We start from the raw sequence: 144,179 nt of genomic DNA, 5'->3' as shown, positions 1-144,179 counted from the left end.
TATTATATATTTAAACATATAATATATCATTCAAACATATTCACAATAAGCTGCATTCAAAACGACAGAAGGGAGATAATGCAGTCATCCAAGGACAATCGAAGCCAAACTGAATGGAAGTCAATATTTACTGCAACCATATGTATTTCCTTTTGAAATATTTGTACTTACGCTTACGTTTCAGCCTGTAATATCCCACTGCTTGACATAGACCTCTTTCCCCATGTAGGACAAGGATCAGAGTTTAATCCACCGCGCTGCTCCAATACGGGTTGGCGGATATATTCCGTACTATGCGTAACGATCGCTATCAGGTGTACATGAGAACAACCGAAGGCTTAACATGCTCTCCGAGGCACAGTGGGGAAACTCACAAGGACTGCACGAATACCCAGACCACGGCAAACATCCGTATGGCCAATACAAATGTTTGTCATGAGTGGGAATCGAACCCACAACCGCCAGCGCAACAGCCAGCGTATTTGTTATAGCAAAGTAAAAAAATTGGAGATGTGTGTGTATGTTATAAGATAAAATATTAAATACACTAATTTTATTCTACAAATGCATACTTAATATTATAAATCTGAAGAGTTCGTTTAATAGAATGCGCTAATGCGGAACTACCGTTACGAGTTGAAAAATTCTTGTAGTGTTGTATAGCCCGTTTACTGAGAACAATATAACGACACCCTACGACTTATAAAAGCGGAACATCGATAAAAATGTTACAAAATAAGACCGATCAGTAAGATTACCAACATATAAACAGTTTTTTTCCTGTGCGATGAACAATTATTTATTTTCCTCTCGATTCGTGTGGGCAAAGCCGGTAGAAAAATCTACTTAAAAATAATAATAATAATAATCATAAATAACTTTATTGTACACAGTAACAATAACAATTAAAAAAGAATAAAGCTTAAAGGGAAAAAAATAATTACATCGCATGCAACGGGCGGTCTTATCACTAAATAGTGACCTTAAAAGTTCTATAAATTCAAAAAATATAATTATATTATAAAAGAATAGTTATAATAGTTTACATAAAATCGCCACCAAATTAGGTTTATAATGCCATCCTGATAATAAGGTTGATTTGCGTTGTGTAAATTTTGCAGTCGTAAATTACAGTACTGCGTAAATGTATTGAATTCAAGCCGAGTATTCAATTTAGTTTCATGGTACTCGTGCAACTTTAATAATAATGCTACAGCTCATTTGTACATGTGAACATGTATGGCCTTTTTTATTATTATTTAAGAGCGTAATTTTAGCAAGGAGATTTGAAATAAAATTTAGGAAGTGTAGGGCTTTAACTAACTTAACACTCTAAACTCTGCAGTACAAAGCGTTGGTATGTTTATTTTTTAATTCGTATTATAATTTTTCTTTATTTTTATATTCTAGTGTGTAAGTAAGTTTTTTTTAGGTTAGATGCTCGATTGTCTAATACAACTATTTTATTAAATCAATAAATAATTAAATTTTAAAAGCAAAAACAGTGAACATAATACTAGCACAAATTGTTAGTATTATTTTCTTTCATATAAAAGTAATAAAAAAGATTAATTAACTATTCTACTTGAGGAGAAACAATATTTATTTCTAAGGTTTAATATTGAGTCTAGACGTGGATATCATTTCCTCACATCCCAGTACAATGCAACAAATCCGATACCAGCCAATAAGCCTGCGAACAATCGCTTTAGAATTTAAACCTACACTTTATCAGACGCCAACGTGACTTTCCCCGTACAAGTGCTTTCAATAATGATTGGAGAATGTAAATTTGTTTGAACTCTAACATCAAGGCCCCTGATTAAAATTAGCTCATCAACGGCTCTACGCATACTATTGCAACTCTCAAATAATCACAAACCATATTATCACAATGAGATTTAAAAATACTGATTATTTTTTGAAATAAAAATTAGTAATGCAAATTGTCAATTTACACTTGGTACATTATGATAAATAAAATGATTTAAAACAGATATGTCTACGAAATTAAAAGAATAATAAGTAATTAATTATATTGTAAATTATAATTTTTAGAAAGCGAAAACTACTCTTTTACGAAACTGTTTTTGCGCCTACTTATATGTACGTAGGACCTATTATTTTAGACTATAAATGTAAACGTTTCTTTTGCGGTTTCATAATTATAATAACAAATTTTGTGTTTTGTGTGACTTCAAAGGCCGCTTTTTGTTTACTTTGTTACTAAGTAATATTAATAAGCAATTTATTAACTTGGAAAATTATATTTATGTTTCGAATCTATTTTATTATTTCAGTCTTTGTTTACAGCTTTGTCTTTCTCAAAAGTAAACACAAAGGTTATTGGGCTTTCTTTAAGACATTAAAGATGTTTTGAAAAATGTCTTGTGATTTCATTCTTTTTCCTTAGGATCGGGCGTTCATGATTGCGATAAAATTATCCCACTTAGCAAAATTATACAAGTTTCCATCAATCAGCAAGATTCTTTATCCTCATTTGCATTTTGAAGTTGCCCTAAACGCTTAAAGGATGAACAACTTTTAAACGCAACAAGGTAGTTATTATTGTTTCATTTCATTTACAACCATTAAACGTGACTTAGATTTTACCACCGATGTCAATTTTTTTTATTTGTTACCATGGTAACAAACATACTCGTTAAAAGAATCGGAAACATAGTTTGTACGTATCTTTTGTTTATTAATCTAAGGTATCCATGATCTGTTTGTATGGAAATGGCGTTTATATAACGCTACAATTCTTTATTAATATAGATTTTATTCAACAGTGATATACTATAGGCTGTTACACATTTTAAATTATTCTAATGGTACAATAAAAATTAACGTCAATATTGTAAAATTATATCAATTGGATTTAATGTTGATTAAATTAATTAACGGTATAACCTATGCTATAAAATTTCCATAAAAACCGTAAAGTTAACTTGGAAATTACTTCGGAGACCCTTTTTGTACAAAGGGGAATCATCCAAACGCCTATTGCCCTTTAACAAAGGTTTGAAGTACTAGTTAATTAAATGTATAATGCTCACATTATAATGAAAATAAGTATACCACTCACAGAATTCGTAAAATAAATCTCGAGTGGTAAAGAATAAACATTTTTATAGGTATTTCGTCATCATAATTACGTAATAGAACACTCATTTGTAAGGGCCTTTGTAATAAAATAATTAAAAAATGAAGTTATGTTAAAATTGGATCAAGCCATGTGTTATCCAAGCAAAGAAACCCAGGACAAGAATAGATTCGTTTTATGATTTCAAAATTAATTACACTATATTTATGAAATTGACGACGCGTTGGCGCAATGGTCATAGTACTGGTTTGTGGCTATTGCGATGGCGGTTGCGGGTTCGATCCCCCGCACGTGACAAAAACTAGTTTGGCCATACAGATGTTTGCCGTTTGCCTGGGCGTTTGAGGAGTCCTTGAGGAGCTCCCCACCGTATCTCGGAGAGCACGTAAAGCCGTCGGTCCCAATTGTTATCGTGTACACCTGATAGCGATTGTTACTCATAGCAGGAAATATATCCGCTAACCCGCATTGGAGCAGCGTGATGAACTAAACTATGATCCTTCTCCTTTATGGGGAAAGAGGCCTATATCGAGCACTCCGATATTACAGGCTGAAGTGAGTTATAAAATTACGAAAAAAGTGATGAAAATGAAAAAACAGGCCCTGGTTTTTATGACTACTAAATAACCTTATACCTATTGACGTGAAATAATAATACCGATTCCATGTCTAAGTGAAGTTCCCTCACTAGTAATCTATTTTTGTTCTCTGATTTTATTACTCGTGGAGGGTTGAATTATATTTTCGGTACGTTTTATTGTGAAGAAAATTATCTTTGAAGTTCACAATATATTACATTTCTATTTCTACTAGTATACATATTACATTGTATATCAAAAAACTTGACTTTAAAAAATGTTTATTAGAGCAATAAACGTTCCTGAAAAAGATATATTTGATACATAGCTTATTTAATTGCGCTTCAGCCTGTAATATCCCACTACTGGGCATAGGACTCTTTCCCCATGTAGGAGAAGGATCAGAGATTATTCTCATTATCTCACGTCTCATTTAATTGACATTCATTTAATTTTTTATTCAGTTTTTAAGCATCTAACTCACAGCTCCTCAGTCACTCGAGGCCATGGCATTTGCCACGTCGCAGTAATGTCCGTTTCAAAAGGACAATCGTGGTATATCCCTTAAAATTAAAAGTGTTGATAAATAAATGTCTAATTAAGTATGAGAGCTTTATCAGTATTTAATTTTAATCCTAAGTGTTGTAAAAACTATGTAGTGTTTACAAATATTTATTTATTAAAAATAAACAATAGCTCGGTGTATGTTACAAAAGAAAGTCTTTGTCAAATTTTATTAGAAAAGGTTACACGGCACGAACAAATCGACAACTTCCATTCATTGCGAAGTGAACACTACGGACCTTTTTATTTGCTTTTTCCGTTAAACGCACCGATTCCCTCGACACAAACACGGTAAACATACATAGAAAACAGTTCCCATTGATTGAGTGTACTTGTCATTGTCATTGTGTACGAAAAAGAATACCAAGGAAGTGTCAATAAATAACTGTCTCTATTTGGGTGCCATATTATTTTCATATCCAAACAAAACAAGCTAGTAAGGGTTTTGAAATGGACATTTATTTAGTTTATTAGAATTTGACTATTTCCAGCTAAATAAACTATCATTCATAAATATAAAGGATTTTTCATGTTTTAAAGACAACAAAATGATTAAAACGTTCCCACATAGGACCATGTATAAAGTGTTATTGTCACATGGGAATGTGTTTATAGCTAGAAATAGTTACAAATATCCAATTTATAATTTACAAACACACTGTTGAACTTATCATCACGAAGTATAATATGCTTTACCTATACAACATCTATACAAATAAATAAAATTGGAGTGTATGTTTTTAATATTAAAATAACCGCTTTTAATTAAAGTGTTCACGGTACATTATATATAATATAAAAAAATTACAATTTCTGTCTGTCTGTCTGCCTGTCTGTTTGTTCCGGTCAATCTCTGAAACGGCTGGACTGATTTTGACGGCATTTACACTGGCAGATAGCTGATGTAGTAAGGAGTAACTTAGGCTACTTTTATTTTAGAAATTTATTTATTTTATAACTCTGCAAACTGAACAATAACTTTTTTGTTAAATTCCACGTGGACAAAGTCGCGGGCACAGCTAGTATTACTATATAACACTAAGCTTTTATTCGGACCAACTGTTACTTTGAAAGGAGATATTTTTACAAAAGATATTTTTTTGTATAAAAAATACCCGAAATATAATCTTACTTACGAACTGGACGCAATCGCACACTTATCTCCATGACAATGTAACACGGATTTTAGGAGAAAATACACAGGTGAGGACTTGACATGTTTTCATAATGCACGGAAAAAATGAAATGGATTATCCCTGGAGAGTGCGAAGAGAAGGTTTTGCTCGAGAAGATTACATGAGCAGTAATTCGTCAGTTCACAGCCGCATTCAGCGTTATCAAAGTTCTGTTTTATTGATCATTAATATTAGTTTAAAAAAACTATGTCACTAACTCAGTGAGCTAAAACAGTTTATAAATATATAAAAGACAAGGTACTCCGTACCACCAGTACTTTGAGACTTTAGGCTACTAACCATCTAAAAGGGTGCGTAAATGTGTGATTATGTTATATTTTTTGTCTTGTTAGTTACTAAACAGCATTGTCATAGGCCTGTGTAGTTTTAAATGATATTTATAACAAATAAGATATACTATTATTTGTCTATACAAAGAAATAAAATTGGAGTGTCTTTTTGTAATATTAAAATAACCGCTTTTAACTAAATTATCTGTCTATCTATCTATCTGCTTGTTTCAGGTTATCTCGGAAACGGCTGGACTGATTTTGACGGGACTTTAACTGGCAGATAGCTGATGTAATAAGGAGTAACTAAAAAAAACACAAAAAAATAACACAGTTCCACTAGTACCTTGGAACTTAAAAAGCCGACCGATGACGGGATAACCACCCAACTGCTGGCTTTGAAATACACAGGCCAAAGACGGGCAGCAGCGTCTTCGGTACGACAAAGCCAGCCCTGCGGTCTCCAACCCGCCTGCCCAGCGGTCACCAACCCGCCTGCCCAGCGTGGTGACTATGGGCAAAACACATGAGTTCACGCCATTTTTGGCGTGAACTTGTGGAGGCCTATGTCCAGCAGTGGACTGCGAAAGGCTGCTGTGATGATGATGAAAAAAAAATTAAAAAAGTCTTGTTCACATAATAATGAAAACTAACATAAAGAATCATTCAATTTGGTGCATTCGTTTATAATACTTGCATACATTTTTAAAGTTTATTTTTATTTATATAGATAGATATAGGTAATAAATTATCGTATGATTTTGATTTAATAATGACATATTTCACTAAAATAATTTTTGTACGGTCATAAAGAAAATTATTTCATGTATTTTATATAATAGTTGTATTGGTGTAACACATACACTCATTCAAATACTATCTTTTCGATTTTCAATTTTCAATTAGAGAAATGTGCACAATGAACCAAACGCATTATTAGGATATCGGACGCGTCACGATTCCGCAGTTGAAATGGTCATAATTGTCTCTGTGATGGCCACTGCATACAAAGCTGCTCTATTTCGGCATATTCATAAAATATACGTGTCAAACTTTGATTGACTGGCATCGTTGTTATGTTTGTTAAATTCGATGTATTGTTATGTTAAATATAAATATGCTCGATATGACATTGGATTTTAGTTTAAATGAATTATTACGTTGTATACATATCAAATTTACTTGGGGATATATTTTATAGCAAAATTTCGAATACTATAAAAGTTTGGTTGAACAAATAATATATAATTATTTTAAGTATACCTATAAACTTAAAAAAAAAGAGCAAATGTCCTAAAAAAAAATTAAATAGCGCTCATTTATTAAACGAAAATCATATTTATTTAAATCCTATTCTTACATTTAATTACAAATAATTACACAAAAAATGTAACTTCAATCAACTTTTTAAAGTAATTCTCATGCATCTGCAGTGTAATTTTCACTCAACAATGACCAAAATTTTAATTAATAAATTTAAATATTACCTCTTTAGGAAGATACACATATCGTACAAAGCGAAAATAAAAATTTACGTTTATATGGTTCGGCTACAAATATATACTGGCTACTCCACTTATCGGTCCACTCCCTAACTATTTACATAACCATTTCTGATGTCAAACTGTTATCTATATATTCACACACACACATCACCCTATCGCAGTCTACTGCTGGACATAGGCCTCCACAAGTTCACACCAAAAATGGCGTGAACTCATGTGTTTTGTCCATAGTCACCACGATGGGCTAGCGGGTTGGAGATCGCAGGGCTGGCTTTGTCGTACCGAAGACGCTAATGCCCGTCTTCGGTCTGTGAATTTCAAAGCCAGCAGTTGGGTGGTTATCCCGCCATCGGTCGACTTTTTAAGTTCCAAGATGGTAGTGAAACTGTGTTATCCCTTAGTCGCATCTTACGACACCCACGGGAAGAGAGAGGGTGGCTATATTCTTTGCTGCCGTAACCACATAGCCACATATCTATATATTCATCTGAGTTTAATTACTGGAAACTACTAATATTTAAATTTAATCTATTACCACAATATATTTATTCCTTAAATATTTACTTAAATACAACACAATATCCTTATCATATTATTAATAAGCAAACTAAACTTGATCATGTTTGAGTATTGAACGTCCACACTCCAATTATTATATTTACATTATAGAGTTTTCGAAATAGATATACAATAAAAACGCAACATCCATTAATTAGAAAACATTTGAATTCAGAGAAAACAATATAAACGATACAATTCATTATCGAAAATAAATGTTTAAATTAGTCTATAAATAAACGAAACAATAGTCGTTCTAAACAAGACTTCTCGCTTTCTCGATCAAAAAATACAAAAAGCGATCAAACAATGGATTTACAAGCGTATATACGAAAGTCGTACTTAATGACGCCTGGCTCGAGCAAATATCGTCTGCGTGTTACGAGTATCACATCGTCGCTCCACAACCGCCTAATAAGAGCAGAGTCGAGCCAATAAGCCTCTGGAACAATCGCTCAATTCAAATACAACGCGTTTAACATACTCGTACTATCTTCGAGCGACTGTAATGAGATGGAAGAAGTGTAAACATCTGGAGTACATAATTAAAGTAACTTGACGCATATTTGACGATAAATTTTGATACTGCCTTATATGAAAATATAATATGTTATTAACGCTTTACATAATAATTTATAAAAGACAAGATTAAATTTACATTAAATTACAATTGAAGATTGTACTGATTTCTTTTAAAAACAAGAATTAATATTTAATGACATTTTAACTTAAAGAACAAAAGGACGCCGATCTTTTTATATCAGTTTATTTTGCTTCGAAATATCGAACGTTTAAACACTTCGTATTTTATACGTACCTTAATCTATACAAGCATGATTGAATTTGTAACAACACTCAACGTATTTCAATCAATACAAAACAATACTGTTTGATAATACAAGCGTTCAACATTCCTTATTATCTTCGCTAATTCTTAGCAAACAGTAATAAGAAAATTAAATTGTTTAGGTACCTTAGTACGGTAGGCATTAGAGATTATCCTTAAACTTTAAATTGATTTTCATCTGATTGGCATTTTATGATAGTCTTCACAAGCTTCATCTTTTGTTTTCCAAAGTTACTCGATTAGGATAGTTCTATGTGTGGATTTTTGACACGTTTTAAGCCTTAAAATTTATTTATATTACGTAATAAATAATATCTAATATATAAAATTCTCGTGTCACAGTTTTCGTTGACATACTCCTCCGAAACGGCTTGACCGATTTTGATGAAATTTTTTGTGCTTATCCGGTATCTATGAGAATCGGCCAACATCTATTTTTCATCCCCCTAAATGTTAGGGGTAGTCCACCCCTAAATTTTATTTTTTATTTTTTAGACAAAATTTTTAATTTCTATTTTTTTATGATACAACATTAAAAAATACATATAACCCTAAATTTTCAACCCTCTACCATCAACCCCTATTTTTAAATAGCGTTTAGCGGCAAGACAACGTTTGCCGGGTCAGCTAGTTATTTATAATAATGAGCTTGCGTTGTTAATTACGCACTATTACCAACATATTTTTCTTATACTACTTTTATTAAAGGTTGCCTGGAAGAGATCGCTATAAGCGATAAGGCCGCCTTTGCATACATTATTTGTTGGAACGAAGTTCCTTACGGTAGGCTTGACATTTGACTGGGCGACCGAATTGAAAAAAATGTGATACAAAAACCGTAAGAAAAATATATAACGGAAATGACGTAATATCAGTCACACGACTGTATAATATGACGTTTGTAAAACTAAAATAGTACTAGTAGACTTTTTTTTTTAAATTATATATGTAATTTTATACTGTCGACAAAAATAAATAAGCCATGTTTTTTTTATTTCACTTAATAGTTAGAATTATTATTATTATTTTGTTTGATTTATTTTATTTTATGGTATTTGTTATTTTCTATAATACTAAATTTCCTAAATAATTGTATGTACTTAATAAAAAACTAATCAACAAAATTAAAAAAAAGTCAAGAACTAGAACATATCTAATATTTAATTCTCGTGTCGCAGTGTTTGTAGTGAAACTCCTCCGAAACAGCTTGACCGATTCTCAGGAAATTTTGCGTGCATATTGGGTAGGTCTGAGAATCAAACAACATCTATTTTTCATCCCCCTAAATTTTAAGGGTAGTAATTTTTAGATAAATTATTTATTTTTTATTTTATTATGATTTACCCTTGAAAAATACATACAACCCTAAATTTTCACCCCTCTACCAAAAAAAAACCCTATTTTTAAATAGCGTTTAGCGGCAAGACAACGTTTGCCGAGTCAGCTAGTAATTAAAATAAAATTTAACTTTTTTTTTCAAATTGTGTTGCTTCTTTACTATCCGAAGGAACTTCGTTCCTGCCTGGTGTCCCATCACACCACATAATTTTTTTATATCTAATCGTCCTAAAATGTATCTTCTTTTCTGTGCGTGCAATAAAGTTTAAAAAAAAATGAACCTCATGGTTTTTTTTGATATTAGAAAAATAATAAAATAGCCGTTTGTCGATCTGAAGCTTTTAGAATACGATAACACTTGAAGAAGATAAATATTTTTAAAACAATATTTTACTACGTTCTCCGTCTCACTGGACCGACGATCTACGTAAGATTGCCGGCGTAAGCTGGGTGAGGATTGTATCAAACCGGGTGGTTTGGTGCGAGCTTGGCGAGGCGTATATCCAGCTGTGGACTGCGATAGTGACAGATCTAAACGAGTCTAAACGAGCTTAAAAATAAAATTCGTAAATTTAATGATGACTGTAACTGATTACCAAGTTAAGTTTAATTTTATACTTGTAATTGTTTTACATAATTATAATTTTTAGATAATGAAGTTTATCTAGAAAAATTAGTACAGGAAATATATAACACATTTTAATTTTAAAATAGTATCGATAAAAGCGTACATCCAAATGTAATGTGCTTATATTCAACAATTTTTTGTTAGTCCCTTTAGTGTGTGTAACCTAGATCTTATAAGTTATTGCTATAACGCGTAACTTGTCATTTATAATCAACAAAGCCGTCTAGAAACCGCTAAAGCTAGATATATTGTGTAGCAGCATTTGTAAATGCGTGCTCACTAAATACATTGTCTTACTTTCCATGATTAAAATTTATCAAAGACTTGCTGATCCCGCATACGTTGTTCTATCTCGCGAACTATCATGAACTTCAAAATAATCATTACGTTTTCTAAAACGCTTAAGATATTTCGCGTCATTTTTTTTAAATTCATTCCGTTAGCACTTTTTACAAAATATTTGGAAAATTAAAAAAAGATTAGAATTGATCATTCTTGAGTTTTTTTTTTTTTTTTGTTTAGTAATACATTTAGCGATGCATTTTTATTTGTACAGATTATTGATTTTCAGACAACTTTAGACAGCAAAAAGGACGGATCGCTCAAGCGCAAGAAATAACCACCCCTGGGACAAATGCATCCAACCGTTTTATGCTGCGCCTCTAGATTGATGACTATCAATCTAGAGGCGCAGCATAAAACGGTTGTAGCGGTAAATGTATATATTTTTCGAAGCGGAGAGTATTAATCATTCATTAAGTTTTCACTACACAATGTGGACATTCGTGTTTTTTTGCCTACGTAATGACACCCATTGTATAGACAAGGCTTTTTTACCATTCTCATCTAAAAAGTTTATTAATCTATGTATTAATAAATCTCATGTTTCAGGAAGAAATGATATGTCAATAAAATAGTATGTATAGTATACAAAGGTACAAACTAAAATTATTTATCTCTTCCTATATTAATACAAATATTTGATACATCGATAAGTTTTATAAATTAATCATATGATGACCACCAAATGACACATGACCCACCAAAAAGGTTCATTGGTTGCTGACGACATTGTGTTATGAATAACTAACAGTTGACAACGGTGACTATAATACGACTGATAAACAAACCTGCAACTATTACAGATACAACCACACGTATGTCGAAAGTATGATAACTTTACTAGACCATGAACTAAACCATTCATAAAAGATAAGCAAAATAAATATGAAAATTTATTGCTAACACACGTAAAATTTGTCAGCTCAAAAGACCAAAGAACATTGCCCGCTTATCGATTTTTCCACGATATACTTTCGAGAATGGTTTCAGAACTTCGCAACCTCGTTTCCCCTTCGATTTTCTATCTAAATACACTGGATATACCTAGATTTTTTGGCACTTGTAACTTTTTTTAGGTCGCAGACTTCAATTTATTATCCTATTTTGACATATATTATATACATAAAATATTCTATCACAAATTCAAATGATAAATTAAATTCAATTAACTCTCGTCGAACTAGTTGAATTTTCTAACCCTTAAAGAACATGATCCTATTATTCGATATTGCAATGCGACACAGGTGTTCACGCGTGGGATGCAATTATTCCGACCGGTTTGAGCTAACGTTAGTTTCGCACTCATCCAGCTGCATAAACTTTCAATCACCGCGTATAAAACACATCCGAATGATTGCGAGTATTCTTTGTTTATTTCTAATTTGAAAGGTATTCAAATCTATAACAACATTTTCGTAAATGACACCTTTATGTTAATATAAAAATAATGATATGATATAAACGAATTATCTGTTGACATGCCTACCAACAAAGATTTCGAAAAATAACGAAACAAAGCAAAATATAAAGCAAAGATATAACCCCGAAAATATTTATTTCAATTGAAATTAACAGAGCTTAGTGCACAGAATCGGGATGTTATAATAATGGCAGGATGTTAAATTAATGCCCCTGTGAGGCTGCTTGTATTTGTTGTATTTTACTAAAACGTACAGTACCTGGGTGACCGAGCTTAGCTCGGTATTTTTAGTAAATCGTGTTTATTATTACATATTGACAAAACATGAATTATATTTTCCGATTTTACCGATATAATAATAAAAAATATGAACTGGTTATTTTAATAAAAAATCATGAGTGCAATTAGAAAAAAAAAAAAGGAAAAAAGTAATCGATCTGCAGACATCGGGATTTGGACCGTGGTCTTCTCGGTCGATCCCGACCGGCCGATTTCCCACTTGAGCTATTACAATCTTATTGACAATTTCGAAATTTACTTTCGTATACTAACGATATTGTAGCCATTTTTTCATTGCCTAAAAAAGGGATAAAACGACATTTTCAAAAAATCGTTGAAGCCGTTTCCGAGATTCAGATTTTATATATATATATATATATATATATATATATATATATATACAACAACTGCTCGTTTAATAGTAATAATGAAAAATAATAATTAATTAAATAATAATAATTAAATAAATTAATTAATTAATGTAATTAAAAAATGTAATAATTTAATACGTTGCCTACGTAATAATTATTGAAACTTCTACGATGTTAATTATTTCAACAAATATAGGTGGACTGAAATCAGTACCTATACAATGATATATATGATATACATATATTATTGTAACTATAACCCATAATTTCTGTCCATTTGTATATTTTATTTAAAAAATAATGCTCTTTTTATACAATTATAATAAGGAATTGTCATCAATATCAGACCAAATAATTAATCGTTAATTCGTAATCTAGACTCAAAGTCGACGAGAGAATTCAGTGGAGCGGTAGACGCAATCATTCCGTGCGGTCGAAGTTGCCGCTTGTCTGTCAGCCGTCCGACCGTGTGATCGTGTGATACTGCGGTATCACTTCCACAGCGAGTCAGATTTGCATAAAGTTGGATCATTTGATTTTTAATAACTACGCAAGATTTCATGCAATCATGAGAGTTTGACGAATGTCTATTTAACGCATAATTTAATAATACCCTCAACAGTAGTAGGATAAATTTAGAGAATTCGGGAAAAACGCAAAATCCAAACGTACCATTAAATAGCTTTACAGACATTTATCATGAAGACGGGTTAAGGTACTACCTTAGATACTACTACCTTAGATACAGTAGTAAGTGGCTCCAGCCACTGCATCAACCACGGCGTTATCACCTTTTTTTTTTAAAAAAAGGACGAGGCTCTCCATTCGACTGTATTTTTTTATCTGTTGTACATCATAACTTTTTACTGGGAGGGCCGATTTTGATGATTATTTTTTTAATCGAAAGCGGATGCTTGTCGTGTAGTTCACTATTCATGTAGTAGTATCAAATTACAATAAAAAAGTGTTAATATTGAGTGTCTTCCGACTCGTGCACATTTTCTCCAACATCTTAATAGTTCGTGACATGATTAGTGTGTAAATATATAATGCTTGTAAACTTTAATCTTATCCTACGTTCTCACGCGCTAACTTAAACATTTACTAATTTCGTTACCATAATATGAAACTGCCACGGTTTAATTATTCGCTGTAACTGGCAAACTGCGGCACGTACTCGAGATAGAATTCCACGAGAACATCGTCGACTTATGACATATATTTCTGTCAATTCACGCCTTGTTTTATTAAACTGTAACAAATTTTCTATCTCTTTTCCACCACTTTACAATTTAAAAATATGTATTATGTAAAAATTTATTACTTTTATAGTAACATTTAAATTATTGAGCTATTTATAACGATGTAAAACTAAGTAATCAATCTATGTTCACTAAAGGATCCTGAATTTAAAAGCTAATTATTAATTGAGAATTATGTTAAAAAATATTACAATAGAACTATCAATCAGGCAAAAATTAAAATTAAAATATAACCTAGAATTTTATCAAGCTATAAAAAAACAGTTTCTTGACTAGCCTATTGGCGGAGTGGTCCTGCTTTCTGTTTGTTTCACGGGTTGCGTGATCGAATCCCGCCTAAGTATGCTGGGTGTAATATTTGTATTTATTTTATCATATATCTACAAAAATTGTCTCTAAAAGTTGGCTGTTACCTATAACACAAGCATTAAGTTGCAAAAGATATTGAAATATGTATAAATTAGTTTCATCGTAACGTATAAAAAAACATCTTTCCCTACTATTATTTAATAACAAGACACGACGATACGAACATAAATTTATCGCTAAGCAGTTTCGAAGACAGGGAGCGGAATGGATATTCGCCACTTTTTATTTTCCTTTTCTTTCGTTTTAAAATTTCCGAGATGCAATAAAACTCTCTGCTACAGGTACAGGCGCTCGTATAATTTGCGGAGACTCACATCTCTTAGATGAACGGCTCTCCGTGGAACAATGCCTGGTCGAATTTATTTCTAATGTTGTATCTTATCTGCTGTAAATATCATTTATATTTTTAACTGTCTACCGTACATACCAAGATTATCGTTTTAATTTGACTTCATAAAATTCTCATAAATTCTGTAAAGCATCAAATCAATCAATAGCTGTAAAATAATTTATAGGCGACATGAGCTAGCCCTAAAACCTATTTAAAAAACTGCTGCAAACTAAATACAAGCAATTTCGGAAACACAAAAAATTGAAATTGCATAAATATAATTTTAATTGATATATTGGTATTTTTTTTTCTTATTTACTTTATTAATGCGTATTATTTTGAAACTTAACTTTTTGTATTTTCTTTTGCTCAAACTTTTTTTTCTGACAATAACTATCACAAACAAAGAATAATTATCATTTTTGGTGCAGTTGCTCAAAAGTTATACTGGTATATACATTTCGGCAATTCTTTTCTATTTATAGAGATTTGAAACAGTAATTATTTTAGTGTACATCCAAACAGGTAATTATAAACCATCTTTTACTAGAATAATAATAATAATATTATTTCTAACACAATATCTCACAATAGTCCATAATTCGCAATATAACCTGAAAGTTCCGAAGTCACAGCTAACAGCAGGTAATTATCAAGTCGGCAAGATTCAAATGAAGTTGTGAATTCGTTAAAAACAATAGCGGTTCGACTGATGGCAGCCATATCTTGCTATAAGTAGACGGGTGACTTTTCGCATAAGATATTAATACTTGATAAAAGTTTTAACCATTAAAACTGAAATCGATTTTTTTGATGTCGGTTATTACAAACATCTTTATTATTAGATCTTTCAAAAACTTGTGCCTTATTCGGAACTAGAAAACAAAGAGGGCGCTGTATACAGACGCTTATCCATTGGCACCAAGAAACGACATTTAAGAACGAATAAGAAAATTTAAAAATTTAGGCAATGATTGGTAGTAGAAATTTGATAAAAATGTAGAGCACATATTACAAATCACAAACTGTGTTTTATTGTTATTGTTTGAATACATGAACTCCCAGAGTTGAAAAGAATTTAGTAGATTTTATCAAACAAAAGCAACACTACACAGAAATAACACTGATTATTTAACAACACGCATCTACAAATTTTAGAAAAACATTATTAGTAAACTTATCGTTGACAACTCACTAATTGTTCAATTTGGATGTAGTCTATATACTGCTAGTAAATGGCAATACCGTATAAATGCATCCGTTGAATTAGTATAAACATAATAGTCACAATATCTATTGTCCGTCTCTATGGAAAAGCGGAATTACCAATGAGGTTTTCAAATACTGCACTTGGATTCTTCGAGCAGGTTATTTGAATAACTAGTAGTGTACCTCTTTTACTAAGTTACCACTAGTAAACCGACTATGTTGTAGACGCTAGTAGAGCTTATTGGAATATTCTAATTAGTTTTATTTCAAAAGTAAAAGTTGTTATATCAATGCATGCTGTTTTGCTTGTAATAAGAGAAGCAAATTATCATAAAACAACTGTATTTTGTTCCATAATCATTTCTCAGTTATCAGGAATGAAACCATAGAAGGTATTATTTCACTTTTGTATACCATAGCAAGATGTCAATCCACCATATACCACAAATAACGTCAGATACAACGAGCTGTGGCACCAACTTTTAGAACAACACAATCGCAATTTCCTGGCCTTTGTGCAAGACATTTTATTTCGAAGTTGCTGCAAAGACAAAGCCCACTTTTAACGAATCTCCTATATATTTATGTTTCTAAGTTTATAAAGTAAATCGTTGTATATTTATCAATGTGATAAATGTTGTGATTTTTGTTAATATGATAAAAATATTGTATTATTAATCAACTCAATTTATTTCCTGCGCGGTCTCGCTTCCCTGTTTACTAGCGACAACCAAGCAAAATCGAACGGACTACACGTATTATTTGTATTTTTCGTTAAAGACCCGATGACGGTGGATGAAACTCCTTTCGATTACCAGAGCATGAAGTCAGCACAAATCTACTCAATTATTTTTAATTATACAAAACAATGAATCAGTTACCCCATCGAGCAGTTTTATTTCATCAAATATATATTAAAAGTAAATTCAAGTGATATTATAATTCCACTTTTTACCTGTAGTCGTCTTTTTTACATTATTAATTATGCTCACATATTCTATGAGGATTATGCTTTCTGAGATATATTGTGTATCTCTTGACCTTGGCTTTTTAAACCTTTTAAATCTTTTTTACTCATTGCAACAATGTTTTATCTTCTCATATGATGGATGATGAATCATTTTTAAATAATAAGTGCGTTGCTTGCCGTGTTGCCGTTCCTTCCAGTCATGTCAATAAAGCAAAAGATTAAATATACACAAGTTCAAAAGTAAAATAGTATACAACAATTTTTACAATCATCGCTGCGCTTTTTATATGTAAAACAATGAGTCATTAATAAAAAATTTATATATGTAACCATTTGATAATTTGATCGATTATTACTATTGAAAGCCATTAATCCTGAAGAAGAAGAAGAAGAAGAAGAAGAAAATTTGATCACACAAAGATTCACTCCAAAGGTAAGGTGTGACAAATTATATAAATTTAAATATGATTATTCTAATATTAAAAACTACTTATTAGTAGTCATTCCAAATTTTAATTATATGTTTCGGCACTAGCCAGAACTGAAGCATAGCATTATTATCGATATGTTTGAAGTTTAAAATAGGAATCTATTATCTTGATCGTAAAAAAAAAGAAAAATTCAAAAAATAATTTTAGAAACAATACTCTTTTAGAGCCTAAATATCTATGCCTATGCCTAATGCCTAAATTTTATAGTCATAACATTTATATAAATTTTTGTCTAATTAAATAATTTTAAATTTTCTAGTACCATATAATACCTTACTAAAAAAAAGGAAAGTTAATAAACCGATGAAAATACACTCGAATTTACACTTGATTTCCATAAAATGTAAATTAGAGTGCCAAAAATTTTAAATAATAACTCCTAACTTTGTAAATTAAGACCAAACAAATATTTTCTAACAGAAAACAATTTCACTTAAAAATCTTAGTATTATATCTCACTAAAACGTAAACTTGCGCTGATCATCTCAAAGAACAAAGTTCGGTGGTTCATTATTAAGCAACCTGAATGGGAATTAGGGATGGGGCAGAAGGTATATGGTGTCAATTGACCTCCTTTATCTAATTTTAGCCGTTCCAGAGACAGACGTACAGACATATAGACAAATTTTTAAAAACCTTTTTAATTTATCATTTAAAAAAAGTAACTATAACGACTTGATGAAACAGTACTTACATTTTGAGTATACAGAATGTACTATTTTAATTTGATATGTTTATTTACTATTTATATTTTTATCATATATTTTTTAATTTATTTAACCTTTTAGGATTTTAGTTGTTTTGCTCGCAAAAATAGTCGAATTTGTTTAATGGATAAATGTTTAGCTATTTCTTATCCCCATACTAGCGTGCGATAAACGCCCTTTTTTTCCTTAAATCTCGATTTTGCGAGAATTTCGCGATGTTGCTCCACAACCCTGTCTATCTTCCAGTTGCAGTCCCATTAAAATCGGTTTAGCCTAAACAAAAAGATAGACAGGCACAAAAGAATAGTACTGTTTTTTACGTTAAAATAAGAGAACTTTAAGCTTTCTTTTTCTATATAAAATATTATAACCCTGTCCTATATATTTCTTTAAATCCTTATATTTCATTGATAAATTGAGGTTTTACAGTTACAAATATTCATAGAAATAGTGATTTAAACATCAATTTTCAAAGCCCACAGATATAAAATGTACCTAACGCGTTCCGAATACACAATTGTAAAATGTTTAGGTTTTTCATACCGATAAAGACTAAAATAAATAAAAGGTTTCAAGTGAAACAAGTGAAACAAATGAAATGGACAAGTTATTTTCTCTTTTGAATAATTGAAGTAACCCCTGCGGGCCGCTTTCGATACCCATCACATTTCGATACGTTTCTAGGTCACACTGGAACAGGATTTTTTTATAACACCATAATCCTGTATATACAATAAAACGGTAAAAGTATTATGTGGTTGGTTATACGAGCTTGTGTTTATTAATATGATCATCAGTTCATCGTCATCACTTCAGCCTAATACAATCCACTGCTGAACATAGGCTTCCACAAGTTCGCGCCAAAAATGGAATGAACTCATGTGTTTCTGCCCATAGTCACCACGCTGGGCAGGCGGGTTGGTGACCGCAGACCTGGCCTTGTCGCACCAAACACGCTGCTGCCCGTGTTCGACCTGTGTATTTCAAACTCAGCAGTTAGATAGTTATCCCGCCATCGGTCGGCTTTTTAAGTTCCCAGGTGGTAGTGAAACTGCGTTATCCCTTAATCGCCTCTTACGACACCCACGGGAAGAGAGGGGGTGGCTATATTTTTAATGCCGTAACCACACAGCACATTAATATAATCGTCTCCAAATAAATATCGAAAAAATAGCTATGTTTATTGCTACATACACAATGTAATTAGATTATGACAAAAATGGGAAAACTGGAAAGGAACTTTAAAAAAAATCAATCAATACTGAAAAACTTGTTTTAAACATAATATGTATATCTTATATTACGTAAAGCTAACTAAATCTGAAAAAACATGAACCAAAAGTTCGTAAACTAAAGTCAAAAGAAACAATCTTATGCCGTCGCTGGAGTAATCTGGTAGTCTGAGATGGATCTGCAATGCAAATGTTTTCTATTTTGTTAATAAAGAGCAGCTCAACGGAATGCAATTTACTGAAATACATTTTAACTGACGGAAGCCTTCTTATTACAACTGCTGCTATTCGAACTATACAGATTCATAGCGAGTTGACTTCTATTATTAATTTTAAATCAGTTACTTCATTAAATACTAAATCTATCTACTCTTTTGTTGATATTGTTTTTCTGCTGTTTTTATTGTATTGAGAAACGTTATTTTATTTCTTCGTTAAACCTTTTCTTGCTTTCAAAAGTGTATACATATTGAGGACTTGTTGACTAAGAAGTCACATCATTGTCGCTGTGACTCTTGCTGCACTAGCTGTCACAGGTTTAATTTTCTTATTATTGTTATTTTTATTTTCATGAAAAATGTTTATTTAAGTATAGTCTCTTATATTTAAATTAAAATTAAAAATACAAGTTATAACAATATAAATAATTAATACATAGAAAAAGTGTAATATATTACGTGACATTACGTGACACACTATATTATTTACAGACCCCTTAATATACCTTAGTAAAGGTCTGGATCGTTTAAAATTGTGGCAATTTGTCTTGGGTGTATAAAGTGCATAATTTAGCGATGTAACACGCACATCCTACCCTAACGTGTTGAGCCGTGGTGTGATGGCTACTGATTAATAACTTACTACACTTAAGCAGCCCTTCTTAGTTATTCATTTCTGTAACACTACTCGCGCGATGAAGATTAATTTTAATTTACACGATGTCGAAATATTTTGTACTTGGTTGTTAATTTTGTTTTTGTTTTTTTATTATTTCGAAATGATTTTAGTTTCTATTTCATCAAACTTTACGAAATTCGAAAGGAGAAGTGTAAGTACTTGAAAAAGTTTTGTAAAAGACACTCAAACAATCAATAAACCGCCGTCAATTCATAACCATGTTCAATCATCACAATTTTTATAGTATGAAGCAATCATTCAAAGTCATTAAAATCATAGTATAACTTATACAACAACATTTTATTTAATCTATTACGTAATTAATCTAGTAGTTATATTTGAGTCATGGACGTATGTCAAAAAGAAAACTGGATAAAAATGAGAATGGGACATGAGATTCATCTTAATAGCCATTTCTGTCATATTTTGTCTTTTATATAGAATAGGTACAATAGATTTTTATAAAATTTTATAAATATTTCGCCAAAACGAGATCTAGCCAATGACGGTTAAAATAATAGATATATATTTTTTTCAGATCAATCGTTCTATTTTGCTGTGTGGTTACGGGAGTAACTATGTCCAACAGTGGATTGCGGAATCGTTCTATTATCAATAAATGAATAAAAATACATCTGTTTAATTTTAACTTAAATCCTGATTGATTCCAGCATGGGTAACCCCGACCATTTCATCTCTCAGCCAGGGCGTAGTCCTTCACCTGCTTATTTTTATCTATTTAAGTTTATATACAATTTATGTTTATTATAAGTGGTTTTCACAATTCTTCCCTCAGTAAGTACGAAACATTTCATGCATAGTTGTCTACGTTAATTCCACCATTCAAATATTTCAAATGACATCCTAATCCAGGGATCTCAGTTATACATTATCAAACTTTTCATAATTAATTGCTTAAATAACTAAAACATGTTTGGGCTTAAAGTTATATAAGCTGCGCAGATGACGAGGGTATAAGATCTCCCGCTAAGTTTGCGAGTCGAATCTGTCATTACTACGGCTGGCACCTGCGCTCCTACAAATAACCACGTAAAGCTGACAAATTGTATCACATTCGTATTGGTCATGCGCACCGCGGCGGTGTGCCGTGCTAAAAATTCGATACGTTTCAAATTCTATTTCCTAGTCAAATTTACATTTTTTAAATATTTTATTGATTTTTTTATATAAATATAAAAAAATGTTTATTGTATACACTGAAATCGTATAAGTAAGTAAGTATTAACGACTATACTAAATTCAATCATATTAATTTCAATATTTAAATCTCAGTCAACTCTGTTTGACTGGTAACTTAAAAAGGTAATAGTAAAATTATATGTTTCGCAAACATTATTTGAATGTTTTTATTTCTAAGTAATCTTTTTTAACTCTTTTAAACAACACCTAAAATAAAAATTGAGACGTTTAATTGCATTAAACATCATTAAGGTTATCGATTCGATCGAAGGTTTTATTTCAGCTATCTTTTAAATGATTATATTCGAATCTCGATTCCCAAAAGTACTTTTAAGGGAACATAACCTTACCACTGTACTATGTGCGTGTGTGTACTTTACCTGTTAATTTTTAAACAAATCACATTTTTCACCACAAGCTTCAGGACTCAATAGTAATAAATTCTCATTTCAAATATTAAAATCGCTTAACATTAAACATTAAACATACAATATTAATTTTATAATACATCTACGTAATTATAATATATATATATATATATATATATATATATATATATACTAGCTGACTCGGCAAACGTTATCTTGCCGCTAAACGCTATTTAAAAATAGGGGTTGGTGGGAGAAGGGTGAAAATTTATGGTTGTATGTATTTTTCAACGCCAAATCATAATAAAATAAAAAATAAATAATTTATCTAAAAATTAAAATAAAAAAAATGGGGTGGACTACCCTTAACATTTAGGGGGATGAAAAATAGATGTTGTTCGATTCTCAGACCTACCCAATATGCACACAAAATTTCATGAGAATCGGTCAAGCCGTTTCGGAGGAGTTTAACTACAAACACTGCGACACGAGAATTTTATATATCTTATCTATACATATAATAAAATGGTAGGAAAGTCAAAACTGTACATTGAATATTTTTTAAAAAGAATACTTGGGATGTGATCTACAATCGATACCGAAGCCAAAAATATAGTTTTTAGAATTTTTGTCTGTTTGTCTGTTTGTCTGTATGTATGTCCGGGATAAACTCAAAAAGTACCGCATGGATTTACTTCAAATTTGGCACGAATATTATTAAAAAGTCGGGTCAACATATAGGCTACATATTATCATGCTATCACCTACCGGGAACGAGCAGTGAACCTTTATTTCCTCAACGCATTCTGTAACAACGTGTAATTTAACGACGCATATTTGAATGTTGTTGTTATTATGTTAGTAACCATGCTATATAAGTTAGCTTCATTCTATAAAAATCACACAATATAAGTAACTAAGCCAATAAACATAATTAAATTAATATAAGTAGACAAGACAATTTTAAAGCAACGCCATCTATGAGATTTTTTTGTAGATATGAAATGTAAAGAAGAAACGGGTAAATGAATGTTATTTTAAAAGGTATAATCGTAGGTATTTTTGGTGCTGTATAACGTTCACGCAGACGACATCGCGGGCACCAGCTAGTTAGATATATATATACCTAATCTTATGTCTCAACCCGAAACGTGATAATTAATTATGACATTGTCAAACTATTCTCAAGTAACAATATCCAATCATGAAATAAACCTTATTTTTCCTACAAACTCTATATAGTTTTATAGACTATAGCAAAGCTGAAGTGTGTTTTTTTTCGTTTAAATAATATTTTTAAGCTACCCCTTTGGTTAAAAAAAATTATAAAACGTTAACTCATAACAATAAATCAGAAGATGCAATGATCATTCAATCTTTGAAGTTTTAGGGCCACATATGAATGAAGCCACGGGCTAGGTTTATTTGAAAATTAAATGTCATAATTGCTTATTTTCAAAACATCTTTCATGCCCCTTGACTGTGTTAATACCGTTTATAAAGTTTAGCTAACAACTTTGAGTAAATTGAATAATTATAATTACGTAATCATCTTAATTACAAACGTTATAATACAAACGTAATCTACAATAATTATACGTTCGCCCTTGTACGTAATAACAGTATATTTAGCCAAAAGGCGAAGGTAATCACAAACATTCAAGACTCACGGGTATTACAAATAACAGTCATGTCAGATATATTATGACGAGAATTATTTTACGCTTTTACACTAAATAAGCTATTTAGTGATACTCACTTTCTATTTCTGCGTATTAACGCATTATTTAAAAAAAATATGTGCATTCACATATTTTTATAATTCACTTGTAATGACATCGATCACCGTTCTGTGTAATGTCGCTAAAACTCCATTATTCCTATGAAAAGTAATTCATAGATAGTTTATTACCATTATAATCTGCACAAGGTCATCTCAGTATGCCCTGAGCTTGCCCATGCACCGTACAGCCGCTTTTCGCGGTAGCTTTAAATATGCTGCAACTAAGTGTTGGAATAACTTGCCACCACCGCTACGTAATTTAACAACCAAATCAAGTTTTAAAAAAGTCTATAAAAGAATCTTACTTCTAGGGCAACAAAATATTTAAAATTATAGTCTGTTCATGGCAAACGTGATAAATTATATAATTATATTCATTATCAACTTAGCAGCATTCGTTGATTTGGTCACAAGTGCTCAGTACTATTGTGTGTCATCGTATTATATAATTGTATGTGCGTGTGTATGTGTTCATGTATATGTGTATTGTCATGTAGGTCATATTTTGTCTTTAATATGTCACATATTATAATTTATTTTTTCCTTAGTGTATTTATTATATATTAGTATAATTATTAATAATTAATATTTGTTTAAATTTAATTTCGCATTATTATTATTTAATTATCCTTTTTACTATTGCCGCCAAAATGGGAAAACGAATGGTGGTCCTGAAAACCAGTGTCAGGGCTTTTAGTCCTGAGAATAGCTGAGGTCCCACCTTTTTGTGAGACACACTGTTGCCGCGCTACTATCTTCTTTTATCGTCTATTTTTTATTTTATTCTATTTTTTTTGTTTTTTTATTACTCACATAATGTATTAGACCTAAGACTTTGACTGTAATGCCTGCCTCTGATGTTATATGTATATGCATATATTGTGTATGTTAGGAGCAGTGTGTTTTGCAAATAAAGTTATTATTATTATTATTATTATTATTATTATAAAATACTCTATCTGAACTCAAAAAGATTACAGCTATGACAATTATTCGGATGCGTCTAATTCTTTTAAATAGAAATCACTCTGGTATAAAAATTAAAATTTAAAACAATAAAGATAATTATTCAAAAACGAGATATTTACCATGTTTTTTTTTTAATTTTTTATTTTGCGAGCTCGATATTTCGACATTAAATAAGAACGTCTTGTTCACGACACTTTTGAATAGTCTATAGAATTTCTACGTGACATAGGCGAAATCATCTGTGCTCATTTGGAAATATAGAAAGTCATTTTAACCTGAAGAAGAAGAAGAAAACTTTTGAATACTTTTAGTAATAGAAGTAACCATGTTAACCTACAATCTTAATAAAGATGATATTTAAAAGTCCCCAGAACGAAAACTAAATCCATATTTTTTCAGATCCATATTTTTAACAGAATCAATCACAAAGCAATGACAGGTCGACAGTTTATAATCGTTTCATGAGTTCATCTGTACACTCGTACGTATAAATCGTGTGTGTTGAATCTCTCAGTGAAAATACAATAAAGCACATGTCACGCCTGATTCCGTACGCCCGTTGTCGCCCGCTAGCACGCGAACTGAATTTTAAGTCCCATATGTCCATTTTCCACCTAAATCTATATTCTAGCTGAAAGAAATTGTTTTAGGTTTGAATATCTCAATATAAGATTATAACGGAGTTTACGAATGTGGTCAACAATGATTAGTTGTATATTTTAGTTTACTTTACAATTGAAATTCTTGTCATTTAAATGTGACAAAGCTATTGAAGCTTTCCTGTCTGTTCTTACATATTAAATATTACAATAATTCTCACCAAACGTTAATAAGTGTCATAATAGGATGAGCCATTCGAGCTGACTGCCAGAGATCCTACTTTTCGCTCCAATGTCGAGGGTTCGATTATATATATATGATATAATGAAAACTATTAATAATTATCTGAACTAGAGACTAATAAATAAGGTATATAAATGTTTAAGATCGTGTTAGTAAATTTTATTTATTATCGATCATTTCCTATTTTGTACAAAGGTAGCCAGATCTCAAATGAACGTTTGTTCAAACTTCGAATATTGTAAAAGACATAAGTTATCTTTGCATACAGTAAGTCATCTACTCCTTTTAGCTATATTCGTATAAATAATTATGTCAAATTTTTCGTTATTATGATCACGGTATGACGACGCGTTAGCGCAACGGTCACAGCATTGGTTTGTGTGCTGTTGAGCTAGCGGTTGCGGATTCGATCCCCGCACATGATAAACATTTGTATTGGCATAACATATAAAACGGCTCTGACGGATGATTTTGATTTTAATGTTTGGGCACATTTATTTTCGGTATAACACTATTATTTCAAAACATCTTTTAATATGCTTTTTGTTTATTCACTGTTAAAGGCAATTAAAAAAAAACAAGAGAAATAAAGAAAGATAAAAAGGTCAAATAAAATTCAGCAATAACGCTGATAGAATTCTAGAGAACGTCTAGTTAAATATAACTAAGAAATTGTTAAAACAAATAATTAAATTTCTAAAATATGTACTCAGGATAAATTTTAAAAACTTTTATCTTCAAAAACTTTTGTCTTAAAATCTTAATCAAAACTGAGAAACATAAAGCAAAAACTTGAAGTAACAGATGTTCATTGAAATGGTAAACATCATTCCAGCAAAATCTAATACTAGATACAAATGTACCAATTTCATAACGAATACTTATAAAAAAATTAAAAGGGTATATTTTGAAATCTTTTTAGGAAGACATTTGATTTTCTTTGTTTTTTTTTGACAACTTTATGTATAAAAAAAATAAATAAATTGATAAATTGCCACAATAAAATTTGTTAAATATATCAAAAACTTGTTTTTATTATATTTGCATTGATATTATATTAGCAGTCGCACACAGCTTCGCTCGCGTAGATATTGATGATATCTACATAAAGGGGCTAAAGTAGTGTATAATCATTAAATCACAACAATTCATGACCTCTTTATACTACATTAAGTGTTCACCTTTTGTACACTAAAACTACCCGAGTGCTCGCATCGCTCATGCTTGCGATGCACGCTTCATGGAACAGTCGTGCAAAAAACAGTCCGACCTTAAGTTTCTCAAGCCATTTTTAAGTAATTTCAGTAATACGAACTAATGTCCTATCCTACAGTACAGGGTTTCCGTAAACTCAGATATGCCTTCGTACTTCTTATGTTATATGCAATCAAAACCCTAAAAATAAAATTTCATGCTTCTAAAATTTCTACTTCCGATTTGACAAGAACGTTTAACGTTTAACGTGTAACGTTTAAGAACTTAGTTATTAGGGCTAATTTAAGACTGAACTATTCACAAAAATATATTACTTAGATATAGTTTCATTACTTTAAAAAGTTAGTTATTAAGGTTAAATCAAAGAAGGTTTATTAATTTTTGCTTTTCAGTTTTTTCGGCGGTTTAATCTTTTGTCAAAAAGATTTTATTTTATATTTTTTGTGGCTTTAATCCTCTAATTACTACATGCATAATTTTTGATTACTTTTAAAACATCTACCTACCTTACGCTATTATCTATCATCATCATTTCAGCCTATTACAGTCCACTGCTGGATATATGCCTCCACAAGTTCGCACCAAAAATGGAGTGAAATCATGTATTTTCCCCATAGTCACCACGCTGGGCAGGCGGGTTGGTGACTGCAAAACTTAAGCTATTAACTTTCATATAATACTTCTTTGACCATTCTTGATTGTATAATATAAACACAAAAAAAAACAGGCTTTATATACCAACTTACAATCAGTGAGTAAACAATCAATCATCCCCTGTTTTCCTACCCTTAGCGTTGGATTTTTTTTTAATTTATATAGGACCAACTTCGGGGTATACTCTTTTTATTGAAAAAAGAATTATTAAAATCGGACTAACCTGTAACAAGTTATGCGTGGTCATACATTAAAAAATATACGCGTCGACTTGAGAACCTCTCACGTTTTTTTGGCAGTTAAAAATAGTGTACATACTTATCTACACATTACTCCTTTAAGTTCATCGTATCACGCAGACAATGGAAAGTAGTTGTTACGCTTTCACGACCACATTCATCATGGAATAATAAAAAGAAAATAGAACAATAAGACAAAATAGTTATAACTCCCGCACGACGATGACTTTTAGAAGCGCCATACAAGTTGCATGAACACAAATGAAAACATACAGATTCAGAACAGCACGTATTTGAACACGATACAATCGTACAGAAAAGTGTGTGCTTTTTAAAAATTATATTCGAGCCAAAGTAGATTTTGGTATTGTGATTTTTATAACCTATTATTATTCGATTAATGAATCGAATAATAAATAATTCGATTTATTTCATTTTCGTTTACATCTTAACATCACGAATCTAACATACTCGGAATTAATAAACATTTTTTTTAGAGTTTTTGTTCATTTAGAATTTTAACTACAGAAATAATTTTACTATGTTTACAGACTACTACTGTAGACTGTAAACATAGTAAAATTTGACTTATAAAAAAAGGACAGTAAAATTTTCAAAAGATATTTTTATCAATCATAAAATGTTACAAAATAATTAGACATAAAGTTTTGATTTGAAATGTACCGCTTCTAGTACGCAGTAGAGTTTTGCGAGAGTGTAGCGTAATTTATGAGAAGGTCGGCTTTGTGGCCGTTGAAATAAACGCTTTTGTTCCCGATGCGAATGTTTCTAAATCACTCCTAGATACAATCGGTAATGTTGCACTTTTTGTTTCTAGCACAATGGGGCTAACGATTTATTAGAATGTTTGTTAATCTTATTAAGAATAAGATCAATAAAAAAATAATTATCTATTTCTACTACATGTTTCAGCCTGTAGATTATTTCATTATGTTAATAATATTTTCATTAGAAATCATAATTGTTAAAACAAATTATATAAAGCCTTTAGAAACAAATCGAACGCATAAATTTAAAGCAAATTGAACAAGACAGGGCTTGACAATCTGCTAGTCAAGTGCATTTGTACACTTATCCAGCATTCTTATTCCCATTACACAGATTTAAATGACATGAAAGAAGTCGATTCGATTGAGGTAAAACGACCGGTATTCGATTTAATGCAGGACTTAGGTAGCCGAGCAATATTGCTATTTTATAACACGTAATGTTACCAGTTCAAATAGAAAACTGATGCCCACGTATTTGAGACGCTTTTACACTTGATTCTGATTCTGAAAGGAAATTGTATCGAGGAACTCGATTCTATCGAAGTGCAACGGGACACAGCTCTTTCGCATACGGTCTTTGCGAAATGCATAAAGTTGCAATAGCAAACTTTGCGCATGAAAATCGTAACTGAGTTTTAGCAGCAATTTCCAAAACAAATATGAAGTAGCTGTACGAGAACTGTTCGATGAAACCTCCGATATTATTACTTTTATTTCAGAAAATTGTAATGTGCGTATCGTAAATTATACATCATTTGGCTGCAAAAAAAAATCTTTTTCGACTGTTTCAATTCGCTATTCCAACGTCTCTTGAAGGGTTCAACTTTTATAACAATTGCCGTATTCTTTTCTGTTTCATTCGAAGTTCAAGCAGCTCCCCTTTAATCGGCTGTCGTAAAAAGTTTCGTAACTATAAAGATAGCAAGTTCCTGAGTTATAGTCTTTAATTAAGTCGTTAATGCTTAAATTACCCTAAATTAAAAAAAATGCTACGCAGATAAGAAATAAATGATATTAGGTCTACGTTTCTTTAATTATTTTTGTATATTTTTATAGCCGATTCTATTCATCTAAACATCAAATAAAAATAGAATAATTAAATAGAAATTTAAATCACTTTAACAAAATATACTTTTATTATTATTTTAAAATAAACCCTTTTAAGTTACAGATAAACAAAACTTAAATATTACTTTTAAAAATCAGTCAATGTGATAGTTAACACAACTACATACGTACAACAGTTTATTTCTATCAATGGGCAAGGGAAATAAGTGGCCGAGTGGAAGCAATGAATGTATGTGATCGCGATACTCGCTTCAATCAATACCAAGTCAATTGATCGGCCGCAACCGCTTCGCTTTCATGCACCGTTTTATGCGTTTAACTAAACGTATGTATATCCGTAATTGCTTTTTGACCCATAAATAAGTTTTATATTTTCATTTAAGTTAGTATTAGAGATTTTTTTATTATATAACAAATTAAACACCAGTGGAACGGATAGACCAGACCAGCTACAGCAAATCGACAGGTTTTCTCTCCAATGGACATGTATCCCCACTCCCCAGTCCGGCCTCCTGGCCTCTAAAAAAGCTTTAGACATTTGCAATATATGAACAAAAATTGTGAATCTTGTGACTTGTTCTAGATTATTGCCTCAAGAGCATCTAAATATCCAATTTCGAATTTCGTACTAAGTAGAGAAAATTATGATGATACTAACTACAGTGTCAGACACACCATCCAAAAGCCGCTTTTAATCTTAAAATTTGTGTAGTGTGGTAGCAGGTTCCTGCTATAAAAGACATAATAATAATGACTGTCATATTTTTGGTAAAACACTGGCTAATATTGATGAAGAATTTTCTTAAAGAAAACGGGATCTTTAAAATTTAACTTGATGAAAGTGGGTGTGTCAAAACCTCGCTATAGGCTTCGTTATGCATTCAGCCTGTAACATCCTAATGTTGGGCATAGGCCTCTTTCTTCATGTAGGAGAAACAATACTATGAGTAACGATCGCTATCGGGTATTTATGATAGCAACCGGGACCGTCGGCTTAACGTAGCTACCCTCCAAGGCACAGCGGGGAAACTCACAAGGACAGACGTCCATACCGGAAAGAAATATTTCTACAAATACAAATATCCATGCCGAGCGGGAACCAAACCCGCAAACCGTCGGTATTTTAGTCGATTACTTTCACCACTACACAAGAGCGGCTGCTCTTAATGGCAAAAGGTAAATTATTTAAAAATACTGTGTACCAGGCTCAATCGCCTTCAGTTTGAAACATCCCACTGCTGGATATAGGTTTCTTTCTTAATGTAGGAGGAGGATTGGAGCTTTGTCCACTAGAGGTTGGTGGATATGATCCCTACTGGGTGTATATATAATCCTATAATGATTACTAATATTAATTATACAATTCTCTAAATAAGATAAAATTCGTACTACTTCGTCTTAGAAAAAAAAAACTAAGGTCATGAAAATAATTTTACCACGAATCAGTTCATGGTAGGCGTAAGTCCCTTTTCTGTGTTAATACCTTGTCAATTGAGCTCTTAGCAAAACAATTTATGTTTACAAACTAGATGTCAATTTTGTTCCGTCAATTAGTTCAGTTTTCAAGTTAATGAAATTAAACACCTCCTCCATTCATCTGGTTTTAACATCTCTCAAGTTCTGCTAATGAACTTCTTTTGTGATTTTCTTAATTGGTATTTTGAAATTTAACGTGAATTCTTAAGACGTAGTTAGTATCGTAATATATCTTTAGTTTAATAAATGTTCAAGGAATAAGTCAACAGTAAGTAGTCAATGTGCTGTGTGGCTACGGCACTAAAGAATTTAGCCAGCCCCTCTCTTCCCATGGGTGTCGTAAGAGGCGACTAAGGGATAACAAGGTTCCACAACCACCTTGGAACTTAAGAAGCCGACCGATGGCGGGATAACCATCCAACTGCTGGCTTTGAAATACACAGGCCGAAGACGGGCAGCAGCGTCTTCGGTGCGACAAAGCCAGTACTGCGGTCACCAACCCGCCTGCCCAGCGTGGTGACTATGGGCAAAACACATGAGTTCACGTTATTTTTGGCGTAAACTTGTGGAGGCCTATGTCCAGCAGTGGACTGTATAGGCTGTAATGATGATAATGATGAAGTAGTCAATAGTAAGTAGTCAATAGTAAGTAGTCAATAGTAGTAGTAGTAGTAGTAGTAGTAGTAGTAGTAGTAGTAGTAGTAGTAGTAGCTTTCTCAACCACATGAAAAGCACTAGTTTCCGATTCAAAAAATAATCAACAAATCGGTACACAATCAGGATTCTATCGCGGCTTATTAAGTTTTTTAGATGCCTGACATTTCGGATACTTTACAGCAACCATGGTCACGGGACTCCTCCCGATAGAATCGGAAAGAGTTGTTTCATCGTAATAAACTAGTGTATCTCAAATGATGAGATAAAATATATTTTATTACTCTGAAAGCAGTTTCCATAAAATTGTATAAATATGAGTGTAAATGGAAACAAACCTGAAAACTAAAAGGGAACATCGGAAATGTAATAATTTAATTTAAGTATTTGTGAATATCTTTAATTAACAAATCAACAACCAGACGAATAATTTCCCTTCAACAATGTAACAGAATAGCAAAACTTCCTAATTGTTTATCCCAAAATTGTCTTTGTTCTTAATTGCCAATTTATAGTAAAATATATTTTTTATAAACTAAATATTTTAATGTATTTAATAGATTTAAATTCTAATAATATGTGCACCGTGTGTCAATCATATTATGTTATGTCATGTGACTAATATTTTCTTTATAGACAAGGGTTACCTGTAACAAATCACTATCAGTGATAAATTTTAAAATGTGCAATAAAGTATTAAACAAATAAACATCTTCATATGTTGTAACTTGTCAAAATTAGAATTATATAATGTGATTTTTGAAATATCTTGAATATTCTATAAGAGAATTTTTAGGTCATTACAAATAAATCTAAAGACATTGTTTGTTTAAAAGCGTTAAATGTCAAGAAAGTGTAATTAGATTTTAAAACTCATTTTACCGTCAGTCCTTTTATAAAGTTTAACTACAAGTTATAAAACTTGAATCTATATCTGTCTCGTAGCATGGGAACAGTAAGCACAAATTTAATGCATGAAAACTCACGTTGTCTTGTAAAATTGTAAGCTAATATATTACATATTCTATTTACGTTTCTTCCGACGTTCCTAACACTTTCTCTGCCAAATTAAAATCGACCTCCCTGATAATGGATCTCAATCTACGTTGAGTTCCCATTAAAGGAGGTCAATTGAATGTCCGCAATCGATCGCACTCGTTGTATTGAAAGCATAATTGTATGATACTCTATACCAGCTAGCCAGTACTTATGAAATACGTTCAAGCTTTTGATTTTATTTATAGCATCGGTCTATACTTTTTTATTAATTATATTTATCTATTTGCTATATTGCTAGTAACCATCAAATAAAACACGCGTCTAGTTACTTAAGTGTAATATTTATAATTATAAAAAAGCATGTAACAAGAATAAACTTGTTTTTTAATCTCATTCAATATGGAAATAGAATTTTCAACTGTTCACCGAAACTTGCTTATAAGCAACGAGAAGATAAGAAGGGAAATACAGTTTAAGCACCTTAGCCGTAAACATAATCCACTGGAGACGTTCAATATGCGGTCTGCAACTTGCTTTTTAACTGAAAACCTAATAACAATTTTAAAGAGACCGAGGTAGCTATCGCCTTTATCTACAAGGGGAATATTATACCTACAAAATTTAAATAGAATGTCTCGTAAGAAATAAAATTATTTCCATTTTATTTACATAGCATTTAATTTTACGTAAGCCTGATTTTGTGTTTTTCTCATCAAGAATAACTTGCGCGTAATTAATGATTGTACGATTTGATTTAAATATAATTTACAAGACCTATCTAGTGTCAATATAATTATCTGAAGATATATTCTCTAGAAAGACAAAAATAAGTCACATATTAGGACCTAAAATAAACATCACTTCACCCAATCGCAGTCCACTAGTGGACTTAGGCGTCCCCAAGTTCACGCCAAAAACGCCGTGAACTCGTGTGTTTTACCCACAGTCACTACGCTGGGTAGGCGGGTCGGTGACAGCAGGGCTGGCTTTGTCGCACCTAAGACGCTGCCGCCCGTCTTCGGCCTGTGTATTTCAAAGCCAGCAGTTGGATGGGTATCCCGCCACCGGTCGGCTTTTTAAGTTCCAAGGTGGTAGTGGAACTATGTTATCCCTTAGTCGCCTCTTACGACACCCACGATAAGAGTTAATACACGGCACTACTAAATATAATTTACAATACTTATCTAGCGTTAATATATTAAGAAAATATATTCTCTAGAGAGATCAAAATAAGTCACAAATTAGGACCTAAAATAAAGAGATTAGAGATTTAAAGGTTTAGTTTTTCCATCAATAAACTTTCTTAAAGCTTTCGATATATGTATAATTAACACGATTCAGCCTGTAACACCCTTGTGCTGGGCGTAAGCTTCTTTCTCCATTTAGATGAAGGGTTTGGGCTAAATCACTGCTCCACTGCGAGTTTGGACATATATTTTCTACTTTGAGTAACGATCGCTATCGGGTATTTATGACAACAGCTTAACGCGCTCTTCGAAGTACGGGGGAGAGACTCACAATCACATCCTAACCGGAAAGAAATATTTGTACAATCTATCCCGAGTAGCAATCCAAAGCGGTTGTTGTGGTAATAATACTTACTTACCTCGATTCAAAACTGCTTTCTTTAAGGTTTCTGAGCTTCTCTTCGTCTCACTTTAGTCTCCCTTAGTCATACTCAAACTGTAATATTGTCCCAATCGCCGCGTCTGCAATGACGAAAATAAACTTTTAAAAAATACATCTAATATTAGTACTAAAGCAATATGTTTATAGTTAAGTTACCAAGAATATAATATTACTTGCAAAATTTCGGCTCGACGTAAAAGCTGTGCCAGTTGAACTTAAAAAGTTAATTTCAGTAATGCGCGCTACTAAATATTTAAGCGAAATTTATCACCACAGTATGATTGTATTGCTCATATCAACATTCATAATCAAAACCGTAAACCCGTTAAGGTAAACTCTAAAATCAGCGTGGCTAAATTTCTTTGCACGTTCGGGACTCTGAAAGTCGTTTCGCAAAGTAATTGCTTATGAGTGGAAGCGGATAAACGAAACGAGTTCCACTCTAGCGGGGCTCGTAAAATGGACTCAGGGGCTTGCATTTAATTAATACGACCACCACTACGTGAGAGCCACATCGTCTGAAATGGAATCATTCCTTTTGACCGCAAAACTGACTTTTCATGCCGAAAAACTCGGTACGTTCGCATTGGCTCGGAATAAAATTGCAAAACAAATTCGCTGCTTTCGCTTTGACATAAGCTCGTAAGCTAATTTCAGCGTTATCTTTTTTCATTCATAGCCAAGGTGTGCATAACGTTTTTTTAAAAGGTTTAAAAATATTGCGGAGTTTACATACACGACGGTATTCGTTTTTAAAATACGAGTTATATCAGAGACTCAGTGGAAAATTCCTTTCATTCAAAATTTATCTTCAAAAATATTTCATTTCAAACAATATTTCTAATTAAGTGAATAAAATCACAGCGCCATAACGTAATGTACAGATAAACTATTGATTTATCTTCAGATCCTTTAGAAAAATTTTGTTCTATGTATTTCAATTTCATTCCCGCTTGTAACAATAACACGAATCGAGGAAAAACGAAAGCTAATGACACCTAGGAATCCTTTAAAGCTCTTTCCAGGATTTCCTAGGTACTTCTAGAGTTACTAATGTTACTAATAGTGCATCCAGTGTAAAATAGAAAAAGTAGAGGTCAATAGTCTTTAATTTAAGGTAGAACAAAGGGACTCCAGTAATGAGAGACTAGAGCGTGATTACACAATGACTGTTATGTTATCCACTACATATTTCTCAGAGCTGTTCTTAACGTATATTTGTACAAATCAGTGTGATGATGTTGAACTTTTTTAAAATAAAAATATAAATGATATTGTAATCTTTACCTATGTCATGTATTTTCATTTGCCTTTTCATGTCGTAGTTAATTTATATTAAAAGTACATTTATCACGTGTCTAATAATATTTTGAGTTTAAATTGTTTAGCTGTAAGATTGTACTTTCGGCTGCGTTTCGTAAATAAATAAATTATATTAAAATTTATATTCCAAGGGTAAAAACGGTTTTACGTTTAGTTAAAATTAAAGAAATTTATAAATTGATCATCATTTCAGCCTATCACAGTTCACTGCTGTACATAGGCCTCCACAAGTTCACGCCAAAAATGGTGTGAACTCGTATGTTTTGCCCATAGTCACCACGCTGGACAGGCGGGTTCGTGACCCCAGGGCTGGCTTTGTCGCACCGAAGACGCAGCTGCCCGTCTTCGGTCTGTGTATTTCAAAGCCAGCAGTTGGATGATTATCCCGCCATCGGTCGTCTTTATAAGTTCCAAGGTGGTAGTGAAACTGTGTTATCTCTTAGTCGCCTATTACAACACCCATGGGAAGAGTAGGGGTGGCTATATTCTTTAGTGCCGTAACCACACAGCTTATAAATATATAAATTGATAGTAATCGTTTATTAAGGAATAACTTACTATTATAGACGTCAGTGTTGTCATATGAAATAATATCGAGGCTGACAGCGTTTCCGCGTTAGATAACAATACAAATCCTCTATTGAAAATGCATATTCACTAGTGTCCATTTGCTCCGGTTATTGTTTTCAGATACAGAAACAGTCGCGCTTAGATATGAAAGTTCGTGGTTGTCTGTATATTGTATTTGATTTTCATTTAGGTCGGCGAGCTTAATAAACCTCTAACACTGACTAATTATTTATCAGCCATTCAATGTGGAAGACAAGGCACAGTCTAAGCCATTCCATCTATAAGCACAAAGTATATTTTTATAAATGGAAACGTTTAAAAGGTTCAGTAACACCTCCCTTAAAACATTATTATTATGAACCTTAGTCATTTTAGGAGTTCTAAACATTCTGCTATTATCAAATTTATCAAATTTTCATAGGAAGTTTAGAGATAAAAAATATATGATGAAATAAGATAAGCGACTTACTGACATTGCCTCTATATGAATTTGTTGTTATTGCAAAAAAAACATGTCCTAAGTAATACTAAGCCAAATCATAATAACAAATTTTCACTCAACAACTCCATATAAATCCCTTTTTCCTTAAGATCGTCTTCGGTATGCAAATTGCGAATTCATTAAATAATTGTACGTCCGACGCGATCTTTCCTTTTTTCTTTTTGTCCTTGTTAAGAATCTCTTGTCCGAGGCACAAAGAGGCATTTAAATATACTAATAAAAACTGTCTGGCTCGTTTATATTATCTCGTGTCTAAGTAATAAAATTCATTCAATTAGCTTTTGTTTTTCACCTTTTACATATTTTTAGTTTATTTGTGATTTTAAAATTTATGTATTAATTACTATTTCTATTTTTATAAATTTGTGAAAAATTAATTTGTTAGCGCTTAGCGATAATCCTTTTAACTCGACTCTTAAAAATCTTTAGAATTTAAAATTTATCGAATAAAAAAATTAAAAGCACACATTTTGAAAAAGCAACGTGGTGTATTTTGTTACTAATATAAAATTGGGACAAAAGATATGCCAAAGTTATAAAAAACAAATTCAATTCGTATGTTAATATATTATGTGAAAATAAGAACCAGGACATCATCATCATAGATCATCACAGATAGATACCGAGACTATTACAGTTAACTAATTATAATTTTAATGTGTAAGCTTGTATATGATTTTAAAAAAATATAGTAGTAGATTGTAAACGGTATGTTCTTTGTTTCGAAAACTTTGTAATTAGTTAAAAGATTGTACGATGTTAATAAGATTTAAATATAATATTGGCCTACGTAAACATTTGACATTAGCGGGGATTGAATTGATGACAGTGAGTACAAAAGCTTTGCTTTAAGTTTTAATATTAGGTATATACCTATACACAATGTTTTAGTTGGTTTTATTTGTATTTCAATTGTAAGAACGGTAAAGTAAATGAATATTTTAGGAATAAAACAGATACTATTTCATTCTTATCAATGAGTTTCAGAAACCATCCATTAGAAGAAACAATACCATTTTGAATACAGACAGACATCGTGACTATTACAATAAACTACATACAAGCAACAAAACAGATTTTTGTATGCATAGATATTTTGTTGTCTGTCCTAACATGTTCCCAATATAAATGTTATTTTATTTTGTGAAACAAACGAAATATTTTCCGATACAATGCTAATCGCGTTTGATATCTGCCGTTATATAAAAAAAAAGGGGCGCAACATATTTTTAATAGGTGCTGTGTGGCTACGGCACTAAAGAATTTAGCCACCCCCTCTCTTCCCGTGGGTGTCGTAAGAGGCGACTAAGGGATAACAAGGTTCCACAACCACCTTGGAACTTAAGAAGCCGACCGATGGTGGGATAACCATCCAACTGCTGGCTTTGAAATACACAGGCCGAAGACGGGCAGCAGCGTCTTCGGTGCGAAAAAAGCCAGTACTGCGGTCACCAACCCGCCTGCCCAGCGTGGTGACTATGGGCAAAACACATGAGTTCACGTTATTTTTGGCGTAAACTTGTGGAGGCCTATGTCCAGCAGTGGACTGTATAGGCTGTAATGATGATGATGATGATGACATATTTTTAATTCCATTTCATTTGTGACGAAAATGTGCGATCTCAAAAGAAACATTAATGTATTTAATTATATAAACGAAGCTATGTGCTAAATGCTAATCTGAAATCTATGAAAGCGAAGTCAAAACTTCACCAATTACCACAAATTTATTCTATGGACATAAAAATGATTTTATATAACCAAACTTAATAATGGAAGTTTAAGATTAGCGTTTGTGGTATTTTATGACGATTAGAGAAGCTAAGTTGGATATCAAGCCTACAACGAATTCAAAGGGTAAAATACCAAAAGTAATATATATGAGAAATGTAATCAATGTTTTATTTCACCATCCTGACACACAGACCACTTTTTAAGCAATCTCCGTCGAAGGAGGAAAGAAGCCCAATGATATCGAATATCCAGCTTATATATTAAAAAATTGTACCTATAAACAAGTCACACGTGCTACAAATATTAATCATAAAAAAAAAACATTACTATATTTATCAAAGCAATACCACGAACATTTTAACGACCGAAAATACGGTACGGTATATAAATAACATAGCAATATAAAGTCAAAAATTTACAGTTATGTGTACAGCATCATTCATCCCGTGACGGATGTCTGCATTTATCGAGGTTCGCAGGTGGCTTGCATCGTTATATATCAAACCATACTGCACTAGCTTAGTTTTGTCATTAATTTGTCATAGTACCATGAATTGTTTAAGCAATGCGAACAAAACACCGCAAAACTATTGAACATTAATTTTCAATATTACTACCTTAATTGTGTACATAATTGCATCATTGTTATTAAAATTTATAAATTTGTTCATATTAATATGAGTAACATAATAATTATTAATAATAAACAAGATTGAACAATATTGTTATTGTTGTGTAAGTTAAATAAAGATTGCAATTTGATTGTTAAAAATAAATACAATAATACATGTTATCTGTTTTATTACGTTGTTTTAATTTGGATTCAATTTGTAAAATAGATTAATTACTTTTATACAAATGACTATTTACTTTTAAAATAGCCTGATACTTTTCAATTAAATTAATTAATAAATAAAGGTTCACGTTAACAACTAAACTAACTAATATTAATACTACATTATACGTTTTATGTTAATTCAACTCTAAATAATAATTTGTACAAGTTGAATACACTATTAAAAATCTTAAAATATGTGTGTTAATTTTTTTTTTTATACTTTAATTCTATTTATCACCCAACCCGCAACGTAAAAGTAGTTATTAATGTAACAGTTAAAACTTGCTTGTAAAAATATAAATTCTATATTTAAATGTACTTTGTTTTAAACTAATTTAAAACTTTCTCGCTTAAAACTGCTTGTACACACGTTACAGTTTAATTATCATGTAATTAAAGAACTTTAAAAATTTACACGTCCTTTAAATATTATGTTATATTATACTTTGGATAAATAAGGAATAGTTAATGTTATGCTTTTAATATTATTTTTGAATTTGCCTTTATTAAATGTAGTTATAAATATTATATATCTATTTATATATCTATAATATGTAAAATGAATTAGAAATTCAATTTTGACATGAGTTACGTAAGATTTTATAAATATTTTAAGACGAAATAAAAATATACTCAACAAAAGTACAAATTTTAGTATTATTTGCAAAACTTATTTTAATTTTACTTTGAAGTTTTTGTCTTTGAAATTATGTAAACTTTTTTATGTTATTTTGAAATATATAATTTTTTAACATACTATGTGAACACTAATGGACTTGTTTGTTTGAACGGTATATTTATTGAGGAATGTAAACAATTATGTTATGGTTTATACTACATAAGCAGCAATAACGTTATTTATAAATCATATTGAAATTCGTTTAGGCTAATAATAAATTAACAAAATAAAGCTATTAAGGAGCAAATAATTCCTAAAGGAATAAACAAATACCGTCAATTAAAAAAAAAAAAACAAATATCTCGACATTTTCACCCTTGAATAATAAAAAAGCTAGAATCCAATAAGCGTTCTAAAATGAAAAATTCCTGACACCTCTATTTAGATTGTGAAACTTCTGTCTTGTGTTAAGTTATTGTTGGCAACTAACACTTTTCTAGATATACATTTGTAATTTAGGTTTAAAATAAAATATGTATATTTTAAAACTACGTATACATAAGTTGTAACAATGACAGTTTGACTGTAGATTTTGCTACTTTTTGTATATCTTTATTCGGAATAGCCGATAATCATGTCTTTGTAAAATAAAGAATAATTACTACAAAACAACAATTATTAAGATCATGAAGATATAATAATATAGAGTTTCTAAGAAAAAATAAGTAATGACTAATAATTGGCATATTTTTGACACAACACTATTCTAGTTATTATCAATTACTTAAAAATCATAAAGCTAAAATACATATCTTCAAATAGGTACTTGCTTTATAAATGTCGGAAAAATAACCTTGTTTTTTCACTACTTTAATTCAACAAAGTTTTAGTCGCGTAATCATCTTATATCCTGAAAGGTAATGGTAGCAAGGCTTACTCGTGAAAAAGTTTGATTGATCCTACGCAGTAGTTTTTTGCTAGAGTATGAAAAAAGAAAAAAGTGACAAGTAGAAAAATTTAGTCAAAAAAATCTATTGGCTAGTTTTAGTTATTTGTCTAATGTCAAATAAGTAATAAAGTCCATCTTCCATCAAGTTGTGCTTATATTGGTCCCCTAACTTTTGTGATAGTTGCCAGTTACGTTTAGGCTATTATGGTTGGTTAACTTTTATATTATTTTTAATTGACTTTTCAATTCGACTATATTTAACTGAGGTAGGGCACAGCAGGAACTTCCTGCTCAAAATATGGAGCAGCCCGACTGGGGTAGTACCTCGATCTTACAGAAGATCACAGCAAAATAATACTGTTTTCAAGCAGTATTGTGTTCCTGTTGGTGAGTAAGGTGACCAGAGCTCCTGGGGGGATTGGGAATTGGGTCGGCAACGCGCTTGCGATGCTTCTGGTGTTGCAGGTGTCTATAGGCTACGGTAATCGCTTACCATCAGGTGAGCCGTACGCTTGTTTGCCAACCTAGTTACATAAAAAAAAAAATTCTTTTTCTTTTTTTATGAGCTAATTACCTCATAACTATACTTTTTTCAAAGCTCAGAATATTTTTACGAACCAGAACGACGAGGCCAGTGGGAATGTGGGGCTCTCGACACGAACAGAAGCTTATTTTACGTAATAAATGCCAAAAAAAATGGACAAAATCGTTTTATTTTTAAAACTTACGTCTTGGTACTTTCTTTCTTACCAAAGCTTTCAAATTTAATGAAATCTACACTATATTAGATTTATACTTACACTATTTTGATTTTCCACGAACCTTGTGAGAATTTTTTTTAGTTTTTACCGTGAAATGTTTTTTGGAGTATAATTATTTGCATGAAATAGGTCAAATTCTGTATCCAGAAACTTGAAGAAACGTTCAGTCCATTGTACAAGTACAAAATGCATATAAAATAGTCGATGTACTGACATAGTTTGCTGTTTTCTATGTAATTTGAGACTCGATGAATCAAGATAGCAACATCAATGGAATAATTGATTTTTCAGCTGATTATTTGGTCAGTCCGCCCTGATACAAGCTGGAAGGTTACACGCTTGTTGTTTGAAGCAATCAACTTTATACTCCATGAAGAAGGTTCACAGCCCCATGGGTGTATTTGATAACTCTCTCTAGGTCGTCTACTTTTCTTCTTAGGTTTTACAATTGCTCAGATTAGTATACGTACTGTGTGGCTACGGTACTAAAGAATATAGCCACCCCCTCTCTTCCCGTGGGTGTCATAAGAGGCGACTAAGGGATAACACAGTTCCGCTACCACCTTGGAAGCCGACCGGTGGCGGGATAACCATCCAACTGCTGGCTTTGAAATACACAGGCTAAAGACGGGCAGCAGCGTCTTCGGTGCGACAAAGCCAGTACTGCGGTCACCAACCCGCCTGCCTAGCGTGGTAACTATGGGCAAAACACATGAGTTCACGTTATTTTTGGCGTAAACTTGTGGAGGCCTATGTCCAGCAATGGACTGTATAGGCTGTTATGATGAGATTAGTATATATTTTTTTTTTCATTAAATGAGCGTTTCCACTCCATGTTACTCTTTATGATAAAAATACACTTGGTTCAATTCAATATTCATTATTATATTTTATTTATGTATTAAAAAAAAAATTGGTGGTGGTGAATTTCTAATCGACACTGAAGCTAAAAATATTGAAATTTGACATTATCACTCTCTTATAAATGAGAAGAGATGTATAATTTAGTCCAAATAGCTCATACTTTAACTCAGAGAAACAATGAAGACACACACACAGTCTAAGTCATGGGTAAAGTTGACATTACATTGAAAGTTTAAATTTTCCATCTCATAGATCTAATTTTATCTTGGTTAAAGCATTTTTAATTTACCTCAGACATTAGTATTTTTGCCACATCTGGATACTACGAATTGAAAGTGCTATGTAGTGTCCATATAAAGTTACATCAAAAATAAGAATAAAAAATAGCTCTATAATATAACTATATGTTACTATTACCGAAATATAATAACTTATACGGTAAAAAAGTTTAATTAAAAAATTAAATTAAAAGTTTAATAAAATATATGGCAAAACAACGCTTGCGGGATCAGCTAGTTTAAATATAAAAATATGCTAAAATAAATTAAAATGGTTGGTCTGTCTATCAGCAGACAGCGTTTAACAGATTGATGAAAGAAGAAAGAAGAAAGAAAGAAAAAAACGTTTATTTGATCACAAACCAGAGACAAGAACAATAGTTTAAAATGACTATACAAAGCAACATACACATACTACTCTTACACACTTCAAACTATCGCGTGCCCCAGGAATGCGCCAAATTGGTTCGGTTCGGCATTAGTCAGATTGCCATAGTAAAAATGGTACCTGACACCAGTTTTCAACCAAACCTTAAGGTCGAGTACGTCACTGACGTCAGTTGCCTATCTATTAAATCTATTAAATATAAATAGATCTATTAAATCTAAATAATAAATAAATAAATAATAATAAAAAAACAAACGTTACGTAACAAATCAGAAATTAGTACCTGGGTGACCGAGCCCAGCTCGGTATTTTTAGTAAATCGTGAAGGATTAGTAGTAGAAGAGAGAGTTAAAATGATTCGCTGCCGGTTTGGATGAAGTCCTTTTTTAACCGACTTCAAAAAAGAAGGAGGTTACTCAATTCGGCTGAAGGAAACTCAATATATATATATCCCACCTTCGGTGCAACAAAGTCACAATTCAGGACACTTTTTTTGTTATGTCTTTTATTAGGACTTTTTGATAATTTAATATAAGATTTTTAAACTATAGCAAAGAATGTAAATTATTAATTTTATAAAGATTTCAAACCTACTATAAATAGTAATCCAGAAATGAGGACGTAAAAGCGAAAAAAAAGTCCTCTCCTGTAAAATTAAGAAATGAGCTGTTTTGACTTTGTTGCACCGAAGGTGCTATATATATATATATATATATAGCACCTTCACTATGTAGTGATATATATATATATATATATATATATATATATATATATATATATATATATATATATATATATATATATATATCACTACATAGTATAAAACAAAGTCGCTTTCTCTGTCCCTATGTCCCTATGTATGCTTAAATCTTTAAAACCACGCAACAGATTTTGATGTGTTTTTTTTTAATAGATAGAGGGATTCAAGAGGAAGGTTTATATGTATAATAAAATCCATTAAATAGTGGAAAAATACTGTTATTTTTGAGGTTTCTAATGTGATGTCGTAAATAATTACATTTTTTCCGCTTACATTGCAAACGCAGCCTGAACCCTATGAGATTTATCAAAATAATGTACTAAGTATTATCCACATTGAAAAGTTCTACAGAAAGCTCCGCTATGGTATATGTCTATCTCTTATGGATATCCCACAATAACATTTTTTTTGTCAAATACTTTTTACGACAAATAATGGCTAATTTTCAAAGCGATTTTAACCAATACAGCATTAATCCTTATCTAATTAAATACCTAAAATACATTATTGATTTAATATAGATCTATATGGCCCTTTACAGCATATGATTTAAATGAATATTTTTGAAGATATTATTGATTGAGAAATTGCGATACGTAACGTTTGCGGCAGTTCCGGCCGGCTTTTACTTTAAAGTTAACGCGTGCGGGCCACGGGCAGTAATGAATAAATCAAAACTACTGATCGTTTTTAATCATTTTTCAGTGAATGACATAGGCTATAATTATATTTTATATCCGTGCGAAGCCGGAGCAGGTCGCTAGTATATATATATATATATTTTTATGTATGTTCGAGGATAACTTCGTCGTTTATGAAAAGATTTTGATAATTCTTTTTTTGGTGGAAAGGAGATATCCCTGGTGTGGTAGCATGATAAGAAAACCAGGATCTGATGATGGGGTCCTAGAGAAATCGAGGGAAACTCTCGAAAATCCGCATAACTTTACATTAACTACATAATACTTAACATACTACTGGGTGCACTGATTTTGATGATTTTAAACTTAATCGAAAGCCGATGTTTATCATATGGTCATATTTCATCGAGATCTGATTACAACTTTTGGAGTAACCTTTGATAATGCGTATTTCTTGACTATTTTTTCGTATACCTACGTTGTATTACTTGTCGATATAATTGAAGTCGGTTTTTTTTTCGTTTGCCTGCAAACACAATTATTAATAATTAATGAACGCAAAATAAAAATAAAAAATAACGATAAATTAAAAATTGATACAAAATACACAATTACAACGCTTCAGCCTGTAATATCCCACTACTAGGACATAGGACTCTTTCCCCATGTAGGAGAAGGATCAGAGCTTAATCTACCACGCTGCTCCAATGCGGGTTGGCGGATATATTCCCTACTAAGCGAGTAACAATAAAAAAGCTATCAGGTGTACATGATAACAACCGGAGCCGGCGGCTTAACGTGCTCTCCGAGGCACGGTGGGGAGACCCACAAAGACTGCACAAACACCCAGACCACGGCAAACACCTGTATGGCCAATACAAATGTTTGTCACATGCGGGGATCGAACCCGCAACCGCCAGCGCAACAGGTACAATCCATTGCGTAACCGTTGCGCCAACGCGTGTCACACACAATTACAAGATTGAGAGTAATTGCTCCTCAAAAACTGACATGCGCTCCAACAAATCGTGTTTTTTTCTGAAAATCATATTTAAATACGAATTACATTATTTATAAAATATGAATAATATTTTTTTTTTACCGACAAAAATAAAAAATATAAATAAATATAAAAAATCAAAAATAAAAAATAATTAAAAAATAATAATGATAAAATATGAATAATATTTTTCAATTTTAGCGACATAATAATAAAAAATAAGAACAGCCTATTGAAATAAAAAATAACGAGTGCAATTAGAAAAAGAAAAAGAAAAAATAATTGATCAGGGACATGGGGATTTGAACCATGATCTTCTCGGTTGATCCCGACCGGCCGATTTCCCACCGAGCTATTGCAACTAAATTGACGGATGCAAAATTTACCTTCGTAATCTAACGATATTTTTTTCACTCCCTAAAAACAGGGATAAAACGACATTTTCTAAAAATGAATCCTAGCTAGATGGATTTATCTCCCCCGAAACCTCCTATATACTAAATTTTATGAAAATCGTTGGAGCCGTTTCCGAGATTCAGATTATATATATACATATATATATATATATATATATATATATATATATACAAGAATTGCTCGTTTAATAGTATAAGATACAACCACCACCAAAAACATATACACAGTTATACCACCACCACACACATAAACACGTACTATATTTATATAGAGGACCAAATACAAGCATAAGTAAAGACTAGATAGTATAAGTTATGTGGCTGAGGCGTTTGCGATTATATCCATTGTCTGTTGCTCGACAACAAGGAACTGCTTCAAACACCGTCGGAACGTATCTACGGTATTGAGATCCCTTATCGGCGGCGGCAAGTCATTCCAGACCTTCGCCGCAGAGTAGCGAAATGTTCCTTTAAACGCTGCAGTTTTGTGTGGGTGTATCGAAAGTTGCTGCAAGCACTGTCTGCGCGCAGTGAGCCAGCTCAACTTCTCATACAGATATGGCGGAACCCTATATTTAATGACTCCAAACAGTAGACACGCAAGGTGGTATTTGCGCCGTGCCCTCATTTTAAGAACCGATCGATTATTCAAAAAAGGCGTGACATGGGTTCTGCATGGAATGGAGTAACAAAACCGAGCGCATGCGTTTTGAACTCTCTGGATCAGTTTACCTGTTCGAGCCAATAAACGAGGTCCGTAAACCGTGTCACCATAATTCAATTTCGACAGTACCAGAGCTTCTACTAATTGTTCTCGCAGCTCCTCAGAGAGAAAAGGTCTTATCTTATAAAGTACCCTGAGACGATAAAAACAGTTACGTACTGACTCGGCCACGTGTTTCTCATACCTAAGGTGTCTGTCTATCAGTAGTCCTAGATTTCTGGCTTCGTCAACTCTGGCTTCCCCAATAACATTATATTGAGCGATGGCGGCAATTTTCCAATCTGCTTCTGGGCTCCAAAAACCATATATATCGTTTTTGAGGGATTCAAAAATAAGCCGTTTCTCTCCGACCACACAGAAATTCGGTCCAAGTCATCATTCAAATCCTTTACTGCCCTCTCATGATCTTTAACGTTGAAGGATATGTATAGTTGCACATCGTCTGCATACATGTGATAGCTGGATTTTTGGAAGCAATCAGTTATATCTGCGCAATACAAATTAAACAGGATTGGTCCCAAAATGGACCCCTGTGGAACACCCCTCTTCAACGCTGCCAAGACGGATGATTTAGTCCTCCCATCACCAAGTTTTAGTTCTACAAGTTGTTTTCTATTTGTTAGATAGCTATCAAACCATCGCACAGCTGCATTATCAAAACCAAAATAATTCAGCTTAGAGAGGAGTAAAGGCACATTGATTGAGTCAAACGCCCGGGAGAAGTCCAACAAGATAAGCAATGTGCACATCCCTTTGTCCTGGGCAGCCAAGATATTGTCAGTTACGTCCAGTAACGCAGTGGCAGTACCTTGGTGCTTCCTAAACCCAGACTGAAATGATGGCAAGATGTCATTTGTCTCCCGGTAATGCGTCAACTGCTGGCAAATGACTTTTTCAAGTACCTTTGAAATACAAGGCAAGACACTTATCGGCCTGAGATCTCTAACATCTACCGGGTCACTTTTTTTTTGGTATCGGACGAACCACAGCAATCTTCCACAAATCAGGGAATGTAGATGTCGCTATCGAGCAATTCACGATTGCGGTGATAGCCTCTAAGGAGTTTGGCAGTGTCAATAATAACATACTTAAAGTAATATGGTCATATCCTTCAGCATTTGATTTTAATTTATGGAAAACTCTAACAATATCCGTGCTTACTACTGGTTCAATTTTGAAACAGGCTGAGCCAAAACGATGAAACTCAAAATATGTTAAAACAGACATGTTGGTGGTCAGGTTTCCCGGGACGCTCAAAAAAGTGCTGTTTATTGCATCTGGATCTGCAAAATGAGGAGGAAGTTCTTGTTTATGATTTTTAGATATGACAGATGTTCGTAAGTTTTTCCATAACCGTTTTGGGTCTGATGAGTGACGATTATTATATTATATAATCAATAAATGCTGTGATAGTAGAATGGCGTACCTTAACATTAAGTCGAATGTGTAACTACTGATAATGTCGACAACACTGATTATCCGGTAAAACTAGTGTATGATATCTTATTACTAATGATAATTGTAATTTATATTCTTTCATGTATCTTAATAAATCATAATCAAATTCTCTGTTGTTATTGAAACTTTAAGTTTTTATTAAACTATTACTATACTAATTCTCTGTGTACTGCCGTCCTCCTAAAAAGAAGTCAATATCATTCCGCTTCCAAAAAAAAACAACCCTTCATCGCTTGGCAATTATCGTCCTATCTCCATTTTCCCATTTCTCTGAAAACGGTGTTAAAACGGCTTTTTTATCACATACTTCCGTTTTTGTTTTATTTATTTTATTTTATTTCATTTTATTTGGAACACCAACAGCACATAAGACACTAAATGACATTTACAGGTATTCGCATATGGTTTTACAGGTATTCGCATATGGTGGTTATGGTATGGTATTCGCATTTCTTCTACCAATCTATTGTACACTTCTCGATTTTTAAAACTAATATTAGTACTGCTTTATTTAATATTACTAGGAAAATCTGATTAGTTATGAGAAATAAGAAACGAAGTGGCAAGTTTAAATTTAAGTAAGGTTAGTTTTTTTTTGGATCTTTCATGGGTTTAAAATAAAGAATATTATTGTAATTAATTATCTTAATAAACCTGCAGTTAATTGACATTCATAATTACTTAAGCATTCGCTTCGATGTTTTGTGCTTTTATTGTTTTTCCTTTACGTAACATAGCAGTTGTTTTAGCTGTAAGACTGCCTCTTATTATATTTATTCTTTTAAATTATTTATATCCCCCAACCCGCAGTGGAACTGCGTGGTGGATTAAACACCAATCCTTCTGCTACATGGAGAAAGAGTCCTATGCCCAGCAGTGGGATGCTACAGGCTGAATCCGAGATTGTTTTGCGTCGATTTTATTACATAACAACAACATAAATTATACTTATCCTATCCTATTCTTATCTTTACTGTATATTTGTAAAGTAATTTTACAAATTATACTCACATTATTTAAATAATCTCTTCGTTACGTGATTAGTGCCAGGATAGTCTAAAAGAGATAGCGATAAGACTGCCTTTTTCACGTTTCTTTCATCTCGTTTTGTATGTTAATTGTTGTCACGTATAATTAATATGTGAACGTACAAAAATATTACATTTGCATATTATACAAAAAACAATTAAATTTAATCCCTAATTTTAATTCACATTTAATGTCACATTTAAATTACAAGATTTTATGTCACATTAAGGTATGACATATTTAATAAATAGGTAGTAAAGTTATATGTACGTAAACGCAACTTATTTCTCTGCTGCGAGAAATAATATGTTTTCTCGACTCTTGACAGCTGTGACGTTGCGCTGTTTAGCCGAAAAGCTTCACACGCCTTAACGGTAACAACGGCTTCAAACGAAAGATGTCTATAGTATCTTAAACATATACAACAATGTCTAGACTACACATATAGAATTAAAATTGTATCTGCAAGATACGTTTGCTAATTTTGAAATAACCTCGATCCTTGAAACAGCAAAGTTATCTTAGAATTAACGGTATATTAGAATTAACAAAATCCTACTGGCAAACAACTATCTTTACACGTGTTCACAGTTAGACAACACGACCAACACTCACTCTCGAACAAGGCTACTTATGGCTATATCCGGAGATATATAAGAGAAAATTGTAAAAACACCTTTATACATGAGGATAGTAAAATAGAAAATATTTCAATTGGATAAGTTCCTTATTGCAATTTCGTTAATTGTGAAACATAATGTGAAGCGTAAAAATGCTAATTTCAATAAATTTGTATTTCTCTTGAACACACAAACAAAGCATTTGAAAAGTTTTTATATGCACAAATGGTAGACAAATAGAATTTATATCAGAATAAGAGACAGTTAATGTCGCTGGTATACCACTTACAATGAAAAGACTTCGTTTGTCTCCCGCAGTTATAGAATATAATCCTCACCGTTGAATAAAGTCAATCATGGAGCGAATTCTGATAAACAAAGTTGTTACTCTCGTAGGATGAAACTTATAAGAAATACAATTTCTTTTGATCCTATTCCTTTGATCTGATACGTATACAATCTGTTTGTTTGTAAACGAAACACTTCTAACCTTTTTATATAAAAAAAAAACTGATATGAAAAATGTTGTCTAATTTGTATGTATTTAAATAATTATAAATGCATTATTTTTTTTGTAACATACTAATCTGCGTTATAATAAGACAGATATTTCAAACAAGAATTTACATGTGTCAAGAGCTTTTTTTTTTTTTAATGATAAAATCTCTTAATTAATTAACATTTAACAAAACTAAAAAACATGAACATAAATTATTACTTTCGTAAAGCAAGGACCATTTTTTTGAATGTTTTAATGATTCGTAAAACTTGACTACTAAATAAATGGATCGTCTAGAAGTCTAGTCGACTAATAAATAAATTAACCAATGTTTCGTACCCGCTTTTGACGCCGCACGCGCAATCTTAAAATGCGAGGAGACCCATTTCCAGCATTAAATAAAAATTATAAATAATGGAGATAGAGTTCCGGGAGCTTAAAGTTTTTATTGATAATTTTCTCCTCATTCAGATTTTTTTTTTAATTTCTTAAATATTAATAGTTTATGAAATATTGGCAAAAATCGAAATGCCGTTTTTTTATCTTTAATTGTTTAGCAATTTTGATGTACAAATAAATAACAATAATAATACACGCTTTTGGCACATTTTTCTAGGGTCATTCCGGATCCAATGAGCTATCACACCTAATTTAAGAGCAGTATCTCTATTTTAAACCATTTTCAACTTGTCAACTACACTATAGAACTTTAGACCGTATGTAAAATTATATTGATTTTAGGTATCTAAGCTACTGTCGAATTATGCAAAACTCAAAGACTATATAACTTCACTTGATATTATTCAAAAAAAAAATTCAAAATAGTTTATTGATAATAATAAGTTTTAACAAACAAGTCGCAAGGGCCCCTGTACTGGCTGGTGTCCCGTATTACTGGGTACCCCGCTCATCCACCAAGGCTTACAATATTAATCAATATCAGACAAATAATAATTAAAGAAAAAATGACATGATAAAAAATGATAATTTTTATGTGTGTGTACGTGTGCGTGTGTGTGTGTGTGTGTGTGTGTGTGTGTGTGTATGCGTGTGTGTATAAGTGTGTAAGTGAATGAATAAACTAGTGAAATATATATAAAATAAACCCCAGAGTTTGATTAGGTATGGGAAGGTTAAAGTAAAGAGTGGATGAAAATGGGAATTAATAAAGTAAATATCATATTATATTCCATGATAAAATTTAAACTATTCACTCACTTCAGCCTATCGCAGTCCACTGCTGGACATAGGCCTCCCCAAGTTCGCGCCACTTATCCCGGTCTTCCGCAATCCTCATCCAGCCTACACCGGCAATCTTACGTAGATCGTCGGTCCAACGGGCCGGAGGACGTCCCACACTGCGTTTGCCAAGACGCGGTCTCCACTCTAGGACCCGTCTACTCCAACGGCCATCGGTCCTGCGACACAGATGACCAGCCCACTGCCACTTCAACTTGCTAATTCTGTGGGCTATGTCGGTTACTTTCGTTCTCTCGCGGATAGTCTCATTTCTATTTACGATAGTCTCATTTCTATTTACGATAGTCTCATTTCTATTTTATTCAATCCTGTCTTTGAGAGAGACCCCAAGCATAGCTCGTTCCATTGCACGTTGAGCGACTTTAAACTTGTGGACCAGTCCCTTGGTCAGTGTCCACGTCTCGGCTCCGTATGTTAACACAGGCAGGACGCATTGCTCGAAAACTTTTGTCTTCAAGCATTGTGAAATCTTCGAAGTGAAGACTCGACGGAGTCTGCCAAACGCCGCCCAGCCCAACCGAATCCTCCTATCGGCCTCCTTCTCGAAGTTGTTGCGGCCTAGTTGGATAGTATGGCCTAGGTAAATATAATCCTGAACAACTTCGAGAAGGGTACCATCGACCGATACCGGTATCGGTATGACTTGGTTGTTAAACATAACTTTCGTCTTATCCAAGTTCATACAGAGACCGACACGTCGAGAGGACTCGTTTAGGCCGGCCAGCATTTGGCCTAACTCATCCAGCGTCTCCGCAAAGATGACAATATCGTCGGCGAAACGAAGGTGAGAGATGAATTCACCGTTGACGTTGATGCCCCGTTCCCCCCAATCTAAGGTCTTAAAAACATCCTCTAGCGCAGTGGTAAACAGTTTCGGTGATATTACATCCCCCTGTCTTACCCCGCGCCGGAGGGAAATAGGTCTTGTTCTTTGGTCATTGACATGAACGGTCATCGTCGCCGCGTCGTACATAGATTTTAGTACCTCGATATATCGCCAGTCGATATGACATCTCTGCAGAGAGTCCAGGACAGCCCAGGTCTCGACGGAGTCAAAGGCTTTCTCGTAGTCCACAAATGCCGTACACAGCGGTTGATTATATTCTTCCGTCTTTTGGATAATCTGCCGAACAGTATGGATGTGGTCCACGGTGCTGTAGCCATTTCGAAACCCAGCCTGCTCTGGTGGTTGGAATTCGTCGAGTCTTCTGGCGAGACGATTCGTAACAATCCTCGAAAACAGCTTATAGACGTGGCTCAGAAGTGAGATCGGTCTGTAATTCTTTAACAGAGACTTATCGCCTCTTTTAAAGAACAGCACCACCACACTCCTGGACCACGCCTCCGGCGTGGTACCTCGGTGGATGACGGCGTTAAATAGTCTTGCCAAGGCTTTCAGGACAGGTCGCCCTGCGGCTTTAAGGAGTTCAGTGGTAACTCCGTCATCCCCCGGGGCCCTCCCGTTTTTAAGCTGCCCGAGCGCTGCACCAATCTCATCCTCTTCGAAGTCCGGGATACACTCCGAATAATGGCGCAACAATGGTGCCCGTGGATCTTCGGTGTCCCAAGTCGCAGGCTTGCGTGCGCTCGACGAGTACAGCTGTCCATAAAAATTCTCAACCTCTTCTCGGACCTGAGGGCGAGAGCAGACGGTTCTGCCATCTGCTGTTTTAAGCTTCGCAAGAAGGCTTCTCCCCAATGGTCTTTGGAAAACTTTAGACCCCCTATTCTGCTCAATCAGAGTAGCAACCTCTCTCGTATTTGAGCAGCGGAGGTCTCGGCGAATAATTTTCCGTACCCTCTTGGAAAGAGCCCTCTGTTCTGGCGAAGCAGCCGGCAACTCGCGCCTCTGCCGCATCAGATCCAAGGCTTCGGGAGAAAGTTTGGACTGCTTCGTTGGCTTTGTTGGTGGAAAGTGCCTGCGACCCAGTGTACACACCGTCTTCACCACGTTGTCGGTTATCTCGTCCACGTCGCTAGTAGTTTCCAGCGAATCGAATCGGTTTTGGAGTTCCAACTGAAACTGCTCGGAGCCACATAGTATTTGGGGCAGCGTAGGTCGGAGAGTAGATTTCATCAAGCGGGTCCGCTCCTTTCGGAGACATATATTCAGAGTGCCCCGTACTAGCCGGTGGTCGCTGCCGGTGTTAAACCTGTTAACCACTGAGACATCTCTGAATATATGCCTTTTATCCGCTATGATGAAATCTATCTCGTTCCTCGTCACAGTATCGGGGCTTTGCCATGTCCACCTCCTTTGGGGCTTCTTCTCAAAAAATGAGTTCATCAAGAAGAGCCCCTCCGATTCGAGGAAGTTGACAAGCGTCTGCCCCCTGTGATTCCTGTGCCCCAATCCGTGTGGTCCGATGCTCGATCCGTCGCGGCCTTGTACTCCCACTTTAGCGTTGAAGTCTCCCATAACAACGATTCCATAAAACGATTCCATAAACTATTATTCATTAAAAATTTTGCCTTTCTAATAACATTTCAGTTTCATTGTAATTTAACGATAACAGAAGTTTAGTTAACGCGAGAGTAGCTTTAATTTTAGTTAATGGGTAGATGTTTAATTTGTTATTTATCCTATTATAAAGTAACGCAGACTGACATGCGAATTGGTTTTGTTTAAATTTAGTATTTCGTGAAGGTACTTGGCAAGCAACAGTATTTCTACGTTTATTGACAGATATTTTTTTATAGTATAATTGTTGATGCAGTTTTTGAATTGCCCTTAAAATGTACAATTGACGAATAGTTAGAAAATTGTAAGAATTATACAGATCAAAAGTCGGGTACCGGGAGGGTTTGTTAAAAGTAGCTTTAAGAAGGGCACGTTGTCCTCTTTCCAAAGTCAGCAAGTGGGTTTTGGCTGCTCCACCCCAGACTGGAATGCAGTAACTAAGAATAGATTGGGCCAAAGCTTTATAGGTCGTTGTTAAGATCCTATCATCTGCTACCTGTTTCAATTTTCTGAAAACCCATATCAACTTCCTCATCCTATCAGCGATCATTCGAATATGACGGTTCCAGACAAGGTGTTGGTCAATTATTACTCCAAGATATTTTACATGATCACAGTTACCAATATTATCGCACTGGCAGTCTTCTGAGATAGGGGTTACGCATGAGTGGACTTTCAGGGCGAAGCTAGTGTTGGGCAATGTGTTTTTCCGAATCGAAAATGGAACAAACTTGGTTTTGGTAGTATTTAAAGACAATAGGTTGAACCTTAACCAGTGAGAGACATAAAAGAGTCCCTCCTCAGCCGTCACCTTCAACTTGTCCCAAGTCTGATCATGAAAAATTAAGGCAGTGTCATCCGCGTATGAGTAGATTTTGCAATTTGTAAGATTAAGGTTACAAAGATCGTTTACATACACAAGAAAGAGAGTAGGCCCGAGGACGCTACCCTGTGGGATTCCATAAGATAGACTAGCTGTGTCACTTAACAATAAGTTACCCAATTTAAGCTGTTGCTGTCGGTTAGTGAGGTAATCTCTGAGAAGCTGGTGGGGTAAGCCCCTTATACCAATATTATAAAGCTTGTCAAGTAAGATTGTTGAGGAAACGGAGTCAAATGCTTTGGCAAGGTCTAAAAATACACCCAAACATTTCCTGCCAGAATCTAGGTGGTCACTAATTTCCCCTGTCAAGGACAAAACTGCATCTTCTGTTGATATACCATCCCTAAAGCCGAATTGTTGATTGGACAACAAATTATTAGCAAAGAGAAATTTCTTAAGGCGATTATTAATGAGCTTTTCGAGGATTTTAGCTAGAACCGGGAGTACAGAGATTGGCCTGTAATTATTTAGGTCATCAACACTGCCACCTTTATGAATCGGTGTAACCACGGCTTTTTTGAAGCATAAAGGAAACTGGCCCTTTTCAAAACAAAGGTTATATATGTGACACAAGACAGGGATAAGAATATGTTTAGCTTTTTTTATAAAATATGTTGAAATGTTATCTAAGCCGGGGGAAGAATCATTAGAAAGATTGGAAATTATAACATTTAATTCAGAAGGATCTGTGTTTAACAGTATGAATGAATTTGATGAAGGAGTTCCAAGTAAGGGAAAGGTAAATGGGGGATGGAAAGACAAATCGATGTTTTCTGCAAGTTTTTTACCAACTGTCGAAAAATGGTTATTAATATAGTTTGCCGATTCAAACGGAGAGGTTTTAATAGATGCAAGATTATGATTTACATTAGTTTTCAATTTATCAACGTGACATATATGTTTAATGCTTTTCCATAATTTTTTAGGGTTTTGTTTAGCAATGTCTAATTTATTTCTTTCGTAATTGATTTTAAGTGAACGAATAAGTTTTTGACAAAAATTTCTGTAACGAGCGTAGGTAATTTTTAAAATATGGTTCAGAGGCTTATTTTTTACTTTAATATGAAGCTTATCTCGGTTTCGGATGCACCGCAGCACACCAGGAGTTATCCACGGCTGTATACAACGTTTACGGTTTGGAATGATATTTATGGATTTATTGTTATTTATGGCAACAGATATTCTATTTACTAACATTTCAGCAGCTAAATTGGGATCCGATAACTGTAATAATTCATGGAGATTAGTTTTAATTTCATCAATGACAGCATGATTATTTAAAATTATTTTAGTTTTTTGCGTGTAAATTCGTTCGGGTTTTAACATCAGACTTAAAATAACAGTCGAATGATCAGTCGGGGCATTAGTAAGAATAGCTGATTTAGCTGAATTGCTGGATTTTAACATCATGTGGTCAATACACTTGTTATTTCGTGTGGGTAGTCTATGAACAGGTAACATTCCATGATAAGCTAACGTCGTTAAGTAATTAGATGAGTTTGAATCACACGAGTTGACCTTAATATCAATATTAAGGTCCCCTGTAATTACAATGTTATTATAGGACCTATAATTATGGAGTAGCGACTGAAGTGACGATAAGAAATCATCAATATTTCTCATTGATGGGGTCCGATAGATCCCAATGACAACTAGATCGTTCAGGGTTAATACAAGGCAAGAGGCATTTGCTATGCATGGTTCTATTATTTTATAGTTAAGATCTTTATGTACATAAAATATTACCCCACCACATTGGTTGTGATTATGATTTGTAAAAAAGGTAGAATAGTTATTACTTAGTGGAGGAATAGGTTTTAATTTAGATAGGTGACACTCAGTCATAACTAAAATGTCGCAGTCAAATTTAAGCGAAGTTAATGTAATCATAAAAGCATCAAGATTCTTGTAGACACTGCGTATATTTTGTGTTAAAATAGTTATGTGATTCGCTGTATTAAAATAAGTATGACAGTCCTCTGGCGAACATAATACCGACTGAGCTATTAAAGTTTCGTCTATATCGATATTAGTCTGTAATAAACTATCCATAATCGACAAGAAACAGGTACACGTCAATATATTTTACTGTATAATTTACTAAAGTAGAGATTTTGTATTATAGTGGCTTCATATAGGATTTACTCTAGTCTTTAGAAGTTGAACTTTACGCACACGTTTCTTACACAGGTAAATGGTATTACATTCATACCTAAATAATAAATATACAATATAATAAGACTGTACAACTGTACTGTACATTTAAGCATATTTCTTGTTACAAAGTGAATCACAAAAACATGTATACGCGTAAAGTATCTCATTATTTTATTTTTATGTATATATAGGCATAGTAATGTAATCTCTCTGCATAAAAGTAACAAAAAATTTATGTAAGTTAGTATGAATGAACGAGTTTATATTAATGTATTTAACACAACACAATTAATGTTATAAACAAAAATTAAACTATAAAAATCTACATAAGAGCGTACAGAAATGTACATTTCCGAAATTGTTTTAAATCTTTACATTCAATTAACAGGCTCTTCGTGATGTTAGTGCTGTTTAGCACGGAAAATAATTCGCGACGAAACTAAACAGCATCTAATTATGTTATACATACATACATATTAATTATACTTAAAAAATACTTATATAATAAAATACTTATATTATAACTTTATTTTGTACCAATAAGCTCCATAAATTTATGTTTATTAAGTTATTAATAGACACTTTTTTTATGTTGTAATTTATATATTTATTTATGAATATTTATTACTTTATAAGATAGGATATATAACATATAGGTATTCACGTATACATTTATTTCGTATAAGTGTTTGTATGTAGCAGATATTTGTTTCTAAGCTATCATTTATTTATTTTACCTATCTTTTTTTTCTTTTTTTTTTCACTTATCTAGTCTCGATGTTAATTTTTTTAAGTCTTAATTTTACTTTTTAAAATAACTTAAAGAAACGACTAATTAGGCCATAAGACTTTGCATGGTACATACATACACTACTACATACATGTTTTTGCTATCTTTTAAAAAAAATATGTTTTTGTTGTTTACAATAAAGTACAAATTATTTAATAAAACAAAAATAATTCTGTCAATATAAAAGGCGTTCCTTATAATTAAATTACAATAACCACATATAACTACTTATTTAATGAACAAATATTCAACAGTAAGCCAAAACCACTATTAATTTTTATACACTTTTTATACTCATATAGTACAATAATTGTGTTTGTGGGCAAACGAAGAAAAACCGCCTTCAATTATATCGACAAGTAATACAACGTAGGTAGACAAAAAAAATGTCGAGTAAATACACATCATCAAAGATTACTAAGTTTACTAAGTTAATTTGTAATCAGATCTCGATGAAATTTAAATGTGACTACATGATAAACAACCTTTCGATTAAATTAAAAATCATCAAAATCGGTACACCCAGTAAAAAGTTATGCGGCTTTTCGAGAGTTTCCCTAGATTTCTCTGGGATACCATCATCAGATCCTGATTTCCTTATCATGGTACCAAACTAGGGATATCTCCTTTCCAACGAAACAAAAACTATCAAAATCGGTCCATAAACGACGGAGATGTCTTCGAACATACATAAAAAAAAACATATATACGGTCGAATTGAGTAACCTCCTCCTTTTTTTGAAGTCAGTTAAAAATAATAATACTCTTACAAACTTTGGTATAAACAAAAATACTTTCTTAACTTACCACAAATGTTCCTACTCATAAGCAATAATGACCATTAACACTTCTAAAACTATGAAAAGCAATATGTTCTAATTGTTGTAGTAACAAAAGCCTAAAATGGCCTAAACTGAAACGGGAATGGGTTGTTAAAATGAAATATATCGGATGAAAAGTTGGAAATAGTACTCATATATCTTTGCAAGGGATCCCACGTTCCATGGATTTCAGGTTGCTCACGAACAAATAACTTAAACTCAAGACAATGAAAACTGACAGGAGAAATAATAACCAATAATGAGATTTATTTTCTATAAAACTTTACAAGTAATTCATTCTATGATTTATTTTTCAGCGTTAGATAAAAAGTTATATTTTCAAATAGTATATTGTACGTTCTTATTGTTTTTAATACTGTCTTACTAACCCTCTTGTAATCTACTTTCGCTATCTATGCACACATAGTAAGCGATTATAGTCTAGCTTTTTTTGGTGTATTAAAATATAGCTTTTACTGACTGTAATGATTAATGTATTCCAAATTATAAATAAGTACACCTGCTAATGTTATGTCTCTCTCTTTCTCTATCTAATGATAACATAAACTTATTCACTTATAGCTTGTTAGCACTTGAAAGTTGAGAAATGTATAGAAGCGGAATAGTTCTCAATGGGTAATTTACGGCTACGACTATTTATTTAAAATAGTATAAAATAAAAATACTAAAAATACTTAGCAGTGAGATGACTGTTTCATTCTAACCACTTAAGCCTAGTTTTCGCTTAAAATCAAGGATTAAATCTATTTTTTACATTTAATAAACGCTTTTTTTTTAATCTGTCTAAAAGATAAAGTATCACCCACGAACAATTCTATTTTTTTTTATATCACTAGTTCAGCAAACAAGCGTACGGCTCACCTGATGGTAAGAGATTATCGTAGCTTATAGATGCCTGCAACACCAGAAGCATCGCAAGCGCGTTGCCGACCCAATCCCCAATCCCTCCCAGGAGCTCTGGTCACCTTACTCACCAACAGGATCACAATATTGCTTGAAAGCAGTATTATTTAGCTGTGATCTTCTGTAAGGTCGTGGTACTTCCCCAGTCGGGCTGCTCCAAATTAAGCTCTAATTTTCTTTTTACTATATTAAAAATATATGCACATAAATGAAAGTAATATTTTTATCAACGGCACTTTACCGCAGTGATCACAATTGATGATGCACTACCGTTCACGGGTTCGATTCGCGCGTGTGACAAAAGTAATACACTCAGGTTTATAATTAAGCCATCCATCCAAACGTTTGGACTTGTGTTGTATGTGTATCCGAACCCTTGAAACAGAATTCATCTCCTATTTATGGAATATAGAATTATGGAACAATAAATCAAATGAAAATATATTGAGTTAAGAAAATTGTTACATAAATAATTTTAAATAAAAAAAAAAGTATTTCATAAGCATTACATCAAACCATTTGTAAAATAAATAATAAATTAGATAAATAAATTTTGGTAAATATTGTTTCGATCGAAAATATAGTAAATGTTAAAAAGTAAATAAAATTAACATTTTTTTATCAATTCAGTACCTCTTTAGTACTTTATTGTACATTACAAAATACAATAACAGACTAAAGAGTAGAACTGTCAGTATTTTCGTTTTTTGGCGATCTTTTCCAAAATACAACAATATAAAAAATTACTAAAATAGAAGTTCAACAAACTTCCTTAACAAACAGCCAAGTGACGGATTCTAAATTTAAGCCACATTAACAACAAAATCTGCCGTGTGGTTACGGTAGTTAGAATATAGCAAACCTCTCTCTTCCCGTGGGTGTCGTAAGATGCGACTACGGGATAACACAGTTCGATTACCCTGGAACTTATAAAGCCGACCGATGGCGGGGTAACCATCCAAGTGCTGGCTTTAAAATACACAGACCGAAGACGAGCAGCAGCGTCTTCGGTGCGACAAAGCCAGCCCTGCGGTCACCAACCCGCCTGCCCTGCGTGGTGACTATGGGCAAAACATATGAGTTCATGCCATTTTGACGCTAACGTGTGTGCCTATGTCCAGCAGTGGACTGTATTAAGCTGAAGTGATGAAGTGATGAACACCAATATCAATGTCAGATTGCTTTTATTTTTAACAACATTATGAAACATTTAGCAAAATGATTAAACAGTTAGAACCTCTTTCACCTCCTGCTGATAGAGAAATCTAATAGTACGTCAGTAAGCTTAGTACAAAATGCCAACAATGATTTTGGTCTCATAGGTTGCTAATAGAAACATCTTATAGAGAAAGCAGTTCGACGTTAGTTAAGAACAGAAATATGTATAATGTTATTTATAATTATTTTCTGCTTTATTTCTTTCTTTCTTTTTACTGACAATAACCGCTTATATTAATTCTAAGAAAGTCATTTATATATTAAATACTAGCTCAACGTATAAGACTTGATTGAAAACAACACCTAACGAGTTATCGGAAATATTCGACTCTATAAGCAAAATTGCTTACAACAATATACTAATACCAATGCAATATTACCGAATGACGCAATATATACTTTAAAGAATATTCTCTGGAATTGCGCAACCTTTTTTTGTTTTTTCTTTTACTACAATAAGACTAGACACTGTGAACAGCGACATACTTATGCATGCCCCGCTTTCTCGCATGAACCGTTCAATATCCACTTTTCTTATTCGGACCGCTAAAATCTGGAACTCACAGCAATCCTTGTTTTCTTACCCATGTAACTTGGGTAACATCAAAAGAATGGTGACAGAATTCACATTCCTACTTTAAATCATGTAAGAATTTGTTGTAATCAAAGATTGACCTGTCTATAAATACCAAAGAAACATGTATAGATATACCGTTTGACAGAAAAGCGTCGTTCTAATGATTGATTATAAATATAATATATATATAAAAAAAACCCTATTAATATCTTGTTTCATATTATTTGAGTTTCTCGCATTCTCACGAGTAATAAATACGGATTTACCATCCGAGTGTGATAAATGGCCAATGTACATCTTCGTAGACAACATTTTCTCCTACCATCCTTTTACATTAGAATAAGCGTGGAACTCTTTCTAAATAAGGATTTATATAAAACAATTAATTAATCTTTTACGGCTAAAAACAAATTATCTTTATATTACTTTACAGTAAGAAATCGATAATGTCCAATGCTGAGCACTTAATCCGCCAGAATGGGTCAAAATGGGCTTAAGTATTAAAAATTCAGATTTGTCTACAATGTCTTTTTTGTGTTGAAATTTAAATGCAAATTTGGCACTTGAAATTCCATTCGGTGTAGTTCGGATCACTCAAAATCGATTAATGTAGTGTATCCACAAGACTGTCTCAACTATAAATAAAACATAAATACATATAATAAAATGGTAGGAAAGTGAAAACTGTACATTGAATATTTTTTTAAAACCATACTTGGGGTGTGATCTACAATCGATGCCGAAGCCAAAAATATAGTTTTAGAATTTTTGTCTGTTTGTATATATTTCTGTTTGTCGGTATGTATGTCTGGGATAAACTTAAAAGGTACTGCATGGATTTACTTCAAATTCGGAATGAAGACAATTTTAAAGCAGCGCCATCTATGAGATTTCAAGAACATCATCATCAATTCCTTTTCGGATATAAATAATTTAAATTTGATCATGTTGGCGAGGTTAATTGTTGTTTTTAAAAGTCATAGATGGAGTTGTGCATTTTCTTCTTAAAAATTGTATCGTTAATTCGGTTCAGAGATGAGCAAGACAATTTAAAAAATGTGTTTATATAAGGTTTAAGCTGCTTCATCTATGTCTTATAAAATTCAATGAGTTTGTCTGTATGTAATAATAATAACAAACAGAACTCAAAAAGAACTTCTTAGATTTTAACGAAATTTTAACTCGAAAACGGCACGCTATTGCTGTAAGCAATTTGAACTAAATAACGAAGAAAGAGAAAAATTAAGCATACCATATATATCATAAAGATAAGACATGCTTATTTTTTTTACAGTACAGAGTAAATAGTAATAGAGTTAGTACAAAATAAACATTGACTGTTAATATTTTTGTTCGGTATTGGTGTAATTATTGCTTCTTAATTAATATATTTTCATATCGCATATAAACTTAAATGAAATGTGGAACTAGCTAGATTTTTTTATTTAAAGCAGACTGAAAATAAGCACTTTTTGAAGGTAAATTTTACAAAAGACAGTTTCCCTTAGTTACTGCACTTTCTGTAGATATTAAATGTGAAGAAGAAACGGGTAAATGAATGTTATTTTAAAAGGTATAATCGTAGGTATTTTTGGTGCCGTATAGCGTTTACGCAGATGACGTCGCGGGCAGCAGCTAGTAAAACATAATTGCATATTAGCAATAGTACTAACAAAATGAACAGCAGAAGAATCTACATAAATCATAAACTTCGTCAGAAATATGAACGAAATTAGAGTCTTCCTTAAATATTGGAGGGTAATACTTGAATAATCGTTTGAAATGAAAAAGTTACAAACGTTAAATTTATGGAGAATGTTCCGAACGTCTTTAATCTCGGTAAAATTGCATCGGCTTAATTTGTATTCAAGAACACTTCGAAGCATATTTGTTCATAGCTATTTCACCGATTTCAAACTTTAGGTGTATCATATTTTTTTATATTGAAATTACTTTTTAACAAGTATCCAACAAAATACTGTAGAATTTAAAAAAGATAAAATATATAATCTTGGACACCTGTATGTATAGTACAATCTCCTCTACCCCTAGGTTGTCTGGAAGAAATCGCTTACCTAGCGATAAGACTGCCTTTGTGCATAATATTGTTTTGCAAATTTTATTTTTTAAAGATGTATGTTATGTTAGCTTGTAATATGCACAATAAAGTATAATTCTTCTTCTTCTTCTTCTTCTTCTACAATGTAACGTGGCAAAGATCATTCCTACCTAAATGTTGGGTACATAAATGTACCCAAACACATGCATGCCAAAATAAATACGTATAAGTGCAATATCTGCCCTGACCGGAAATCGAACCCACAAATGGTCTCAGTGAACAGGGTTAAGAAAACTCGTTTCACCATGACAAATACAAATATACAATAATAAGCAGAGATCTAGCCCACAACAGCTAGCGTAACAACTAATTGCTGTAACCACTATACCGACGTTGTCAATTAAGAACATAATTGCATTGGAGATAAATGAAATGAAGTGAAAATATTTATTTCGCCATAAGGTGAATACTATTTCTGTGTGGTTACGGCATCAAAGAATATAACAACCTCCTCTCTTCCCGTAGGTGTCGTAAAAGGCGACTAAAGGATAACACAGTTCCACTACTACCTTGGAACTTAAAAAGCTGACCGATCGATGGCCGGATAACTACCCAACTGCTGGCTTTGAAATACACAGGCCGAAGATGGGCAGCAGCGTCTTCGGTGCGACAAAACCAGCCCTGCGGTCACCAACCCGCCTGCCCAGCGTGGTGACTATGGGCATAACACATAAGTTTACGCCGTTTTTGGCGTGAGCTTTTGGAGGCCTATGTCGAGTATTGGACTGCGAAAGGCTGCTGTGAAGGTGAATACACACACTTAACGAACATCAAAAAAAATCTACATTTAAAAAAGTCATCTAACAATTTCAAAATTGTAACAATAACATTAGGTACATTACAGACTTATGTAATAATGTACATAGTGTTATGAAATAAATAATAATATTTTCATTTCTCTGTCATCGCCTATCTCGTCATTGGTTTTATTAAATATTACAATAAATTACTTAACTTAATGGACGCTAGTGTTGGACGAGAGTACAAAAAACTGAAGGCTTTAGGTCTTTATACAAAATAGGAAACAAAATTACAGTTTGGCCATGAAATGACCGGGACAAAGACGAGACAGCCAATCGTGTGTACCGAAATCACCAATCATAGTACTTAATCATCTTCTTTTACTAGGCAAATGGTTGTAAAACTTTGTCATATATAGTAATCTACAGTAAGTATATTGGCATACAAACATATCACAGTCTTACTACCGACACATAAAAGTTTTCTTTTCCCACAGTTTTCCTTCACCATAGTGAAATTAAAGCTTTTAAAAACATATCATTGCCCGTCCAAACTTAAGTAACATTTCGGTTGATATCCACAATTTTCATCCATGCATAACAAGTAAACCATTATTTGACTTATAAATATATGCCACCATAAAGTAATATTACTATTCCAGAAGATATTCACAACTGAGTGATTCTACACAAATTATGACACGAGCACTCCTTTCCACGAGAACTTTCACATTTCCGCGACGTTAGGTACTCGTCAGATGTCACTCTGTTCTTACGTAGCTTAAGTGAGACGGATAAGAAGCTTATATCTTGAGAACAGACTATTTTAATACAAGTACGAAATATATATATATATATATATTTTTTTTACTGTCTTAAAGATATTTTAAACTATGATGTTGCTATATATTTATATTTAATGTATGCGGAAAAAAGAAATTGAGTGCAATAACACACAGTAAAATTATTTTTATATACGTCAAGATTATTTTAGAAGAGAGAAGCTTGCGGGTTACGCAGAATGGCATGCTCCCAAGTAGCTGTACACTTAACCTAGGCATTTGTTATTAAAATTGCCCGCGCTACTATAGAAATTGATACACACGGATAATTTATGTTGGTCTTTTTATTTAAGTTATATATTTTGTTTGTTTTTATATAAAGTCAAACGAGGATGAAAGTTATAAATACAAGTTATAAACCTCAAGAACACTAGACAACCTACATATACTTTTAAAGACTATTAAAGTCGTCTCTATGTGTGATGTTTGAGTATCATTCTCACTTACTTATAATATAATATAACGTTGACAAATTTGAAACAATGAAAAAATCTTTGCAACTTTATTTGTTCACTGCGCTGACTAAAAGCGATAAAGCAAGTATTGCTAGAATCACGATTACTAACCGAAGCAACGCTTTTACAAGTACACGAACACATATTGAGGTCTCAGGAACACATAGTCAGGTCTTACTAGTTCGAGCACCACATAACCATACACTTACAGAAAATCTTCGTTAAATGTGTAAAAATAAAACTCAATCCGCTAAATTTCCCCGTTTATAATTCAACCATCAATATATATATATAACCAATATCAGCTTAATTACAATGTTCAATAGACTTCTCCAGAATTGTCTCTCGGTCCACTACAGAACTAAGAATGGACCACTTAGTCAAATTACTCTAAATACTAAGCTTACTAAACATTAAATATTAGTTAGCGTAAAAATACAACATAAATTAATTAAATCAATGTTTATTTAAATCGTAAATAAAAATAATTACATAATATCAATAGTGAAATTAATAAATATACTAATATTATTTTAGGCTCAACTGTATTTATTAATTGGGCTAACAAATGAGATTCAAAAGCCAACATAGTGAGCCTTTTTCTCCGATTGTTGATAAAGCTATCTCTTTTATAGCGGTATCAAATAGTAAACTATCACGTATTTATTTTTCATCTTGTAACTCATGTTTACTTTTCCGATGCAAAGTTTCAGTGATATAGGAATATCACAAATAAAAATTATTCAACAATATATTTATAATAATAAGCTTACAAAAGCCAATAAAATATTCGAAATCAAAATTTGAAGTATTTTTATATTCGTCATTCGTATTTGAAGTATACTTACATCTAAAAATGCATATTTATTGCTTATGAATATCGTAGACGCTGAAAACAGGAAATTGAATTATATTTTAAAACTACGAGTCGGACGGGCGAAATTGAAGTCCCTTCTGAATATTGGAAGCGCAACACTCGAATGATCATTTCAAAATGAAAAATTCCGACCGTTTTGACTATTGGGGAGCGTTTAACGTCACATCACTCCGCGATATTGCATCGTTCGCTTAATTTGTATTCAAGAACACTTCGAGACACGTTTGTTCATAACTTTTGCGCGTTTCAGACTGTTGAAAAAACCATTCATCTAAATATATTAGTTTTTTATTGCTGTTTATCCACCACGTTTAGTATCTTACTTATTATGTGTGTTGTAATTTAAATAATGAAAAACGTTGTCAAACAATACATCGGAGTTCAAATATAAAAGTTTGTTATTTTAAAAATAAACCAAAATGACACACTTGTTACGAAATAAAACAGCGTTATATTTAGATCAAGGACACATTCGATAATGCACTAAAATTTCTAAAACAGTTTATTATAACCACTTTATCTTCATCAGAGTACTGTGACGGTTAGTGCAAGACGCTCAAAGTACTATTACCTACCCACAGATAGCACTTTCGGCTAACAACTCCCCTGAAGATAATTTATTTCGACAAACGACTGCTTTCAGACAAATTGAGTCGTTTGCGTGTCTCTCGCTGTATTAGACTCATTTCTCTCGGATGTCTAATAATTGTCATAGTTTAAACTAATATTTAGACTTTAATATATTGAAAAACAACAAATTTGTTAACTTAAATAAATGATGTTCAGTCATAAATACATTACAGTAACGTGTAATTTTTATTTCAACTAACTGTGTTAATTGACTCAACCTGTAATATCCTACTGCTGAATATAAGCTTCTTTCTCCACGTAGAAGAAGGGACGGCCTCAATCTACCACGCTGCTCCACTGTAGGTTAGTGGATTAACTAATACATAAGGAACAATCGCTATCAGGTGTATCAGATGTACGATAACAATCGGGACCGACTGCTTTACGTGCTTTCCGAAGCACGGTGAGGAGAGCCACAAAGACAGACACCCAGACCGGAAACAAACATTTGCACAAATATCCACCCCGAGCGGGTATCGAACCCGCAACCACCGGTGCTTAGGCGCCTACATGGCACATGCACCACTACTACACCAGAGTGGCCGTCTAGCTACTCAATGTGTTACAATTATCTTAATACAAAGGTTATTCAAATAACACCAGATCATTCACTATCGTTAACGATAATAACCCCGCAAGCTACCACTATAAGTCGATTGACGATCCAAACAACATATTAGTGCAATAAACTGCCAGTGTATCGGAACTCCGTCCAATATTCCAGCGTATACCGATATTATCGGGTTGAATCGTTATTAGAGGGACGGGAACAAATCATATCGTACGTGCCCGCGACCCGCAGTATCTATGGAGATATATGTGATTATGACAATAAATGCCCTGGGATTCTCTTGGAATTTTTATTTCTGCTTATTTTGGCATGATTATTTTTTTTTGCTTCTCAAAATATATTGGTGTGTATTAGTTGACGTCAAAATGAAAGAATTATAGTCAACTGAAATTTTTTTATGTTATGTTACCCAAATTCTTCGCCTATAATTAATTCCACTAAATTTTACACTAATTCACATAAATTTTTAAAGACGCCATGTCGAATGCGAAAGATTATAAGTGTTTCGTAATCGAATTTAGAAACAAAATTGCATTGTATTTACTAATAATAAATGAGCAAAAATCATGAATTACACCGATGTCAAAACATTTACAATTGTTTAACTTTTATCATTTTATTAGGATTAGTCTTCATTTATTTTAATTAAAATTGTAAGCTAAAACTAATAAACCTTTAGTATTGCCGTGATTTTTAACAAATCTTTGATCAAGAATTAATTTTAATCATTCCGACATAATTATCTTTTTTAAGTTTCGTATACTTCATTAAAAAAAAAACAAAATAAGTGTTAAAGGAAAAATTGTGTACCAAATTTTGGTAGTAAAATGAAATATGACGGGTGTAAAGATGAAAATAACACCACTATATCTTCTTTAGTGTCCCCATGGGCGCTAGAGATGAGACACTTGGACAAATCCCCTGAAAAGTCGCGACGACGACCCCTGCCATTATATTAGCGCTGAAAAGATAATTAACGTTTATTTGTTTGACATAAAACAGTTTTATTGCAAATTAAAAAACTCTAGAGATTTGATTTAGAGTAAACTATGCTTACAACATTTAAAAAAAATCTTTTTCATTTTTTATCAGCCAATCCACAGTGGAGCAGCGTGGCGGATTAAGTTCCAATCCTTCTCCTACGTGGAGAAAGGAGGATGTTACACGGGGTGAATGCATGCTTTTTCATTTTTTAATTAAATCTATTTCTTATTAAGCTCAGCTGTATAATAACTTCAAAAACATTAGTAACATACTTCTCTTTAAAAAAAAATTGAAGGTTAAGTTATTTCAAACACTTACTCCACTAAAGAAATTTCTGTCCAATTCTCTAAGGTACACGTCAGTCAGCAGGTGAAACATATATCACCGGGAACAGTAATATTCTTCCGTTCCGCAGATTTGTCGTATAAATCTTCAAGACACGGCAAGCGACCGGTGTCTGGGACGTACTTATCTTCTACTCTTTTATTTTATTCCGCTGAGTTATTTCTAGGTAGTATTAAAAGAGAAAAGCTGATATACTAACAAATTAAACTATCACGTTAAGGTAACATTTTCTAGATTTTGAATTTTTTCTCATATTAATTTATATCAATGTCAAATTATAAAAATCGTATATTTCTCTTTTGAGTAAATGAAAAATTAAATGACATAAACGGAGGTAGAAATCTAATATATGAATGTTATTATATTCGCTCACAGAATAAATTAATTTAAAAAAAAAAACAATACCATAGTCATCTTTTGAGCCGATTTCGCCGGTTGTGAAGTTCATCCTACATATAATTTACGGATAGACTTTAACAGCAGGAGGTAGAATGGGCCATGAGAACTTGTTTCTTCTCAATTAAAAAACTACAATTGGAACGAATGGAAATATTTCATAAATGTAGTGGAAATCGATATGTGGTGTCATGGGACACCAGGTAGAAACGAAGTTCCTTCGGATAGTATAGAAGCAACACAATTTGAAGAAAAAATGTTGAATTTTATATATATATTCTAGTTCTTGATTTTTTTTTTGTTGGTTGGTTTTTAATTAAATACATAAAAGTATTTAGGAAATTTAGTATTTTAGAAAATAACAAATACCGTAAAATAAAATAAATCAAACAAAATAATAATAATAATAATAATAATTCAAACTATTAAGTGAAATAAAACAACATGTCTTTATTTATTTTTGTCGACAGTATAAAATTACATAAATAATTAAAAAAAAAGTCTACTAGTAATATTTTAGTTTTACAAACGTCATATTATACTGTCGTGTGACTGATATTACGTCACTTCCGTTATATATTTTTCTTACGGTTTTAGTATCACATTTTTTCAATTCGGTCGCCCAGCCAAATGTCAAGCCTGTCGTAAGGAACTTTGTTCCAATAACAAAAAAGAACACTTAATATATCTTTAACTTTTATTTGAGGACGCGTTGGCGCAGAGGTCACATACAGACACAGCATTGGCCGTTGTGCTGGCGGTCGCAGGTTCAATCCCGCTTACGATACATATTAAACATTATACTGACCATATAGATGTTTATTTTTTTATTATATATATATATATATATATATATATATTTTTAATTTACATCCATGGGCTCAAAATGCCCATGCCTTTAGTTAATCATGCATGCATTGTAATAATACCACAGGCGATGTTTCATTATTACTACAGATCGACAGTCCTGTGACTGCCTAGTAAAACTAGTATGTGGTCCGACGCTGGCAGTTTTTTTTGCCTTACAAAATACTGATTGATGGAAAAGTGTACACATTATTCCTTTGTAATTTCTGGACATATCTTATCTATGTCTATATTTACACCTATTTGCTAGTTATCATATATATGTATATGCATTTAAGTATGTTTTACGTACAAGTACGGTACGGTACACTTAACCTATGTTACTGTTAATAAGGAATTTTATTTTATTGGTTTTTTTTTATTTCTAATGTATTTATTAATATATAGTATAGTGTAATTTATTAATATATTATTTATATTTATATGCGATATATGCTGCTATATATTTTCCTGACATGTGTCTTTTGATAAACTGGGACGTGTCGTTATTATATATGGCTGCCTCTGCCTCATCAAGCAGCACCATAAGTAAATTTTCGCTGCCTCGCAGGTAGGCCTGCAAGACCTTTTTGCAGTTGGCCAAGTTAATTTCTCGATTAGCTTTTACTATGGCTAGGAATTCAACTAATGCCATGTTAACAGCATGGTCTAGCGGGCTCGATGCCGGTCTCAGCCTGAGTGGAATTACTTGTGCCTTATCGGCCTTAGTTCGAGGAGTGTTCAGCTTAACCGGTTTTCGTGGATTGTCAACCCTTAGAAACTCCCTTACAGCCATAATGTTGATCCGTCGATGTTGAAGGTCAAAACGCACGGCGATACGTCGTCTTTATTGGAGAGACCAACCTGTGGATGGAATTTTGCAGTGCCACGAAGCGGGTATCGAGAGTTTGCCTATTGCTATTGGTCATGAAAGTGGTGGTGTGTGATCTCTGTGCCGCTATTTTCACTTTTAGGCGCTCGGATTCGCTCAGTGGCGGCTCACTGAGAACCGGCCTTATAACTGGGGACGATGGCTCAATCTCTGCTTTTAGGAAGCTCAGATACGCTACGTTACGATACGGATGACGCCGTCAAATATGCCAATAACGTCATTAACGCCGTTGAAATCTGCCCTTAGTGGACCTACGTTAATTTAAAAGAAAGGCTGGAGCCTAGTGCGGCAAGTTTTAGGGGGCGGCAAAAATTGCCTAAATTTTATTTTTGAAACATTATTGTATAGATCCATAAAATAAATGGGAATTTCCACAACCTTAGTACAATAATGGCTAACTAAGAATAAAGGTCTGGCGAAATAATCTCGACTAACACTTAGCCGTTTTGGATAGCTGTGACCACAACCTTTTTGAGGGTTGTAATGTACTCCTACTAGGAAATATGGTATCGAGTTTCAGAGGTCACTAGGGGCGGCAAAAATTTAATAGCCTACTGCCGGAAAATTTGTAAATCCGCCACTAGTCTTCAATGTTTTTAATTTCGACAGTAATTTTCTCTTCGTAATCACATAAAACATTTACTGCTAATCCTCAGAATTTAATTAGTTTTGAGGCTATTTCGGATTGGAGCGCGTTAATTTATTTATTTATTCTATTATTATAAGTTACCTAATAAAACGATATTTTCTCAAGAAATTAAAAAAAATTACAACAAACAAAAACAAAATTTAAATTTCATCGTTTAATAAAGCTTGGAGCGTAGCTTGTTTGAAATAAACAAAAACAGAAAAGTAAATCAATTATACTAGTATTGTGATTATAATGTCGGCGCAGCTGCGGAAACTCTGAGAAAGTAGGATTAAGTTCGAATCCTCGACAGGCAAAGATATATTATGGACCTTCTAAAGGTACCATTAACAATCCACTCGTTGAAACGACTGACAAAATGAAAAGTAACAAACATACTCATTTAATAAACGCATTTTTTTTTCGTAAAATGTTATATCTTATATTATACTATTAAACGAGCAATTCTTGTATATGTATATGAATTCATCCATATATAGAATCTGAATCTCGGAAACGGCTCCAATGATTTTCATAAAATTTAGTATGGGGGGATTTCGGGGGACATAAATAAATTTAGCTAGGATTCATTTTTAGAAAATGTCGTTTTATCCCTGTTTTTAGGCAATGAAAAAATGCCTACAATATCGTTGAATACGAAAGTAAATTTCGCACTTGTCAATAAAGTTGTAATAGCTCAGGTTACGATCCACCGAAAGTACCACGGTCCAAATCCTCATATTTTCGGATCGATTATTATTTTTTCTTTTTTTTCTAATTGCACTCGTTATTTTTTTATTTAAATAACCAGTTAATATTTTTTATTATTATGTCGGTAAAATAGAAAAATATTATTCATATTTTATCATTATTTTTTTTAATTATTTTTTATTTTTGATTTTATGTATTTATTTATATTTTTTATTATTGTCGGTATAAAAAAATATTATTCATATTTTTTTACATCACTAGGTCGGCAAACAAGCGTACGGCTCACCTGATGGTAAGAGATTACCGTAGCTTATAGACGCCTGCAACACCAAAAGCATCGCAAGCGCGGTGCCGAACCAATCCCTAATCCATCCCCCACGGGCTCTAGTCACCTTATTCACCAACAGGAACACAATACTGCTTGAAAACAGTATTATTTAGCTATGATCTTCTGTAAGGTCGAGGTACTACCCCAGTCAGGCTGCTCCATATTTTGAGCAGAAAATTCCTGCTGTGGCCTTACCTTAGTTATTTTATCAATATGTAATTCGTATTTAAATATAATTTCCAAAAAACACAAATTACTAAAAATACCGAGCTAATCTCGGTCACCCAGGTATATATTCTGATGTCATGTAGGTAGTGGCGTAGCGGGCGGGGGCCAAGGGGGTCATCATGCCCCCGGCGCTACTCACAAAGGGGCGCCAAATGGTCCTAAGAACAAAATATTCCTGGACATATTATATGGTTTTCGAAAAAGGGGGGAAGGCTAAAAACGTATCGTGCCCCGGGCGCGAGTTAAGCTCGCTACGCCACTGATACCTACCTAATATTTCTTTTTCACTTGTAGCATAGTTTTAAACATTTTAGGTAATTTTATAGGTATTCATACATACTTAAAACAAAACTTACTAGGTACGTACTTTATATATGCCTACTAACTGCTTAATATTAATGCCTATCGTTCATAGTAAATGTTTAACAGTCTGCGCAAAATTGCTCAACTTAAGATAAAAATACCTACCGTAATCATTTCTAAACAATGTTTGCAATATATCATGATATTCTTCGTCTTTCAACAACTCTACAAATTTGATTGCGTTCTAAGCATTCATCCTTTGAGATCTTTGCTTTGTTCAAACAGCTATGGCTTCCCTCTTTATTATTATTTCTGTCGAAAACATTCCAACAAACGTGCCGACTCTCAACGCTCCCAGTAACACAATACGTATATTTTTGGAGCTTTCCCATTTATGTTTCAATATTAAGTAAATTGTTTTTCGCGCCGGTCTTTATGTACCTACAGCGTAAATTAGTATTTGCTTTGTTTTGAAAACTTATATAGGAAGCCTGTTCTGGTTTTATTTGACGCTTGAGGAGATATGTTTTTACGATTTAATATGAACTCAAACGGCAAAAAAATAATCAACCTACAGTAAGTAATAAAAAATGTTAATTTGTTTGTTAAATCTAAAAAAAGTAGTCTATTTATACTGGTTTATTGTCAGATCGTTCACAAAAAAGAAAAAAGTGGATAAGAATGTCAATTTGAGTATTGTAATATGTCAAAAAGGGAAACGGACTCATAATTTTATTATTATTACCGGTAAATACACACCCTCTAGTAGCTTGTTACGGAACTAATGATCGACAACGATTATAAATTCGATTAGTCGATTTGGTTCTTCCAGAAAGTCACCGATGGCTTTTATTCATTATTTTATTATGGTAGAAACAAAAAATATTTATTATAAGAAAATGAAGAATTTTTCAGACTTCACAATAGGTTTCTTAGTTGGTTAGTTTCCTGACATAAAAAACAGCTTATTTCGTTAAGTGGTTTTCGGGTTATTTTGCTACCATCCATATATCCAAAATGTTGACATCCAATATTTACTGAATTTATTTCTTTTTAATGTAATAGTTTTGAAAAAAAGACATCAAATGATATTTAATTTATAGTTCAATGTGTATTGTATTAATGCATTGTTATAGAAATATGAGCAAAGCACGAGCAAAGCACAACCTCATCCAAGGCGTGCAACAGAAACGAAAATAAAATATAATATTTAACAGTCCATCAACAGCTATAAAAATATTATGAAGCTGCATACAAAATTCTAGGGGTGTTTTATATGCTATTTAATTATTAATTATATAGATAAAAAAACTACACATTCAAAAGATCTCTTAAAATAAAAATAATTTTTAAGACCACATAGAGGTGATACAATAAAGATACATTTAGATTATTAAAACAAAATTTATTACATTACTACAAACTAAAACTATATTTAATGTAACCATTATTTAGTTTTGGCCTCTATTTTTATTACTTTTGTAGGATCATATTTATAAGTTTTTTGTAAGGGCCCCTTTCCAGCTTTAGTGAAAATCATTTCATCAATTCTTTGCCTGTCCGCTAAATCTCTCGACAGCTTCATATTTGTCCACGATTCCTTTGCACCATCAACAAATCCCTTTTTCTTAATCGGTAAAGTTTCTGGACTGTGTTTAATAAGTTTAGGTATTTTGAAATATTCTCTTATAGCTGGTATCTTCAAGAAAGATACTTGACACAGAGAAATGAAGTTAGTTGAACACCAATAAACTAATATTGCTCCGGGGAAGTTTATTGTAAAAGGTATCATGACAAGTGGAATTGCTCTTAGGAAGTACCTCATCAAATGCATGTTTTGGGAATCAAGACGTCCACCATCCACGCCCACTTCAATTGTCGCCCACATCGTAAGACTTGTTATGACAGGTAAGATAAAGTACTGATCAGGTACAGTCAAATCTGTAAACCACCACAATCCTCCATATGTCATACTCTCTACAGGACAATTCGCCATACCTCTTAAGCCCATGAAAAATGAAATAAAAAGAGGAGCTTGTGCTAGGGGCACAAGAAGATTTTTTAAAGGACTTAAGCCTTTATCTTTCATAAATAGCACCATTTCTTGTCCATAACGAGCTGCATCCAATTGATTTCCAGTTTGTCTGGCTTGTGTCATTTTCATTTGGAGTAATTGTATTTCTGGTAAGTTGTTATTCATAATTGCAGTATTTCTTTGCGAAACAATAACAAGAGGAAACATAAGAACCCTCACTACTACAGTTCCAATCATGATGGCACCCCACCAAGGAACATCAAGTGAGATGTGTAGGTATTCTAAGCAGTTCTGTACAATCCCCACGGGCCCCCATCCTCCAAGACCAAGACTGGCAAAAGTAGGTTCGCCATTTGCAGCCAAAGTCTGAACGGCTTCTGTTAAATCGGAAATAGTCGACGGATCTGGTACCGGTGGCGGCTCTGGAATAGCATCAACTAAAGGTGTTGTTTTCCCAGCATCAGTACCAGAGGAAGCGAATCGCACAGAATTTGCTGAAGAGTAGAAGTAAAATACCTTTGCTTTTCTAACCTCAATGTTCTTTTCACAGAACATACTAATTACACCACTCCGCCGTCCATGTCTACTAAGTAATTTAAACATTATGTATATTAAATTGTCTGCAATGTTTAAAACAAATCTGAAATTACACAATAACCAGAATCAAAATTTCTTCAACGTGACATTTTTGACAGTAATATACTGACATTACACAGTAATGCTAATGTAGAAAATTAATAAATGGAATTATGAAACTGGTAAGAACCAAATTTCATAAACATTGAAAAATGACATAATTTTTAATTAATTCAAGTAAAAATTATATTACATGAATTGTTAGCTAAGTTAAAGCCATGGATTGTACCTGTTGCGCTGGCGGTTGCGGGTTCGATCCCCGCACATAACAAACATTTGTATTGGCCATACAGGTGTTTGCCGTGATCTGGGTGTTTGTGCAGTCCTTGTGGTTCTTCCCACCGTGCCTCGGAGAGCACGTTAAGCCGTCGGTCCCGGTTGTTATCATGTACACCTGATAGCGATCGTTACTCATACAGGGAATATATCCGCCAACCCGCATTGGAGCAGCGTGGTGGATTAAGCTCTGATCCTTCTCCTACATGAGGAAAGACAATAATAGGATATTACAGGCTGAAGCGTAGCTAAGTTAAAAAAGCCTTCGCGTAATAAGTCAAGTACGCTAAAAAATTATATTTAGAATGCTGACATTAGTTCAGTTTAATTCAGTCTTATTGCATAGTGCAGTAGGCCTCCGTAAGTTCGCGCCAAAAATGGCGTGAAATCATGTGTGTTGCCCATAGTCACCATGCTGGGCAGGTGGATTGGTGACCACAGGGCTTTCTTTGTCGCACCGAAGACGCTGCTGCCCATCTCCGGCCTGTGTATTTCAAAGCCAGCAGTTGGATGGTTATCCAGCCATCGGTCGGCTTTTTAAGTTCCAAGGTAGTAGTGGAAGTGTGTTATCCCTTAGTTGCCTCTTACGACACCAACGGGAAGAGAAGAGTCGACTATATTCTTTAATGCCGTAGCCACATAGACATAGACATTATACACACTTACACATTAAAAATATGAAATTATATATATAGCTGTCATTTTAATGGTGAACAAATTAACAGAAAACAAAGTTTGAGAGATTTGGGAGTCTACTTTGATCATTAAATGATACTATCACATCATATAGAAAATATACTAATGAAATCATATAAACACCTGGGATTTGTTTTTCGCGTGTGTAAACCGTTTACAAATATATCAGCTATTAAGTGTGTTTATTTTGCTTATGTACGGAGCATTTTGGAGTATGCTAGCCCTATATAGTCACCTCAATACCGCATTTATAAGAACCGCCTAGAACATATACATAAAAAAAATCATAAAACATTAAAACTTTTCAATGTCGTAAATTTTGTAAAAATTATGAAGATGGTTGCGCGGAACATGAAATACTTTCGTTGGAGCAGAGACGTATTCTTTTGGATATGGGTCTGCTCTATGACATTATAAATAGTAAGATTGATTGCCCACACCTAGTATCTAAAATAGGTTTTCGAACTCCTAATAAACGTATCCGTAATACATCTATGTTAAAAGTTCCTCAACATTATTCGAATTATATAAAAAACTCGCTGTTACTGAGACTCCCTCATACGTATAACACATTATTTAAAAACGTCGATATCTTCAAAAATTCTAAAAGGATATTCAAAGCCAATATAATAAAAATACGAGTCACCGTAACAATGTATAAACTATAAGTATAAATTATGTATCTGTATATGTATGACGTGTATGTTATTGTGTTATTTATATATGCTTCTTTTACTATGTTATTTATATATGTGTATTGCTAACTGTTAGTTCACTGTGTCTCAGCATCAAAATTGTCTTAAGCATTTTTTGTGTATCGGAATGTTCTGATTGTGACTGTTGTTTTCTTTATCTTTTTTGTCAACGATATCTCCATAATATCAATTTGTTAACCTTAGGGAAATCTGTTATTGGCTATATTATTTGTTATATGCTTTATAATAAGAATAGTATGCTATAAGCTGTTGGTTTTTTGAATAAAAAAAAAATAAAAATAAAAATGCTATACAGAGTATTCTTTTTACATAATTATATTAAATTACATTAAATAAATAACAAAACAGCTTCTAGCAATTAAAAAAATATATCAGTAAATTGAGACTACTACATTGCCTACTCTACAAGTCTACAGACCCATACAATTTTATAAATAATCTGTGGCTTATATTGCCCATGTGTTTGAACTTTGAAATGCTTTGAATGTCAATGTCACAATTTAAAAACAATGTGATCGCAATTGCAAGCTACCGAAAATTTCAATTAATTTTATTAATATTAAGTTGAAATAACTTTATTATATTAAAAATGGCTCATATTTCTTATCCGTTCAAAAAGACAAACAAAGCAGTTTACAAGAAACCAGCGTCTGTTTTAACAGAAGATGTAATTTACTGGAAGAAATTAGGGGTAAAAATAACTATAGCTTTCGTGTTGAAATTTGTCAGTAAATTGAATCTGTAAATAATTGTTATTTTATATTTCTTTATTTTACAGTTGCCTGTATTAGTTAAAGAATTTGGTGCTATAGACTACATAGATTTTAGCCCAGTGGAACCTTATTATTTCGCCGCAACGTGCTCTGTTCGAGTACAGGTAATATAAGTTCAATTAAATATTTGTGTATTGTAATTTTTTTAAAGTTTTAACCATTTTGTTTTTTTTTCGTTTTAGATCTACGATCCAATTACTAAAGTTGTAGCAAAAAATATTTCAAAATTCGTTGAAGCGGCTTACGGTGGCACATTTAGAAGAGATGGAAGACTTTTAGTAGCTGGGAGTGAAGAATCAGCAGTGAAGTTATTTGATGTTCAATCTAAAAATGTCCTTCGAGTCTTCAATGGACACACGGGACCTGTAAGTACATTGTTTTTTTTCCATTTGTAAGTATTTACATTAAAAATTGAAAAGTCCTACACAATAATGTCCCTTTATGCCTTACATTATCTCTGAAGAGAGCTGTTCTAACTGTTAAATCAATGTTTACCAAATATAGTTATGACCCACTATAAATGAACTCACTTTTATGTAAAAAAAATAAAATATATCAAAAACAGTCCTTTGGATCGAACACTACAATGCCACAGACAGACATTGGTGTCAAATCTATAACACCCCTCTTTTTGCATTAGGAATTAAAAATAAATTGTATAAATAAACTTGCAGTAATTATTATTATGTTTTAAAAATTTTAGGTCCACAGAACATTTTTCACAAGAGATCAAATCAAGGTCCTCAGTTTCTCTGATGACAAATCGGTTTGCTTATGGGATATTGCAACCGAAGAAAAAATAGCAAGCTTTTCAGAACACACAGATTATATTAGAGCAGGTGCTCCTAGTCCAATGACACCAGATATAATCCTATCTGGTAGCTATGATCATACAGTAAAACTGTATGACTGTAGATCCAATGAAACTACTCTAACAGTTAACCATGGTTGTCCAGTAGAATCAACTCTATTTCTCCCATCTGGAGGTATATTCATTAGTGCAGGAGGTACAGATATAAAAGTTTGGGATATATTTAATGGAGGAAAATTACTTGCAAATATTTCACAGCACCATAAAACCATAACTACATTAACATTGGCAAGTAACAACAGTAGACTTATGTCTGCCTCATTAGACAGACATGTAAAAATTTATGATTTATCTACTTTTAAAGTAGTGCACAATATTGATTTCCCAAATGCAGTACTCAGTATGGCTATATCAGAGCGTGATGACGTGCTAGCAGTTGGCATGATTGACGGAGTTATTTCTATTAGGAAAAGAGTACAACCAGCATCTTTATTGGAAGATAAAAAAGGTTTGTTTAAATTTGCCCCCGATCATGTTGAAACTGTCGATGTTGTGGTTACAAAACAGAAGGCAACCAAAGTTGCAGAGTTTGATAAGTTTTTGAGGAAAATGGAATTCACTAAAGCTCTATCTGTCGTACTCAAGAGCTATGTAGCTACGAAATTTCCAGAGAAAACAATTGCTTTAATACAAGAAATGCTTAGAAGGAAAGTTCTACATATGGCTATAAATGGATTATCTGAAAAAGATATAGGCCTGCTATTAAAATTCTTCAGGAAAAACCTTGGTGAAGCAAGATTTACAAGAATCGTTATTGATGCAGTGAATGTTTTTATTGATGTTTTTGAAAATAAAATAAAATTATTTTCCGAGCAAAATTTATGCCTTTATACATCATTAAAAGAGGACATTAGAGAAGAAATAGAAGTTTGTAAAAGAGTAAGTGAATTAGAAGGAGCAATAGGACTCCTATTTTCGGGTGCTCAAGTTAGCACTAGTATAGGAAATTTGGAAATGAATGACAATTTGGTACCTTCATCCAAGGCACAGAAAGATATTGTTATTGATGTGTGAATAAATAACTGTATAATAGTTATTGTATTTTATTTATTCTTAATATTCCACATCGGGCTTTTTAACTATTTTATTAATCTTTACATGCAGTATAACGTTCCAGTATATTCTTTCTCACTCACTTTTATACTGAGGATATATAGTAAAGTAAATCTGTCTTAAAATTAAAAATAAATTCTTTTATTTTACTATGACTAGAGAAAAATATAGGTATGACTTCCAATAGAAGGAGTTTCTCTATTCGATTGTATTTTTTTTTAGTATGTTTCCTCAGTACTTTGAGTGAATGGACAGATTTCGATGATTTTTTTTTTAATCGAAAGGTAGTGTGTATACATATAATCACGCCTAGAGGCCAGAGACCACTTCTTTCCACTTGCTACGATCCTTACATACTTCTTTCGCTTCGTCCACTTTCATCATTCCCTTCATACATGCTCTTCGGTTTAGGGCACTCTTCACCTGGCCTTTGCTGGAAATAATGTGTATTTACTTGACTACAACCTACGTTGTATTACTTCTCGATGTAATTGAAGTCGGTTTGTTTTGTTTGCGAACGAAGAATATATATATATATATATACTACAAATTATTAAATAGCATGATTATTAATTTATTTATAGGGTATTTAACTCTGTTCCTTCCAATGGGATTCTCTAGACGTTATAATATGTTTATAATGCCTTCTTCTATAGATGTTATAGATCGTGTTCAAGGAGAAAAAATATCCTACATTTTTTTTAATTTTAGTTTGTTTTTATATATGAGCTACTCAGACATGGTACTTCTGCATAACCATCCAACGAGTGTGTAAGCATGGCTATAGTTTACAATGAACCCTATAGAAAAAATCTCATAAGACATGAACAAATGCGAACTAAATTCTCATACCTAGTTATGAGAGTGTGTGAGATCTCATATACTCCTATAATTCTAATCTCAAGAACCGCGATAGCTAGACAGTTGATATTTTTACAAGTTATTTGTTTCTGTTGCCGCTATAACAACAAATACTAAAAACAAAATAAAATGAAAAACGCGATTTTGTGCTCGATTCCAATAAATGGTAGGCACTTAAAATATTCACAAAATACTTACTTGTATATATAAATAATAAAATTATAGTAAAAAAAATATTTAGGGGGGGGGCTCTCATACAACAAAAGTGATTTTTTTGCCGCTTTTTGTCCGATATTAAAATCAACACTAGGTAAACGCTTAAAAGCTTAAAAGTTTTATTTAACAATTAAATATTTTACAGAACATTTATTTATATTTAGTTTAATCAATGGTACGGAACCCTTCGTGCGTGAGTCCGACTCGCACTTGGCTGATTTTTTTTAGATGAGCTACTTTGGTAGACTCATTTATTTCGTGACCATGTAAACACCCCTTTAAAAGGAAAATTATTAGAAACTGACGAATACATCACTCTAAAGAACTGTGTACCTATATTTTACCTCGTAGAATGTTATTTATTCCCTGTGGAAAAAATGGCCTGGTGACAAAAGACGGACGGACGGACGGACAGTGAAGACGAAACCCTAAAATGAGCTAGTTTTTTGTTGTTGTTATTTCTATCTTACTCTATTATATATACATATATGTGTGTGTATATATATATATATATATATATATATATATATATATATATTTTATTCAATTTGAATATCAACAAAATGCTTCTTGACAGTTTTTTTTAAACAGAGAAAGAGATTGTACACGTCTACTAATATGCGAAGGTACAGAATTCCAAAGTCGAGAAGCTTGAACACTGAAAGATTTACTGAGATTATGTATGAAATAAATAAATAAATTTTACGTATATGTTATAATGACTAAGCACGACTACACCAAGATGTTTTAAATTTTCTGAGCTATTCAATTTCAGCTTATTATTCCCGTTTAAGGCTGCGGGCTATGTCTATGTCAGCTGTGTATACTGCATTGATATAATAAATCTATATTCCTTGAAGTACGAGGATGGTTCTTACGGAGAGAAAAATTCAAAAAAAAAATTAAATTTCCTGAAAAAGTCTAAAAACAACACTTTTCTATACTCCCATACAAAAGATTTGTGATAATACTTAAAAGTCAATTTGAACTTTAATACCATACGATAAAGTTTGTGTTAGGCGATACGAAGTTCGCCGGATCAGCTAGTAATAAATATAAATCATAACTTCGATGAATTTACAAGGTTAGATTTATTATCTGTGAGTACAATTGTAATCTGTGATTTTGTTTTGGCAGTTGACACTTGCGTATGATAATCTGTGGATAAATAATGTGATTTGTGATTGTGGATGTGAAGTACGTAACTTGCATAAGATTTAAGTCCTACATAAATCGTTTTAAACTATAAAATGACTTTTTCGTTAAGCTTTAATTACAAAGTTCTTAAATATGTGATGAACTAATAAACGTTACAGTGATTATGCGTCGTTCGCTTGTATACTTCGTTATCTGTACCAATAATTTGTAAGTTGACTTTCAAAGGTTCATGTTTTTCAATATCTTATTTTATTTAATGATATAATTAGTTTCGATGTGTTATATCATGATATATAAATGGCTGTAATAATTATTTAATAAAAATTCATTTAGCTAGTTCTTATTTGATGTTATAGAAAAGTTAAATTAAATTAAATAAAAGCCTTTAAAAAGAACTTGAATTATTTTTAATTTTTTTTTCTATTTCGTAGGTAAATATAGCAAGAGTAAAATAAAAAATAAAAATAATGGACGAACGAAGAGTGGCTGACTACTTCGTAGTAGCTGGGTTGCCTGAACAACCAGAAGTGCTTGATGACTCTGACTCTGGCCATTTGAAAGGCTATAGTACAAAAGCTCCAATAACTGACATAGGTAAGAATATAGCTTTGGATATAACATTTACGTCAACTATTTTAAATCACAGAATAATTAAATGTTCAATTAATATAAAAATACAGCAATAAAAGAAGGTATCAACTACATTTAAATAAAGGTATATAAAAAAGTGTCATCCATCTTATTATGTTTTATACCAATGATTAACTCAATAAATAAGGAAGGAACTAATTAATTAGATGTCATGTGCATAATTTATTTTGGAGGCCACAATCTGATGGTTGTGAACCTAGGCTATAGTGATTCCACTCAAGCCATCACATTGTCATGCATAATAATATTCATTCATTGTGGATTAAGGTTATGTGGTACCTTATGTTAATGTTTTTTGTACTTAATGAGTACTATATTTATTGATTTATTTTGAAACACTATATAAAAATTAATAATAGAAAATGTTAAAAGTTCCTTCCCAATATAGGCAAATACAACAATATTGTTACTTATAAACAAAAGAAAAAAATTTAATCTTGGTATCAACCAACTCTCCATATACAATACTATACAACATTCTCTACATATTTCCAAGAATTACTTTCAAAATAAAAAAAGAATATTTTTATCAATTATAAAGTTACCTTATTCATAAATAATATTTATTTATTTACATTCAACAGTGAGATTGGATAAAATATAAATTGATAAACCAATATTCTAATTAGAAGTATGCACTGAGAATTGCTTGATAATATTTTGATAATCAAAAAACACTTATTAGATTATCATTTATTTAAGAATTATTATCAATTCAAAAATATACTATTTTTTATATACCCTTATTTTTAAAAAAAATTTTTTAAATGTCATTTAGAAAATTCTTAGACTTGGATGAATTGTTTCCAATAATGCCAAAACCATTCGTAAAAATTTAGGGAATTTTGATAGCAGAATCAATGTTAGTTTTGACTATATATATGAATTATATTTATCAATAATGAATATTCGGTTATATCAAGTTTTTTGTTTGTATGACTATACAGAGCTTAAATAATAGCATATGTGTGGTGTGTATAAGTTCTTACAATATGGTTTAATGTTTGTATGGAATGCAAGCAGCGGGGTAATAGCAGAGTAATATGATGCTTGACCACATCCATGTTGCATAGTGTTACATGATCACTGGAAGCAAACCACGACTCATTTTTTAATTATATTATGATATTCATTTGCATTATACTGTATTTTTACGATTTTTTTTTAAATTGTTATAAGAATAATATAATTGTGTCACTTGTGATAAAATTAAAAAATACTAATTTTGATTTGAATCAGCCTATAACATCCCATTAAGAATTGTATAAATAAAACTGACCTGTAATGGGAGTAAATAATGATGCCCTTATTGTACAAACGAAGAGAACTAAAGGGATACTAGTAATATATACTTATAAAAAAAATGCAAGTATTTATTATCTTATTAATTTTTGAAAATTTGGTTTATATGTACAATAATTAGTTGTTAAATTATATTAGTAGTATCCTTTTAAACATAATAATAAACATTTGAATATCATTTAACTTTTATTGAACTTACAAGCCATTTCATGTGCAATGTTAAAATTTTGTATTTGAAATTGTTGTAATCATTATATACGGATGTTTTTATCAGTAATACATAATATAAGTTCCTACGAAAGAGTATTTAAAAATAAAAATGAATTATTTATTGCCACTCCAAAAGTATTAAAATAAATTATAACACTAAGAGAATAGCAAAAAGTTACTACTGATTATTTCTATATTCTGTGTAAGCTTTTATTTGTACTATTATGTATGTATAAATATGTACAATATGTACAACCTATTTAAAAAGCAAATTCTTTTTTAAGTACTCTAATTTTCTTTTATTAAAGCTTTCACGATCATTTATACTGAAAAAAATAAATTAATAATTAACCCTGACCATGACTCTTACAATCATGCAATAAACCTGGAACTTAAAAGTAGCAATAACAAATTTAAAAATATACTGTTTTACGCTTCAATAATATTTTTATACAAAATGATTTATTTCTGTAATCTTTATGAACCCTACCCATGACACACATGAACTAGACCAAGTTCGTATTGCAAGAAAACTAAATTGTAGGTGAATTGATAAGATTAAAATTGATTAGATATTTATTTAACAGTACTTAACTGTTTCATTTAAAATACAAGTTAAGAGATACTAAAAGATGTGCAAAATTATCAAAAATTAACAATTTAAACTATTGAAGTTCTTTGATCTGTTCTGGGTCTGTTTCACCAGTCACCATGCTATATGCTTTTAACCGACTTCAAAAAAGGAAGAGGTTTCTCAATTCGACCATATATATTTTGTGTGGTCGTGGATGTCTTTGTTGTTTATAAAAGATGATGATGATGTTTTGCTGATTGTATGAAGAAACCTGATGATGGCATCCCAGAGAAATCGCGGTAAACCTTCGAAAGTCGTAGTGGCACTAGTGCGTTTGTTAATTTGTTTCGACTGTTATATTATTTGTCGATGTAATTGAAGTCGTTTTTTTTTTCGTTTTCTAGCAAGAAAGCAAACACAATTATTGGTCTTGACTTTTATGTATTTAATTTGTTTCTCATTTAATATTTACTGAAATACTTAAGTATAAATAGAGTCAGTATTCCTTACTGTGTAGTTAATATTATCTCAATTGCGCAATTAATTTCAAGATAAAGTCGAAATAATTACAAAAATTTGCAAAACATTTCGTAGTATTTTAACGATAATACTTTTACCTCTATATTTGAAAAATTGTTAATTTATACATCAATCGTATTTAATAATATATTCATTTAGTAACGTAAGGTGTTAGTTATTTTCTTGTAAATATTATAGTGATATATTTTCGATCACTATTCAGCCTGTAACATCTTACTGCTGTTTAACGTAAATCAAAATTTTTTAATTTTTTAACAGTTAAGTCGTATTATTTTATTGCTGTCAGCTACAGACTACCATTATATTATTATGTGAATATCGATCTAGTCTTTGGTATTCCTCCATTTATCAGTAGTTAAAAGTAAGTTTTATAAAATAAAAGGCGCTATCTAATATATACATATATATAGGCGTTATCTAAAAAAGATTAAATCGAATGAATTAAATAAGAGCTATGCGTTTTTGTAAAACTAGGACACTAGGATGTAGCGAAGATTTCTCATAAACAAATGTTGATGTTTAATTTTGCTGCTCTGGTCCTATAGTTCTTACAGTCGTAGCCTACAGCTTTTCTTTATAAACAAGCTAACAAAATTACAGTTTAATATAGATTTATTTACTCACTAGTAATCGCGTTCATATAGTATATAAATCATATAAAAGCAAAGTTTTTCCTATTATATACATTGTTGTAGAAGAACTTAGCGACTTCATTCGCAACTATACGATTTGAATTTCATTCCCTTTCTCAAGAAAATCAAAATGAATAACAAGATAAAATGCACCCAGTGTGCTCGTAGTATGAATTCAAAATCTAACAAGTTACATTTACAACTATTTTCGTCACGATGCGCGGCTTAGATATAGACAGAAAAATCACTTACCAAAAAACGAAAATTACCCAAAAAAATTTAACCATACTTAAAAATCTGTTACAGTTTAATTTTTAGTATAGATGTTCTCTTTTAAATTCAAATTGTAAAAGTGCAATAGTTTAGTAGATACATTGAAACAATCTGCCTACCTACTCACTTTAAATTTTTACATAATTTATTTTGTTTATTTATAGTATAGCGACCGCGTCAAAAATTCTTTGCATTACGTATTTTTTTGCAGGTACCTTCACCAACTCATTTAAACCAAAACGCGACAAGCGTATAATATATTGTATGTCATCATAAAAAAAATTGAAAATATTTATAGTTTATGATAATAAAATAAAACTATCAACTATCCTTAATTGATCAATAAAAATGAATTGGGTTGTTTGAGTCCTTAAAAACGCCTCATTCAAGTGGACGAACCAAGAACGCGTCGTTAATGTCGTGGTCATATCAGATTAAATAATGAATATACTGTGACATATTTAATTTTGTTTACAATATCTACCCACAATACTATCCCAAATCATTAAACTTATCATTTTAGATTACTAAACAAGAGACAAACAAAAAATTTCGCGCTGATCGTGTAATAGCAAAATAATATGGTCTTCAATATCTACGATTTTATTTTTGTGTTACCCACACATTAGGAATTCTAAACATTTTGAATATCATATCAAAAATTGACCGCTCCAGCGGGGTTCGAACCCGCGTCTCCGACTGACCGTGTCGGACACGAACACTACCGAACTAATTTTTATCAAATTTTGTAAGCATCTGTAATTTGATCCAACTTGGGAGATAGGGTAGTTTTTATCTCAATTGGACTCGGTAGGTGGCGCTGCTATCGGTATGTAAGCAATCCAATTTGGTAGCTGTTTTCCGGGCAGGACAACGTCTGCCGGATCCGCTAGTAGTATATGGCAAAACAACGTTTGCTGGGTCAGCTACTATTTTTTCTAAATAAGTAATAGTAAAGTAGCTCGTCTATTTAAATAAAGTCAAATTTAAAAATGGGCTAGGAATTTTTATTAAAGTGGAACATGATCTATAACACCTTACAGAACCTCCCATTTAAAGAAACGCAGTTAAGAGTCGAACAACCTGTATATACAAGCAATTACATAACTGACCTTAAAATGAAATGGTAAAGAATTGTTTAATATAAATAATAAATTGTAAGTAAACATTTATTCCGGAAGTATAAACTTCAGATAAGGTAATTCCTTTAAAGAGACATGTATATTGGCTTACATTGCCTTATGGAGCACTCTAGGTCACCTGACGACCTTTTCGCAACAGATGAACCAGACGTAAAAATAAAAAACAAAAACTTGTGTGGCTAGTTTACAGTTGCGAGCGGTTAGACTTAAGTGTCAGTACGCACTATCGAACATACTGCGATGAGATTGACCGCAAATAATGTGCATTGCTCCTCTAAATTAATATTTTCTAGTACTTTGAACTTTGATAACTCTTTAAAATTATGAAATGAAAAAATATTTATTGACGTACCGTGGTAAAGCTCTATATTAAGAACCATCGAATTTTAGGATTTTGGGGGGGAGGGGGATTGTGATACCTTCGGTATAGTTCGCGTCATGTAAAAATGTAAAAAGAACGCTGGCCTTGAAGCTGCGCAGAAGCGATTTATCGGTCTATTTGGTGGTATGGGGTAGCGGACGGGAGTGTTTATCACGTGTCGCATGCTTGCCGGTGTGCTATTGGTTGGACAGTTCGACGTCGACTCAAAATATTATCGCGCACAAAGGTTTTAAATTACGAAATAGTTTTACTAGTGAGAAAAATTATTTATAATATATAATTCGCGACATTTAAAAAAAACGCTGGTTGTCAAAATGCGCAAAGGCGATTTACAGTGTTGCCAACTCTTGAAAAAACTTTTTACTACTGTCCATATTTTGGAACACTCTTATTTGGTAAACAAACCACTGTCAACCGTAATTCACGTTTTTTCCGCATTTATCACTCACTTTCACAACACATTAACATACGGACACTTGTAAAACTCCATTTACTATTTATTTCACTAAAAAACAAATATCAATTTATCATTTTAAACACATAAAAACTATTAAGATACGAATATCGAGAGTACAGATAATTAATATTTTTGAATACGACATTTCAATAACTAAAAAATTTGTTATTGCTTTTGTTTAAAAAAAAGTTGTAATTTTGTAAAGTGATAATTATTATACTTATTTAGTCCGAATTATTCGCACTGTTATTTCTAGTATTTTTTAATGTGCCTACCAATAACCATTATACGAAGCCGCGAGTGAAAGCCTAATTAAATAATAAAACAGTAGTACTTTTGTGCGCGAGTATACCTATGCGCAAACGCACCCCCTCCAGTTTCTTTCAGCGTTCTTTTGACATGACGCGAACTATACCACTGCCACCCTTCGGAACCCCATGGTTATGGAGATATCCATGGTTAAAGTTTTGAGATTAGAAGAAGAATTCCGCAGCTTTCGCACGTTATTTTCACATTTCACACCTTATTTTAACCTTTTCAGACGTCATTTTACCAAACGATACAACTGATGTTTAACGACTGAGAGATAGATGCTATAAAAAAATGGCGCGCCACTTATCGTTTCGCTCCAAAACAATGTAAGCATAAATGCATTGTTTTTGTCTAAATAACTATAAAAGGCAGAGATCTAAGCCATACAGCCTTATTTCATGTTATGTATTTTACTAAAATATTGTTTATTTTCACTTATTTACTGTATACGAAATATATATATATACGAAAAATATTCAATATTTCTGTTCATTTTTAATAATTGTTACTGAATATATGACAGTAAATAAGTAAAAATAAAAATATATTGAAGTGAAAAACATGACATGAATGCCACCCCTAGTGCAGCTCCCCCTCCACCCTCCGCCCTCCACCCCCCGAAACCCTATAATTCGATGGTTCTTAATCTAAAGAATAGCCCGTACCGTTTCTGTGCGATCTTTATATCTGTACTACGACGTGGTATCGATTTGTTGATTTTCGTTGTTCAGTTTTCTCGCTTAAAATATTGTCCTGTCTGTCACTGAGTGATAGCGTAGCATTTTCCAGATGAAAAAAATCTTTAAAAATCGATCCAGTAGTTTTTGATGTTATCAATTAGACATAAAATACAAATCGTTCCTCTTATTATATTAATATAGATTTTAAAAGTTAATAATGTTTGAAATAAAGATAAAGTTAAAATTTAAATAATGTATGACATTATTGTGAAAAAGTAGTTATTCTTGAAAATGAAATGAAAATAAACGTACAATTTTCCATTGTTAGTCAAAAAAGTGGTTTAAAAAACCGCCAAGAGTGTAGATCTATACAATTACAAAGGAAGTTTTTTTAATCTTCAAATTTATCGCTACTGTCATGCAAATTTTATAACTACGCCCGAATCGGACTATTGTTCGAAACTTCGATGTCCTTCTTTGGACGCAGACAAAGCAAGAGGCACGAGATTAAATTATAATCACTTTCGTAAAAGTTTTTAATTTCAACCATTATTCAAATTTTATTTCGATTTCAATGCACATATATTTATTTATTTCCTATCCTTCCATTTCAATGATGTCTAAAATACTAGTATATTTTATATGAGTAGGTTATAAGATATAACTAATATTTTTCTATTGGAAACCAGTTCAAAAGTAGATGTATCTTTGTAGTCGTTTTAGGATTGCAGCCATTGGTATATTTGATATTTAAGCATTGAATTTCGTTATTGATTTATGTATAAGTAAGTAATAATATGAAATGCTTCGAAAGAATCTCCCTTCAAACGGTCTATTTTTATCACTGTAAAGGTATTATGCGATAAGTCACCCGGCTTGTCTTCTGTTTCCATTTATAAATCCTATCAACAATGTTAAACCGTTACATAACACGCATATCTTGCATTTTTAAAGCTCAACGCCATGGTAATAAAAAAAAATTAAAATTCGTGACAATTTCGTGTAATACTTATTATTTTTTACTTTCATTTGACCCATATATTTTATATGTGACAAAATTATGTACGATATAATTTTTTTGTTATAAAATAATTAAATTCGTTTTAATTGACAACATGACACTATATTTATTAGTCACCAACGTATGTAAAAACTAAAACTTTCAAAAATTTACTTACAATTTTAGCTTATAGCTACCGATAAGGAATATTTCCAATATAAGTACAACATACATTTAACTAACATAAGTAGTCAAGTCTATTATAAGAATAGTCTTGTCTACTTGTTACGAAACAGCCTTCAAGTAAGATCATAACGATTAACAATAGAGAAAAGTAGGTACATAGGCTCAATCTAAAAATAACTGACAGCTGTATATCAGTCGATCCGCAGTGATAAAGTTCGACAAAGGTCGCTATTGATTGACCCTCACTCTGATTCATATTTATTATCATTGACGGACGTCTCCAATGAATCTTTGATAACGTAAAGTAAGAGTTCCTTGATTAACAGCTAATAATGTGACTATTTACTTTTATAGGACAAATCACCAAAAGAATTATTCCTTATAATTTAGTATCAGAACGTTAACTGAATGCATTATTTTATCATACTTTAATAATGAAAGTTATTATCTCAATATAAACTAGTTATCCGCATGTAGCTCCAATGTTAAAAACACGATTTTGGCTGTTCCGTTTTATTCCACTAAATTATAGTCTTATTCTATTGGCGAAGGAATGTTCTCATCAGACCAGTATTTTATGGGTATATCCATTACAAACAAACAAAATCACAACTTTCTTTTTTGTAATTATCTATATACATATAATAAAATGGTAGGAAAGTCAAAACTGTAACATGGAATATTTTTTTAAAAGAATATTTGGGGTGTGATCTACAATCGATACCGAAGCCAAAAATATAGTTTTTAGAATTTTTGTCTGTTTCTGTTTGTCTGTATGTATGTCCGGGATAAACTCAAAAAGTACTGCATGGATTTACTTCAAATTTAGCACGAATATTATTAAGAAGTCGGGTTAACATATAGGATACATATTATAACGCTATCACCTACGGGGAACGAGCAGTGAACCTTTATTTCTTCAACGCATTCTGTAACGACGTGCAATCTAACGACGCATATTTGATTGTTGTTGTTATTATGTTAATAACCATGCTATAAGCTAGCTTCACACTATAAACAAAGACATTCTGTAGTATATTTAGTATCAGCATTGCACCCGTGCGAAGCCGGGGCGGGTCGCTAGTTAAGCATAAATAAATGCATAATTTCCTCGATATAAGTGTCACGTATATTTTTAATATATTAAAATATTTAAATAGGTACCCTATAGCCTCCTCCTTATGTACTGATGAAAGGTTAGTTTGTTAAAAATACGCCTGTATACGCGCTTAACGCAATGTTTCTTAGCTAGAAAAGGATATCTCTTTTCTGGGTGAACAGGCTTTAATATAGCAAAAACCTTTTGAGCTTTATTTCATAAAAATATTTTTATTTTGAAATAAATTTCATACCTATTCTATGACACATAAATTGTAGCCTTAGCAAATGCATACACGCAGTAACAACTGCATTAAAAAACCTTGGGACTACGGAATCACTTCATTCATAATTTATTTATTGTAACATAGTTCCAGTTAAGTATGAAGTACCCGCATGGGTGCTACTGATGTTATTTATCATTGTTCTTTTTTTTCGAATAAAGGCGATTTAAATTATTTTAACACAATGGTTGCAACTTCTGATTAGATACTTTTATATGTATTTGGAAAAATATTAGTTACCATACACCTCCGAAACAGCTGGACCGATTTTTATGAATTTTTGTGTGCATATCGGGTAGGTATGAGAATTGGCCAACATCTATTTTTTTATACCGCTAAATGATAAGGGTGACCAACCCCTAAATATAAATTTTTTTGGACAAAATTTTATATTTGTATTTTATTACTAGCTGTGCCCGAGACTTCTTCCGCGTGGAATTTAACAAAAGAGTTATTGTTCAGTTCGCAGAGTTATAAAATAAATAAATTGCTAAAATAGCCTACGTTATTCCTTATACATCAGCTATCTGCCAGTGAAAGTTTTGTCAAAATCGGTCCAGCTATTTCAGAGATTAGCCGAAACAAACAGACAGACAAAAATTGTAAATATTGTTATTTTGGTATATGTACCGTGTATACCTACATCCATACGCATTTAGCAAAAAGCGGTTATTTTAATATTACAAATATGGATGATTTGGTATTGAATAATAATAATAATTATGTTTGCTGGCAAACGAAAAAAAAACCGACTTCAATTACATCGACAAGTAATACAACGTAGGTAGACAAAAAAAATAGTCAAATAAATACGCATTATCAATGATTACTCCAAAAGTTGTAATCAGGTCTCGATGAAATTTAAATGTGACCACATGATAAACATCGGCTTTCGATTAAATTAAAAATCATCAAAATCGGGACATCCAGTAAAAAGTTATTAAGGATTTTCGAGGGTTTCCATTGATTTCTCTGGGATCCCATCATCAGATCCTGTTTTCCTTATCATGGTACCACACTTAGGATATCTCCTTACCAACAAAAAAAGAATTATCAAAAATGGTTCATTAACGACGAAGTTATCCCCGAACATACATTTAAAATATATATATATATATATATATATATATATATATATATATATTTATATGGTCGAATTGATTAACCTTTCCTTTTTTGAAGTCGGTTAAAATACATACAATCCTAAATTTTCACCTTTCTTCAACCAACACCTATTTTTTAATAGCGTTTAGCGGCAAGGCAGCGTTTTCCGGGTCAGCTAGTTTATAACAAATTTTTATTGAAGATTAACATCTTTACAAAAAAAAAAAAAACTAAGTATAATAAATTTGTTACAGGTGTTATATTCCCCGGTCTCGGCGAAACGGTGCCAAATGGTTACGAGATGTTGGAATTAACGCCTACCGGGTTACCAGCTGACCTGAATCACGGCTCAATGCGATCTCCTGAATGTTTCCTCTGTATAAGGAGGGGTCGAGATAGACCGCCTCTCGTCGATATAGGTAAGTAATGCAATTATTTGCCGCGTCCATTCGTACATTGTTGTCGTTTCTAATATTATTGTGTATAAAGCAGTATTCTATTGTCTATTCGCGGTAAGAAAATAGAGACTCGTCGTTGTCACTTAACTTAGCTACGTCCCTCGACCAATTAATTAGTTGTAAATTAGAACGCCATGTTCAAAGTTACCAGTTGAAGTAAGGCCTTTAGACATGCGTAATTTACTACTTACCACCATTTAATTGGTCAAAGGACGTGGCTAAGGGTGACAGCAATGAGTCACTATTTTCTTGACGTGAGTAACTCCTAAAGAAAGATTAGAGTACAGAAAAAGTTTTGTAATTTTTTAAATAAATAAATAAATATCTATACAATACACACACGGTCGTCTGTTCCTAAAGTAAGCAACTTAATGCTTGTGTTATAGGTAACAGCCTGGACTGGTATATAGCTACATATATTTTTTTTTTTCGATAAACATACTTATAAATAATACATATATAAATATATAAATAAATATTTATATTACACCCAGACTCGGGGTGGGAATCGAACCCACAACCCTCGGAGCAGAAAGCAGGGTCACTACAAACTGCGCCAACGGGCTAGTCAAAATTTTTTAAATTATAAATACAATAAATAAATTAGCTTGAATGAATATGGTAGTTTTTTAAAGTTCTGTAAAATGAGTACGCTTGAAAATCCAAGAAACATCTTGGACTTATGTTTTTTACATAAAATATATTCAGATAATATAAATTATTCTGAACTACTGACTCAGATAAAATTAATTGTTCCGATAGAAAACGCAAGGTTTGGAAATACAAGGATTTTCGAATATCGGTTTTCTAAAACAAGCTTAGGTATAACCGCTCCTTTGAATAGGGTCTTAAAAACGTATAATTATATTTACAAAGAAGCGAATATTGATTTATTTAGTAACAATATAACAAATAACAATAGCAGCGTACGAAACAAAATACAAAAAAGAATATTATGATAGTTTAAATAATCTGATAATATAGTTTATTTTAGTTAATCTTTATTTATTGCTAATATAAAGTTTTTTTTTTGTTTTTTCATTATATTTATGGATAATTAGACTCTCTCCTTTAGAAAACATATTTCCAAAGATGTGTTGAGTCAGCCTATAATTGCAATGTATCAAGTATTCAATGTATGCAAGTTATTACACCGTTAATTTTTTATACAAAAATCTGTAAGGTTATACGAGTAGATGAGTTGGTTTCGTATATCTTATATATAAAATTTTCGTGTCAAAATGTTAGTTACCATACCTACTCCCCCGAAACGGCTGGGGCGATTTTTATAAAATTTTGTAGGTCTGAGAATCGGCCAACATCTATTTTTGATACCCCTAAGTTGGGGGGGGGGGGATTAAAGGGGTTAATAACATATATGGCAAAACAACGTTTGTCAGTCAACAACGGGGTCAGCTTGTAGGTAATAAAAAAATAATAAAATGGACTAAAATTTACAAGTATAGCAAGTTAAATACTTTGTTTTTATAGATATATATCTAATATTGATCTTTATTAATACAACAGTTATTGTTATCTTTAATACAATAATAATAAATTTATAAAACGACGATTATAATTTTAATTTTATTTACAATTAGTCTCCTGTATGTTTTTATTTTTTATATAACGTATAACGTTCGTAGAACGTATATGTTTATTACGTGTGTATAGATGTGATTTTTATAAAGTATGCTGACATTAAAATTCCTAATGATAAAGGGATACTTTTCGTCGCGGTTCTACTAATAAAGGCTTAGTGGGGATTTATATCGCTTTCCGCTTAAACACGAAGCAGCCATTTTGACATTAATAAGATGTTTCGTGAAGTACGCTATAAAGATTCTATTTTTAAACCTTCATTAACTTCTCTGAAAAATGTTACCATGATATGTAATGTAAAAATAGAATCATTGGGTATATTTACTACTACTAAAAAAATATTCATCATTACAGCCTTTACAGCCCACTGCTGGACATAGGCCTCCACAAGTTTACGCCAAAAATAGCGTGAACTCATGTGTTTTGCCCATAGTCACCACGCTGGGCAGGCGGGTTGGTGATCGCAGTACTGGCTTTGTCGCACCGAAGACGCTGCTGCCCGTCTTCGGGCTGTGTATTTAAAAGCCAGCAGTTGGATGGTTATCCCGTCACCGGTCGGCTTTTTAAGTTCCAAGGTGGTAGCGGAACTGTGTTATCCCTTAGTCGCCTCTTATGACACCCACGGGAAGAGAGGGGGTGGCTATATTCTTTAGTAGCGTAGCCACACAGTACAAAAATATTGATTGCTCGCAAACGAAAATTACATCGACAAATAATACAAAGTAGATTGACGAAAATGTAGCCAAGATTTACGTGTATACGTATTATTGGAAATAAATAAAAAATACTTGTCAGATCTCAATGAAATTTAAATGAAACCACACGACAAGCACCACCTTTCGATTAAAAAAAGAATCATCGAAATCGGTCCACCCAGTTAAGTTATTAGGTAAATATATAAAAATACAGTCGAATTGATAACCTCCTCAGTTTTGAAGTCGGTTGAAAAATAAAGTTATATACCTATTATTTCGAAGAACAGCTTGTAAGAATAATAACGTTTAAACAAAAAGAAGAAGAAGAAGAAGAAATATACTTTATTGTGCATTTTAAAAGCTAATATAACATACATCTTTAAAAATAAAATTTTCAAAACAATACTATGCACAAAGGCGGTCTTATCGCTAGGTAAGCGATTTCTTCCAGACAACCTTGGGGTAGAGGAGATTTTAAAATAAAAAGAGTAGGGTTATCAAAAGGCAAAACAGAAAATTAAAAACAAAGTAGATCCTACAATCTAATAATACAATAATATATATATGTATATATACAAACATACACATATATATATATATATATATATATATATATATATATATATATATACATATACATAAAAGAAATATAGAATACAGAAAAGAAATAAAACGTTAAAGTATGCGCAATAACTTTCTTCCGTATCTTTCAATTAGTATGACATAAATAGTTCTAAATGTAATTTCTAATAGCTTTCGCGAAAGCAAATCCCATGAGCACAAACTGGGAAGCGCAACGTGATCTATTGAAACAGTAACACGATGAGTATTAATAAAGTTCTTAAACATAATAATTAATAATACTAGTATTTGTGGAGTTATATATATATATATATATATATATATATATATATATATATATATATATATATATATGGGATAAGTAGTGCCTTCGTACCAGTATTGTTTATAAGAGCTATTTCCTATTGTTATCCTAGTGTACATAAAGTGTTAAATAAATAAATAAATATATATATATATATATATATATATATATATATATATATATATATATATATATATATATATATATATTATAGCGCTCATTTATATATACCACTGATTGAGTTGAAAGTAGAAAATTATTTCTACTGTATTAATCAACTTTTACATAAATAATAATCTACAAATCTTTTACACTCAAAGTTCCAAAATAGGATTGTGAACCCTGTATCGGGTTTCCGTAAACGCACACTCATAATACAATCATAAACGCCCGGTCTACGACAACAACTGACTGACTTTTATCTGAGGTAGGGCATAGTAGGAAATTTCCTGCTCAAAATCTGGAGCAGCCCTACTGGAGAAGTACCTTGACCTTATAGACGATCACAGCTAAATAATACTGCTTTCAAGCAGTGTTGTGTTCCTGTTGGTGGGTAAAGTGACTAGAACTCTTGGGGTGATTGGGGGTAGAGTCGGCAAAGCGTTTGCGATGCTTTTGGTGTTGCAGACGTCTATAAGCTACGGTAATCGCTTAGCATCAGGTGAGCCGTACGCTTGTTTGCTGACCTAGTCATATATTTAAAAAAAAACAATTGTAGGGCTGACAAAAATATTTGTTATGGTATTCGCTAATGCATGAAATAAAAATAAACAAATAGAAAAAGTAAAACACAAAGTTGTTATCTATTTATATAAATAAAGATGAATCACCAAAATGTATGTACGCGCATAGCTTCTGAACGAATGTACCAAATTGGTTATTTTTTAACCGACTCTCAATTCGATTCTATTTTTTTTTTTTTTTGTTAGTTACCTCTGAACTTTTGACTGGGTGGACTGATTTTGATCATTTTTTTTTTCAATCGAGAAGTTGTGATTGTCATGTGGTTCCTTTTAAATTTAATTGAGATCTGACAAGTAGGTACTTTTCGAGCTATATCGAAAAATGCTTATTTACTTGACTATTATTTCATCGTCCTACGTTGTATTGTATTATACCTTTTCTCTAGGTACACCGATTTTGATGATTCTTGTTATAATTGAAAGCCGATGCTTGTGTTGTACTTCCATTTGAATTTGATCGAGATCTGATGGCGACTTTTTGAGTAATCTTTGATAACGCGTTACTTGACTATTCTTTCATCTACTTACGTTGTGTTACTTGTGGATGTAATTGAAGTCGGTTCTTTTTCGGTTGCGAGCAAACAATTATTTCTGTTTGTTATTTGACACTAATGGGCTACGTTTGTATAAAAGAAAATTTAAAAATTAGTTTGCCGGGTCTGCCAGTTTTAAATAATTTTAATGAAAAGATATTATGTCGTTAAAGTTTTAGTACTATTGTTTGTAAATCGTCCTTAATTCCGCCTCCTACAGATGTATTTAATCTCATTGAATCACGCATGAATAGTCACGAGCACTTTAAGAATAGTACCTAGTGATTTCTTGTGATATCAGGAAGTGGGTCTTGGTGACCTCATTTCATTTTTTTTTAACCTACTTCGAAAAATGGGGACATTCAATGTATTTTTTTATTTGAAAACTAGTAAGCGCCATCGTGTTGTCACTTGTCGCATTTAAATTTGAGCGCAATCAGACGAGTAATTTTTGAGTTATCTCTTATAATGGGTATTTAATTGACTTCACTATGTTGAAAATGTCCTCTATGATGCATATTTAATCTTCGTGACAGTTTTTATTGACTCATTGATGCACGGTAATATCATTAACGACTCGTTTAGAGCTACAGTTATACTCAACGTTTCATTTGCATATTTTGTGACGAATCGTCTCTTCATAATATATATTGCTCTTGTTTACGAATATCTAGTCATCGAAAATACCAGTAATAATAATAATTAAACAAAATCTTGTTAAACGAGTTGTAGGGTTCACTACAACTGTATCCGGATTTATAGCGGGTCTATAATCTCTAATGTCTATCTATTCATGCATTAAATTAAAACTTTTGAATATAAATTTATGAATATGTAAGCTATTCAGTTTAGTAGCTATTCGTTGTTTTTGTTGTAATTTTATAGTCGTGGGAAGTATGATTTTTTTGAAATAATATCTACAAAAATAAGTATGCATATTATAATGCAAGTTAAATGACGGACATAGTGTATAATAATTTTATACATTTGCATAGTAGACATTATTTATTAAGGATTATTAAAAATTAAATAAACGAGTACAATAAATAAGAAAACTTTCTTGTTTCTTTGATATTTTAATTGATTGGTTAAGCAATTTTTATTAGTTATTATAATTAAAATACTTCAACAACTAGAGGTAAAATAGGCAATATAATATCATGCTATGACTCTTTGGTAGCGCTCCAGTACATATGCAGCTATATGCTATTAATACAGCGGAGAAATTCGTGTAATAAATACCCAAATCAAATCGCCTGACTCCACGGTTCTCGGTAAGAATACGCCGTAGGTATCGGAATATCATGCTATGACTCTTTGGTAGCGCTCCAGTACATATGCAGCTATATGCTATTAATACAGCGGAGAAATTCGTGTAATAAATACCCAAATCAAATCGCCTGACTCCACGGTTCTCGGTAAGAATACGCCGTAGGTATCGGCGGTCGAATAATTAACATGGAATAAAGAAAAATGGTTAGACCATAACAAACATCTGTATAGTCAACTGTTGGTCAACAGACAGTGATGTAGCCGTGGCACCAACTCATTACCTAATTGTTTAGTCTTGGGAAAAGGAATTAAAAGATGTGTTCCTTCCAATGGGGGATTCTGTATATGTTATAAATCATGTTCCACGGGGAAAAAAAATCCTACATCTTTTTTAATTAAGCTAGGAGTCAAACACCTTACTTATATAAATAATCAAATGTTCCTTTGAATGAATACATATAAAGTAGCACTCAATTTATTCTTTATCAAAAGTTTAAAAAAAATCTTGTCTTAGGCGTAATGTACGACGGGAGAGAGAGGCTGATGGCTGATGCGGAGATGGTCCTCGTATCAGTTGGCGGTCGCTTAGCCAATATCAACAATTCTACCGCGAAAACGTTCATAACATATAGGCGTGCTCACCCTACCGCGCCTTGTAACGCGCTTGTCGTTGTCGACGTGTGCGTTATAATCTCGAGTAGGGGGGAAACTCCCCCTCACGCCTTTTGTATGATCGCCAAGAATCTTAATAAAGGTAAGCTATTTATTATGAAAATTGTTTAAATGTATGTTGATGATTATCAAATGTATTTGTAATTGCACAGTTATCCAAGAGTTCGCTTTTTAATAAAATACGTATATTAATTAATTATTGATGTTTTTTGACCGTACCTGCTAATATTTCTGCACACAAGATGAATTTCGTTTTGCTTTTTTGCTTGCCAGATTACGATAAATGTTAGATAAAAAATTGTTTTTATCACAATTTTTACTTTTCCTTTTATCAAAACTTTCTTTTTTATTTGCAACTATCTGAAATCAAACAATTAACAATTGTATGTTCCATGCAAATGAACAAAACGCGTAAACCTGTACTCTTTTTACGTATAAGCATTATTATCAAACGATCTCAATAATTTTAGGTATTGTGTGATAAATATTGTATAATTTGTTTTAAATGACAGGACTAATGGGAAGCGATGTGTTCCTTTGCTACAAGAAATCAATGAACCGTCCACCGTTAATAGCTTACAAACCAGAAGTACTATTTAGGTAAGAATGATATTTCTTTTAAATATTATTAAATAAAGATAACGTTCCCTGAAGACCCTTCTCATCGCCGATTTTAATACTGGAACGGTACAGGTCCATACATATGTATAAGAATAACAGGTATGTAATCCTTATTTAAACAAATTTATGCTATCAATATGCCATCTTTATATTAATGTATTCAGATCAAAAATTAACTCTAAGCGTCTCATAAAACATGATACAATAATTATGTACGTTAAAGCGTACATAAAACAAAACATGTCCTCAAAATCTGGTAACGGCCCTGCGGCGAAATGAAAGGAATCGTAGTCTGTTTTCAATTTACAAAGCGCAGTAATTAACACTACAGTTTCTCAAAAATATACACAGTCACATCTACACGAATAACATAATACTGGAAAAATTTTTTTTTGGTTGAAAGCGCTCCTGTCAGGAATTACTAGTTTGAATTGAAAAGATCTTAAGTGTTGGATTACCTATTTCTCGAGAGTAGATATAAGTTTAGGCATAAGAACATTGCGTTACGACACATAGGAGTAGATAATCGAAAAATGTTACCAAGAAAGTAACTATTCATTTTGGTAATATTGTAACTTATTGGGATAATAGGCGAAGACGCGGGCAATAAATAGATCATTATATGAAAATAGGGTAATAGCAAATCTTTGAAAAACAATAGTCGTGAATGAAGTGCTCTCACATACAGAAAAGACGCTAATTGAAATAACTTTCACAAAGTGCGTTAGTAATTAACGCCAGCTGAAAGGTTCTGTTTAATGAACTTTAGTCAACTTTACGGAATTTAACGCAGTATTTTAACTTCATTAAAATGCATATTTCTATCGTTAAAAGCATTTTTAGTGTTTATAAAGTAGTGAATTATATAAAGCGGTCATGAAATGTGCTTTAGGATCTTAGTTTTGCATATATTTCAGCTTAAACGCTAAGAATATTTACTTAGAGCCCGTTTCGCCGTTTGCCATTAACGCTATTTGACAGGTAACGGTTTCCAACGGATAAAAGTTTATGACCTATTATTATTTTTCACCATCTAATTCCAGTAAATCATCATTTTTTTAAATTAAGGTGAAATATCCTAATGGCCTATTATTTACCTCCTGCTATTTAAGTCTATTCGTAACTTATGTGCAGGATAAACTTTATCCGAAACCTGTGAAACAGACTCTTAGTGGACTATTTTTTTAAAACTTATTTATAGTCCTAAAGGTAAGGACATTTTTATCAGTGAAATTAAGTTATTAGGGTAAATTAATTATTATTTCATAGAATTTTCGACAATCTGGAAAAAAATCTACTATGATACGTAACTGTACGTAAGTAGGTATACTTTCCTTTAGTAACTTTTATGTTTTATTTTATGTAGTATAGATACTCCGTACTCTTTACGCGAAACCTTTTTTATACCATTATAGTGGCAAACGAGCATATGGTCTAGGCCATACACCACTTCACACACCATAGGCCTACAACCACTTTGCAACACTGCATTGACCCTTTCCAGGACCACTGGTTACCTTACCTCTTCAATTAAGAGGAATAATATGGTGCTGAACTGAGGAACATCGTTATATGCTTAAATTATAGTGTTCTAAACTAAGCTGGACAAAAGATTTATGTAGATATTTACCCAGTATACGTGGTCGCTGGTATATGCACCCTTGCAGTGGTGTACCGAAATATCAAGAAATCAAAAATACCACCAAAAAGCTTGATAAATATCCTGTTTTACATATAAATTATAGTGTTAGAGACCATAAAAGTATAAAAACTATGGCACCCTAACGATGTGAATTATTTCCTTAGGTATCCAACGGTTGATCGTCGTAGCTTAGTTTTTCCAACGTCCGTGCCGCTGTTCTGCTTGCCAATGGGTGCCACACTCGAACTTTGGCCTAACAACGCCTCACAGCCGAAACCCGTGTTCTCCACCTTTGTCCTCACAGTGGCTGATGCTACTGATAAGGTAATATATGTATTCGTATATGTTTTCATATTTTAAAAAGGTAAGAAATAAAAGACTATAAAAATGCTAAGTTGAATCTAAGCACTTCGAAGACAAAAAGACAATTCAGGGAAAGATTTCAATGTAGGTTTTTTTAAATAGATCTCATGGCTTGGGTCAAGTTGCTTGTTTACTTATCTCTTTCTAAGTGGCCGAAAATAAATATGAAGAAATATGAGTGTCTTGCTCGACTGCTGTGCCTGTAAAGTGGCTATGGTTATATAAATTTAAGAAGTTTTTGCTGTAGGTCAATCCTAGATTTTGAGAATTTAAAAGTGTACCTATAGCTATTCAGTTGCTAAAATATTTATTAATCCAAAAGATTAAAAAGAGACAAAATACTTGCCTCAATCTGGTTTATTTTGCATGTTGCTCTGGTGCATTACAAGAGTCTGAATTGAGGATTCTCTAAAATCGATTGGATGAAGGAAATGCGGTTCAGTTCGTTAACATAATCTTGATAAATTGTAGGTATATGGTTCGGCGGTGACATTCTACGAGAGCTACGATCACACTCGACTGACAGAGTCGCAGGCAGAGCAACTGGGCTGGCGAGTGGGCGCCTCGCATACTACGCACGCGCTGCACGCCAACAAATGTATCTGCCTCCTGTCACGCTGGCCCTTCAGCGATACCTTCGAGCGTTGGCTGCTCTACATACTCGTGAGTATGACATATGATTGGTTGTGTGCAACTCTTTTGTGTAAAGAGTAAGGTTCTAGCCTAATTGTGATCAAATTTTGTGTTTATGAGTGTACTACATATCGGCGCGTATACTGGTACTATACTGCCCTATAACGGTCCTACTGGTGGACAAAAAATTTTTGTATAGGAGAAAGATGAGACCCTAACGGTTCTCCATTTTGATTTGGTTGATTTAAAAAGTTCATTTTTTTTTAATTATTATTATTAATTAGCACATGAAGAAAATTATAAACAATGGAGCATGAAAATTTAGCGATACTCTCTAACTAACTCGAAATTAGGAATCCATAAAATAAATTGTTAAACACTAAATATATTAAAATTAACTATGATTAAACGATTACTAATGAATGATTTTTGTGAACAGGAATTGTCATGGAGTAAAGAACCCTTAAACATACCTATAGAACGCTATATAACACACTTGTTAGAAGAAGTTCCGTTTCCAGAGCCGAGAATATTATTGCAGGTAATATGTTAATGTAGGATAATAATTATGTCACGAATGTTTTCTTTGTAAACAACAATCTAGAACCTCTTCAATTCTTAGGTAAAAACCTCTTTTTATGTTACATCGGTAGGGGTAGGTCGGATTTATCACTTTTCTCTTTAAATTGTTAACTATTTTATTATAAAACTAAGTATATGTGATAGCACTAACCTTAATTTGTAATATTTTGGCGTTTGAAATATAGTTTTGATGTTAGGAAAGTATACAGCAGTGCTATAATATATTATGCTATAATTTAGTTTACTGCTGAAAGCAAAGCAGTAAACTCAAACACTACTCATTTTTGCAGTAATTATAATTATTAAAATAAATTGTATAACATTGTCTAATTGTATAAAACATATTCTCAGCTTTCCCCGACAAACCCCCACGACCGAGTGATAGTGACCCGTCGTGATGATCAGCCCTTAGTACGCAGTGGAGCGGGCTTCAGACAACTCCTACTAAATCTTGGCCCCGACAACTGCTTACTAATCCTAGCGCTGGCTATCACTGAGCAGAAGATATTGATACATTCATTAAGGTTGGTTTATTTCTATTCATATATTGTTCCACTGACAGGAAATATCCTGCTTAAAATTTGGAACAGCCCATCAAGGGATCCCCAATCTTACCGAAGATCAAAGCTAAATAATGCTGCTTTCAATAAGTGTTGTATTCCTGTGGTGAGTAAGGTGACCAAAGCTCCTGGGGTGGGTTGGGAATAGGTTCGGCAACATATTTTGATGCTTCTGGTGCTGCAGGCCTCTATAGACTACGGAAACCGCTTACCATCAGGTGAGCCGTAAGATTGTTTCCCAGCCTAGTTGTATTAAAAAAAATGTTCTTTTATTCTTCAACCAACTATTACCAAGAGACCACTACTAGTGACGCTTTCTTACTGATGACCAGCTGATAGCATGCAGCACGTCTGCATTTAGACTGGATTTATTATCTCACATACTTACATAGACTAGATATATATCAAAGTATTTTTTTATATATATAAATGAACACTGCTATATTGGAATAGGGTTATGACTTAGGGAGGGTTTTGACATGTGTGTGTGAACAGGACAAAGCTATTTTCTGTATACTGTTTAATTAATATCTATTGTTAAGTATAAATCCTATAAACTGCGTCTTGGCATTCCCTTTATCCAAGGAGGCCAGGGCTCTGTATAAACTGGTTAGACTGGGTTTGAGAGTGAGATGAGCGGTCATCTTCTCTCAAGACCAGTTTCTAGTTTAGGAAGACGTATAGAGTGTCATAGTCGCTTTTTGTGACCAAGCTCTTTAAAATAAAGATTTAAAAAAAAAGTATAAAACCTATGTTTCAAACTTAATTTCATTTGCATACATACTGGGCACTACTTTTTTCAATTTCTCAGGATTGTTTTGTATAAATAAAATGTTCACTAAGACAATCGTTTAGCCTTTACTAATTTTGTTTAAATCAACTATAATGTCTCTCTTTTTGTGTAGGTTATTTTTGAAGCTTATTTTGTTTTTCAGGCCCGACACACTGACAGCTGTGTCTGAGGCAGTTTCGAGTCTGCTGTTTCCGTTCAAATGGCAGTGTCCATATATACCTCTCTGTCCACTAGGTATATTTTTATAGTTTTTGATGATTTCTATCATTAAGTTAAAAATTAAAATGTTCAGAAAATAAATTATAATCAGTTTAAAAGTCGAATTAACATTATAAATAATTCTTCTAGCCATGACTTGTACTTAATTCAAACATCCTATTCTACTTATTTTGTGTTAATAATATTATGTATAGCATAAAAGAAGCTTAATATTATTCAATGAAAACATTTCCAGGCTTAGCAGAAGTACTTCACGCGCCGCTACCATACCTAATAGGCGTTGACTCCAGGTTCTTCGACCTGTACGAGCCGCCTCCCGACGTCACGTGTGTCGACTTAGACACTAATAATATTACTGTAAGTGTTTTATGTACTAAATATATCAAAACGGATCTCTTTTAGGAATATTGTAGTGTAATTTTGGAAAACGAAATATTTTTATTTACGCTTAAATAATTCAATGAGCAGAAGCATAGTTTTTATGGAATTAAAAATTTATCTGATATCGGTTACTCATTTTTTTTTTTTTTTTTGTAGAATATAAAAACAGATTTGTAAATAGACAAAGAGATATGTGTATTCTGGTCATTAAGCGCCTTTGATATTTCAATAAGTATAGAATAATAATTATCACTTACAGATATGTGAATCCCAACGGCACATCTCATTAAAAATTCTACCGAAGCGACAAGCGAGGACGCTGCGACAAACACTTGAGCAGTTATTCGCTAATATACGCCCCTGTAAGTTACACGTGTACATATATAAAAATAGAAAAATGTATAAAAAATTTCTTATAAAACTGGTTGTCTTACATTTCGACTTATTCAAAAGAGAGTAAGAGAGTAGAGTTCAGTATTGAATGTATCACATTTCAAGACTATTACTGATAATTCAACGCTTTTTATAGCTTCGCCCATCCATTCTTCGAGCGAGAGTAAATATAATGGTGAACCCACGACAAGCTTAGATCGAGACTTCCAGAAAAGAAAGAAAGAGGTAAGCAATTTTATGTTAGTTTTATTCGTGTTCTAGTGATATAGAAGTTACTTTCGATTACAAAGTAACTTCTAATCAATTTCCATAGTTGGAAAACACAACCCGAATATAAAAACTACTAATACATAACTGTACTATTGTCTTTTTTTAATTTTTTTATTTTTTTATTTTTATTATTATTATTTTTTTTATAAAAGGTGTACCGAAATTTTTGACTGCGTTGTTATTGGTCCACGTAATCACCATAGAGTCTGATTCACACAAATGCTGTAGTTAAACAGAAAAACAAATTATTTACAATTTGTTTAAATCATTAAAAGATTCTGATTGCAATAATAGATCACATGTTGAAATTGCCCTGACAATATCAAGTTCAATAGGATATCATGTCTCTACGGTGAACAAGGTAAAATTATTAATAGATTAATTAATTAAATTTACACAAGGTAAATAGATAAATTAATTAAATAAACATAAGTAAATTACAAATTATTAATTACATCGAACTAAATTATAAATAAAAAGATTATATTATATACATTCTTAGATGTGTTTCGTTTTTTTAAGGTTGTTAGAGACATAAAATCATGTGGAACACAAAAATCACAACAAAAAACGAAGTTCCTTGAGTGTTATTAACAAATATGATGATTTTACGAAAATCACTCTTCGAAATGTGGTTCACAAAGTTCTTCTTCTTCTTCTTCTTTTATAATTTAACTCCCATAAGAATTCCCAAAGTCAGTCCACAAACTTTATTTTCAAAATGAAATGCCTACATTAGATTTTTTTTTTTTTTTTTATTTATTATTACCATACAAACATGTAACAAAAGTACAATTTACACATTCACAAAAAAACCAATTAGGTTTACATAGGAATATGTCGTTCAACAATCAAGAAATGCATCTTAAGTATGTATTTTATATTTGTTGGAGTTATATTATTTCTTAATTCTAGATCAAGATCGTTGACTAAAACCGGAATGAGATAGGCGCTGGTGCGTTTGCCGTATATATTTTTGATTTTAGGTATATTTAATTTTTTGTTTGTGACTTGACGTGTGGCAATTTTGTGTTCCTTTAACTCTTGAATATCCAAATTGAAGAATTGTTCTTTAAGTAAATTGTAATTTACAAGGTCGTGAACGGGAAGTGTTTTACAGATTTTGAATAATAGATTATCATTATTAGCGCAGTCCATTTTAATTTTAGGCGGTACAATGTTTTTAATTATTCTTATTTGCAATCGATGAATACTGTTTAGATAAGTGCGATACGTACGTCCATAACTACTGAGCCCGTAGGACAAGACAGAGGTTATAAAGGCATTATAAATAAGCAAGCGTGTATGGAAAGAAATACGGTTTTTTATTATTACGATGTTGGCTAAAAATGCTCTTAATTTTTCACATATACGATTAATATGTGGTTGCCAGTTTAAGTTGCGATCTATTACAAGACCAAGATATGTGTGGTTGTCTACGACCTCAATGGGTTGGCAATCATTCGGACAAGTCATAGATAATTGATGGTTATGAAGGCAGGAGTGACAGCGGGATATTAATTTTTTTTGAAGAATGTCTCTTTTATGAGGTGAGCTAATGTGGACTAATTTTGTTTTTTGCGCATTTAGAACCAATCCTGCATCGTGGCACCATCTGCAGAGAGCGTCGAAATCTATCTGTAATTTTTCCATTGCTTCATTTATATTACTATCGGCAACGAGTAAGCAGGTATCATCCGCAAATTGAAAGGTGGTGCAGTGCGTCAGCGTTCTACTAATATCATTGACGTACGCCAGAAAGTGAACAGGCCCGAGGACTGAGCCCTGGGCTGTACCCTCAGTAACTTTCATGTCCTTGCTATACCAATGTTGTATCTTAACACTTAAGTACCGCTCCTTCAGATAATTGCTACACCATTCCAAAGGATAACCCTGTATTCCTGTATTATTTAAACTTTTAATGAGCTTTTGGTGGTCAAGGGTATCGAAAGCCCGAGAGAAGTCTATGAAAAGTGCAAGTACCTGTTTCTTATCGTTAAGATTATAATTGATATAATCTGTGAATTTAGACAGAAGCATCGTTGTACTCTTACCTGGCTGGAATCCATACTGATGTTTGTTGATTATGTTATTGTTTTTGTAGTAGGTGTGAATCTAGTCGCAAACAAATTTTTCGACAATTTTATCAATAGAAGACAATAGGGTAATGGGCCGATAGTTACTGACGTCGTCTTTTTTACCCTTTTTAAATATTGGACGCACACAACCTTTTTTTAATTCATTAGGGTATATTTTTGAATATACATTACATTACAGCCTATACAGTCCACTGCTGGACATAGGCCTCCACAAGTTTACGCCAAAAATAACGTGAACTCATGTGTTTTGCCCATAGTCACCACGCTGGGCAGGCGGGTTGGTGACCGCAGTACTGGCTTTGTCGCACCGAAGACGCTGCTGCCCGTCTTCGGCCTGTGTATTTCAAAGCCAGCAGTTGGATGGTTATCCCGCCATCAGTCGGCTTCTTAAGTTCCAAGGTGGTTGTGGAACCTTGTTATCCCTTAGTCGCCTCTTACGACACCCACAGGAAGAGAGGGGGTGGCTAAATTCTTTAGTGCCGTAGCCACACAGCACATTATTGATTTTTGAATATAGTGACGTATTAATAAGATTGGCTATAGCTATTGATATCGTGTCGCTGATATTCTTGATGTCTATCATTCTAACTGCGTCTATCCCAGGTGCCTTATGTGCGTTCTGCTTCATAATTATTTTATGCACTTTAGCTGGAGTAGCTTTTATAAATCGAAAGCATGTAACGGGTTTACTCTTAGAATAGTCATCAGGCATTAGTTTTGAGCTACATTTAGGAAGTATATTTTTGACCGCGAGACTGAATTCTTCTGCAAATTTATTAGCAATTTGTTTTGGTTGGAGATTTTGAGCTTCAAATGCTTTCAATATTGCCTGGTCCAAAGACAAGTTTATTCTTCCATAGATCTCATTAATAATTTGCCAAATTTTGCGACTATTATTAAAATTGCTTTTGATTTTATTCTTGAAATACGAATTTCTATAGTATTCCGTCACCTTATGTAATTTATTTCGCGTTTTTTTATATTCGTTTAGAAGAATAAAGTTTTTAGGATCTTTTTTCCACATGTTGTAAAGCCTATCTTTTTTATCAGATAGTCGAACTATATTTTTATTGACCCATGGGGCCACTATTTTATTTTGAATCTTGTTGGTTTTATGCATTTGCGACTTTGCATAAGCAACCGAAAAAGCGTTTTTTATAAAAAAATAAATTTCATCGGGAGATTGCATTAAGTTCTTTTCCACTCGACCTTTTTTAATTCCTCTATTAATACTTTATTATTAAAAAATATCGTACGACTTTTGCTTTTATAAGAATCACGCTGTATAATATGTTTACTATAGCAGGCAAATACAATTGCGCGGTGGTCGGCCAGTGTGGTGTCGACAGCCGCAGTGACTGGTTCCACTGATCCCGGTCGCACGAAAATATGATCGATACATGACATTGTTACTTTGTTTAGACGTTTTTCAATACGTGTGTAATCGGTTATTCCACATAGTAATCCGAAACTACTAAGCATGTCGAGATATGATTCATATAGATAAAATCCTAAACTTCTATAATCCTTACCGTCTATGTCAACATCAACATTGTACAAAGCACTAAAAATTTGGGTTTTTTATAATAAAAGAGTTAGAAACGGTATTTGAGTAGAAAGGCCGGATATGGTTTTATGGCGAGGAAAATATTCTGATGAAGTAAAGGCAGCCAGACGGAACGGAACAGAACTATATATTGTTTAGATGAGACGTGGATAAATGCTGGTCATATAAAATCAAAAGTCTGGGTTGACAATATAGTGACTACATCAAAATCTGCATTCTTAGGTGGGCTAATAACAGGACTGAATAACAGGAAAGAAAAAGCAAGTGGTTTATAATTGTAAATATCGGCAGTATTCATGGATTTTTGAATGAGGATTGAAATATTTTGTATCTAAATAAAACCGGTGACTACCACCAAGATATGGACGCCAAAGTGTTTGAAAATTGCTTTCAAGACGTTTTACCTAAATTCTCATGAATGCAGCTGTTGCTTTAGATAATGCATCAGATCATTCTCGAACACTTGACATAGTATATATAACTTGATCTCGCAAACAAGACATTATTGAATTGCTACAGTCGAAAAATATTGCTTGTGACGTATCAATGTTAAAATTGCTACTTTTGGATTTAGTTAAGCAAAACAAAGATCGATTTGAAAAATTTGTCGCAGACTCGCAGACGAGATGGCTAAGTCAACAAATCGTCGCGACATACGTTTGCCACTATATCACTCTGAGCTCAACCCAGTTGAGCTTGCTTGGGTTCAAGTGAAGGCTACGTGGCAGCAATTAACAAAAGTTATAAAATTGATGAAGTTTGAACTCTTGTTACAAGGAGAAACTGAAGTGGATAGCCTAATGGTCGTTATGTGTCAAACATGAGTCAACAAGTCGATAATAGGGTTTTCCACTATATTTGAAAAAGTACTTCAAAATGTTCATTTTCCAATAAAAAACCACAAAAAAATATATTTCGGCAAAATAAACACGCTTTCATGCCATAAAATTAAATTACATTTTAAACCTTTTTATTTCCGCGAAAACGCTATCAGCCATTTTGGTGACGTAATATGGTTAATAACAAAAGTCGTATGTAAGACCGAACTCGTTCAATACGTCAAAAGTTCAATACCTTATACATTTACTCTTTGTCGTTCAACGTTAACAGCCACAAAATAATATTTGGTGTTTTTGTGTAAAATAATGAACTACAATAGCTATCGTTGGTGTGTAGTGTCTAGCTGTACAAATACTAGCATTAAAAAAACTATTAAGTCTTAATTCGGCAGTAACATAAGGAATATAACATAACCTAACACTTTCTAACATTATTTTTCAAATTAAGTATACCTAGATTTAAAAAAACAGTATAATATAACAAGGAATACTTACAAAGATGTTTTAATATTCCGAAATTCGGTAAAAGACCGCAGAAGTCTGGGTTACATGCAAAAAACTTTGCAACCATCATTGAATCAATTTTTGACAGATTCGTACTATCTGTTTTTACAAAACCTTTTTGCATTTTAATAAATAAATAGGTACAAATGAAATGCACTAACGAAAGAGCACAAGTGTTACTCCTTGAAGTTAAAGTTGATAGATATGTACCTAGCTGTTTACAGCTCTGACAGAACTTTGTTTTTGTTATTGTTCGTATGACGTCATATCATGGCAGGTCGTGTTTTATTGTTGTTTATTTATCAATTTTATATATAAAAAATTTGCCCATCTCACTCTGTCAATATCGAAAATGTTCGAGAGACATGCTCAGTGTTCGTTTGTTAAAAAAAAAACAGACTAACGTTGGTCATAAGCTGTAATTAAATCCATATTATGTATTTAGCATTTTATAGACAACGAGAATTTTATATATTAGATTAGACATAAGACTCAAAAACTCCTAACCCCCGTTTCGTCGAATTTTATGAGATATTTGAGATCGAATTTTAGAGATATTTGTATATCTCTAAAAATTATAGATGTTTTGAACTTTGAATAAAAATAAAATCAATAAAATTGTTATATACATATTTATATTAATTGTTAATGCTGTGTGGTACATTATAATTTTTCAGCAAACATTGGAGTTAAAAATCCAAGAAGCGTTTCTCCGTTTCATGGCTGTGACACTCCAAGGCTACCGCAGCTACCTCATACCGATCACCAAGGCACCCACAGTTGGGACTACGGACCCACATGCCCTGTTTCACATGGACGCCTTTTTGAGGTCTAGAGATAAGGTAAAAGATTGATTGCAAATTGTAGGTTTGTAAATGTCCTGTAGCCGATCAAACGCCTATCTACGTTACTGCTATAAAAATATTTCAAAATGTGCAGATTTATTTTCGAAAACTTTCTTCGGCAATATTATTAAATAAATCTTTAATATCAAGTAGTCTATACTACTACTCCATAACATTTACTGCTACCAATTCACGTGTTTACAAGCACTGGACTATCTCATATCAATGTCTAACAAACCTGAATTACTAGTTATTGTAGTTACCACAAACAAAGGTTAGACCAAAATACCAGTACATTACAGACTAATCAAAAAATGTAGAGCACATTCTAAATAATTTTTTTTCTGCCAGACGCACCAGAGGTTCTACGCGCTAATAATGCGCACGCAGATGTTCACTCGCTTCATCGAGGAGCGGTCGTTCGTGTGCGACGTGGACCAGGGGCTCACGTTCTTTGACGAGTGCATCGAGCGCGTGGCCGGCAACGAGCCGCTGCTCGCCCTCGACGCGAACAACGCCTCCGAGCGCACGGTCTTCGTGCTACCGCCCGACCCGCCCGACCCCGGTGACTACTGAGCTGCTGGCGCTAACTGTTTTCCGAATGTTTCGATAGCTATATTTTTCCTATTTTGTTTGTACTGATGAATGTAGGTTAAACTGAGACAGTTGATTACAAATTAATTAAATTTTGAGGCTACAAATATTCGTTCAAAAATTACATCAATGCCAAAATTTACATTTAATTATAAAGCATAATAAAGTAAAATAATTTGTTGTACCGCAGAGGGTCAGTACACTTACACCAAGTTAGTGCTGGACGAGCGGCTAGCGACGCGCGGCCGCGAGACGCGCTCCCTGCGCGCCGCGCCGCCCGCCGCGCTCGCCTCCGCGGAGTCGCTGGCCGACGCCTCGCCCATGGCGCGCCGCACCAAGAACGAGATCGTCGCCGCGCAGCGGTACGCACTTAGCTCGTCACTGTGTAGAGACAGAGACGCGCTCCCCGCGCGCCGCGCCGCCCGCCGCGCTCGCCTCCGCGGAGTCGCTGGCCGACGCCTCGCCCATGGCGCGCCGCACCAAGAACGAGATCGTCGCCGCGCAGCGGTACGCACTTAGCTCGTCACTGTGTAGAGACAGAGACGCGCTCCCCGCGCGCCGCGCCGCCCGCCGCGCTCGCCTCCGCGGAGTCGCTGGCCGACGCCTCGCCCATGGCGCGCCGCACCAAGAACGAGATCGTCGCCGCGCAGCGGTACGCACTTAGCTCGTCACTGTGTAGAGACAGAGACGCGCTCCCCGCGCGCCGCGCCGCCCGCCGCGCTCGCCTCCGCGGAGTCGCTGGCCGACGCCTCGCCCATGGCGCGCCGCACCAAGAACGAGATCGTCGCCGCGCAGCGGTACGCACTTAGCTCGTCACTGTGTAGAGACAGAGACGCGCTCTCCTCCGCGGTGTAACGGAGTAGCAGAGAACAGAAACGAAGAAAAGAGATATAGAGAAATTTCATTAAATCTGTGTAGAGATAGATTCACGGTCTCGACCAACCTAAACTCGACCTTTAACCCTCCTTAGTTAAAATTCTGCCTGCCGCAGTAGAGCTTTTTTATATCACTTGTGATTCACTCTTTTGTTCTCTGAAATTTAAAACCATCCACTTTTCCATTATAAAACCAGTCCCTTTGCAATTTTAGGTTAGCACGTAAAGCAAGTCTGTCACCCGAGGCGTGGGCCAAATGTCTTCTCGGCACTTGTTATTCACTATACTTCCTTGCCCTGCCGTGTCGCCTAATACTCTGCCGGGGCAAGGAACACGCGACCCTTCGCAGCGCCTATGAACTTCTAGAGCGAGCTACTAAACTACGAGTGCCTTGCGACGAGGTATTTGAAACTTTCTAGTATATTTTTATTTTGTGTTTTATTAATATGTCGTTTAAAAAAAAAAATAAGAAAAAAATGTTAAAATGTATCAAATTTGACAAATAGTTAATCAGTAATATTTTAAATTTTCAGCAGCGTCTTCGATGCGACAAAGCCAGCCCTGCGGTCACCAACCCGCCTCCCCTGCGTGGTGATTATGGGCAAAACACATGAGTTCACGCCATTTTTGGCTCGAACTTGTGGAGGCCTATGTCCAGTAGTGGACTGCGATAGACTGATGTGATGTGATGAATATTTTAAAGACGTGCCTCCTGTTTTTTTTTTTTTAAATTGTCATCATCAAATTTTTCGTTTTAAACTAATTGATAGTTTCTAAACATTTTTGCCAGAAATCAAATTGAGTTTTTATTATAATTCACATTTAAAACAGGTGTGCTACAGAGTGATGATGCAGCTATGCGGTATACACTCGCTGCCAGTACTAGCGGTGCAACTGTTGTTTCTAATGAAGAGAGCGGGTTTGCAGCCCAATGCCCTCACATACGGCTATTACAACAGATGCGTGCTCGAAGCGGAGTGGCCGCAAGATATGCCAAGGTAATAAATTGACGAGACGGGAATCTCATACGAAAGTTTTCTTACCACTGTACAATATTGAAGTATATGATGTTTAAGATCAAGTCATAATCGTGATAATTTGCTATTTTTTGTTTTGACAAAAAAAGCGCCGAGGTTATTTCACACAGCTAGACATGTTAATAAAACATATCACTAGAATCGATAAATAATGCCGCTGTTTTTTACATGTGCTATGTTTATGCGATTCCCATGTACCGCGGCTGTTGTGTGTGCTTGAACTTGTAAATACACAGTCTTAATTTTTGTGATATTAATGCGGTGGTTAAATTGCTATCGCTGTTTTGTATAGTAAATATAAAAATGATATCTCTTTAATGGTGAGACTATATTTATATTTGGTAAAGTAAGAAATTAATATTAATAGTCGCTATTTTTGATTGTATGTAACGTCACGACCACACTGCTTGTACAACACGCTACAGAACTAACTACATTCGTCACAAGTGAACTCGAAACATATAGGATCGTCCATTAATCACGAGATGTTTTTAGACACTTTTTAATCCCCCAAACCCCCTCCCTCGGAAAATGTGATGATGTTTTAGACCACTCAACCCCGTTTCAAAATCACGTTTTTTTTTCTTCTTTTTTTTTTGTATAAAGCATATTTAAATTTCCAGCATATTATCTTTAAATACAGGTGTGTATAATCTAATTAAATTTTGGAAAATGAAGCATCGCGATAAACGTCCAGACAGACATTTAAGGTTGCAGGGGGTTTGTTTAGTTAAGAAATCGCGTGTTCAACGAAAAATTAACAAACGTGATCTCTTTATAACTCATCCTCCCTCCTTGCGATATTTCGTGACTTTTTCCAAAACTACCATCCCCCTTCGAATCTCCTTCCGCCCCTTTCGAAGCTCACCCGAGTATCGGATGGAGTGTGTAAGTGCGGGTGTGTTGCAGCGGGTCGCAGCTGCTGTGGAACAAGCTGCGCGTGGCGGTGCTGGGCGCGGCGCGGTTCCGCCAGGCGGGCGCGCAGCGGGCGGCGCGCGCCGTGCCCAGCGCACCCGCCGGTACGCCCTGCGCCCTGCGTCTACATCTCTATATAGACCACTGCTCGCCCGCTGCTTTGCAAATACATTACATAGAAGATACATTACATATGTACTCTCTTTAAAAAGTCCAATATTTTAATCATTTTAATTTTAAATTAATTTTATATTACTGCATTTTAATGCCACTAGTGGTCGCCCAGTGGTCGAAATTCGACGATAGTTAAATTATAAATTTCACCATTGTTAAGGTTCCGCTGTCAAAGACGTATCTGCGTGTGTATGTGTCTCAAATACATAGTAGTGTGTGTAATGTTTTTTCTTTATTGGCTTAGTGTATATTTTATGCATGATTTAAAAAAAAATATTAGCATTCTGCACCTCTTCTCTATATAAACTACAAGTGTGCGAAATTTCAAATTCCTCCGTCCGCGCAATATTCGTGAAAAGCGGTACAAAGTTTTTGCTTTAAATTTTAATATATAGATAGATAAAACAATGTATGTACACGTGGACTTTCTAACGATTGTACGTATTGTGATTGTGTGATTCGTTATTGGCAGAACAATCTATCAAATCTAATATTATCAAGCTGAAGAGTTTGTTTCTTTCTTTATTTTTTCTTTAGTTTAAATTAAATAAATATTTTTGTATTAAATAGTACGCGGGTAAAACTGCAGAACACAGCTTTAGGTATAATAAAAATAAAAATGTTTTAAAAAATAGCGGTACGAAGTTAGTGGTCTCAGCTAGTAATTTATACAGATACCAGCTCCTTGTCTCTGCTAGTGTTATATAATCTGTTGGATCTTCCGGTCTGATAACTAAATTGTTTTCGCGGTTGAAATACAATTCAGTGAGAAAAGTTACGGCTCTAAGATTTTGTGATAACTGTAAATCAGTAAATGTGAACGCGGCTCGTTTGATGCTATTATATTAAACTGATAAGTGATAAGCTTGTTTGCTTCTCTGAACCCAAAAAGATCTCATTTTCACTTTCATATCTCGTTTTTCCGACTCGATTAATCAAAAATTAATAAACTGATATTCTAGGTACATAAATAATATCCTAGTTCTAATTTTAATGTATTGATTATATTTTAAATGATTCCAGGTTCAGGAACGTTGCCCAGAGTACGCACGGTGGGTGGGGAAGGTGCGGATTTATCTGCACTAGCATTGGCTGAACCCACACGAAGTAAATCTAGTCTCGATTCCGGTATGTAATAATTTGTATATGATATGCATGGAATTAAAAATTTTGTTCAAAAAAAGCCGAGATACCAAACGTAAACAAACCAAATGCGAGGTCATTAAACTATGCAGGGTTTTGTAACCTTTTTTTTAATTACACAAATTTTTAAAATGTAAAATATATTTATATTCTGATAATTACTTAATTAAATATAATTGATTAAATGTAATTATTTATATAAGATTTGATACTTCTTAAATAATAATTATCAAAATATAAAAATCACCCAGATACGGAATGAAATAAAAATAAATAATACAAAATCAAATACCGTCCGCGATTTGAATGTTTTCAAAGCCAGTTAAAATTGCGTTCGACCTTGCAGAGAGACGTGCAGCAGATAGCAAAGAAACAAGATAGAAAAAGACTATATTTTGCTTGTCCCGTCGTCGCTACGAAAAAATAATGGGCTTTGTTTACGTTTGGTATCTCTTCTCGTTGAACAGACTTTATAAATATAATTATGCATTATTAGAATAAAATTATTGATGTAATCGTATTAATAAATGCTTCACACTCAACGACCCCCAGTAGGGTTTACTCCTGTGCCGGGGTCCGGAAACAATACACAAGCACAAACGCACAGACCACGGCATCAAACATCAGTATTCATTACAGCCTATACAGTCCACTGCTGGACATAGGCCTCCACAAGTTTACGCCAAAAATAACGTGAACTCATGTGTTTTGCCCATAGTCACCACGCTGGGCAGGCGGGTTGGTGACCGCAGTACGGGCTTTGTCGCACCGAAGACGCTGCTGCCCGTCTTCGGCCCGTGTATTTCAAAGCCAGCAGTTGGATGGTTATCCCGCCATCGGTCGGCTTCTTAAGTTCCAAGGTGGTTGTGGAACCTTGCTATCCCTTAGTCGCCTCTTACGACTCCCACGGGAAGAGAGGGGGTGGCTAAATTCTTTAGTGCCTTAGCCACACAGCAACATCAGTATGGCTAATACAAATGATGCCACGTGCGGGGATCGTACCCGCGACCGCCAGCGTACTAGTAAGCCAGTGCGGTGACCGTGCGCTAACGCGGCGCCAGTGGCACGAACACACACACAGTGCGTGCTTGCAGCGCCGGAGGCGGCGTTCGAGGCGCTCGTGCGGCGCGCCAACATCGTGCGCGCGGCGGCGCACGCGCGCCACCACCAGCTGTCCGCGACCGCCGGCATCCTCATCTCGGGTACCGCGGCCACCGCCTGTGTTATATTACACCTAAATCAAGGGGCCGGCAATAAATAACGTCACACGAATTTTACGATTTTTTGACCCCTACCCTGCCCTTATCGACCTTATCACATTTATGTGACGCCACCCTACCCTAGTGTCTAATATCACGTCAATGTTGCAATTTTTCACATCAGTGTAATGTTTACAATATTGTGGTGAGAAAATAAATCAATTTTATTATTATTATTATTAATTTTAACAATTATTTCGAAAGTAAAAGAATTAGGATATATTTTACCAGATCTTATGCTCGTCAAATTTTTGAGTACTGAATAGAAATTTAATTTTAGGTATACCGTCCGATCCCGACTTGTCTAGAACGTCCAGGCCTAGAAGTAATTCTTTAGGAAACGAAGAGACTGAACCTATTCCGATAGCAGAAAAAAGACAGGTTTGTGTTTTTTATTCTATTAAAGAGCACATTATTTATTATTTTTTTATCTAAAAAACTATCTGAAATATTTAATGCTCCTAATAACCAATTTCATAGTTCAATTGTTTTATAATTTATATTACACAGCCGATCCATGTAAGCCCAGAGAGCCCGTCAGATTTAAGGATTTTGACAAGATCCGAAAGTTTTGCTGGCGACGCCCAAATAGTTCAAAACTTACAAAGGCTATCCTTCTCTAGTGGTGAGTATTGCTACAAAAGTAAAATATAGGGTATATTACTATGGTCGAAATTATATCACATTGCAACCTAACATTTAATCTACCAAAAAGCTTAAAACAGAATCACTTCAATTCTTTGTTTGGCTTAAACATCGTTTCGTTATTCGTGACTGGCAATTTTTATAGAAATTATTGTTTACACTGTAAAGGTACACCGAATTCTAAACCTCGATGTTCGAAGACGTTAAGTTTCCCCGAGGAGCCAGAGAAAGAAGCGGCAGCTGTGGATGATTCGGAGAGAATAAAAACATCGCCACTCAAGTGAGTATATTGTTTTTCTCTAGATCAAGTCGATCTACCAAACTCGTAACATTTTGTATTTTCGCGTTAACTGGAGAAGTTTACCTTGAATACCTTGTAGCTTTAAAGATCATCCGTGCATTATTCAAGGTTAAAGATCATTTATTTCTTAAAAAAATACAATTCACTTACATGAGAAATTACAAACACTAAAATTAAGTAAGTTTATTTGTTTCATCGTTGCATTTTTTTTTTTTTTTTTGGTTTGCTACCTTATTAACGATAAGCAATAGATTCGATAAAATCTTAAATGTGAATAAAAAACGAAATAAAACCTAAATGTGTTTATTAGTTTTAAAAATATATCAACTTAATAATTAATCGAGACAACTTAGAAGAAAATAATAAAATAACCACTAGTTTCGAATAAATTAAGATCTTTGGCGCGAACTTGTGGAGGCCTAAGTCCAGCAGTGGACTGCGATAGGCTGAAGTGATTGATTGAAAGCCATTAAAAAGTATAAGACAACCTCAGTAAGGCGAGTGTACATAAGGAGCGCCCGCAGGGTGTGCGCGCGCACGCCGGTGCTGGCGGACGACCCGCTGGGCGCGCTGGCGCCGCCGCCCGCGCCCGCCCCGCCGCCCGCCCCCCGCGCCCGCCCCGCGCCCGCCGCCAGCCCCGCCGCCAGCCCCGGCGCCAGCCCCAAGCTGTTCCACCGCCGCGCCTCCTTCCAGGACGAGCCCGACGACGAGCCGCGCGGGTATTTAACATCCTTTACCGTCCCCTCCCGTGTCGCCAACGCAGTGCGGATGTGTTCAAGATATTTTACAATTGAGCTATCCTTTAAGTACCGGTCCGCCAGATGCTTGATGATAATTAATTTTAATAAGCCAATATGAAATCGGTATATAGCTGACGTTTAAATACTATTATGGATTATTTTATTATGTTATTTGACTATCTAAATGGTCATTTCGTATTGTCGCCTCGATTAAGTTTCGTAAATAGCTCTGATTCAGCCCTCACGTATAAGAACTATTTGTTTCTGGAAAGTGGAGTAACGTGGTAAACAATGCTTATATTATTCTTATACTACCCCTTTTGAACCAGTAGTTTCCATAGTAGACTGATTTTCCCATCCGCGATCCTCCCTAACAGTGTAGATGCTTAGAAAAAAAAATTATATATATATATATATATATATATATATATATATATATATATATATATATATATATATATATATATATTAAAAATACACTAATCTACCACATCTGTATATGTAATTGCAAGAGATAAACACCGCATTTTTGTTTATTTCTTGGAATTATAATTGTGGCTCAACTGAATTTGCCGCTAGAAACGTAAATATACATTAAATGTGAATAATTTATACTTGCAACACGTGTTTTCCCGCTAACCGTGTCCCCGCTAACTACCCCCACCCCTGCACACCGTGTGGTATGAGCGGGGTGAGCTCGATAGTTTCCTGCCGGCAGGAAACTGCACAGGAGCGAGACCGCGCCCGCCACCGTGTCATCCGGCCTCGCCAGCTTCTCCAACACGCTCAAGATAAACTTCGGGTAAGTCGACACTAACTGCCACATCACTACTAACTACCATTACACCACTCAGAGTGGTAGTACAATTATACAGTACAGTACTATATAACAACTTACCACTACGTTACAATGCGCCGCAACATCACTCATTATCTCTACACCACCACTTACCACTACACCACTACTTACCACTACTTACCACTAGCCTACCAATCGTCACTTTATACTCACTATATCATAAACATATTTTCATCATATCGTAGGTTACCTTGCAGATGTTTCCAGCGAACACTACTATCTACCATAACAATATACCGTCGCCTTATAACTTATTAGTTTAACTACATCATTTACTCTCACTACACTCCCACCTACAAATGAATTAGGACATAATATACACCAAACTGATTTTAGCCAAATGATTTTTAATTTTTTTATAGGTATCGATGTAAAACGAATTCAAAAGTTAATATCTTAACTACATAAGAATCGCAGCATGCTCTCATAATTGGAGTTATTATCATCATTATTAATAAATAATGCATGCATGTTAATTTTCAAGACATTTCATGGCGTTCACGATATGAGTACATAAATTCAATTTATTAGGGTTTTTTTTTTATTCGATTAAAATTCATATTTGTATACGAAAATATTTCTAGTGAATTGTAAATATGTAATAGATGTTTAAGCAGAACTACTGTCTTAAAGGCATGCTAGATTATTAAGACTGTTTTTTTTTTTGCTATTGTTATGCTTTATTTTTAGCTATACCAATTTCACTATATGTAGTTATCTTCGACTTCATTATTAAAGTATTTATTTGAACTATGTTTAAATACTATTTTTTAAACTTTTACTGTTACTTTAAGCATTTTCACTTTTACTGGGCTACTGGCTTTTATTTGGTAATTCCCGACATTTCGGTGACGTTGCATACGCCATGGTCACGGGTCAAAATGAGAATCGCAGTAAGGGATCGTCTATTAATCACACTATATTTTTTAGCAAGTCTTCAACTCCCTACTCCCTTTTGGAGATATGTGGTGTGATTTTAGAGTAATCACACCCGAAAATAACGTATTTTTTTGTGCTAAGTAAAATCAGATATTCAAAATATTATATTATCTTTAAATACAACTCCTCCCCCCCCTCCCGTAGAGCCTCGCGTGATTAATGGACGACCCCTAAGTCGGGTAAAAGTAAAAGTTCGTTTAAATAGGTCAGAACTTACGTGAATAAATAATTACAGGCGTGTGATAGTGAAATTGGTTTGTTATTTTTATTTTATGTTACATTTTGTTTTCGCACCGTACGCCAGTGCTAGCTGTTTGTTTTCGTAGACGCTTTTCGCCCGCGAGACTGTCATTGCGCAAGGAAAACATGAAAATCAGCAAGGCCATGATTGAGAACTACCTCAGGTGAGTATTACCTTGCGGAAAAACTCATATGAATGGAAGACACTCCCTGGGGGATATTTTAAATTAACATTATCATTCGGTAATATATTTTTTAACTATTTAATACCTCTCCCTGGTATCCATTCATTCTATTTTAATATTACTAATAGCTCGTATTTCATTTTCTAGTTTTATCACAGTATGCTTTGTTTGCATCATTTTAGTTTACACGAATAGAGTGTCTTAGCCATTGTTAATAGTTTATCAAAAACTCATTTTTATTATTTGTAATAAAATATTGTACGTATTTAGCCCTACGAGCATAGCCGGTAAGAAGTCGAACGAGCTACTACAAAGCGGTCTTAGCAGTCTTAAGTCGGCGGCGACCAGTATGGCGAAGAAATTCGATGAAATGAAAGAAGTTATATCGGCAAACTCGACACCGGTCAAAGGTGCCATTGGTAACGCAACAAGCGCCCTGACCAGTTTTATCACTGAGGAGGATACAGCTGATATTTCGTCCGAGTTCAATCCAGATGGTAAGAACTGCCCGCTGTTTTACCACTAATCCTTATTGTTTATTTCTTTCTGTATTTTATATAGAATGTTCATGACTATGACCTACTCTATATAGTTAGATTCCTGTTATGTGTATATATATATATATATATATATATATATAATAGAAAGATTCCTCTGAAGGTACGTCACATCCACCCGTCTGTTTCGTAAACGTATTTTTCGTACCGTTTTTTAATATATAACTAGGTCGGCAAACAAGCGTACGACTCACTTGATGATAAGTGATTACCGTAGCTTATAGACGTCTACAACACTAGAAGCATTGCAAGTGCGTTGCCGACCCTATCCCCGATTCCCCCCAGGAGCTCTGGTCACCTTACTCACCAACAGGAACACAACGCTGCTTGAAAGCAATATTATTTAGCTGTAATCTTCTCCGTGAGGTACTTCCCCAGTCAGGCTGCTCCATATTTGAGCACGAAATTTCCTGCTGCGCCCTGCCTTAGTTAAAGTGTAAATTTATAGATAAAAAGTAATTTTTAAAATAAAGTTCTTCTCTATTACATTTTCCTCTTATATATAAATCGTATTATGGCCGCAATACATATAAAAAAAATTAAAGGTGCCCATTGCTTTGCACGTGCATTCCTTGTGAACTGTTTACTGTACTTGTAAATCGTACAACGGTACCAAGCGAATGTGTTTCACATTTGACCATACAAATAACAAAATAATAAAGTGTGGCTACGGTACTAAAGAATATAGCCACCCCCTCTCTTCCCGTGGGCGTCGTAAGAGGCGACTAAGGGATAAGACAGTTCCGCTACCACCTTGGAACTTAAAAAGCCGACCGGTGGCGGGATAACCATCCAACTGCTGGCTTTGAAATACACAGGCCGAAGACGGGCAGCAGCGTCTTCGGTGCGACAAAGCCAGTACTGCGGTCACCAACTTGCCTGCCCAGCGTGGTGACTATGGGCAAAACACGTGAGTTCACGTTATTTTTGGCGTTAACTTGTGGAGGCCTATGTCCAGCAGTGGACTGTATAGGCTGTAATATCATAATATCATACAAATAATGGACCTTTTATATATGTCAGAGTACGCGTCGACGGGTGGCTTCCGGCGGGCGTCCAGTGACGCGGAGCTGGCGTGCAGCATGGAGCGCGGCTCGCTGGCCACGCTCCTGGCGCACCTGCCGGACAACCTCTACCCCTCCACTGTGAGTCACCTTCCGATCGCTACCACCACACGCGACTAACCCTTTTTTTTGTCGCTGAGAAATTCCTTTATGCACTGATCCCGCTAACAATGGTTAAGGCAGTGTGAGGCTCCCGACACAGTCATAACATGCCAGACTTTCTACTAAAACCGAGCAGTGTAGCCCTCGTTTTCATAGTGGAGTGTCGCGGGATCGCTAACGCATGCCATCTTTGTCGCCCCGATGATTGCCCCGTCTGTGCGACCGCTTTCACCTAAACAAAGGGCTACTAACACTTCTCTCATTAAGTCATGAAATTTTTGAAACTGTTAAAATTGCACTGTATCAGTCTGCAAATATCTCTCTACTGCCCAAAAATCTCTTATCCTGTGAAGGAGGAGGTTAGAGCTTAGTGCACTTTTTACTGTGCTGTGGTTTGGTGAATATACTTGCCTTAAAATAATTCCCTACGAATTGTGTAAGTTTCCTTATGCTAAAAATTATTTCACAATTATTTACCTAAACAAGAATGAATTTCCGATTGATTCTAAGATAAAAAAAATAAATTGACATTTAACTTTCTCCACAGATACTACACAATCGCTTTCTTGAATGATCTGAATTTATTCGATATTTTCAGAAAATGAAAGATAACTGGACGGCTAATTTTTTACTCACCTTAATTTTCTTTATAGTTAGTGGTGTTAAAGTGGTAAATATTTCCAGCAGGACAACGCGAAGACTACAAATCCGGCAGTAGAGGTGTATATAACTTCGTGCTCGCAGTGCCATCAGTGTCTGTCCTACCTGTATGATGAAGATATCATGGCGGGTTGGGCGGCCGACGACTCCAACCTCAATACGCGCTGCACCGCGTGCGGACGACACACCGTGCCACTGCTCTCCGCTCAGGTATACGATAATAATTAATGTTAGGTAAAAAAAATATAAATAAAAAACCTCTTTAAGAAAACAAGCTTTTACTTTAATGCACTAAAACGAATGAAATAAACTTTTCGTTTAAAACTTTTTTTATCAACATATAACGCTATTACACAATTTATATGATATAAAAGCTTTTCCTAAGACTTGAGTACTCGTATTTACTTATTTGGAAAATTTAAAATTAAAATTTCAGTATGGTATTCTTAGAAAATTCTTTTATTTTATACTCAAAACAAAAAACTTAGGCCACCATATTGGATTTTCGAGCCACTTTCAACAAGCCTATTTATTTGATATCCATGTGCATTAAAAATTTAGTCCGCCTTGTTGAATTTTGAGTGACGTCACTTTATTTTTCTAGTTATTCTCAACAAGCCATCATTTGATACCCATATTGTAGCATCAACCATACTACTTTGCTATCATCATCTTTGAATCCAGAATGACGTCACATAGCTAACCATGCCTTGTCATCCAAACTAAGCGTATGTACAAAATTTCAGCTCCATAGGGTGAAGATATATGCTTCAAAATTGAGTCGCAGGATTCAGGGACATACATATATATTTTGCATACGTACATACATACATTGCAAGTTAAAAGCCTTTAAAAACTAAACGCAAATAACAGTAATTTAAAAAAAAAATGATTCCACTTTATGCTAAAAATGATTATCATAACCATTTTGATAGAGCTAATGAATAAAATTGCGCAAAATTCAATGAGTTTGTCTATCTTGGGTCGTTAATAAATAATGTTAATGGTGTAGCTGCACTGAAGAAATTCGCCGACGTGTTGAAATTGCTAAAAGTGCAATGACCAACTTAAACAAGTCGTGTATCCATCGCATAACCGAAGTCCGTCTGGTCAGCTCTTGTGTTCTCGATATTCTTGTAGGGCTCGGAAACTTGGTGCCTCAGAAGTCGTGATTGCAGCAAGATCAATGCATTTTAAATGTGGTGCTGGTAAAGACTACTCCGAACCCCTTGGACTGCCATGAAGACGAACGAGTCAGTTTTACAAGAGCTCATCACCACCAAGCGACTTTCAACAATCTGCATGGAGTGGGCCCTTACTTTCTTCGGGCACATTATGTGGTCTCCTAAGCATAGTCTCGAGAAACTTATAGTACTAAATCAAGTTGACGGAAACGCGCCAAAGGGAGAACAAGCAAGATGGTCGGTTGTCATCAAAAATAAAGTGGGAGGCGGCTTGCACCGTGTAACACATGATGCTTATGATCGCCTTCAATGGGGACGTATCATGCGTGGTCGCGAGCCTCATCATTGAAGGAACGAGGAAGAAAAAGAAGAATTAATCAAACTGCTAGATCGATTTTTAGCAAACTCACTTTAATATAAAATAATATGCTATATAAAATTCTTATAAAGTCTCATGTATGTTTCAGATAATACGAATAGGACAAACGCAAGCAGAAACGTTGAGCGTGCCTTACTTAAATCCATTGGTGCTGAGGAAAGAATTCGAATCAATTTTAGGTAAGGCACAAATATTATAGTGAAACTTTTTTTAAAAAAACATATTAAAAACGTGTATTGATGTTTTCAGGTAGAGAAGGCGATTCCTGTCTAGCCGAACCAGAGTTTGTAGAATCACACCCGATAGTGTATTGGAACCTAGTTTGGTTCTTAGAACGTGCCAATATCGAGAATCACCTGCTCGACTTGCTGGATCCCGACTACTCAGCGAAGTATCAGAGCTCTGACACATTGCCCGATGCGGACAAACCTACTGGTATAATTTTATTTATTTACTTTTAAACATATGATCATAATATTTTTGTGACGATTTAATTTGCTTTCAATAGTTTGAGCTAAATTTATCAAATTATGATATTTACTGCCTCTTACCTGAGCAAGGCAGTGCTGTCCTCTGTCCTCTCTGTAACACGGTGCAGTGGTCGCAGGCGTGCGGCTGGAGTGCACGTGGGAGGGCGCGCGCGCGGAGGGCGAGGCGCCGGCGCTGTACCGCGCCTGGCGCGGCCGCCAGCAGCCGCGCTCGCGGGCCTTGCGCGCGCTGCTGCTCACCGACCACGACTGCTCCAAGCACCACTCGTGAGTCCCGCGACACGACACGTACCGCACACACACACACAACACACGCACGTACCGCGCCTGGCGCGGCCGCCAGCAGCCGCGCTCGCGGGCCTTGCGCGCGCTGCTGCTCACCGACCACGACTGCTCCAAGCACCACTCGTGAGTCCCGCGACACGACACGTACCGCACACACACACACAACACACGCACGTACCGCGCCTGGCGCGGCCGCCAGCAGCCGCGCTCGCGGGCCTTGCGCGCGCTGCTGCTCACCGACCACGACTGCTCCAAGCACCACTCGTGAGTCCCGCGACACGACACGTACCGCACACACACACACAACACACGCACGTACCGCGCTTGGCGCGGCCGCCAGCAGCCGCGCTCGCGGGCCTTGCGCGCGCTGCTGCTCACCGACCACGACTGCTCCAAGCACCACTCGTGAGTCCCGCGACACGACACGTACCGCACACACACACACAACACACGCACGTACCGCGCCTGGCGCGGCCGCCAGCAGCCGCGCTCGCGGGCCTTGCGCGCGCTGCTGCTCACCGACCACGACTGCTCCAAGCACCACTCGTGAGTCCCGCGACACGACACGTACCGCACACACACACACAACACACGCACGTACCGCGCCTGGCGCGGCCGCCAGCAGCCGCGCTCGCGGGCCTTGCGCGCGCTGCTGCTCACCGACCACGACTGCTCCAAGCACCACTCGTGAGTCCCGCGACACGACACGTACCGCACACACACACACAACACACGCACGTACCGCGCCTGGCGCGGCCGCCAGCAGCCGCGCTCGCGGGCCTTGCGCGCGCTGCTGCTCACCGACCACGACTGCTCCAAGCACCACTCGTGAGTCCCGCGACACGACACGTACCGCACACACACACACAACACACGCACGTACCGCGCCTGGCGCGGCCGCCAGCAGCCGCGCTCGCGGGCCTTGCGCGCGCTGCTGCTCACCGACCACGACTGCTCCAAGCACCACTCGTGAGTCCCGCGACACGACACGTACCGCACACACACACACAACACACGCACGTACCGCGCCTGGCGCGGCCGCCAGCAGCCGCGCTCGCGGGCCTTGCGCGCGCTGCTGCTCACCGACCACGACTGCTCCAAGCACCACTCGTGAGTCCCGCGACACGACACGTACCGCACACACACACACAACACACGCACGTACTGCGCCTGGCGCGGCCGCCAGCAGCCGCGCTCGCGGGCCTTGCGCGCGCTGCTGCTCACCGACCACGACTGCTCCAAGCACCACTCGTGAGTCCCGCGACACGACACGTACCGCACACACACACACAACACACGCACGTACCGCGCCTGGCGCGGCCGCCAGCAGCCGCGCTCGCGGGCCTTGCGCGCGCTGCTGCTCACCGACCACGACTGCTCCAAGCACCACTCGTGAGTCCCGCGACACGACACGTACCGCACACACACACACAACACACGCACGTACCGCGCCTGGCGCGGCCGCCAGCAGCCGCGCTCGCGGGCCTTGCGCGCGCTGCTGCTCACCGACCACGACTGCTCCAAGCACCACTCGTGAGTCCCGCGACACGACACGTACCGCACACACACACACACAACACACGCACGTACCGCGCCTGGCGCGGCCGCCAGCAGCCGCGCTCGCGGGCCTTGCGCGCGCTGCTGCTCACCGACCACGACTGCTCCAAGCACCACTCGTGAGTCCCGCGACACGACACGTACCGCACACACACACACAACACACGCACGTACCGCGCCTGGCGCGGCCGCCAGCAGCCGCGCTCGCGGGCCTTGCGCGCGCTGCTGCTCACCGACCACGACTGCTCCAAGCACCACTCGTGAGTCCCGCGACACGACACGTACCGCACACACACACACAACACACGCACGTACCGCGCCTGGCGCGGCCGCCAGCAGCCGCGCTCGCGGGCCTTGCGCGCGCTGCTGCTCACCGACCACGACTGCTCCAAGCACCACTCGTGAGTCCCGCGACACGACACGTACCGCACACACACACACACAACACACGCACGTACCGCGCCTGGCGCGGCCGCCAGCAGCCGCGCTCGCGGGCCTTGCGCGCGCTGCTGCTCACCGACCACGACTGCTCCAAGCACCACTCGTGAGTCCCGCGACACGACACGTACCGCACACACACACACAACACACGCACGTACCGCGCCTGGCGCGGCCGCCAGCAGCCGCGCTCGCGGGCCTTGCGCGCGCTGCTGCTCACCGACCACGACTGCTCCAAGCACCACTCGTGAGTCCCGCGACACGACACGTACCGCACACACACACACAACACACGCACGTACCGCGCCTGGCGCGGCCGCCAGCAGCCGCGCTCGCGGGCCTTGCGCGCGCTGCTGCTCACCGACCACGACTGCTCCAAGCACCACTCGTGAGTCCCGCGACACGACACGTACCGCACACACACACACACACAACACACGCACGTACCGCGCCTGGCGCGGCCGCCAGCAGCCGCGCTCGCGGGCCTTGCGCGCGCTGCTGCTCACCGACCACGACTGCTCCAAGCACCACTCGTGAGTCCCGCGACACGACACGTACCGCACACACACACACAACACACGCACGTACCGCGCCTGGCGCGGCCGCCAGCAGCCGCGCTCGCGGGCCTTGCGCGCGCTGCTGCTCACCGACCACGACTGCTCCAAGCACCACTCGTGAGTCCCGCGACACGACACGTACCGCACACACACACACACAACACACGCACGTACCGCGCCTGGCGCGGCCGCCAGCAGCCGCGCTCGCGGGCCTTGCGCGCGCTGCTGCTCACCGACCACGACTGCTCCAAGCACCACTCGTGAGTCCCGCGACACGACACGTACCGCACACACACACACAACACACGCACGTACCGCGCCTGGCGCGGCCGCCAGCAGCCGCGCTCGCGGGCCTTGCGCGCGCTGCTGCTCACCGACCACGACTGCTCCAAGCACCACTCGTGAGTCCCGCGACACGACACGTACCGCACACACACACACAACACACGCACGTACCGCGCCTGGCGCGGCCGCCAGCAGCCGCGCTCGCGGGCCTTGCGCGCGCTGCTGCTCACCGACCACGACTGCTCCAAGCACCACTCGTGAGTCCCGCGACACGACACGTACCGCACACACACACACAACACACGCACGTACCGCGCCTGGCGCGGCCGCCAGCAGCCGCGCTCGCGGGCCTTGCGCGCGCTGCTGCTCACCGACCACGACTGCTCCAAGCACCACTCGTGAGTCCCGCGACACGACACGTACCGCACACACACACACAACACACGCACGTACCGCGCCTGGCGCGGCCGCCAGCAGCCGCGCTCGCGGGCCTTGCGCGCGCTGCTGCTCACCGACCACGACTGCTCCAAGCACCACTCGTGAGTCCCGCGACACGACACGTACCGCACACACACACACACAACACACGCACGTACCGCGCCTGGCGCGGCCGCCAGCAGCCGCGCTCGCGGGCCTTGCGCGCGCTGCTGCTCACCGACCACGACTGCTCCAAGCACCACTCGTGAGTCCCGCGACACGACACGTACCGCACACACACACACAACACACGCACGTACCGCGCCTGGCGCGGCCGCCAGCAGCCGCGCTCGCGGGCCTTGCGCGCGCTGCTGCTCACCGACCACGACTGCTCCAAGCACCACTCGTGAGTCCCGCGACACGACACGTACCGCACACACACACACAACACACGCACGTACCGCGCCTGGCGCGGCCACCAGCAGCCGCGCTCGCGGGCCTTGCGCGCGCTGCTGCTCACCGACCACGACTGCTCCAAGCACCACTCGTGAGTCCCGCGACACGACACGTACCGCACACACACACACAACACACGCACGTACCGCGCCTGGCGCGGCCGCCAGCAGCCGCGCTCGCGGGCCTTGCGCGCGCTGCTGCTCACCGACCACGACTGCTCCAAGCACCACTCGTGAGTCCCGCGACACGACACGTACCGCACACACACACACACAACACACGCACGTACCGCGCCTGGCGCGGCCGCCAGCAGCCGCGCTCGCGGGCCTTGCGCGCGCTGCTGCTCACCGACCACGACTGCTCCAAGCACCACTCGTGAGTCCCGCGACACGACACGTACCGCACACACACACACAACACACGCACGTACCGCGCCTGGCGCGGCCGCCAGCAGCCGCGCTCGCGGGCCTTGCGCGCGCTGCTGCTCACCGACCACGACTGCTCCAAGCACCACTCGTGAGTCCCGCGACACGACACGTACCGCACACACACACACAACACACGCACGTACCGCGCCTGGCGCGGCCGCCAGCAGCCGCGCTCGCGGGCCTTGCGCGCGCTGCTGCTCACCGACCACGACTGCTCCAAGCACCACTCGTGAGTCCCGCGACACGACACGTACCGCACACACACACACACAACACACGCACGTACCGCGCCTGGCGCGGCCGCCAGCAGCCGCGCTCGCGGGCCTTGCGCGCGCTGCTGCTCACCGACCACGACTGCTCCAAGCACCACTCGTGAGTCCCGCGACACGACACGTACCGCACACACACACACAACACACGCACGTACCGCGCCTGGCGCGGCCGCCAGCAGCCGCGCTCGCGGGCCTTGCGCGCGCTGCTGCTCACCGACCACGACTGCTCCAAGCACCACTCGTGAGTCCCGCGACACGACACGTACCGCACACACACACACAACACACGCACGTACCGCGCCTGGCGCGGCCGCCAGCAGCCGCGCTCGCGGGCCTTGCGCGCGCTGCTGCTCACCGACCACGACTGCTCCAAGCACCACTCGTGAGTCCCGCGACACGACACGTACCGCACACACACACACACAACACACGCACGTACCGCGCCTGGCGCGGCCGCCAGCAGCCGCGCTCGCGGGCCTTGCGCGCGCTGCTGCTCACCGACCACGACTGCTCCAAGCACCACTCGTGAGTCCCGCGACACGACACGTACCGCACACACACACACAACACACGCACGTACCGCGCCTGGCGCGGCCGCCAGCAGCCGCGCTCGCGGGCCTTGCGCGCGCTGCTGCTCACCGACCACGACTGCTCCAAGCACCACTCGTGAGTCCCGCGACACGACACGTACCGCACACACACACACAACACACGCACGTACCGCGCCTGGCGCGGCCGCCAGCAGCCGCGCTCGCGGGCCTTGCGCGCGCTGCTGCTCACCGACCACGACTGCTCCAAGCACCACTCGTGAGTCCCGCGACACGACACGTACCGCACACACACACACACAACACACGCACGTACCGCGCCTGGCGCGGCCGCCAGCAGCCGCGCTCGCGGGCCTTGCGCGCGCTGCTGCTCACCGACCACGACTGCTCCAAGCACCACTCGTGAGTCACGCGACACGACACGTACCGCACACACACGCACGTACTGCACTAACGCATGCATACTCGCACCGCACACAAACACATGCATGCAATGCACACATACAACGCACAAACACGCAACCACGTGACGCGCTGGTATACACAAGCGTACGGAAACAAAATAAATTTTCCCACCGTTGCTAAATATAAAAAGTATTGAATTTATAAAAATGGATGTTCAAAAAATTTTAACTAGAAAATTCTGTTAAACAGGGTTGTTCTAGCAGTACTGGACGGTCTCTTGAGCAATGATCTCTCTGATGCAATTCGAAAACTAGCTGCGTGGAGAGAATCCACTTGCGGAAACAAACGATACTATTCCTACTACAGGTTAGTTGAAAATCTCTATAAGAATAGGATAACATGGCTAAAATGCTCAAAAAAAAATAGAGGCTGATGATTTCGTGTTCTGAAATAGAAGTCTAAATGGATACCTTCGAATAATGCAGGTGCTTTTAACTTTTTGAACAGGGAGGGTGTTTTTGCTACCCAGTAGCGAGAATTCCCACTAAAATATTTGTTTAAACACATTGTGTCAGATTTTGGGTCAGTATAACGAGAACAAGGTGAAGCGCCCGTATAGCATAATAATCTGAAGCACTCAACACTCTTTTTTACCAATCTGATCGGGTTGCCCTCGGCGTTTCGCACTATAAAAGGCTCAAGTATAGTTGAAGTACTTCTCAAGGTACACAACTACCCTCATTATGTGTATCTGTTGCGCTCGAGTCACTCCCAAAATCCCCGGTACCGGTAGGGCTCCCCTACTATGAAGTACGTCATTTCCCGGCAGAGACATCCTGTTCCTGGCGATGGCGGCGCTGGGCGAGCAGAACATCGACCTGGTGGCGCTGCAGGGCGAGTACGCGCGCGCGCTGGAGCAGCTGGGCGCCGAGGCGCGCGCGCGCGACCTGCCGCCCTCGCCCACCGCGCTGTGCTGCCGGCACTACTTCAAGCGCCTGCGCCTGCCCGCGCTCGACTAGCGCCGCACTCCGCTGTACACTTGTGTCAGTAACTAGCACGAATAGCGCCTTCTCCACTCGACTTGTGTCGATGACTATTTCCACATTATACATTTCAACTGCATACTCGTGCTCTGCCGTGCTTAAGTAAAAGGTAACCATTTTTGTAAAATGTTAACACCATTACGTTTATTTTATGTATTTCGTTCAAACAACTCCAAAAATTTAAACTCATATTTTCTAGTTTTGATATTAACACTACTGCCTTTTACCTAAGCACAACAGTACTGGCCTCGAGCACCAGAGGGAGCATTAAATTCTGCTAAATTCGTCTTTGTCTCAGGGTCTCTTTCATTATTACTACGTTTGGACTCGGTCGTCTTCACTTAAAATACGGCCTAGAACCTCTAAATTTTAAGTATTAAATTTGTAATATCTCCCTCAGAAGGAAGAAAACGGATAGTAATTGGATATCGGAATATTTCAAGAACTCTTGCTTGTTGCGAGTACATATATTTCTTAATAAGTAGTGGAGCAATATTGTTGATAAGGCTCCACTCATTTGACGCAATTGTCCAGCAACAGACGCAATCGATACATTGACACGCTATGGCAATACAGATATCACGACTATAAGTGTCTATTACAATTTAGTCAATGGAGTCTCATTGTTAACAAGACAGCTTTATCAATTATCCCTCTCGCAAATTAACCCTCAAATAATCAATTATCAATGTTATCCGCAAATATACGCGTAAAAATAGACAAAACTAAAACTCCATTACGTATGACGATAATATTAAATAAGACTACGAATACGCTGTAAACTTAAATGTTAAATGTGTTTAGATTTTTATTCTATGCGGTCCAAGTATCAATACGCCTAATATAGTTTCGTTTGTAGAAGTATCGAGATTTAATATATTGTCTGACACTAAATGTTGTTCGATGTGTCTTCGAAATCTGATGTACTTTTCTACGTGTAACCCTAATTATATTTAACCGTTAACAATTTATGACCAAATATCTTAAGATATCTTTACGAATCCATATATTCGAAAAATCTGCTGGTAAAATACCTATAGTGATAAAGAAATTTGTCGTAGACTACGCCAAAATACATAAAAATATTGAAATTATAACAAAGCAAGTACACATTTTACACTTTGTCTAATAATAATAAAATTCTCTATCAATAATAACACGACTTGTAAGCTCTTAGGTATCTCTCGGACTGCTTTTAGGTATCTCTCGGACTACACGTAAAAAAATCGTCAACAGATCACTAGGCATATTCGCTTCATACATTTATAAGATTCGATGAACTAGTATTAACCACCTGTCATTAAAAATCACATACTAAATTTCGAATTCGGATTATGAAAATGTACGTGATTTAAAAAGTATTCAAAGGACTCCTTCATCTATACTTCGTGGTTACATTAAACAGAACGCTCGTTCGCCGTCCAATATATTTAAGTTCATCAGTTCAATTTGAAACATCTTATTTTTTTAAAACTATTAAAAACCTCGTTTTTGCCTTATTCAGGAATGACATTAAATATAAATTGAATTACGGTCTAATATTTTAAAAAATTAAAGCTCTTATTCTACTTTTTTTTGTTACGTTAGCGAGAAACCATTTATCGAAATCTCAATCGCTTACAAAAATTACACACCGTACAAAATTTAATTTATAATTATTAAAATTACACCAGCACGACGTGATGTGGCATAAATGTTCTATAATAATTGGTTAAAAAAAGTGTTGAACTGAAAATCATAATCTCGTATTATAGTGCGTTCAACGAGCCGAGATACCAAATGTAAACAAACCAAATACGAGGTCATTCAACTATGCAGGGTTTTGTAACCTTTTTTTTACTTACACAAAAATTTTAAATGTAAAATATATTTATATTTTGTAATTACTAAATTAAATATAATTAATTAAATATAATTATGTATTTAATATTTGATACTTCTTAAATAATAGTTATCGAAATATAAAAATCACCCGAGCGCTTCAGGACACGAAATGAAATAAAAATAAATAATACAAATTCAAAGGGCCGTACGCGGTCCGATTGTTTTCAAGGCCAGTTAAAATATCGTTCGACCTTGCAGAGAGACGTGCAGCAGATAGCAAACAAACAAGATAGAAAGAGATAGATTATATTTTGTTTGTTCCGTCGTCGCTACGAAAAAATGATGGGCTTTGTTTACATTTGGTATCTCTTCTCGTTGAACAGACTATAGATCAGTAATAATATCAGTTTTGGTTTTTGTTCAACCTCACAGTAAACTATGGAACAATTTTTTTAATAAGGTTTAGGATCACAAAATGCTGACATTTATTATTATTAATCTATTATTTAAAATATTATCGGCCGAGATAGAAACACCAGTTTATTAATAATTAATAAGGCCATAAATCGCAAACGGAAAGTTTTCCAAAAAAAAACGTTTACATGAAACAAATGATGCGAAATTTCACTCTCTACAATAATGGTCTCCATAATTTTTGCTCTAAACTGCATTGTATCGGAGATATCGACTAAAACATTTTTTTCAAGATGGCGCTTGAAGCTGCTCCTGAATCTATCAGCACTTTGGGTTTTATACTCAGTAATCGATTCTAAGACTTATTTAAAAAAATTGGACTGAAATTTAGAGCGAGGTTAAATTCTGTTTTTACTGGGCTGTATGTATATTTTTATATTTTACTATCGTCTTAAAATACTTTATGATAATCGCATAGAAAACCCCGCACTAGTGAAGTAGTGCCAAGTATTGTTTGAGGAGTATATAAATTTAATTTTTATGTATATATAACGCTACTGGTTTTATGTATTTTGTTTTCAGTGTGTTAGTGTAAGTCTTGCGGGTGCTAATGCTAAATATTTGGAGTCGTAATTTTAAATGGCTGTACATACGTGTGTAAAGAATTTATTAAAAATTAATGGCCAATGATGTAGTTTACCCGACTATGTGATAAAGTGGTTGTTACACAATTGTTTGCATATTTTATTTGAAAAATTATTTACACGTTTTTAGATTTTATCCACAATATATCTGTTCATTCCAATCATGCACTTGTTTGTGTTAGTGTCATGCTAGTAAATATTATTTAGCTTGGACTATAAATGTTTTTAAAGTCATTAAAAATATGACTGCCAAATTACAAGTATTCAATACGTGTCAAAGTATACGTATTATAATTTAATTATTGAAACAATTGTGAGTAAACTACTCGAAAATAAGATTACTATTATCACATAAAAACGGCCTAACTTAACAAATTTTACTTATTATATTGTATTTAATAAAATTTATCAATAAAATGAAGTGTACAGAATATACAATATACGGAAATACTCATGATCTTAAAGATAATTCATTGTTTTGTATGTGAAAGCCGGATAAAATGAACATATTATTTATTTAAATAACAATAAGCATAGCAGTTGTGATGTTAAAAAATGTAGGCAATTTATTTTTTAAATTTAATCAGTTGCTTTTTAGACGTGTTAGTTTTTATATGGCATGGTCATATACAAATGTATAATCACTAATCAATATTATTTTTATTTTAAATATATTTGTGTTTATTGCCTCAAGTGATTTTTAAAGCCATATTTTAAGTTCCATTATGTGTACAATATTGATAGTCAATCAAATGTATTTTTATAATATAGTAGATAACTGTATTTTTCCTTTTTAACAATTACCTTAATAAAATAGATGATTGAAAAGGTATGCAATAATATTCTATATAAAAGTTCATTTCCATAATAATTTCAAATTTGTTTTATGTAATGGACAAGTATTTTATCAAAATGGTAATAATTTTTATAAAAAAATATAAGGCTTCATTTAACTTGAATTGTTTTATTTCATTACTGTTTACTTACAATATATTTTAATTTTTATTATTGGACATGCCTATTACTCTATAAAGAAATCTACCATCGTCGTCATAAAAACAATCATTCATTTTATAAGTTGCTCCTTTCTTAAAAGCCTTCTTTGGGATCCTAATTCTTTCTGGATAATTCACCCCAATAACATCTTTATCATTTTCTTTAAATTGCGTTAATTGATTATCTTTACTTGTTGTTTGCACTAATTCAACTTCCTTACTATTGTCTTGTGTGTTATCTGATTTTTCATAAGTTGTTAAGGAATCTGCAATAATTCTGTCTGGCACATCTACATTTAGTCCCTGATCTAAGCGACTTTTTATTTTATTTGCTAATTCATCCAAAGTTACTCTTCTAAAATCTGATTTAATATTTGGTTTCTCATTCTTTGTTGTATTTGATTCACCACTATCATGATCTATATTATTAGATGCAGCTTTCTCATTATTGTTCTCTCTTTTTACAATTTCTTCAAATTCACCTATTGTTTCCTGAGAAATATCTAATTTAATAGACTTTCTATTAAGTGGTGGTATAGTTCTTTCTGAGAATTTGAGAAAGTGTTGTCGTAAGCTTTCGGGTATATCTAATGTACCCTCCTTCAACTCCTTCCAGTTTCTCATAGCTGATGCATCATGACGAGCTATTCTTTGTTCTGTTGCCGGTTTCCATGGATATTTTAGTAATTTCTGAAAATATTAAATCACTATATTTATATAAAATATATTTTAAATATTATTAATATGGATTTTTAAGTTATCAGAATGACTGACAACTGTTAGTTCAAAGTAGAGGCCCAATGTGTTGATGTGTATTATTTATTTATTTAGTACTACTAGTAAAACTAGGTCAACAAAAATATAATTAAGGACGATAAATTAAGTATTGAACTACATATTTTAATTGTGATTGTGTATTATGTATACAATTAATACAAAATGATAATTTTATTAATTGATAGTGATTCATAGGCAAATCAAAACTAGCTGACAAAAATTATCGTAATAATTTTAGTTCAGAACCTATGTTATGGACACCAATAGCATCAAAGTAGGCTTTAAAAGCACTTTTAAATCATTCTTTTCATTATTAAAAATATATTTGTTATAATTAATTTATTATAACTAAAGGTGAAACTACCATTAATTCGGAATATAGATTCTGCCGAGCAAAATTGTTTTTTTTTATAAAGTTCCTACTTCTAAAAAACGACAATTTATTTATACCTCCAATTCTCCCCAGGGCTCTGGTTGTCTTACATACCACAGGAACATAACAATATCTAATAGTACTGTTTAGCTATGATCTTCTGTAAAATCCAGGTACTTCCCCAGTAGGGTCGCTCAAAATTTTGAGCAAAATAAATATTTCTTGCTGTGCGCTAGCCCTCTTTTAGCTAACAAAAATGGCAATAACTTTCTTTTTACTAATTGTACCTTTACAACATTTTCTGTAACAGGAAAACTTTCAGCAAGTTTCTGAGGTGTCCATTCTTGAGGTTGTGTGGAAGCAAGGTGCCTGATTTGTTCCTTTTCACTCCAAGTTAAAAGATTTGGCATGTTTTCTTTAAAATACTTTTCTTTTACTATGTGTCCACGCAATTCATGTTTCCCCATTAGTGTTTCATTTAAATGTTGATCATAAGTATCATCCACCTATAAAAGTTTTTAAAAACATTTTACATTCACTCTGAGCGGAATAAAGACTAAAATATGTAAGTAAAATATGTTTCTTTCTTATGTAGACAGCTTACAATTTGTAATTTTTTTAAATTGCGTTATATAGGAAAACCAACGGGCTTTAGTGATACTATCCCGTGGAAACTCAGTGAGGTAAGTACTACTAAAAAGATAACCGCAGATTATTAATCGAAAAACATACATTATAAAAGCTGCTTTCCGACTCCTCAATGTATTCTTCGACATTATCCTCTCGAATCTTAATGCCGTCTTGTCGAAATGCTTTTAACCTATTCTCTATACCAGGGTTTCCTCGAGGATACTCTAACTTTGTACCGGTTATAAAACTTCGAATTAGAAAATTGTCACACGCATAAAAAAGACGTTTGGCGCTAAGAGCAAACATTATTTCAACAAATTACATTGCACTTTAAAGTGACTGAAATACAAACATAACCTACAATTGTCAATTGCCGACAATTCAATAATAAAAATGTCAACTTCACACATGACAGCTTGTTTTCGGGTGCCTTCCACTAAACGACCGCAAATCGCAACGATTGTAAAGCCCAGTCGCCCACTCTATCGTTACTCCTAAGGGACCACGGGGTCGTCGCGAGCGATCGCTCAACGTCATAGATGACGTCACTGTTCGTGACCACATCGAGCCCACTTGATCCACAAAATATAGGTGGGTCCTCGGGGTGGGTCAAAGTTGGCTTTCCTCAAAAAGTGGCGGTAATTTGAAAAAACAACTGCCAATGTTAAGTTGTGAATGTCATCAGAACTTGTCTTTTGAGTCTTCTACACAGGTCTTGCAACAACAGTAGTTGAGGTACGTCTGCTTAATGGTTACGCTTTTCTTTTCAATTTACGGCTGCCTGAGGCATTACGATAGATGGGGTGTGCTGTGAAACGTAAACAGAATAGCATTCTGTCTTTTTTTGTATTACACATAACTCATTTATGAGTTAAAATATAACCAATTACAATGAAACGTCACAACCAGCGTGCGAAGTGCGCACTGCGCACCGCACCACGTGACCGCATCCATCGATAGCAATCGGCAGTGTCGTACGGCGGCGTTGACGCGAACGAAAAGCTATGATACAATCGCAATAATCTCTCTCTTCTCTTCGGCCAATTTCAAAACCTATGAATAAGACCGTGGTGAAAACATGTAGCAGTGGGGGTTGTGAGTAAATATTTCGCATGGATTAGAGTAAAACTTAATTCAGCAGGGATTCCCGGGAGTTTATCGTTGCGTTTTTGCCACAGAATGTAGCTGTTTTTGCCAAATCGAATTAAATAATGGGTGCGTTCCATTAAGCGACCGCAACGACCTTAATGCTCTTTCTATCGTTTCTTTTTTTTATACTTAATATAAACATCCATGGGCTCTTAAGTGCCCATGCCTTTTTAAACCTACTTCCAAAAGAGGAGGAGGTTCTCAATTCGACTGATTTTTTTTTTTTGTTTATGTTACATCAGAACTTTTGACCGGGTGGACCGATTTCGACAATTTTTTTTTTTAATCGAAAGGTGGCGTGTGTCAATTGGTCCCATTTAAATTTATTTGAGATCTAACAACTACTTTTCGAGTTATATCTAATAATGTGTTTATATTTGACGCTTTTTTCGTCGACCTACGTTGTATTATACCGCATAACTTTCTACTGGATGTACCGATTTTGATAATTCTTTTTTTGTTGGAAAGGGGATATCCCTTGTTTGGTACTGTGATAAGGAAACCAGGATCTGATGATGAGATCCTAGAGAAATCGAGGGAAACTCTCGAAAATCTGCAATAACTTTTTACTGGGTGTACCGGTTTTGATAATTTTTAATTTAATCGAAAGCTGATATTTATCATGTGGTCACGTATAAATTTTATCAAGATCAAGAACACAATTATTATTTACATTTTAACTGTCAAACATTCAGGCGTATTAGTTTCAACATTGCCTGCTTCAATTTACGAACTAAAGCTTAGTCTTTAATTTGATGGCGAGGCTAGAACTGACCGTGATAGAATATATAGAGATAGGTATATACAACTATAGTATTTTTTTTATTTCATGCTTCATGCTCTATACATTACGTTATTATAGGTCTACCAGGATCTGATGGCAATTTTTTTTAAATAGCGATTTTCATATGGCAACAAACAAAATGTCATCTGTCAACTGAAATTTCGAGGAATTATTTTTCGTTTGGCTTTAAATTTCCTTTAAAAAGTTTAAACAAAATAACGCGTCAGACATAATCTATATAATATAATATATAATAATATATATAAAAGCGAAAGGTCACTCACTCATCACGAAATCTCCGAAACTATAACACCTACAAACTTGAAATTTGGCAGGTAGGCTCCTTATAGGACGTAGACATCCGCTAAGAACGGATTTTACGAAACTCGACCCCTAAGGGGGTAAAACGGGGGTTGGAAGTTTGTATGAAAGTCCTATGTTTTTGAAGTAAGAGACCTGAAATTTAAAATGTATGCTCTATAGATGGTGAGAAAGTGTCCAAATAATGTATCTTTAGAAATCAACCCCTTGTTGGGGTTGAAACGGGGGATGGTACGTTGACTCACTGATCACGAAATCTCCGAAACTATAACACCTACAAACTTGAAATTTGGCAGGAAGGCTCCTTATAAGACGTAGATATCCGTTAAGAACGGATTTTACGAAACTCGACCCCTCAGGGGGTAAAACGGGGGTTGGAAGTTTGTATGAAAGTCCTATGTTTTTGAAGTAAGAGACCTGAAATTTAAAATTTATGCTCTATAGATGATGAAAAGGCGTCCAAATAATGTATCTTTAGAAATCAACCCCTTTTTGGGGTTAAAACGGGGGATGGTATGTTGACTCACTGATCACGAAATCTCTGAAACTATAACACCTACAAACTTGAAATTTGGCAGAAAGGCTCTTTATAGAGCGTAGACATCCGTTAAAAACGGATTTTACGAAATTCGCCCCCTAAGGGGGTAAAACGGGGGTTGGAAGTTTGTATGAAAGTCCTATGTTTTTGAAGTAAGAGATTTGAAATTTAAAATGTATGCTCTATAGATGGTGAGAAAGTGTCCAAATAATGTATCTTTAGAAATCAACCCCTTTTTGGGGTTAGAACGGGGGATGGTACGTTGACTCACTGATCACGAAATCTCCGAAACTATAACACCTACAAACTTGAAATTTTGGCAGGAAGGCTCCTTATAGGGCGTAGAGATCAGCTAAGAACGGATTTTACGAAAATCGACCCCTAAGGGTGTAAAACGGGGGGTTGGAAGTTTGTATGAAAGTCCTATGTTTTAGGAGTAAAAGAAGGTGTCCAAATAATGCATCGTAATCTATATTTATAAAAGAGAAAGGTCACTGACTCACTCATCACGAGAACTTAATAACCGCTGGATGGTCCATCCATCCAGGATGGACAAAGATGAGGCAGGGAGGTAGATTATAGTTAGTTGACGTCCGCTAAGAACGGATTTTGCGATATTCCACCGCTAAGAGGGTTTAATTAGGGTTGATAGTTTGTATGAAACATATACAGCCTGAAAATAAAACTAAAAATGTGGTGTATAGAGAGGTTTTATAAAAATAACTATTAAATTATACTAAATTGTGCCTTTTAAAAAGATACTCAGTTTGATAAGCATTTCAAGTGACTGAAATAAAAAAATATTTGCGTTAAACATCTTAATACTAATGCATATCTTCATAACCACGCGGACGTAGTCGCAGGCGACAGTTAGTGTATTATAAAACAAAGTCCCCAAAAGTATATGTGAAAGATTCCTTCAAAATCTACTGAACGGATTTTCATGCGATTTCACCAATGGAGAGAGGGCTTGGAGAGAAAGGTTTACGGAACGGCTAAGCCGATTTCGATAATAGTTTCACTGGAAGTTTGCCGGGAAAACTTTGTGACACACTGATTTCTACGCGGGCGAAGCCGCGGGCACAGCTAGTATTCTAATAAAATTAGTAACATTGCGTGCTAGAATATAGGTTTAGAAATTCGAAAAATACCCAAAACGAAATCGGAGCACCCCACTGTCCACGTGGTCTTGGTCTGTCCTACCCCTAGAGTGTTTTTTTTGTGCCGCGGAGGCGCGGAGGGAGGGCAGCCCTCGCCCGCCGAAAATGAATTTCATTTTCTCTGAGTTTGAATATAATCCAAAAACATAGCAATCTAAAAAAACCATTTTATTTTGTCTTCAGACTTATTTTGAAAGACATTGGATTCGAATTCGTGAAGTGCCAATCAAAAAGGATTATTTTAATGGAGCGACATGACATAAAGATACACAGATTCAAGTATTTGGAGCGTATGCAAAAGAATCGAGAAGGCGACGATAAGCTAGATGTGGTTTATTTAGATGAAACCTACATACATACACGGTTCATGTTCAGTGAACAAATGCTGGCAAAATAAAGATGTTGCAGGCCCATCTAAAAGTATTTCGGCAGGGCCGAAAATAAGTCTGAAGACAAATAAAATTGTTTTTTTAGATTACTATGTTTTTGGATTATATTCAAACTCAGAGAAAATAAAATTCATTTTTGTTACCTTAATGATTCTCTTCCTCCATTGAAATTAAATTTTTTGACTTATAATTTTTCACTGTTTCTACATGTACGCCAATTATCGTCTTAAGGGATATTGTTTGATTGATTAATGTGACCAAGTAGAAATGGGTTGTCTATTTGGCCGTTAAGAATTTTATATAATATTAATATTTCTATATAAGATTCTTAACGGCCAAATAGACAGCCCATTTTTACTTCGTCACATTAATTTTAGCTGCCCCCGAGTACATTCGCGCCACAGAAACTTGTTTTATACTCCTCTTACAAAAAACACACCTTCATACATAGTTCATGCAACTTTTATAATCAACACTTACAAAACATTGACCCTTTTGGCTGCTCAATAAGTATTTATAAGAGGAGTGTACGACAGCAGCTGAT

General features: G+C 34.9%; 4 protein-coding genes across 4 annotated transcripts; 2 read left to right on the top strand and 2 right to left on the bottom strand.

Annotated features, from left to right (window-relative positions):
- Positions 1 to 74,700: 74,700 nt before the first annotated feature.
- On the bottom strand, positions 74,701 to 76,062 carry LOC123658812 (mitochondrial inner membrane protein OXA1L). The gene has a single exon (XM_045594111.1). The coding sequence runs from the start codon at positions 75,952 to 75,954 to the stop codon at positions 74,764 to 74,766; it is 1,191 nt and encodes a 396-aa protein (XP_045450067.1). The 5' UTR covers positions 75,955 to 76,062; the 3' UTR covers positions 74,701 to 74,763.
- A 2,202-nt stretch (positions 76,063 to 78,264) lies between these two features.
- On the top strand, positions 78,265 to 80,351 carry LOC123658976 (U3 small nucleolar RNA-associated protein 15 homolog). Its single transcript, XM_045594265.1, has 4 exons — positions 78,265 to 78,366; positions 78,454 to 78,552; positions 78,631 to 78,813; positions 79,152 to 80,351. The coding sequence occupies exons 1-4, from the start codon at positions 78,265 to 78,267 to the stop codon at positions 80,331 to 80,333; spliced, it is 1,566 nt and encodes a 521-aa protein (XP_045450221.1). The 3' UTR covers positions 80,334 to 80,351.
- A 2,226-nt stretch (positions 80,352 to 82,577) lies between these two features.
- Positions 82,578 to 133,925, top strand: LOC123658882 (DENN domain-containing protein Crag). The gene is made up of 35 exons (XM_045594173.1): positions 82,578 to 82,814; positions 83,039 to 83,201; positions 93,689 to 93,853; positions 100,138 to 100,377; positions 100,808 to 100,895; positions 102,723 to 102,882; positions 103,393 to 103,584; positions 103,994 to 104,095; positions 104,488 to 104,660; positions 105,632 to 105,723; positions 105,944 to 106,065; positions 106,349 to 106,451; positions 106,619 to 106,707; positions 112,439 to 112,603; positions 112,958 to 113,171; positions 113,391 to 113,562; positions 114,290 to 114,476; positions 114,907 to 115,073; positions 116,022 to 116,131; positions 117,225 to 117,329; positions 118,439 to 118,546; positions 118,884 to 118,984; positions 119,114 to 119,225; positions 119,417 to 119,528; positions 120,065 to 120,268; positions 121,008 to 121,091; positions 122,414 to 122,491; positions 122,783 to 123,009; positions 124,093 to 124,214; positions 124,920 to 125,105; positions 126,547 to 126,637; positions 126,708 to 126,893; positions 127,066 to 127,213; positions 132,844 to 132,960; positions 133,424 to 133,925. The coding sequence occupies exons 2-35, from the start codon at positions 83,075 to 83,077 to the stop codon at positions 133,611 to 133,613; spliced, it is 4,839 nt and encodes a 1,612-aa protein (XP_045450129.1). The 5' UTR covers positions 82,578 to 82,814; positions 83,039 to 83,074; the 3' UTR covers positions 133,614 to 133,925.
- Positions 133,926 to 137,467: 3,542 nt separating this feature from the next.
- On the bottom strand, positions 137,468 to 139,677 carry LOC123658873 (neugrin). Its single transcript, XM_045594163.1, has 3 exons — positions 139,397 to 139,677; positions 138,952 to 139,170; positions 137,468 to 138,204 (listed from the first exon to the last, which is right to left on the bottom strand). The coding sequence occupies exons 1-3, from the start codon at positions 139,598 to 139,600 to the stop codon at positions 137,515 to 137,517; spliced, it is 1,113 nt and encodes a 370-aa protein (XP_045450119.1). The 5' UTR covers positions 139,601 to 139,677; the 3' UTR covers positions 137,468 to 137,514.
- Positions 139,678 to 144,179: the final 4,502 nt, after the last annotated feature.

The sequence above is a fragment of the Melitaea cinxia genome, chromosome 13 (genome assembly GCF_905220565.1).
Source record: "Melitaea cinxia chromosome 13, ilMelCinx1.1, whole genome shotgun sequence".
NCBI lineage: Eukaryota > Metazoa > Arthropoda > Insecta > Lepidoptera > Nymphalidae > Melitaea > Melitaea cinxia.
Note: the sequence above shows the minus strand (reverse complement) of the source record. Positions and strands in the feature narration are given on the sequence as shown.

Coding starts and splice junctions, on each gene's coding strand:
- LOC123658812 (XM_045594111.1), bottom strand. CDS start 75,954: ATGTTTAAATTACTTAGTAGACATGGACGGCGGAGTGGTGTAATTAGT.
- LOC123658976 (XM_045594265.1), top strand. CDS start 78,265: ATGGCTCATATTTCTTATCCGTTCAAAAAGACAAACAAAGCAGTTTAC. Junction 78,367..78,453: donor TTTACTGGAAGAAATTAGGG/GTAAAAATAACT, acceptor TTTATTTTACAG/TTGCCTGTATTAGTTAAAGA. Junction 78,814..79,151: donor TCAATGGACACACGGGACCT/GTAAGTACATTG, acceptor TAAAAATTTTAG/GTCCACAGAACATTTTTCAC.
- LOC123658882 (XM_045594173.1), top strand. CDS start 83,075: ATGGACGAACGAAGAGTGGCTGACTACTTCGTAGTAGCTGGGTTGCCT. Junction 83,202..93,688: donor AGCTCCAATAACTGACATAG/GTAAGAATATAG, acceptor AATTTGTTACAG/GTGTTATATTCCCCGGTCTC. Junction 102,883..103,392: donor TGGCTGATGCTACTGATAAG/GTAATATATGTA, acceptor GATAAATTGTAG/GTATATGGTTCGGCGGTGAC.
- LOC123658873 (XM_045594163.1), bottom strand. CDS start 139,600: ATGTTTGCTCTTAGCGCCAAACGTCTTTTTTATGCGTGTGACAATTTT. Junction 139,171..139,396: donor CGGAAAGCAGCTTTTATAAT/GTATGTTTTTCG, acceptor AAACTTTTATAG/GTGGATGATACTTATGATCA. Junction 138,205..138,951: donor TTACAGAAAATGTTGTAAAG/GTACAATTAGTA, acceptor TAATATTTTCAG/AAATTACTAAAATATCCATG.